At 42.2% G+C, this 105,883-nt stretch overlaps 8 protein-coding genes and 1 long non-coding RNA gene across 19 annotated transcripts; 5 read left to right on the top strand and 4 right to left on the bottom strand.

The window, feature by feature from the left end:
* Nucleotides 1-303: 303 nt before the first annotated feature.
* On the bottom strand, nucleotides 304-3,817 carry LOC115250338 (uncharacterized protein C1orf232). The gene is made up of 4 exons (XM_029838498.1): nucleotides 3,465-3,817; nucleotides 2,311-2,391; nucleotides 2,003-2,109; nucleotides 304-1,564 (listed from the first exon to the last, which is right to left on the bottom strand). The coding sequence occupies exons 1-4, from the start codon at nucleotides 3,543-3,545 to the stop codon at nucleotides 1,183-1,185; spliced, it is 651 nt and encodes a 216-aa protein (XP_029694358.1). The 5' UTR covers nucleotides 3,546-3,817; the 3' UTR covers nucleotides 304-1,182.
* Nucleotides 3,818-11,487: 7,670 nt separating this feature from the next.
* Nucleotides 11,488-20,175, bottom strand: LOC105416605 (uncharacterized). The gene is made up of 8 exons (XR_964637.2): nucleotides 19,968-20,175; nucleotides 18,846-18,863; nucleotides 18,455-18,484; nucleotides 18,325-18,369; nucleotides 18,169-18,222; nucleotides 16,203-18,094; nucleotides 13,199-13,294; nucleotides 11,488-12,299 (listed from the first exon to the last, which is right to left on the bottom strand). It is a non-coding gene; the product is annotated as an uncharacterized lncRNA (long non-coding RNA).
* Nucleotides 20,176-21,005: 830 nt separating this feature from the next.
* dhdds (dehydrodolichyl diphosphate synthase) lies at nucleotides 21,006-26,208 on the bottom strand. Of its 2 annotated transcripts, none has more exons than XM_029838845.1 (8): nucleotides 26,148-26,208; nucleotides 25,241-25,357; nucleotides 25,004-25,146; nucleotides 24,558-24,674; nucleotides 24,317-24,418; nucleotides 24,073-24,187; nucleotides 23,580-23,687; nucleotides 21,006-21,750 (listed from the first exon to the last, which is right to left on the bottom strand). In XM_029838845.1, exons 2-8 carry the CDS (start codon nucleotides 25,346-25,348, stop codon nucleotides 21,508-21,510), a joined length of 936 nt encoding a protein of 311 aa, XP_029694705.1. In that variant the 5' UTR covers nucleotides 25,349-25,357; nucleotides 26,148-26,208; the 3' UTR covers nucleotides 21,006-21,507. The 2 variants fall into 2 exon arrangements, with proteins under 2 accessions (XP_029694705.1, XP_003965700.2); XM_003965651.3 differs by having other exon boundaries at nucleotides 25,684-26,194.
* Nucleotides 26,209-26,833: 625 nt separating this feature from the next.
* ago1 (argonaute RISC component 1) lies at nucleotides 26,834-42,137 on the top strand. Of its 2 annotated transcripts, none has more exons than XM_003965633.3 (19): nucleotides 26,834-27,286; nucleotides 29,503-29,689; nucleotides 31,194-31,314; nucleotides 32,105-32,286; nucleotides 33,630-33,766; nucleotides 34,044-34,178; nucleotides 34,344-34,431; nucleotides 34,706-34,853; nucleotides 34,935-35,054; nucleotides 35,136-35,258; nucleotides 35,339-35,472; nucleotides 35,685-35,869; nucleotides 36,019-36,178; nucleotides 36,366-36,456; nucleotides 38,305-38,499; nucleotides 38,675-38,809; nucleotides 38,889-38,990; nucleotides 39,120-39,319; nucleotides 39,492-42,137. In XM_003965633.3, the coding sequence occupies exons 1-19, from the start codon at nucleotides 27,262-27,264 to the stop codon at nucleotides 39,598-39,600; spliced, it is 2,577 nt and encodes an 858-aa protein (XP_003965682.1). In that variant the 5' UTR covers nucleotides 26,834-27,261; the 3' UTR covers nucleotides 39,601-42,137. The 2 variants fall into 2 exon arrangements, with proteins under 2 accessions (XP_003965682.1, XP_011603345.1); XM_011605043.2 differs by having other exon boundaries at nucleotides 34,044-34,202.
* Nucleotides 42,138-42,289: 152 nt separating this feature from the next.
* On the top strand, nucleotides 42,290-74,210 carry ago3a (argonaute RISC catalytic component 3a). 3 transcript variants are annotated; one of them, XR_003889059.1, is made up of 20 exons: nucleotides 42,290-43,067; nucleotides 52,232-52,403; nucleotides 52,556-52,676; nucleotides 52,880-53,088; nucleotides 53,718-53,854; nucleotides 55,311-55,445; nucleotides 55,546-55,633; nucleotides 56,025-56,172; nucleotides 56,328-56,447; nucleotides 58,225-58,368; nucleotides 58,958-59,091; nucleotides 59,244-59,428; nucleotides 60,264-60,423; nucleotides 60,798-60,888; nucleotides 61,015-61,209; nucleotides 61,365-61,499; nucleotides 61,885-61,986; nucleotides 63,148-63,347; nucleotides 63,495-63,661; nucleotides 72,828-74,210. XR_003889059.1 is itself a non-coding variant. In XM_011605042.2 (19 exons), exons 1-19 carry the CDS (start codon nucleotides 43,049-43,051, stop codon nucleotides 63,601-63,603), a joined length of 2,583 nt encoding a protein of 860 aa, XP_011603344.2. In that variant the 5' UTR covers nucleotides 42,290-43,048; the 3' UTR covers nucleotides 63,604-70,331. The 3 variants fall into 3 exon arrangements, 2 of the variants coding, with proteins under 2 accessions (XP_011603344.2, XP_029695088.1); XM_011605042.2 differs by lacking the exon at nucleotides 72,828-74,210 and having other exon boundaries at nucleotides 58,225-58,347; nucleotides 63,495-70,331; XM_029839228.1 differs by lacking the exon at nucleotides 72,828-74,210 and having other exon boundaries at nucleotides 63,495-70,331.
* Nucleotides 74,211-74,223: 13 nt separating this feature from the next.
* LOC105416603 (uncharacterized) lies at nucleotides 74,224-86,355 on the bottom strand. Of its 3 annotated transcripts, none has more exons than XM_029839230.1 (7): nucleotides 86,222-86,355; nucleotides 78,691-78,875; nucleotides 78,322-78,381; nucleotides 77,519-77,884; nucleotides 76,260-76,499; nucleotides 74,855-74,951; nucleotides 74,224-74,684 (listed from the first exon to the last, which is right to left on the bottom strand). In XM_029839230.1, exons 1-7 carry the CDS (start codon nucleotides 86,257-86,259, stop codon nucleotides 74,624-74,626), a joined length of 1,047 nt encoding a protein of 348 aa, XP_029695090.1. In that variant the 5' UTR covers nucleotides 86,260-86,355; the 3' UTR covers nucleotides 74,224-74,623. The 3 variants fall into 3 exon arrangements, with proteins under 3 accessions (XP_029695090.1, XP_029695089.1, XP_029695091.1); XM_029839229.1 differs by lacking the exon at nucleotides 86,222-86,355 and adding an exon at nucleotides 80,574-80,642; XM_029839231.1 differs by lacking the exon at nucleotides 86,222-86,355 and adding an exon at nucleotides 80,428-80,456.
* LOC105416604 (trithorax group protein osa) lies at nucleotides 80,124-90,996 on the top strand. Of its 2 annotated transcripts, none has more exons than XM_029839227.1 (9): nucleotides 80,124-80,285; nucleotides 80,422-80,479; nucleotides 83,967-84,314; nucleotides 85,308-85,574; nucleotides 86,131-86,418; nucleotides 86,732-86,854; nucleotides 86,942-86,982; nucleotides 87,504-89,345; nucleotides 89,649-90,996. In XM_029839227.1, the coding sequence occupies exons 2-9, from the start codon at nucleotides 80,440-80,442 to the stop codon at nucleotides 89,670-89,672; spliced, it is 2,973 nt and encodes a 990-aa protein (XP_029695087.1). In that variant the 5' UTR covers nucleotides 80,124-80,285; nucleotides 80,422-80,439; the 3' UTR covers nucleotides 89,673-90,996. The 2 variants fall into 2 exon arrangements, with proteins under 2 accessions (XP_029695087.1, XP_029695085.1); XM_029839225.1 differs by having other exon boundaries at nucleotides 80,125-80,285; nucleotides 89,643-90,996.
* Nucleotides 90,997-99,453: 8,457 nt separating this feature from the next.
* LOC115250497 (free fatty acid receptor 2-like) lies at nucleotides 99,454-102,057 on the top strand. Its single transcript, XM_029839233.1, has 2 exons — nucleotides 99,454-99,533; nucleotides 99,886-102,057. The coding sequence occupies exon 2, from the start codon at nucleotides 100,090-100,092 to the stop codon at nucleotides 101,116-101,118; it is 1,029 nt and encodes a 342-aa protein (XP_029695093.1). The 5' UTR covers nucleotides 99,454-99,533; nucleotides 99,886-100,089; the 3' UTR covers nucleotides 101,119-102,057.
* Nucleotides 102,058-102,205: 148 nt separating this feature from the next.
* LOC105416602 (free fatty acid receptor 2-like) lies at nucleotides 102,206-105,552 on the top strand. 4 transcript variants are annotated; one of them, XM_029839234.1, is made up of 2 exons: nucleotides 102,206-102,558; nucleotides 103,933-105,552. In XM_029839234.1, exon 2 carries the CDS (start codon nucleotides 103,994-103,996, stop codon nucleotides 105,020-105,022), a length of 1,029 nt encoding a protein of 342 aa, XP_029695094.1. In that variant the 5' UTR covers nucleotides 102,206-102,558; nucleotides 103,933-103,993; the 3' UTR covers nucleotides 105,023-105,552. The 4 variants fall into 4 exon arrangements, with proteins under 4 accessions (XP_029695094.1, XP_011603339.1, XP_011603341.1 ...); XM_011605037.2 differs by lacking the exon at nucleotides 102,206-102,558 and adding an exon at nucleotides 103,434-103,488; XM_011605039.2 differs by lacking the exon at nucleotides 102,206-102,558 and adding an exon at nucleotides 103,451-103,462.
* Nucleotides 105,553-105,883: the final 331 nt, after the last annotated feature.

Here is a 105,883-nt window from a genome sequence, read left to right as displayed (position 1 = left end):
GAAAAAGAGGACAGTGCCAAAATTAAGGATTAGTAAGATTGAAAATAGCGATACTTTTAGGCCAAAACTCAGCCTGAATAAACTGTAAAGACAGGAGTCAATACAGAGTCCACATATATAGACTGCCCCCTGGTGGGTGGGAAAATAATAACACGCCCTTTTTATTTAATCACAAATAAAATTATTTTGTTTTAAAAATGAAAAAACAAAAATGACGAAATTGAAATGATATATGTGAAGTAAGTAAAGAAGGTGTATAATCCTGATTTTGGGATAGAAGTGACGATAGCATCCTTCACTTTGTTTCATTGGGTCACTCTTTATTATAGCAAACCAGAAAGAACAAAACAGCAGAATTAAAACAAAGTCAAAACCAAATCAGCAACTGAAACCAAACTAAAAAGGATCTTTTCTGTCACAAAATGTTTAATAACTGATCATTTTGAGGTGCAGCCACAGTCAGGAAAAAACCATCCACACACCACAAACCACACACACATTCATTTCATGTTCCCATCTACTAATGCGGGTTTATGTCACAGTTTGGAAAGCCAGAACTCCTCACTGAATTCCTTTGAACAGGTGAGGTGAGATAATCCACCTATAATCCAGATATCGCTACCTCTAATCTCGTAATCCAGTTTGCTAAAGCACAGATTCTATCAAACTTGCTGACAGGTGTGTTGCCCCTTTTGAAGATCCCACTTTGGGAAAGCTTATGGTCACCTGGACGACTCTCCCCTCAGAAAAATAATAACTCTCTACAGTAAATGTACAGTAAACCTCACAATCCATAGACAGATGTGATGCAGTCATATATTCCATAACAGATCATATAAAACTGTGTCACTACTACACACATTCACATGGTTTTGATTCTTTTTTTTTTTTGCACCATTGTTTCGGTGTGCTTTGATGCTTCAAAGTCCTGAGAGTTGTAGTGTTTGGGTCTAAAATAACGTCCTAACTGGTAAAGAAAGTGGGTTTATAATAAGTGTTCATTGTAATGTGCTGATGTTTAAATGAGAGGATCCATAAATCCTCTGACTCACAATAACATAAAACAGGATGTCTAAAGTAGCTGCATAGTCACAGGACATCCTAAATGAGATAAAAGCCTAAACTTCCTCCTCTTTCCCACTCCTTTCATCATTGTCTGTGTTCTCCATAGCCTCTTCATGGTTAGTTGGCCTTGGTCTTCAGCTCCGCCAGCTTGCTGGTGACAAAGTTCCACTTGAATGACACCTCCTCGCTACCTCCTCCTAGTGACATGTACTTCGAGAAGCTGTTGTTGCCGCTTTGCCCTTCACCTGCTCCTCCTCCTCCGCTCACCTCCTCCATGGTAATCTGCCCATCCTGGCTCTCCTGCCCTCTGGCCACCGTTGCCCCGTCGTCATCCTGGTCATTGGCCCCTGATGTCTCATTGGAAGCAGCAGCGGCAGCGGCGGAGGCGGCTGTCGCAGCGTCTGCCTGCTTCTTAGCGGCCCAATTAGCAGCAAAGCTATCCCAGAATCCTGTGCGCTTACTAGGCGGAGGAGCTTCTTCTGGTTTTACTGCAAGTGGGCTGAGAAATAAGAAGTCTATTGGTCAGAAGTTGTCAGTGTGACATGTCTAGCATAGCCTGAAACAGTAATCTGGCTATTTTACTCATTAGCGGCTCAGTGGGGGAGCAATATTTATGCAATATTTTTACAAAGTAAAAACTGACTATACTGCGGAATTAATATTTTGGTTATTTCAATGATTTCTGCTTTCAACATCTGTATTTTTAGGTGCAGAATCTCTGATCACAGAATTAAAACAGTTATGATATCAGACACTGATGTGACGTCTGAAGATTGCTAGCACGCTACTTTGATTAGCAGGGACTGTTGCGACCCTGACTTTTGCTCCTTGCTTAGAGTCTGGTCAGCCCCAGGAGTCAGGTCGCATTTTGATTGTTTGCTGATCTGAACTGATAATAAATTTCATCAGAAGACGAGGGAGAAACAGCTCCACTCACTGGTCAGCGACTGGTGGACCCTCAGACTCCTCTAAGAGCTGATGCTCATCATCCCTGTTGAACAACGCCGATAGTCTGTTCCAGCCTTTAGTCCCAGCCCCCTGCATCTGACACACACACACACACACACACACACACACACACACACACACACACACACACACACATGTTCCAGATGCACCATGGTTTGGTTTACATAAAATATCAGACTTACTAGTTGTAAATGCACATCTTATATCACTGCATGCCTCTTCCTGTTAAATTAAACAGCTTTTCCAAGATCCAATTTCCCAAAAGTGATTACATACTTTTCTGGCCAACTGGGACACAACATTTGGAGCCTCCTCCACCTCGTCCGGGCTTATCATATCATTCTCTACCTCCGTGACCTAAAAAACAGAAAAAGAAGGGAGCAAGAAAGCTGGACTGGGAGTCCGGTGCACTGTCGCCCCCTGTTGTATATTATTTTTACTGCAACAAGCCTAAAGCACGAAAGTAGATTTATTATTGAACCATAATTTTATTTTTCTTTATGTGAAAGTGTAATCTGTATCAGAGTTTTTTTGTTTTTTTTTGCACGATGAATAATTGCATTGTCTCAAATGTCCCCCACGCATTAAAATAGCCATGACACCTCCGTGCATCCTTCAGAGTGGAAACTATCTGCCCAGCCGATGCTCCCTGCCCTGTCTGCAATGAAGACAGCAGGGTTCTATAGAGATTCCTGGCTGGACGCCCTGCCCAACACGTCCATCACTCAGTGGAATGCCAGCTAATCCATTTGTTCAGCTCCTGTGCAGGATCACATTTCCAGGCCCTATAGAGATCCGGGTCAGTGCAACACTGGGCTTCCAAAGCCTGGTATTGATGTTGGGGGGTAGACGATAGCTACGTTTTAGAGAAATATGGGCCGTTGTTTTATAATCACTGCAAAAACAATGCAAAAGAACTGAAATGATTACTACAGTGAACAAACCGGAGGGAGTTTACTGGTATCGGCATTAATAATGACCTACTGTTGGACATATGTGGGTATTTTAATAAAATATTGCACCTAATTAAGTTTTGACATCTGGATCTATTGCCCAGGAGATTTTAAAAAAAGCCAAAGCTTAGGATGAATCAGAAAACCGTTTGCAGCCTGACAGACAGCGACCAGGCCTGTAACCTGACACAAGTCGATTCACTCAGGTGAACATTTCCACAACCGACGATGCAAACCATCATCAACGCAACAGCAGCGAAGTTCGTCGGTGATTCCGGACGTAATTTGTTAGAGTGTTGATAAAGGAAGTCCAGATTCAGCCTGCCTTCAGTTCCCTTTGCTCAGAACACTGATCTGACCTGCGATCAGTCAAAAGGATCAGCATGGAAAACCTGCCGACCTTTGACTCCAGAGCCATGAACCACTCCACAGTGGTGCAGCTGTGCACAAATTTAAGACAAAGCTCCAGTTATGTACCTCTTCAGCTGTGTCCTCCTCATACTCAGAGTTCAGGCTCTTCAGCACTTTGCTCTTATACAACTTCCACAACGGATTCATACTTGCAGGAAAGGATTCTGGGCGCTCAAGTCGAGATCTGCAAAGATCTCTTTATTCCTCTGTGGTCCACCGAGTCTCCTCTCCTCGCTGCAGGCTCGTCTGAGTTGGAGCCAGATGAAGCGGTTCCCATGCGTGAAGGTTTCAGCAGGCGAGTGGTGCGGGAACCCTCTTCAGAACCGTTTCATTATGCTTCCCCCGCTCAGATCGACGTGTCTCTCGTCAGGGTCGATCCCAGCCCAGCTTCTGGACAGGTGAAGTCAGCAAGCTGCGCCGTCTGTGAATGCGCCCACGCAGGTGCACACAGACGCACACTCGCACACACACAGAATCCAGTGTCACGGTTCAGAATCCCTGCCTTGGTTACCTGGAAACAGGTGTAGAGTTCCTCATGCATATTTCAGAAGGTCTCATTATAGAGCCAGAGGTCCTTTGTGGGCCAGTATTGGCAGGTTGTCTGATAACCTCACACACACACACACAAACACACACGCACACACACACACACACGCATACGCACACACACACGCATACGCACGTACCCTCAAAAGATGATCAGATGCCACGATTTGCCACGAATTCAAACTTTTTACCAAAACACTCGAACATTACACCAGCAAGAATATGGAAAATTAGCAAAAATAACAAAGACAAAAACCAAAAATACTGCTGACCATCAGTTAAAATAAAAGTTGCATCATAGAAATGTGGACTATTCAGTGGAATGTATAAAGAAAGATAGCGATTTTTATATATTTTTTAAACTGAATCCATAAAATGTGCTTAAAATGCTCACGTGATCCATAAAATCTGACCTCAAAATGCAGGAGAATTCCAATATTTGCCTGTAAAATAAGGTGAAGTAGTGTTTTGAAGTAACAGGGAAAATGGAAACACTTAGTGAAATGCACCCATTGAGTACATCTATGTTATACGTCAGCGATCTTAGGGGTTTTTTTTCAAATAAATTCCAGCTAAAACATCTGAGAGGATAAAAATGAACCTTATGGAATACCATCTCACTAACCAGTCCAATTATCTGACCACTTCCTCTGCTCTAATTGGCCCCTCCATTCAAACCTGCCTGGTCGTGTGCTGTCTCAGACTGGTTGCTCTGGCAACCTGAGAGCACATGGAGTGTCATGTACATAAAGAGCTCCAAAACAGATTAATGACAGTTTAGACTTGCTTTTCTAAAGACATTTGTAATGTTACCTGTGCAACACTTTTATTATAAAAGTGTAAATCAGAAACAGTGGTTTTAGAAACACTGACACAACAGACTCTTCTGCAATGATGTAAATCTATCCGGTGGAGCTTTGATGATAATCTTGATTATACAGCAAAGAAATGTGATCTAAACTGTCCCCTGGCTCTCCTGTTGCTGGTTTTGTTTACCATGCAGAGTTGGACATTAATGAAGCCGCAAAGACAAGCAGCTCCATAAGATCAACATGAATTATGAATACAGCTGTATGGATGACATGTGCATGGACTGGGGTTATTTGGAGAGGTTGCGGTTGCACCAGATCATGTTTCCAAAAAGACGCACCCAAGAATCTAACAGTGCACAGAGGTGGTGGATCATTACATGGAAGCAGCAGGTTGAACAATACTTAAGATGGAAACAGTTTCTAGTTTGTAACCATCGGATATATTTTAATATCTCACTTCAAAAAAAGCAGCCATAAAATGGAAACAAATCGTCACTTTATAAAATATAATCAGTTATATATTTTTTTTAAAATACCCTAGATCAGTTTTTTTATATAGATAAAGAGATTGATGTTGAAATGAAACCCTGCACCACTGAGTTGACTTTGTTTTTTAAATAATTGCAGTTTCCCAGTTTCTATTTGTAACTATTGTAGTTTCCGATAACTGACCATCAGGTGGCGCCAGAGCTCTTCACGGAAGACGCTCAGTAACGATTTTTGCCTTCACAAAATTTCAATAAAGGGCATATTTCTTTCAAACAAAGGTTTAGTCAAACCATTTGACTTCATTAATTCATATTTACTTCATTTATTTTAATTCTGGACCAGAATCAAACTTGTTTTGTCTTTTAAAAAATGTTATATCGTTTTGTTCTTTTCCAGCAAAGGAACCACGACATTATCAGAGTAAGAAAGCAGTTCTACGGCTGATTTAATGCACAAATACACGCATCAATCATAGACTGTGAACAACTTAACAGTTAACTGATCTAATTGACGCATTCTTGCGATAGATTTGATGTGTGACCACTAGGGGGAGGCAGCGAGACTGTCCGGTGCTCGGGGGTCCTGCTTCTGAACTAGAACACGATGTACCAGGACACGAAAACGCATCTTTCCAGCGATGAACTGCATCCTCGTGTGAGCCTTTCCCCGAAGCCTCTACAAAATGATTCCACAAAGACACTGAGGAATCAATATCTCCAACCTAACCTAAGTAATAACGAAATAAAACGAATAGATTAATTGTATCATGAAAACAAAGCAGCAGAGACAGAGAGATGAAGAAAAATGGCTAAACCATGAAAAGATCAAGTGAATGAAATTTTATTGAAACAAAATTTATACTTTTTAATTTGATTTCTCGTTGCAGGCGCTCTCAGATGAACTGGACATGCACGATCACACTCAAGTTACGGACCTTTGTCATCATTATAATCACCATGTTGCCCATCTAGTAGTCGGTCATAAACGATCCAATTCGATTAAAAACAGCCAATAATTATCATGATAATCAAACTACAGTAAAATACATTGCAAAGCATTTTAAAGCAAGCAGCTGCCCATCCCCCCCCCCCCCCCCCCCCCCCCCCTACATACACACACACACACACACACACACACGAATATGCACATACGCATCTATTTTACGAGGCCCTGCAGATGCATGAGTTTAAAACTGGCACTTCCTGGCGTGCTAACTGTTGTGCAACACAGTAAGTTGCGTGCTCGTTTGCGTGACCCTCTGGACAGTTGTGTTTTTCTTGTTTCAGTCAGCCACTCGGCACCTCTGGCTTGACACCTTTTCTGATTACTGGTTCTGCAATAAAGTCAGTGGGTGCAGAATTAACAATAAACTGTATTTACAGGCAATAACTTTAATAACCTGAAGGCTCCAAACCCGCATTCCCCTAAGAACACATCACAGCCACTTACATCACTTTCACTCCCTCTTTACCTTTGACTTATTTTGTTTGCATGAATTGGATTAATAAAATGTGTTTGTCTTTTTTTCAGCCTGTTTACTTTTGTGTGCACATAATATACTTCATGTAAAGGTCCTGATGTTCCATCACACACATGATCTGCAGTGATTCCCACTGTTTTAAGTGACTGTAAGACATGTTTGCTCCAGAAAGTATGCTAATTCCACCTTAATGCCCGAACTTCAGCCCTGATTTGACTGGAAGCACACATACAACCCAAACAAAGCCTAAATCTCTCCTTGCTCACATCTACCTGCCAAACAGTGCACAACAATGCACGGATGTTTCAGTCAATAGTGAAGCATTCCACGGGGCAGCCTGGAGACAGAGAGGCCCAAAAAGGGTTTCTTTAACTGAGTTTTAACCAAACTGTTGGCGTCTCCGTCTTGATGGTAGATGACAGAGTGAGGCACAAATTCAAACTGGCTTCCAGTCAGCAGAAAAAAAGGATGCTCTTATCTTATATTTCCTTTGCACAACCAGAAAGATGATCCAAGGAGAAAATGGAGTTCCCCAAACAGAACATTCTTTATTACTGGTGAGGGCAACAATATCCTCTCACTGATCCAAGTTGGATCCCTGTATCCTGGGATCAGTGGCTTCAATTTTGGGTTGCGAAGAGTCTGCAACACATCAACTGAGAAGACGGCTGAATAATTTATCCACAGTTGAAAGCCTTTTCTGTCTAACATCACGGTTAATCGTTTTTCTCGATTATCATATAGGGACGACGTATCATCTTAAATCTTATAGTAAACCATTAAGTCTTCATTACATTAAGTCTTAAGGAGACTGAACACTTGTTTGTGTACATGTGTGGTTGCATGTGCAGCAGATGATGTAACATGTTCAAAGGGCTCATTTGAAGGAGGCGCCCCTCCCAAGAGATAAAAGCCCTCCTCAAACGGTGCAGGGCTGCATGTCTCCATGTGTCTTTCCTTGCCATCCTGTTCAGACCGGTTGAAGTGGTCATCGCCAGCATTTAATTGCTTAGCGGGAAGAATCTGCAGCCCTGCAGTCAAAGTGAAACTTTGAAATGGATGAGAAGATTGATTTATTGGCATTTTGAAGACGTGATGCTCATAAACATGTGTGCACTCTGATGCACCAACATCAGTGTGTGTGTGTGTGTGTGTGTGTGTGTAATGTAAGCTTTTTACCATGTGAGGTTTACATGTCACAGCCATAAATCATGTTATGCAACTGGGTCAAGTGGCATCCAGTGACAACTTCCTGCTCCTCCGACAAAGCGTCACCTGCTGCCACGCTGGGATCAGCGCAACAGTACTCGTTGATGCCACTATATCGACAGGCAACCGGTCACCGTGGAGACCAAAGTTTACAAGCATGCAGCGTGGTTGTAAATTTCCCTGAGAGCCCCCGTGGTCTCGGATGAATGAAGCCGACCGTTCCTTGCAGGTCTTTTGTTTTTAACTTCAGACAGCTCCGTCCCAAAAATTGGTCTGACCTCATCAGCTTTAGGAGGAACGCTGCTGCTGCTGTTAGGGGGATTCCCAGGTACAGAATAACGACAGGAGAGGATCAGCATTCTGTGAGTGGAGCAGAATTTGGTGAATGGGGACCTTTATAAGGTGTTGGAGGAATTGTGGACACACCAGTGAAAGAAAGGGCAAAAGGAGGGAAGAGGTGAAGAGAAGGATGGTAAACGAGCAGTTCGCATGCACAAACATCAGCCAGCAATAAGCTAAAATCCACAAAATGGATGCAGGTGTAGCAGCCAGTGTATGAAAAGGAGACAAAATCTACATTAAGGATTTTCTCAATTTTTTGACTCCTTTATCCCTTTTGGAGTGTGTGTGTGTGTGTGCGTGTGTGTGTGTGTGTGTGGGGGGGGGAGGGGGGCACATATGAGCAAAGGCACGTCCACCCCTGGATGGGTCGCCAGTTCATTTCAGAGCCCTATGCGAGCATCTGTGGGTTCGACACCTTGCTCAAGGGCACCGTGGCAGTGCTCTCAAGGTGTTCCGGCACCTTCCTCTACTACCAAAACACCTTCCATGTTTTGTCCGCACCGGGGCTGGACCCAAGAATCCCCCCACTTCCCAGAACTTGTGAAATGATGTCTTTTATTCCATGTTATGAGGAACCATGTTGAACGTGGCGTGGGCATATTAGTGCATGTTTACGGTGTCATGTCAAAACTTACACAAGGTACTCATGGCCCAAAGGCAGGTTCTCAATGTCAGGGCCTGACAATGACGTGTGAAAGGTGATCTCCTCCTACTCTGCCCGTCTTTCCCCCCAGGATGTTACATATATACATACATGCACACTTTCTGTGTACATTGAAGATATTCAAGTTCACTCTGGCTCTCAGACAGTACTGTGATCCACAGGAAACCAGCAACTCCTCTCCTACCAAGGCTCAGCACAAAAATGCCGCTGTGAAAACTATGTAGGGTGTTGAAAAAACATTCCCAGGCTTCCCAGCAGCAAACGGATTCAGAGTAGCACATTGAGTTTGTGTTTTTACTGCACTTGTTTCAAAATGGACAAAAACCTATTGGTTAGGCAGACAAACTGACCTTTCTTTAGTCTGCCCAGCGGGATCAAGGACTCTGGCCAAGGCATAAAGATTCTTATATGATGTGTTTCCCAACACTGACCTGTAAGTAGAAACTGAATGAGAAACTGTTGTATCGGTCAAATCAGTTTTAAATCCAGGTCTGTGTATCTTATTTATCCTCAGCAGCTATGTGGTGCTGCATTCTGTTATTAAGTTCACGTGGATGGAAATCTTCTTTTCAGAAATCACTTGACAGTTATTATTTTGGGGGGGGGTAAATATAGCAGCGCACTTTGTCTTTAAATTGATGTCATCATCTAGAGACATGATAATCACTGACCCTGTGGGAACAAACAGCCGTTGAATCCAGAGATAAGCTGCTTTTCTCTAAATCCTAATGAAAAGGCAGATGTGAGGATGGAAAACTGGGTATGAGGAGGACGAACGTGATGTCCTGAAAAGACAGGTTTAGAGGTGGCGAAAGTTAAGTGTTCATTTTTAACAATGTTAGCAATTTATTGGCTTTCATAAATCTCTTCCTCGCCCTCCTGGGCGGTGCCTCCTTCCTTCAGACTCGGGTCCTCTTCCAGAGGCCTGGGAGTCTGAGGGTTCTGCGCAGGATCTTAGCTGTTCCTAGGACTGTGCTCTTCTGGACAGAAATCTCTGATGTGGTTCCTGGTATCTGTTGGAACCATCTACTCAGGTTGGGTGTTACTGCCCCTAGTGTCCCAATCACCACTGGGACCACTGTTGCCTTCATGCCCCACATTCTCTCTATCTCCTCCTTCAGCCCTTGGTACTTCTCCAGCTTCTCGTGTTTCTGAAGAAGGAACACGACAAGAATATATATACTGTATATATATATATTTTTTTTTTGCAGTTTAATTTGGAAACCAAGTGATCAAAAACAGAATTTACAAAATCACTACAGGCAAACTATATAAAAAAGGTGGGAGCAGATAAAAATGGAGTGTGTGTGTGAGTGTGTGTGTGCACGCGCACGCTGGGGGGACGGTGACATCTCAGAGACATTGTGTTCCCTGCACGTTAGACTGCAGTCCCAACAGTCTCCTCAGGCGGAGTGACCCACCACCTAGCACATTCCTCATGCACATGCACCCCCTGCTGTCTTCTCAACCTGACTCTGGTCTAAAATATCCCGTCCCCTGATGTTGCTCTCTGCACAGTAACGACCACGTCCATTTTCGGTGCACAAGAATTTCTAAATGTGAATGTGCCTTATGTTGCGGGACAAAGCTCTCGTTCTGCTTGACTGTGGAAGACACAAGTTCTGCTAAGATATAAGGAACCTTTGAAGAAGTGAAATACAATATTATTGATATGCTGCGTGTTTAGTTATGTTGCACTGTGTCAGTTATATAACATGTTGACTTTCACCTCCACTGTCAAATCAGCTTATGTACATTGTTGTGTACTTGCTGAAAGCTGTTTAACTTGTTCATTTCTGGTTTTGCCTGATGATAATGAACCTCTTCTCATCAGCCAGCTCTGCGTGCACGAGCATCTTGCTCCTTCAGTTCCTCTCTTTGAAGCGTCTGCACCACCCACACTCACTTCACCTGTCCAACATCACAGATTTAAAAGAAGACAAAGAAAAATAAATGGAATCCAGCCCCAACCCCCAGAAACCCCTCACCCTTTGTTTCAAGGCAACACGGGTGACGCGTCATCGGTCAGCCAATGGCTGCCCCTCGTTAGGGGATGCGTCCGGCATCATTGGTACGCCGATGTGAGAGTTTGATCCTCCTATGTTGTGTTAGGGTAGAAAGAGGATGGGGAGGAGTTAAAGGGACGGGCAGAGAGGAGCACGTGGCACCCAACGAGGCCTTAGCTTGTCAAGAGGAATCACATCAGGCAGCGAGCATCAGGCATGCGCAGTTTCAAAACTCCACGCCCTGCAAGAGGAAACTGGGTGAAGAATATGTCTGCATTGTTCTGCTTAGCAATAAACGTGTGTACAAAAGCAGAGGAACTTGTCAGCCTTTTTTGCCTCAATATTCATCCCTCGGTCTCGTGACGTGCTTGCTCAGAGCCTTTGTTACATAAGTTTCCTCGGGATATTTGCAAAACCATCCACATACCAGTGTGTGTGTGTGAAGATGGCACGCAAGCGAGTGGTCATAAAACTCGCACTTCCTTCAAAGCCAACAAGGAAGTTTCCAAATTAAACTCAGGCGGCGTCTGGACTAAAAAAAAAAGTGTTCGAAGTGTTCACAGCTTTATTAAATCATTACAAAATACCAACATACATTCCTCAATAAAATCAAGACAGACATCAGGTTGTCAACATGTAGCAGATCCTGCATGAAGGGTTCATAGACTTTGTATTTACAGGTTAAAACAATGAAATCTACATAAATGTGAAGTGAGCCGTCATCCTTCTCAGTTCAGTTGTGACATAGTTTAAAAAAAACAAACAAAAAAACTAGAGTTTTGTGCAAATATTCATTGAATCTGACACTTGACGTACACATTTCACAAGTATATATGGCGAGCATGGCTCCTACATGTTCACAAAGCCCTGAAAGGTAACAGAGACAACCTCGTTCACATCCCTCTTGGTTCGTCAGTACAAAGTAGGTCTCACGTGCAGTCAACTTTCCCTTAAAAAAACGTGACTGTTCATAATTTTCATCCTGTTTTTCCAGATTTTTAGAGCTCAGAACAGTGTTGGAGCATGTAACAAGTGCATACCGTTGGAACAACTATTTATCACACCAGAAGGCAGAAAGTAGGTTATCACCCCCCAAAAACAGTCCGTAAAAGCCGCCCCGTCCACTAGGTTAAGGGTTGAAAAGTCCTGACAGAAGAACGTGACCACACTCTGCCTCCTTGATCCCATCACCTGGTCAGGCTTGCGTCAGGGTGCAGGCTGTACTTGGACCTTCTCCGTCATCTGCTTGGCGCTGTAGTACGACAGGCCCAGACCTAAGATGGCCAGCATCATAGCGATCTGGTTGACAGCGCGGTCTTGTGGTTGCGTCTGCACTTCACCGGCAACTTGTCTCTGCGGGCCAAAAAGAAGCAGGTCAGAGGTCAAGCGCCTGTGGCAACAATGAGCCCTTCAAGACTTGCTTCATGTCAACACAGATAAAACCTGGCTGAGTGTGATAAATAAGGGAAGCTTCATAAAAGCCTTCTTTACACACAGCATCTGCACCGAACAATTAGCTTACGGGGCCTTTAACAGGAATGGAACAAAACGTTCCAATATACGGGAATAAATATTCTGTATTATGCAAAACATCCACATGGCCCACATCACTGAGGAGGAGGGAACTAGGGTCAGGGGCCAGAACACGAGATGCCCCCAAAGCTGTTGATTCCCTTAAATGAATACATCTATATGAAACACTGAGGTGATTATGGCCTGGATTGAAGTAGTCTTCGTTCTAAATCCTCAATACTGGCAGTCTTCAGCGGTTTCACATTCGTCTTGTAGTGTGAAATCTTTTTATGCAGCATTTCTTGGAGTTTAAAAGGCATCATTTTGATTCCTAAAGATGTCCCCAAAGACTCAGCTAACTGGGCTTCAACAAATTATTTAAATTCATTTATAACTGGGCCCAACGCTCAATTCAAGCCAAGCAGCCATTTGTTTTTAAAAAAGGAAAATGCAATCTTAAATAAACTTGTCTTAAATAAAAATGTTTTTGCTTAAAACCAGTAAAATAAATTAAAACCAATCTGGCCACTTTACTCACTTTAAAAGGAGAAAAAAGCGACATGAGGCAGGTGCCCTATTTCCACAAGAGTTCCCCAAAAAAAGATTTTAAACAAGGGCCAGCATGTACGCATATAACAACCCAAAAAGCCGATCGGTGGAACACAAAGAAACATTGAACAGGTTATATTTGGGTCCACTTGAGTTGTGTTAGTTTCCAGTTGTGGTGAAGTGAAAAATACCTGCAGGAGACGGAAATATCCAGGTGTCAGCCTTCCCAGTTTGATGATCATGTCTGATGGGATTGGTAGTGACTTGTGGAAAACACCTGGATCGCTCTGTTTTAAAAAAACAAAAAGGCATAACGGCAGATTAGAGACTGAAGCATCAGGCGGGAACGCAGTCGGATTTCTGTGAACGCTCCGAGTTCAGAGCTGCAGCTGCCAAAAATCAAATGACTCGGTGAACGAGGAGGGAACAACTCCTGCCTGCAGCCATGGAACAGGATTAGACTCGCTGGACAGAAGACATTTCACATATGGAAATATTTTGGGACCATGTTGACAAAAAATCAAAACAAAAACATTGCCACAGAACTCCGATGCACCGGGTTTAGAACAGAGGGGACAAAGCATCCATTTATACTGCGTCATAACCCGACCAAATAACGTCACCAGTTTATGGAAACCTTGATAAAAAATAATAAATAAAACCTTGATAAAAAATGCGTGATACGATGGCAAATGTGCAATTTGGGACTAGATGAACGCAGATCTTTCATACTGGGGAGAAAAAAATACTGGGGAGAAGCATCGAACCATTTTAATCGGGCAAATTCTGCAAGGACTGAGCGTCTGAAAGGGTGACATGAGAACACGATGTACCAAAGAGTGAGGAGCCTCCAACTGCAAAGTGGACCATCTGAACGGGTGCAAAGCTGGGGAACATGATGCTCTCACAAGGCATTTCACGAAGAGCAGGCAGAACTTTTAAATTGCATAAACTGAACTCTTAACACTACCTGTGCAACATCAGGAGACAACACTTTTAGCCATTATATGTTCCATTTGGAGATTTATGCAGACAACCCCTTCAAACATCAACCTGGAGGGTTTCGCCACTTTCCAGATCATTATTGGTAGTTAAAGCTTTTATAAATAACCGTTATTATGGTTGCATGCCGCGATTCCTCACCTTCCAGTAGCCTTGGGAAGGCTAAAACAGAAAAGCCAAAAGTGACCAGGAGCCCACCGAGCACCCGATCAGGCAGGGAATCCTAACAGATGTCAAGCTCGGTGGCAAACTCCAACTTCAGGGTGCGTTTCTGTGCTGCGCTCTGCCTTTTTATACAGCCGAGCTCTCGCCCAACCAGATCTGCGAGCTTGCCTACAGCCCCCACCCATCGCTGTCACAAAACATTACTTTCAGCAGGTTACTTTTCCCCAAACACGCCCCCCTTTCCAAGCACCTTCAAATGACCAAAACAAGACCCTTTTGTCTGCAATTAGATGTGAGCTGGTCATTTAGTGAAGACGAATGATAGGAGAATAATCCAGCGCAGCGGTGCGCCTGGCGACACAGCTACATGTTAAAGGGCAGGGTTACGTAAACAGCTCGTCGCGTCAACGCCATCAGATGCTGCGCGAGAAAATAAAAGCGACGCCAGGAAGAACAAGGCAGACAAAAAAATAAAATAAAAATGCAGACTTCTCTCTAACATTTGTTAACGCACCTCTATTTGTTACATCAGACCCCCGGGTTACATAATCCATTTCCATTTCATTGAACCAACACTTGCGTTTGCTACACATGGACTATAAATTACACAAGTCTTTGCTTTATTCCAGTGGTTATTGGTCCAATCCCAAATTAGAAGACAGGGTGTAGCTAGATCCACTCCCCCAAAACAAAAAACAAACCTCGTATTCAGAAGACAGACTACTGTGCACCCTCCCTGTGACCCCGAAATGGATAAAGACGACCGGACGAGAATATAATGCTCACCTTCTGGTAGTCGAGCAGCTGTGCTTTACACACTGTAAAAACACTTCAGGTGAATCACCTGAGAACTATTTTGTCTGATGATGATTCAGCTGGAATGCACAGGGGTGTCTCCACATTTCTGCGTCTGATTATCTACAGTGAGAAACAGCTGCTGCCAACAGGCTCATCAGCAAGTTTGTGGCAAGCATGAAACCACCGACTACACCCTGAAGGGAACCAAAGCAAAAGGCATTTGATCTCTCATCGACAAAACTCCAACTCTCTTTTCAAACCTGGTCATAAACTGATGATTATGTGAGGAAAGGCTTTATGAAAAATGATTGAGTTAGGTGGTTTCAGTCATTATTAAAGCCTGAAGAGCATTTACTGGGTACATGGTGTACTCAACCTCAACAGCCAATGAAACTGGAGCACAGCCTACTTGGTCCTACCGCCTGGTGTCACTTTGCTGAATGCATGCTCCTGACCTACAGATGGGCGATCTCTGGAAAGCAAGCAAGGATATATAAATAAACAGCCATTTTCCTATAAACAAACAGTTCCCCATTGGTGGAATTTGGTCTAGTGATGCTACCGATTTGTTTGGTACCCTACCTGGACTGTGATGTAGCCTATATGCTGACGTTCTATTGTTAAAAATCCAGTCACTGCACTGTTGCATAAACCCCACGAGGGACTAAAATGCTACACTATAATATTCAGATGAAACACTGGCCAATGAGTGACAAAAAAGGATCTAACTTTGATCCTAGTGAAAAGCTAAAAGTGTTGTCATGTTTAATCCAACGGCGCTGTAAAGAGCCCCCCCCCCATGATGCCATCCTATAGATTGCTAGGGTACAAAATGTACAGGTTAGGCTACAAGGCGACTAGAACATAGATGAAACTCTTCAACAGTCTCATTGCTCAGAAGGACAAAGGAACTTGCTTTGATTCTTGCCTTGGTCTTTACGCTCCTGTTTGCAAAGAAAAAAACTGCAATGTATTAACTGCAAGCACTGAAAGAATTGATTATTTTTCCTCGGTCAACCCTACAATAAATAAACAAAAACAAGCCACAAAACCAAAACACGTGCGCAAAAGTTTAAAAGCGCCTGGAAAAACACTTTTTAAGAAAAGTCAACTAGCAACCCCGTGAGTCTTCCCCGGACAGGGACTGATTGGAGGCTCGTCGCAGGGGTTGCTCAGGCTGTTTTACCCCCTTTTACCCCCTCTGGAGGAACAGTTCACGTGAAAACTTACCGGCGGCTGCAGGTGAGCGTGGCTGCGCGGGTTCAGGTAGAGGGTCAGCTGTTCCGGACGGATGGGACACGTTGTTCAAAATGCAAGGTTTTATAGGAGCCGGCACGAAGGCGCGTGTGTGTGCGTGTGCATGGGGTGGGGCCTTCAACCGGGGATCAGACACATGCTTGTGGACACGCGAAGCGCGTCACACATGTCAATGATCCATTTCCGGGCGAAATCCAGGGGGATAAAGCTATGGGGGACGTTGCTCACTTTTCAAATAAAGTTCAAAGTTAAATTCGCCCTGCATCTCTGTTGTTTTCAATGTTTCGTTACTCAGCAGTTTAAGGCTTGAGTAATTTGATGGTTTAAAGCTCTACAATTAAGCAGTGACTGAACACGCCATGTAAAAGTGCAGGGTATAACCGCAATCCGGGTTTTCTTTAAAGTTTGCTTCATATAGCATATTGTTCTTATTTTTGAGTCATGTTCTAACGTGTTTCCGGTGTTTTCATCCGCGCTCCATCTGCCAAATTAATGAATGTCATTTTGGCCTTTTAGCCTTAGATCCGAAGACTAAAGGCACCCCAGTGAGTTTTATAGAGATTTAAAGGTCCAGGTTCGTTTAGGAACGCTGACGTCCGGTGGAGGTGCTTCAGTTACATTGACAGGGTTTCTTAATGTTTATCTGCACGTAAGTATTTAAATAGTTTTTTCCCCCCAATGCAAATACATGTACATTTACTGCCAAGTGTAAATATTCCTCTTTCTTGGCAGGATTGTGCATGTACTTCATAAACATGAACAATATCATTTAGTTTGGAGGATTTTACGATTGTTTTTTTATTTACACTAAAATGACCATCCAATATAGTTTTAGGCAGGTTAAATGTGTTTTCAGTGCATGGAATCTATGACCTCCGAGATTGCTGCAAATTTTTTTTTTTAAATTGCCAAAACAAACAAAACCATCAGGAACCATGGAAACGTTTTAACTGATCTTAAATTACATGCGTTTATGCAAGTAACCTCTGACGTCCCAGAATGCTGGAAACAAAAAGTTTTGTTACGCATAAATGTAGAACTAAGTGAAATTAAAGAAAAAAGCAAGACAGAGCATTAGGTTTAAAAACAACGCATATTTGACCTACATGATCTTGCTCTGGAAAGGTGCGCCCCCCAGCGGAAGCTAAAACGAGAGCAGGCAACTCTCAACGCCGCGACACTGCCCCCTAGTGGCGGCGTTGAGCTACGACACATCAGCTGCAACCAGGACCTTTTCAGGCTCTTTATTCATGAACATTTAGATCAACCATTGAAGTCAGAAAAGTTTTCTTTCCCCAATCAGAAACATATATAGCATCAAATGACAACATTCACAACAAACATGTTTTGGGGACTTATCAAAAGTTTACGCTAAAGCCAGCTCTCATATTCTCAACGTATAGATCTTAAGTCAACATACAATGTTCCAAAACATTTGGTAAGCATTTGTATTAGTTTAATTGGAAAATAGGAGAAAAAAATGAAACAAGAACATTTTCTTCCTAAAATTTGACAATAAGGTTTAGCTGCCTCATGTTTAGAATTTAAAGTTCATTTTGTTGGAAAGCATTGATGAGCAAGCTGCTTAAAAATAAATGAATTAACTAAAAAAGAAAGAAACAGAACACCACCTCTGTAAGATATGGACGGTCATTGCTTACAAATGGATATGACTGTGACAAAAAAATCTTTTGTTACATCAAGTGCAAGCCCAAAACAAACCTATAAATGACATTTGTAATAATAAAAAAAAAACTTGGTAAAAAATACTTTTTTTTTTTTTTAAAACTGTACAATCACCAAGTACACAGAGTAAGCACATCAACTGCTGCTTATTGGGTATCTGTGGCTTCCGCTTTTGGCTCCTGTAGACATAATTTATATTAGTATCAATTTTATTATGACCAAAACAATATTGGGGCCTTTTAAAGAAACCAACCTCAGTACTGTTGTTCCCATTCTGGGCTGCTTTCTTCTTTGATTTGGGTGCACTCTACAAATGACAGGACATATGAATTATTCCATTACCTCCCACAACCAAAGAATTGCTGAACCACAAATAAATCATTTTTATTAGAGCCAGCTGTTTTCATACACTTTTTTTCACCACTTTCTTCTGCTCCCCGGCTGCTGCTTGTTTCTGCCAAAGAAAATATACATTTCTCAATAGGAGCCACACTGGGAAATGAAAAATATATATTATATACACGCATTTATATATTTACCGCCGCAATCCGATCTGATTTCCGCTTTCCCTATTGAGAAGAAAAAGAAATAGTTTCAACAAATGAAAAAATACAAGAAATCAAGTGTCTAAGGACAGGATGTAACCGCTGTTGACATTGTAAGGCCCTACAAGGCAATATTTATGATTTTGGGCTCTAAAAAACGTGGATTTGAACTTGGAAATAGTACAAATATGGTAGTCCCTAGAAGACATATCTCTACCTTAAAGCAGATAGCAGGACAACAGCATGTATTTATCAACATTGATTATCATAAATATATACATATGCCTACTTAAAAATGAAATCAAAATGAAATTAAAAAGACGTACAGGTGGTCAGACCATCAAATTGTGACATAAACAAGAATATTTCATTTGCTTTCACACACCTCCACAGGGGCGGGTTTCTGGAAGGAAAAATAGAAAAAAGCGAAAGTTACAACAGTAGAAAAAACTTTTATCAGTCAAGCAAATCAGCAAGATAATTATTAAAAACCATCTTGTATTAGTACACAAGGCAAAATGTTTAAAAAGAAAATAATAATAATAATTAAAAAAAAAAAAAAAAAACGAGCGTCTTCCCGCCAATATTTGAATTCAAATCTCGGGTGCCCATCACCATGACAGCGCTTTGGCGCCTTGACAACTTCCTTTGTTTCGTATCAGCGCGCGCCGTCAGACAGCTGTTTTTAGAAATTGATAAGACAACGCGTTAACGATTTTGAAACTATTATGTTCGCAACTAAAGCAGACTTTCAGAAACTTCGAGCAAGAGTAATTTTACAAAAGCGTGTTGATTTTCCTCCAACCGTGCAGATTCATTAAATTCCCAGTCCTGACATCACTTTCCGGTATAATCGCGGCAGTAAGACTTGGTAAAATATTACTATTAATGTGAAAAATTGAACTAAACACAAGCCAGAGGAATAAAACAAAATACACAGATAAATCCGTTTGGCACCATAAACAAGCGTCACTCGGAACAAGAAACTAGTGACACCTCCCCTCGCCCAGATCGTTCTTCATATTTGCAAATTGCGTTTGAATACGCATCCACCCTACTGTAAATCACAAGTTAAGAAACTCTGGAACGAATCCGCAAATGGAGCGTGTGTATCTCAAAGTTTATTGCTGCGTTCAGCTCGTCAGTGTCTCGCTGCCACTGTGAATAGGAGGGAAAAGATGCCAGACATTTTGCACCGCGCATTTACTCAGCGGCTGCATCGGTGTCGACACAGGACACGAAAATGTACCCAATCACATTATTATCAGACTGTAACAGTTCTATATATGTTTATGATTGTTATACTACATATGTCGCAAACTTTTATTTCCGTCGAATGGGAGGATGCTGGAGCAGATACGGAGAACCGCTGTGGCTGTAATGTCTGAAGGGGGTGATGAGGCACCCCGTGATGCATAAATATGAAACGCAACCTCAAGAATAACCTCGACATAATACTGTAAAGCTAATATATTAGTAAAAAATAATATTTGAAAAAAAAACTTACCTTAGTTTTGACCATGTTGTTCACAGAAAATGAACAAAAATCTCTCCAAAATATGAACGCTAAAGGTTCTATTAATCACACAACCGACCAGTTGCTGTGTAAAATGGCGAATGTGTAATGCAAACCAATGTTTTTGTAGTTTATACACTGACGGAATCATAAGAACCAGACCGGTTTGAACCAGATTTCTACTTCGACGCCTGCCATTGGACACAAATGGGTCACGTGATGCTTGCCGCCATCCACTTGTTAAAAAAGAAGGAAGGAGTCTGCTGATATGCCGACTACCACCAGTGGGGGCGCTGTGTGAAAGACGCCACAAAACTGTAACGTCCCTTTTATTTTGTAAACTAAATTTATCATTGTCCACATCATTCTGAATTTGGTGGAGTATTTAAGCATATATTATTCTATGTACATAGACAAATCTTTAAATTCTTTTAAGACTTTTACTTCTACCTTCCTTACATGCCAATTATTTCAGTTTCAATTTTAGTGCTTTGGATGCAAGTGAGAAAACCGAACCTCTTGCAATTGGAAAACTAGTGTCAAGACATTCTGCTTCAACGAAGAAAGTGTTGCATGCACTATCCTCCCTCCTTCAGGATTTCCTAGGAAAGTAATGCACTGCTGCAGGATGATAAAGTTTTCTCCATTTTCAGTTGTTCTATTGTTTTAATGTGTCTTCATTAAGCAGGCCAAGTCTTCTCCATAAAGCCTACTCGCTTTATGGGGTTTTGAGGGGTTGAGGGATTTTCCACCCCAAGGAAATAAATATCTTTAATGGGGTTCTGTGGTCTGCATTTTGTTGCATTGTTTTATTCAATGCAACAAACTCATTAGTTTCTAACATGAATGTTTCAAATGTCATTTTCAAATTGAATTTGACACAAATTTGCAGTTATTCAAAAAACCTGAGTTAATATTTTGATCAGTGTTGAGGTATTCTGTGAACAGTTGTAGTGATTAAAGAATAATGTTTGGTAATGCTAATAGATGGAAGCAACGTATCAAAAACAAAATAGATAACAACTGATATGAGGTTTCCATGACTTTATCATACTGGACACACATCCATCCGTCTTCTGCCAACTGTCATTTATTCCTAATCAGACACCAATCACACACCAACAATTTTGTTCTATTTAAGAGAGCTGGTCATGGTTATGTCATGAACATCAATGAAAAGCACTTTCTCAATGACTCGGCAAAAATACGGAACAGGACGGATTTAAATTCACCTGGATGACTTGAAAGATGCTCTCAGTCATTAATTGACCTTTGGGTGGCATGCATTTGGCAAATTAAACACTTAACTACATCTTGACCAGACTTTTCCACAGTTTTTTTTAATCATAGATCATAAATATAGTTTTTCCACAGCCCCATGGGGGTGAAATTATCCTCTCCTCAATTCAGTAACACAATTAAGCCAGTTAGTTACTGGTCACCCTTCTCTTTTCTGTTAGAGCCCTTTCAGAGAAGAGGACAGGAGATGATTTTTCCCACAGCATCATGGGGGTTGTTGTTCTGGGCACACTTAGGAGGAAGCGTCCTCCCTCCACAAGTCACTAAAGTAAGAGTCTCTTTTGTGTTTCAGTGCTTGCAGGAAGTCTTGAATGCGTTCTTCACGGCAGCTGATGTAGTGTTGCAGCGCTTCTTGCCTCCGCTGGGCGTCGACAGGCTTTCCATTCCCATGATTCTGCAGGAGGTCTGCTACGCAGGCACAATCTGACTCTAACTGCATTAAAGTCTGTTGCTCTCGATTAAGATCTCTGGCTTTCTAAAATGCAACACAAAGATTAGGGTTTAATTTATGCAAATGCATACAATTGTGCAACATTACATGGTTCTGTGTATTAATAAGATGTCTAGAGAATCCAACTCCCTTTTCCAGCAGGGCTCCTTCTCAAGACAACTAATATGCTGTTTGCTAATCATTGTATCATTGTACCCGATTGCTAAAATCAGAGACTCAAAGATGAGAGGGAACCTAAACCAGGAACACAGGCCAGATGGGTATCATAATAGCAACCCTGGATTCTATAAAAGTTCAGCAATGCCACATTCTGATCTGATTCAAAGTAACTTATACAAACAGATAATAAGCAGCTGATGACATTCTGAAATTTGTTCATTATTAGATTGCGAGGATGCGGTTTTGATTGGTTTCAAAGCATAATAATTGTATCAAAGGCTTGAAATATTAATTATAATGGAGAAAAGGTTTCATATTTCATCATAAATTGGATTCATTTTTCTCATGGACCTGCAGATGCATCATTGAAAGGAGTACGAGTATTGAAACCAGAGTAGACAGAGCAGTAAGTGAAGCTCCAAAAGTCTTGAATGACTCCAAATGCCCTTCTCCTTAATTCAGACAGAAACCGAGGTTATTTTGTTTGGTCCTAAACCTCTCATGGGTTTATTAGATCACAGTATTACTCTGGTGTCTCTTTAACTTCTAGCCTCTCTGTGAGGAGTGCCTTTCTTCACTTCAAAGATTACAAAGACTGGGAAATTATTGACCCAGGATGATGCTGAAAAGTTAGTCCATGCATTTGTTACTTCCAGGCTGGACTATTGTAATTCTCTATTATCAGGGTGTCCAAACAACTCAGAGGCCCCCAAAATGCAGCAGCTAGAGTTCTGACAGGTACTGACAAAAGAGATCACATTACTCCTGTACTGGCGTCTCTTCATTGGCTGCCCATTAAATTTAGAATAATTTTTAAAATTCTTCTTCTCTGAGGCCTAGCTCCATCCTACCTGGAGGAGCTAGTGACACCTTACCAGCCCAATAGACCGCTCCGCTCTCAGAATGCTGGTCTACTTGTGGTTCCCAGAGTTTCTAGGAGTAGAATGGGGGGTCGAGCATTTAGCTCCCTGTCCAGGTACGGGAGGCTGACTCCATCTCTACTTTTAAGATTAGACTTAAAACCTACCTCTTTGAAAAAGCTTATTGTTACTAATTCTGTATTTCCAGTTATTATCATAGACAGACAAACTATCATACTTAGGGGGTCGTCTAATCATTAGGTTAACATCTGAGTGATGCTGCTATAGGCCGAGGCTGCTGGGGTCCAGAAACATGATCACCTGACAGGCCACCGTCACCCCACTGGGTCATGGCTCTCTCCCCCCTTCAAAACTGTGCTGACCTGCTAACCTCTAACCCGCTCAGCTATAATACTGACTGCTTGTAATTAATGTACTTGCATGACCTCTGCCTATTCTCTCCGCTATCTGTCCTTCTCTGTCCATTAGCAGGAGGGCCCCCCCCCATGAGGCTGATCCTGCTCAATGTTTCTTCCTGTTAAAGGGGGGTTTTTCCTTGTCACCGTTACTTGTTGTGGGTCAGGCCCTGGGATACTGTAGAACACCTAACAACAATTTTGACTGTAACAGACACTATAAAATAAAGATGAATGGAAATGAATTGAATTCACTTCTGTCATGTGTTTTAAGTGGTGCTGTGTTGAGTGAAAACTCATCACTATAAACAATACAATACAATCACCCAGCAATTAATATACATTTCTACTCATTGAATTCCCCTGGATACAGTTCTCTCATGAACTCATTGTAAAGCAAGCGTGGATTGTGCCTTACCTGGATGGATTTGTAATTCAACTGATATCGAAGAATGGCTTCACACAGGTTCCAGAAGGAGTACTCGGGCCACAGAACTGATTGAAACACTATACATGAATGGGAACTCTGGAATGGGAAACAAAACACATTGTCAAATCTCTAGAAAATGAGCAGGTGCTCATTGTGTATTTGCAGTTACATCAAATACAGTCCACCTAGTCGGCTGCGTAAACCATCTTGAATGAACACGTACTAAACTTTATGGAACCACACAAGCTTTGTTTTTTAGGAACTGAGATTTTCCTGACATGTGATAAAAATGACTTGAGTCAGTCAGGGCTGACAGAGATAATGTCTTTTTTTAAAATATATATACAGTAGTCACTCCATTTACTGAACTGCACTACAGGTTTGTGCAGTAAAAAAAAATCTATTATTTGTACTGTAATTATTACTACTGCCATTTCATCATTCAAGTCTTTGATTATTTTCCAAGTCTTCTCATTCTCACCTGCCAAAGGAGAAAGTCACTGAGTCGCACCTCTCCAGAGGTGCGGATGAGCAGGTCAGGATTAGGAGAATTGTTGCTGTACAAACACTCATTCAGCAATGACTCTGAAACATCACTGAGGCACATGAGGGGAGAAATCAGGTCAAAGGAAGTTCTCCAGTGGCTAGCATTATGCTTCCATTTTGAATTTACATTGGCATTTTTATTTGTGGATGGAGCAGTTTATTAGCATCGGCCTGTTTACCTTGCTTTTAACAGACCTTCTTCCACTCCCCACGCCATTTCTCTGACTGCATTGGTGATTTCATATCTCGATGTATAGGAAAAACACACATTGAGGAAACATCTGCAAGACAAGCATTTCCCACATATGATCATTTAAAAAGGTGGTATACAATTTTCATATGTACAGTCTAATGAGTCAGTAATCATGAGAGTTCATAGGGTATGAGTTTAAGGGTAAAGAAATTATAATAAGAACATACTGATTGTGTGATTTGGTTGTGAGCACAGATTTGGCAATTAGTTGCTGAAGATCCAGTGGCAGCATATTCAAGTCACCCAGCACACGAATGCACACACCATGTTTCTTTAGGTTCTCCCTAAATGCAGAGAAAGGAACAGCTGAAAGGGCGTGGGCATAGACCATAACCATGAAGAAAAACAGGAAAAACTTGTCTTCTGAACTCGACCGAGCACCTGAAAATTGTCTTGCTACGGTGTATTTTTGGACATACTAAATGATAACTACACAATCAAAATCCATGTCAAAGGTTCAGCAAGTATAGATCTCCTGAAACAATCTGGGATTTAATGATGTATGTAAATGGTTAAATTGTCGGCATATAATGACTGAGCCATAGATGTACTGAGCCTGGGGTACAAATCTTGAATATCAATCACATAATTAGAAATGTAACTTGGTACGTACCGCTCCTCCAACAGTTTGACAAACTTCTGCCTGGCCAGTTCCATCAGTCCATCAACCTCTTCTTTTGTGCGCTTAAAATTCTCAATGCTGAAGGCATAGACTGTAACCTCTTGGATGTTCAGATGTTTACACCAACGTAATGTCTAGGGTGGAAAAAACAAGACACATATTGTGAGTAAAAACCTATTTTTGGCCAGAAGGTACATTTTAGAAGACAAACTTCCAAAACAGTCCCACCTCTGCTAACTTGTTGAATCCCTGCATGTGCCCTTTCAAACATTCCATGTTTTTCTTCCGGGCAAAGCGTCGGTTCCCGTCCATTATGAAGGCCACGTGTTTTGGCATAGGTCCAGCCTAGGAGACACAATATAGACGAGGGGAGTCACTTACACAGTATATACACAGTACTCATTGTGTGTACATATTTTTAATATATACGTGTGTACATATATACATGTAATCATATATGCTAATATACATTCAATTTATATCAAGGCTTTAATAAATAAGGTCAATTCTTCCTAACTATCAAATACAACTTTACAGATTTGTGAAGTTGAGAACTGTTGCTGGTACCATTGAGTCCATTTTTACATCTTCGGTAATAAAGCAATAATACACAAGCACTAAAAGATGTTACTGCAATAAAGAGACCCATGGCCATATAAAATCCCACGTACCTTCAGGACATTAGCTGAAAACCTTTCAAGCAGGTTTAATTCACCTTCTCTTATCCACGACATTTCCAATGTTCAAACGTTTTAAAAAGTATCCGCGGAAAATGCTTTTTAAAAAAAAATTTGTTTCACTGTCCACCTCTGCTCTATGACCAATAGGCAGCTATAAATATCATGTGTTTATACGGTGGAAAAAATTATTAGAATCGTTGATTAACGTGCCATTGACTCGTCGAACATTTCACATTCCATGCAGTAGTTGACAGGTTTCTTTAGAAGCCCGGTTTGCGAGTTATGCAATTAATATACTCCCAGAGAGGCTAGAAAAGCAAAAAAAACATCCACACAGTATGCTACAAAAATATCTACAATAGAAATAACGTCGTTCATTCAAACTATTTAAATACGTATCGTATGGCTCGATACATTACAAGAAATTTATCACGCTCTCAGATCTTCCAACTCACAGCCGATAAGCTGACGCTCTCTTCCGCATTGGAGTAAAGTGACGTAATCCAAAGGTGACAGCTTCCTGTCATGTGACAGTCAAATGTTAAAGCATGTGGGTGGAACACTGATTACGGATTGGTCCTAATTTTTGAATGAATTTCATAAAAGTAGAAAAAGAAGAGATTTACTTAGCGTATTATTTTATTTACAGTATGATTTTGTCCCACCAGAAAAATGCCATGGTAAAAACTCACAGTTCTTTTAAAAAAAGGCCAAAATATTCAAATTCTAAATATATATATAGGCGGCGTCATAATTATGACTTTCCTTAAATGTCATTTACTCAATTATGGGTTGATTACCCTCTTATACTTTAATACTAATCGATAAATATACAATATTGATCATGAATCAATTTCACACATTAGAATAATATTCAAATATGTTTCGTGCACAGTTTTTTTTTCTACAGTTTTAATGTGTGGTTATTTGACTCTTCATTAAGCAGTGAGTGTGTGCCCCTAAAACCATCTTTTGTTGTGGGAAAGTGTGTCTTGACCAGAGATCCAGACGCTTTCCCTCGCTCTCTCCCTTCTTGACACATTTGCAGTGTAATTCCACCTCAACCCTCTGGGTGGTGACAGTGAGTCAGTCAACAGCTTCCTTGTACTTTTTATTGGGAAAGAAGAAGTTTCAGCTTTTTCAGGGGTGAGGGGCTGGCCTTTTTTGTTCCGCTGGAGAATCCTGCTTGAACGGAGAGCAGGAGCACAACACAACGAGCAGAAATCACAGCGTTGCGGACGATCGGCGAAATCACAGCGCCTGGACGAACAGAACACCCCCGTGACAGGAAAAGTGGCTTCAAATCAGTCGGTATCTCTCTTAGTTTTGCCGACATTAGCGCCAGTGTGGCAGACTGGCAACTGGCAGCTGTCGCCGTTAGCCTCAACTCCTTTGCGAGTCTAGGGGTTCTGTAAGGGGCAGGGGGCGGGGGTGCACCGAGAAAGAAGAAGACTACATGCCGAGAGGAGGGGGCTGGAAGTCTGAGACGCTTCCAGCCTGCAGGGGCCGGCGGTTTGGCCACAGCACCCTGGACTAGTTAGCTAGTACCCGCGCGGCTAAGTGAATGGGATGGAGCCGGGACCGTCTGGCGCTGGTATGTTTATTTTTACCTTATGGTTTTGGCATGCAAGCAGTCATAACATGGCAGTTGTGCATTATTATGTAGAGTACCGTTGGAAATAAATGTGTCCCCCTACTCCGGTGTTGGCGTCAGAGGGATGTGCAGGGAGGCTGGCTGACAAGCCGTCTGTTGCATCGCAACGCTCGCAGGTCGGAGGGGGCTCTCAAGCGCAATCTGCATGCCAAACGTTTAGCCGAAAACGCTATTTTTAATCGCGATTTACAGCGACAGTTTCTTTTAGAAGGCTGACAATATCCCCAGCCATGCGCGGGAGCAGGGGGGTCGTGGGAATCTCGGTGAGGAGAGACGAGGTGAAGCCCGCCTTCAAGTTGCAGCAGCTGCAGCTGGTCCTGAGCACAGCAAGCTCAGGACACCATCCTCCTTTTCTGCTGACAGCTTCTAGCTGCTGAACACCGGTCAGGATGGCTTAACGGCGTTCAGCGCCAACGTGCACAAGCTCGGGCCCAACATCTGCAAATTAATTATTTATGCGCCGCTAAAAATATTCGTTTGTTGCCCACTGATCTGCCGTTAGTATCTATCTATCTATCTATCTATCTATCTATCTATCTATCTATCTATCTATCTATGCAGCTCATGGTCAAGAGCCAATTATTCAGGGAGTCGGCTAATTTGGCAATAAATATATTATTGTACTTGCCCCTTTTATTCTATCTGTGCGTCCTCTCCCAATGAGAGAGGAACTCCTAAAAACACTCATTTCTATTTATTTAATATTTTGAAGTCCTGTCCCCAAGTTAATATGATATGTGCATTTTCTGCACGACATAACTTTAAAGTATTCTCTCCCATATTGTTCCGTCTTTTACTTCTTATGTCATTGTCAAGACTGGCTTTGGTGTCTGACAAACTTGTGATGCTGCACCAAAGCTTTAAGTCTTGCCGCGCAGGGAAGCCCGCTATTGTCTGGGGATATGTGAGAGCACTGGCACCTCTTCTCGCCATCTGCCATCACTGGCTAGAGGGCGAAGTATGTGTCATTGTTAACGTGCCACAGTCTTAATGCACACTTGATATTTGTGTACACTATATGCTTTCTTGTACATTAACATATAAAGCAAATGTTTCTTAATGGAGGTTATACTATTTGTCAGATATGGTGCCTGAATTAAACATGCAAATATTCTAAACAGCATTATAGTGTTTGTTTTATTTACTATTTCCTGTCAGTTGGGTTCTAACTGGGTGATGTGGGATTATGAATGGGTGGTATTCCTGGATCTCTGCAGATGCTATTAAAAGCATGGCTTTAACAGTTTGGGCTACACAGTCACCTTGGCTCTGTAGTGGGAACGTGCTCACAGCGAGGCCAAAAAGGCCAAGGTGTCTTCAGCATGTTCACAGCAGCACCCCACCTCCTTCCATCTCCCTCAACAGCCTTCACACACACACTGGTCCCTGATATCCATGACAATACTGTGTTGCTCTGGTGTTTCCATGGTGAGACTGGGAATGTAGAGGGGGCCCCCAGTGTGTTTGTGCATTTGCTGTGGCAAGGGCGCTCCCTCCGTCATACACCCCTGTATTTCTGAATGTGTGTGTGTGATGGAGGAGTAAGGCAGCTGGGGCCTTTGTTGTGGTGCAGCAGGGCTGGTCTCAAGGGACCACAAGGTTAAGACATGGGGGCCCCTTTAGACAGGAGTCACACTCTAGCACCCAGCCCAAGATCTTCTCCGTATTAGACCTGATAATCTCCACTCAGTGAAGTCTAACTTGGCTTCTGTGAACTTACATCTGTGTTGCAGATAAAGTGCAGACAGAGTGGAAGTGACTTCTGTAGAGGGAAATATTCTCCTGTAGATCACTCTTCTTTACGTTCTCATTCTAATTTGAGGGTAGAGGGACAATTTATGTAAATTAATCACTTAATTTATTGATGCTACAAATTTGTTTTTCTTCCTGTTCACCATCATTTTTCTCATCTGCCCTCCTACCCAATGTGGGTGCCCTTCCTATCCTTGTTTCCTGTATCTGACTCTAGTTTGCTCCTGTCACAGCCTTCTGGCCATCTGGCTATTCCTTTCTTGGTGCTGCCCAATATCTCCATCCCGAAGCTCCTCTGCTCACAACCACTGACTTGTTCTTTATCAATTGTTGTATCATGTTGTTGAATCCTCTGTTCCATATTCTCAAGTGCCATTTACTGAATTTCTTTCTTGTCTGTCCAGTGCCCATGGGGGTCTACCCCCCACCCCTACAGCAGGTGTTCCATGCCCCCCGACGGCCAGGCATGGGTACTGTGGGCAAACCAATCCGGCTCTTGGCCAACTACTTTGAGGTCGAAATCCCAAAGATGGATGTGTATCACTATGAAGTGGACATTAAGCCCGACAAGTGTCCACGCAGAGTCAACAGGTAGAATGTGGTTCTGTCTGTCACTACGCTTCAAAATTGACACATATACACAAATGTAAAGGCAATTGGAAAATTGTGTGGTAAGTATTATTTGTCCTCTGTGCAATTTTTACCATTGTAATGCTCCCCACATACCTGCTGAGTCACACAACAGGGAACAGGTGTTTCAGAGCACATCATAAAGCTCCAAAGTGAATTTAACCCAAGGCTGAACTGTTTTCATTTGAGGTAAAATGGTTGTTTGTCCTTTGGGAGTCACTGTTGTGGAGTCTACTGGACGTCATGCGGGATTTACCGCCGGTGTTGCAGGACAATCTAATTCAGCTATTTAGGATTTCCTAATTGCTTCTACAGAGATTGCTCTTGGTTTCCTGTACATTCTTCAATGTCCTCTTCCACAAGCTAAGTTTTAAAATTCACTCTAAATGATAGTTTATACCAGAATATATTGAGGCTTAGTGCTTAGGTTTGTGGTTTATTATTAAGGCCAAGCATCAGACACTAGCAACATACATTAAGTGCTTAGTCTTTTTACCCTTTTGTTATACATTTACAGAATCAAATTTATTGTTAGAAAAAAATCTCTTGTTTGCCACTAATCAGACTTGGCAACCCTGTGTAGAAAAGTGTTAATCTCTAGGGCTTACCTTTGTGCAAATGCACAAAAGTTAGTGTCCCTTTTTGGTTAGCTGTCTCCCCTGCTAGTTTCTATTCAATGATGGTTAAATAATACTTTTGGTACCTCTTAAAGCTAGTATTATACCAAAGTGTGTGTGTGACCATCTGGCCTTGTGGTGATTGAGCTACAAGTCGGCTTGGATTGTCCCATTTGAGTCGCCCTCCTGCTTACAGTTCCTGATGTGGCTGTGTTGATAGAAATCTCACAATAGCCTGTTGGAATGAACAGACAATATCCCATCCCCACCTCTGGGGTATTGACACTATGAATTTGTCACTATAAGCGGCAGGTGTGTGGTCTTGTAGTCGCCTCCAGTTGATGGCCAGTGTTATAATTTTCTAAGGTGTTCTAGTGCATATTTTTCAGACAGATTATCAGGTGGCAAGAATTCTATAAAGAAAAAAAACATTTTTGAACATTTCAGGAGAAGGTTCCACCTTAAAGGGTGAGAGTATCGGTTGCTTTTGCTTTAAGGGTGGGAGACAAAGGTTCAGCGAAGGCCCACAAAGGTCGGGCCCTTTGACCTTTCCTTTTCAGTGGAAAGTTGCACCCCCATGGTTAAATGAAGGCCAAGGCAGCCACGTATTGAAAGGCATCCCCCCATCTCACGGCCTCCCTTTTTTTTTGTCCACTTGTATACCTTGTGACCATGAAATATTGTGCCAACCAGCTGCATCCTGCGTGATCAATATTCTTCCCAAGGGCTTCCCACTCCTGATCACAAAAGAAATCCTGATAGGCGACATGTTTAATTGGCACAGCACAGTCTCCTTGTTCAGTTTCTGTTGTTCTTATCCCATTCTGTTTTTGTGTTGCTACCTGCAGGGAGGTTGTGGAATACATGGTGCAGCACTTCAAGCCCCAGCTCTTCGGTGACAGGAAGCCGGTGTATGATGGCAAGAAGAACATTTACACAGTGCTAGCACTCCCTATCGGGAGTGAGAAGGTAGGTGTTTGACATGGTTTTGAATTAACCAGATACATCACGATATTCCATTTTATAGCACATTGTTACAAATCTTGTGCTTATTATGTTACTTTGCAGCAACATGTTTTTTTTTAGTGATTATGTTGCTAGCTAAAGATTTTTCAAAGAAGAATAACCAAGTTTCAAAGAACTTTATTGTCTGTCAAATAGTGACAGAGCTCCAAACATAAACACCAGAAATACTAAGAAAATCCCCGACACAATTAAGCCTCACAATTAAGACACAATGGAACCTGATTGTTTTGGCTGAAAACAAAGCAAAATAGACCCATACATTGGTTTAACTGTTTTTTTTTTTGTTTTTTTTTTTACATCTTCGTGATGTTTATGTTTTGAGCTGCGTCATTATTTGGCGGACAATAAAGTTTTTCGGATCCTGAATACGTCAGATACCAATCATCATGTTAGTGCGTGTGCAGTATACTTGTGACAGAAAAGTGATTGATTAATTAGAGTAAGTTAAGTTGTGCCCCTTATTTCTGTCTCAAGTTGTTTTGATTGGTCCTGATTGAACTTATATCTGACCAGTCTTCAATGCAGTCTAGAGGTCATTGATGATAAACCTCCCAAACATTCGCATTAAAAAGGCTTAAGAATACTTCTTTGGATACCCTGTAAACAGTAAACAACTTTCATTTACAAGTTATTTAAATAGACATGCTGTTCCCTCATGTGATCAATTTGTAATTGCTTTATGTTTTCATGTTCTTCCTCACGATTTCTATTTTTATGTGCTCCATTTTTCTAGGTGGATTTTGAAGTAACCATCCCAGGTGAGGGAAAGGACCGAATATTCAAGGTGTCCATCCGTTGGCTGGCCAAGGTGTCATGGCGCCTGCTGCAGGAGACCCTGGTCAGCGGCCGATTGCAGGTCCCCCTTGACTCAGTTCAAGCCCTGGATGTGGCTATGCGCCACCTGGCCTCTATGAGGTAAAGGACAGAACCTAACACTACCATAAAGAAAAATGTATCATTTTTCATGTTTTTTATTGAGATTTTCAAAGATAGTTGATCAGAGATATCACGGTCCTTTCATCTTATTAGAAAGTTTTGTTTCTCAGAGGTTCATAATAGTGTGTCCCACAAATTTGTAGCTGTTTGGCTGTAACGTTGGTCCAAAAGCAGCTTCAAACAAAACGGGACTGCTTATGGTGAACATTCCACCAATGGGCTGCTCTGGTCTGCTGAGGCGTAGGGGGTCTGTGTGGGGTATGTGCACGTCTGACTGGATCAGATGCAGTAGCTTACAGCTTTTAGAGGCTCTGGCTCAACTGAGCCATTTAATTAGACTATTGTCTTTGTCCCAGTGTAAATGTACGAGAGTGTAATTGATTTATTGTCTAGTTGGTATGGGGATGTTTCCAGTTGACCTACGATACCACAGACCGTGACAGTAGTCGATAGGAACAAGCCACCATTTCTTATTTTTCCCCCGTCAGCATATTTTAAAATATTCAGCTCCTTTAATTGAGACAGCATTAAGTGTGTTTCCTTAATTATCCAAAAGTATATTGCAGTTTTCACCATTTCACCCACTTCTTCTTTTAAAGCATCGCTCTTTACTTTTTTTGCCGTCATGCTGGACCATTTCTGGGTCAGGATTTGGCATAGAGCTCAAATGCACGGGCAGAACGTCTCGCCCCACTCTCGTCCAATCACTTTATGTGGCTGTCTTAGTTGCATTTTTAATATTCTGATTTTAGTTGAGTTTGCATGCAATTTTGTCCTGTTTTAACAAGAATCACTCCAGCATGTGTATAGTGAGTTTGATGTGTTTTGCTGGATGTTTTTTTTTAACTTTTTTGTACGACATACGTATTGTATAATGTGACAGCAACAGAATGATTGGCAGTTACTTTTACTTTTTAAAATCCATCATCTGTTGACCTCACTTACGATAGCCTATCGGTGTTAAACGGGTCGTTCCATTTGCGTTCCATTTCCATTGGTGCGTTCATGCCTCCAGAGTTCAAAATCTCAAACAAAAGATGTCTGTAAGCTGAAACCTGTGTGAAAATGTTCACTGAACCTCATTGTGGCAGGTGAATTATCATTATTTTTTCATTTATTTTATCTGTGATAACAACGGGAAGCTGAAAAACATCAATTTCTAAAAACGTAATGCCTTATTTTTTCTTTCTTTTAAAGTCATGGTTCTTTTTAAACCGTTGCAAAATACAGCATTACTGGATATGAAGTCACAGTGAGGTCAGCGTTCATTTCAGTGAGCTCATTGTGCCGTTTGTCATGTTCATGCTCTCATCTCCGATTAGGTACACTCCAGTGGGCCGTTCGTTCTTCTCCCCACCTGAAGGATACTACCACCCGCTGGGAGGTGGGAGGGAAGTCTGGTTTGGGTTCCACCAGTCTGTACGTCCCGCCATGTGGAAGATGATGCTCAATATTGATGGTAAGTCAGTGATGACAGTGTGTGTACTCGGTGAGTGCTACCATTTATTTAATTGACTGCATGACTTTTTACGGAAAAGTCAAATTTAATTAAATCCAAGCAGCAGTTTGTGTATAACGTCACAAAGACGGCTGCTTTATATTTTTATTCTCTGCTTATTTCAACTTTTCATGGCACTAAACTTGTTCTGATGCTGTTTAGTTAGTTGTTTTGGAGCAATAGAGGTTTGGGTGAGTAGCTAGGGTTCCTCTTATTTCTGCCCTCTGTCTCCCCCTAGTGTCTGCCACGGCCTTCTACAAAGCTCAACCAGTAATTGAGTTCATGTGTGAAGTTTTGGACATTCGCAATATTGACGAGCAGCCCAAGACTCTCACTGACTCTCAAAGGGTCCGTTTTACCAAGGAGATTAAAGGTGGGCTACTGACCAGTGGCAGAGGTCCGTTCAAAACAGTTAGTTTTCAACAAGAAAGCAAAAATAGGTGTATGTATTTTTTCACTTGAAGCTGTTTGCTTTGCTTTTAATGCATGCGTGTGTGTGTGCACGCGCGTGTGTGTGTGTACGCGCACATGGTAACAGGCCTGAAGGTGGAAGTGACCCACTGTGGCCAAATGAAGAGGAAATATCGTGTATGCAATGTCACCCGACGACCAGCCAGCCACCAAACGTGAGTGCAGACAGAAATATACATCATCACCTTTCACATTTTTGCTGCTGTTTTGATTTAGAATTGAGTTAGAATTTACTCATGATTATGAAATGATTCAGGCAGGCATCTACATGTGACCAGTACATTATGCGCTCTCTTGTATTTAAAGAAAAACTCAATCCATTACATTGAATACTAATAGACATTCAGGGTTTTAAATGGCAAAAGAAAATCCTCATCCTATAATTTCACAGATTAAATGTTTTGAATGTTTTTTTTAATTTCTTACCAGGTTCCCCCTCCAGCTTGAAAGTGGGCAAACTGTTGAATGCACAGTGGCCCAGTACTTCAAGCAGAAGTACAACTTGCAGCTAAAATACCCCCACCTGCCTTGTCTACAGGTGGGGCAGGAGCAGAAGCACACCTATCTGCCTCTAGAGGTGAGGAGGGGTTCAAGAACAATTAGCTGTGCTGCAGTGCAAATGTGTGAGGGATTAACTAGTCCACTTTACGCCTTCCAGGTGTGTAACATTGTAGCAGGACAGCGTTGCATTAAGAAGCTGACTGATAATCAGACCTCTACCATGATAAAAGCCACAGCTCGCTCTGCACCAGACAGGCAGGAGGAGATCAGCAGGCTGGTAAGTTGCTCAGACACTTTAAGGGTGGAGGGCACGGCAGGTCAACTGTAGAATGTGTGACGTGATTTTTGCTCTCCACAGATGAAGAATGCAAACTTCAACCTTGACCCTTACATCCAAGAGTTTGGGATCAAAGTGAAAGATGACATGGCTGAGGTGACGGGGAGGGTCCTTCCAGCGCCTATCCTGCAGTATGGAGGACGGGTAATGCAGGGTGATGTGGGGCTGCATCGGTTTACCGTAGATCTCCTCTGAGAGCCCTCCTGTTTTCTTTTCTTTGGCAGAACCGTGCCATAGCGACGCCCAACCAGGGAGTGTGGGACATGAGAGGGAAGCAGTTTTATAACGGCATTGAGATCAAAGTGTGGGCAATCGCCTGCTTCGCCCCGCAGAAACAGTGCAGAGAAGAAGTGCTGAAGTAAGCACAAATGACCCATCATGGGAATTATTCAGCAATTAGTTGAAAAATTAACATCTTTTGTGCATATGAGGAAGTAAATCAGAACGTACACATTAATTTTGCTTGCAGACCCCCCCCCCCCCTCAAATTACACAGATTTAAAATGCATCACTTTCTTAATAACCGTTCAAGACTATAAAACATGACAAACTGCTCTGGGTGTCTTCCAGGAACTTTACCGACCAGCTGCGTAAAATCTCCAAGGATGCTGGGATGCCGATTCAGGGTCAGCCCTGTTTCTGTAAATATGCCCAGGGTGCGGACAGCGTGGAGCCCATGTTTAGACATTTGAAGAACACTTACTCCGGGCTGCAGCTCATCATTGTCATCTTGCCGGGGAAGACTCCTGTCTACGGTATTCTATTTATTTATTTATTAAAATGAGCTTTTCTGCACTGCGTCTGTCCTTTTTTCTGCACAGACATGTGTTGACTACAAACTAGCTAAGCGCACTGAAAGTAGTCCCTTCTTCTAAAACATCTTCACTAAACCGTCACCTTTTAGCTGAGGTCAAACGTGTGGGAGACACCCTGCTGGGCATGGCCACACAGTGTGTTCAGGTGAAGAACGTAGTGAAAACGTCCCCTCAGACTCTCTCCAACCTTTGCCTCAAGATCAATGTGAAGCTGGGAGGAATCAACAACATCCTGGTACCTCATCAACGGTGAGTCTTTGTTCTTTTTCCAGTCGCAGAACATCATAAAAATGAAGTTTTCAGTATTACTGGCCGGTGACAGGATTCCACATTTGTAAATTAAACTACAAGCAGGCGTGTTTGTTCATAATTGACCTTTTTCAGTCTAGATAGAACACAGATTGATTTTTGAGTATAATAACATGCACTTTTTCAGGTCAGCAGTGTTTCAGCAGCCAGTTATTTTCCTGGGAGCAGATGTCACACACCCTCCTGCTGGAGATGGCAAGAAGCCCTCCATTACTGCTGTAAGTCTCAGAAATAACACCTTCATCAAACAAGACTGGAAAATTCTTCTGAGTCAAGCACCAGTTGGGCATACAGATGGCACCAGTATTTTGCTAAAGCAAAGCGTAAGGTGTAACAATCCTTTTTTTTTAACAGTACAGTGATTCCTCGTTTATCGCGGGAGTTGCGTTCCAAAAATAACGCGCGAAAAGTGAAATCCGTGAAGTAGTCAGCTTTATTTTTTTTTTTATTATTTTACAATGCAATACTGAACTATAGAATGAAACCAAAAATCAAAACCTGTTTTAAAGCCCAAAATTTGTTTAAAACAATAATTTTAATATAGTAATACAAGGTTGGAAACATTGTCACTCGCGTATTTCCCAGTCCCAGCTGTGCCTCTTCGTCCTGACTCCGCTCCGCTGTAGCGTCTGTTTCTACTGAAGGCGCAGGAGTCTTTCTCCGAGAGAAGAACATTGTTATGGGTAGTTGTTGGCGCTCTTTCTTTTTCTGAGCAAGAAGATTTTTATAAACGGATATGCCACCTTCGATTATATTTGAGAACTGCAATGAACAACTCGCAAAAAAAATCTGTGAAGCCGTGAAAGATGGAATAATATATAGCGAGGGATCACTGTATTGCCTGACGATCACATGGTGTAGAAAAGCTACAGTTTGGACTTTATCAAATAGAAAATATTTATCAAATAGAAAAACACACTGAAGCAACAAGGCCAATAACCACATTGTTGATCGTCACTGTGTTAGGGTTGGAGGACCAAAGCTTTTTGTAGCACAACTAGAAACAAAGCATTCAGAGAGTCAAGACCTCAACCAAGCAGCTTTCCCCACAAATTGTGACCTTCAATGGAATACTGTCAATGAGTTTGTCTGTACTACTGTATTTTGCTCATCTGACAGTAGTAATACAAGGTTACATAAGATGTTAGGTTGCTTTGTGATCATGTATAACCTTTGGAGGGTCAGAATTTAATTAGATCTTTCTTGGCCTATGATACTGGCATGTGAAAAAAAGATAAATGACAGCTGGTTGTTGCTGCTTGATAATAGTAGCACCAGGTCATATAAACGGTATTTTAATGCTGCTCAACATTAATAAAAGCAATGTATATTAGGCATTATGACCTGAAGCTTATAATATAGTATAGTATTTCTCAGATTTAATCAAAAACAAAAAAAATCAACAAATGAATGATAGCGTATCTGCAGTCCAGATACAGAAAATATCATGGGGAAAGCTGTGGCACACCCTCAATTTCATGAAACTGGTGTAACATCCACACAGCAAATGATTCAGAACAAATAAAAAGAGGTATGAAGGTTTAGTGAGGGTTAAAGAGAACAAGTGGATCATCAATGAGTCACATTCAAAAAAAAAAAGAAAAAGGAAATGACGTCAACACTTATCCACCCTTGACTCTGCGCCTCTGCTACAGTTGGTTGCGTTGTTGCCACGCAGTCTCCTCCAAAGTCATACACACAAAAAGAGGCATAGGGCATTAGGTCTGCCTTCATTATCCAACTGAAAAGATATCTGGTATTGTTATAAATAAATCTTGGAAATGCTGGAAGAACTAATAAATTAGAGGAAAGATTAATATTGAACCCCTGTATTTCCCATTCACGTCCACTAGGGGCTGCTAATGAGGGATCGGAGACGGTACACTATAGAACAAAAGGCAGTGAAGGGATCAATTTTATGATGAGGAATGGAACATATTTTATTATTATTTTGAATACAAAGCAAATTCACTGTCGGTCATAAACAATTGATTTATTTTGCAACTGCATGGATATAGACTAATGCTAGGAAAAAAAAGCCCACTCTTTCCTTTCCCGTCTCGCAGGTGGTAGGCAGTATGGATGCTCATCCAAGCCGATACTGTGCCACAGTGCGAGTGCAGAGGCCCCGGCAGGAGATCATCGAAGACTTGTCTTACATGGTGCGAGAACTGCTGATTCAGTTTTACAAATCGACCCGGTTCAAGCCCACCAGGATAATTTTCTACAGAGATGGCGTTCCGGAAGGACAGCTACCACAAGTAAGCCAATGATAAATGGGGCTGGATTACACTGAATTACACAGCTATGTCATTGATTTAACATACCTAATTAGCTTCAGAGTGATATGTTGATAGTATGGTATTTAGATAATATAAACTAGCATTTAGAAATTCTAAATTGAAAGTAAAGGTTGATATGTGCGCTCCTGTGTAGATTCTGCATTATGAGCTCCTGGCCATCAGAGACGCTTGCATCAAACTGGAGAAAGACTACCAGCCAGGCATTACTTATATTGTTGTTCAAAAACGCCACCACACGCGCCTCTTCTGTGCAGACAAGTCAGAGAGGGTGAGCCTTCTATTGCCCATGATATTCAGCCACCTATTTAAATGCTTCTTTAGTGACTTTCCCCCCCTTTTTATAATAGATTGGAAAGAGTGGGAACATCCCTGCAGGAACAACAGTCGATACCAGCATCACTCATCCCTTTGAATTTGACTTCTATCTGTGCAGCCATGCAGGCATCCAGGTACAACAAATAGCAATGCCATCCTTTGACACATTTCACCTAACAACCCGACAAATTTGATAGTTTCTACTGCGCAGTTGGCATGCTTTCTTTTCCCCTCATTTATTTCCCCCCAATCCTCTCTCTCAGGGAACCAGCCGACCGTCTCATTACTATGTTTTATGGGACGACAATCGTTTCACAGCGGACGAGCTGCAGATTCTAACCTACCAGTTGTGCCACACGTACGTGCGTTGCACTCGCTCAGTCTCCATCCCTGCGCCAGCCTACTACGCTCGTCTTGTGGCCTTCCGTGCTCGCTACCATCTTGTGGACAAAGAACACGACAGGTTTGTTGATATATAGTTTGTGTATTTATCACAAGGGAAACCCCGGCCTATACCTCTGCTTGAGTCGGAGACGGCGATGCCATGCTGTCCAGGTTTGAGATAGTGATGAAATGGCAGTAATGTGATGTGATGTGTCGCTGTTCAACAACACCGGTCTCTGTTGTCTCTGCAGTGGCGAGGGCAGCCACGTGTCTGGTCAGAGTAATGGTCGGGACCCCCAGGCTCTGGCTAAAGCTGTTCAGATTCATCACGATACCCTGAGGACCATGTACTTTGCCTGAACACCATCCGTCGCCATCACCAATCCCTCTCCCGTAATTTCTACCTGAGTGGGCACAACGCCTGTTACCACCACCACCTCATCCCCATCCCTTATTCCCAATGACTGCCCGTCACACACACATCACAGACCTTACAGTGATTCACTCAATTTCAAGAAACAAAAGGCCCCTCGTCTGTAAAACACAGCCCAACTCAACAGTCTCATGCACTCAAAAGGTTATTATTATTATTATTATTGTTGACATTTTATCAATTTTACCAGGACTCGTGTTGTTTTTATGTTCAATTTTTAAAATGTGGATATTATGTAATTGTATTTTATGCTACCTTTACACTCCTGTGTATGTAAGTATGCAATACGGATGGGAGAAACTTGGGCAATTTATGGTAAATTATCACAAAATCCATTTTTTCTTTTAAAACAAAAAAAAAAAAACTGCCACCACGATGCTGCCTCATGGCCCATCCGAATGCGGGATGCCAGTGTTCCAAGTCCCAAGCATATAGATCCTCCTGAGGGGTGAACCTGGGCATGCACACACACACACACACACATATATCATTCTGTTGTTGTGAACCACATTCATTTTTTAAAAACTGTTTTTTAATAATGTTATTTTTTTAAAAAGCCTTGAGGAGCTTGAGGTTTGGTACATTAGCACTTAGTGTTAGGATGTAGGTGCCGCGGGTCCTGCATGGAAGAGTTTTAGTCAAACGGGGAGGGAAGCGGGTGTAGCATATCGTAGACAGTCCTACCGCGCTGTCTGTGCTGGACAGCCCGTTCCTTTAGAGATTTTCATGTAGAGACATGCCTAGGAGTAAAATAGCGGGACCATTTGCGTAGAGTGTATCAAATATACTTGCAACCCATGCACCTAAACCAGCATTACTAACAGCCAAAATGATGCCAACCAATGGATATGGGGCACTTAACAGGAAGCTGTTTTATTTCTGTGTTGCTCTTTAATTACTTTTGAGGCACTTTTTTTTTTACATTTTACATAATTGATTTAGTTTACTTCAAAGTGGGGAGGCTTGACACGGTATACTTTTGATGTCTTCACACCTGCACTTGCTTTCAGAACAAAGTGGTAACTATGGCAATAGGCAAGGTCAACACTCTTTAGAATTTGAATGCAGGCAAATGCAAAGTCTGTGATCACGTAAGTGCTGCAAAGCTGAACTCTCACTCAGCGCGTGACCTTGCTCCAATCATTCTGCACATTCCAACGTGTACTTTATAACCACATGGTGCATTGGATACATCCACTACTGCACAGTTTTGTGTACTTTCTTTTATCCATGCCTTTTTTTTTTTGTTAAAAGCTGGAGACATTTACAACTTAGACCTGGGTAGAAGCACACACATCTCCACCTTTACAGTATCTTTCTGTGGCATACAGCGACCAACTTCCAGACTCACTCGTCCAAGCCAAACTATCATTGAACCCCCTTTACGTCATCACTTCCTCTCCTCGCCACCTGATCTGACCTTTCCCACCTGCAGCATCCCCTGCCCTAACCCCCTAGTTTGTGTTAGCCAATCCCCATTGGTGCTCTGTGTGCATGGGCAGCACATGTAGGGGGTTGCTACACTAAGACAGGGTAGGAAATGATTACGACTTCTACGACATAATATGCCCTGCCAATACATGTAGTCACTTTCTGGATTTACGAAAACTAATGCATGGAATTATTTTTATGACTGAATATTCTGAGCCACCTTATGTTTTTTTTCCTTAGCAGTACTAGCACCTTTGTGTGCTCTGCTGCCTCTTTTCTTTCTTCTTTTGCCTTGATTGTGTAACGGTTAAGAGTGCGATTTCCTTCTGTCAATGATTATGAATATTGGGACTCGTGTCCGAGTGTATCCTTAAGAGGGCACTATGGAAACGGTCTCAAAAGTTCATCTCAGTCAGCCCTTAAAGCGCCTCAAATCTCTCCTGACGGTCAGAGCCTCTTTAGAATCGAAAGGGAACAAAAAGACAGAGACCACACAAGTTTGATTTTTGTAATCATTGTTTATTAACTTACATAATCTATATGCCTTTGTACACCATTTTACTGATCTCTCATTGTGTCTGAGGTGATTTGTATATATAAATATATAATATTAACCTGTTATGTATTTTGGCTCACCACTCACTGGGCCTTTCACACTTGGGGGTCCATCTTTTACTTCTCACTCTGTGCTAAAAAAACAAACAAAAACAAGGACCGTTTTCCAGCACCACTGAAACCAGATGCAGTTCTTCATTCACTGAAGCCACAAAGCACCTTGTGAAGGGTGGGCGATGAAACGGCAGCCCCCCCACCCCACACCCCACCCTGGGAGGACACCAGAGAGCCCACTGCCCTCCACACAGCCTCACTGACGAAGCAATATTGATACCACTGGTTAAGATCAGCCCTTGTCATAGCACTTCCCCATAGATTTGAATGCAATGACATGGATTTTGGCTCTGTATGTGATAGTAGGGAATCCTGTCGGGGTGCGTTATTTTTTAAAGAAAATAAAAAAAATGTTTTTTATTAATTCCCGTTTTGTTGGTTCATCTTTATTGCGTTTCCTATTGTGTAACATCGTCTTATAAAGCCGTGTCCGGTACTAATCTTTAGAATAAAGCCAAAGGGGCTTTGGGGGCGCCTGCTCAGCGTGGCCCGGCCCGTGCAGGGTTACCTTGGAGGCGGATTGTGTTGACGTATGGCGGCCGGTCCCACCTCTTCCTGTTGGTGTCAGAAAGCCAACTTCACCATATTTAGCAGGTTTGCTCCAGCCTCGCAGAGTTATCTGTCAACCACACCGAGCCTTTTGACACTTATTCTCGGGTAATGCCCGGGTTGTCAGCCGGGTTTTGTCATCGGGATCAAGGCTGCGGGAGACGACGTCGTTCGACGGCCGCTACTTTAGCGACGGGCCCCGCGTCGTCGGCGGATTTTAACGCGATAAATGAGACGTCGTTTGTCATAATTCCAAGTATCCAACTGTCGAGCTAACCAGCAAGCTAATTACTGTCGGAACTCCGACGCGTTCCGCGGAGGGCGAGGGGATTTACGTCGCCCCGGCTTCTCGTCATTTTCACGTCGTGATTCATTTGGACCCGCTGACCCCGCACCGATGATGTCCTGACACCCGCTCGCTTCCCTTCCAGCCACTTTCTCCAGCCTGGCTAGCCGGCTAACTCGGCTAACTAGCAGTGTTCGCGTTAGCTTTCACCGTGGCAGTCGCATCCCATAGGATAGGTTGACCGAGTGCAAACGGGGACGCTTGCGACCCCGGCCGGCAAAAAGACTTTACTGACCCCCGCCCCCAGCGAGACGAGCCTCGGGTAGTTTGCCACTGAGCACTGCAGAGGAGGTGCACTGCCAAAGGAGACGCCGGACTGAAAGGAATCCCCACCTTTGCTAACTGTGATCCGGGAAGTGAACCGGGCACGGACCTCATGAATGGAAATCGGAACTACAGGTACCCTTTACCGTGTCTTAACTGGACCCTGTACTGATCGGTTTGTCGGTATGTGTGGCATTTTAAAAGCGTGAATGGTTGAAACTGGTTAGATGTGGGGAAAAATTGAATTCAATTTTGGAAGGTTTTTTTTCCCCATCTTTAATCTGCAGGTCCTTAAGTTTCGATTTGACAAGGTTAAACCCAGTGTCATTAATGGGATAATGCCCAAAATGTTTTTTTAAAGTGAAATCTCATTTTTCTCCATTTACCAAAAGGTTCTTAAGATATAAATGTGTTTAAATTCCCTGCTCTGGGCAGCAGACAGCATGTGGCACAATAGAATGCTGATTAATAAACAATAAATAGCCATCTTTACCTCTTCTAAGGGCCATAAACATCACAATGGAACAAGTAGTTCAACTTTCATGTCCAAAGGGCTTAGCAAGAAGATGTGTAGAAGAGAAGAGTCCACACAAACCTCCCAGAAAATCATTTCTGTAGTAGGGAGAAGCAATTATTGGCCATAGTGACAGCTAGCACAGCCCAGGGCAATTAGAGGAGCACGGAAGGATACTAGAGTTCTACAGAACACAAGGGATCTAGTCTCCTGCTCTGACGCAGGCTCGTGTCACGTGATCAGAATGTAATACTCCCTTTTAAAAAATTGCATGTGCCTTCAGTGATATTGGGTGTTAGATGTGCCAACGTGTGCCTCTCTGTCAGCAAGCACTGCCAAACGTCCCCCCGCTGTCCCGTCCATGTGAAAACTGCTTTATTGCATTTTCCCAAGGGCGAGCGTCTACATTTGTGAAAAGATGCATTACACGTCAGTGTAACCCAGGCGTCCCTTTCTGTGAGTGATTCATTTTACACTAGAAGCTGCATTCGGAGATGTAAGCGTCTCGAAATTGAGTCATAGAAACATGAGTCATTTAAGTGTTTTTGACATTTAAACTGCCTGAGACGTGTGAGCCGGTAAAAAGGCCCAAGTCAACAGTCCAGCATGCGTCGCCGTTTTTAGCCGACGTGGGGTTTAAATTTAAATGAATGGGTGCTGTGATTAATATGGTTACTTGAGAACTTTTCAATGGTCGTCACGCACTCATTACAAAGCCCCTGGAAATCTGGGTTACCCGCTGTCCTCAGCCTGACCCTATAACCCATTTGGCACTTAAAGATCAGGTCGACGATGTGCTTTGTCAGCAGGTTTTTGAGCTCCGTACCGTGCGGCTTCCATTTCTGCAACAATGTCTGAGTCTCTGCAATCGTTTTAAGCTCATGTAGTCACCAAAACAGGTAAAAGTTGGACCTTTTGGCATTTTCTCGGCTGGAACGGAAGCGAGATTCTTACACTGTTTTCCAGCTACTCCTCTCCTGTGTGACATGTGATCCAGTAGTTAGTTTTTCACTGTGTCACTGCACCATCAGGAGGGGGTCTCTGCCCCTAGTGCGCTCATTTGCCTTTGTGCTTCTCTGGTGAAAATTCCCACTGTTGGTAAGGGGATATGGGGTATTTTCCCAGTAATAGAGCACCAGTAGTCTTGAAAAAAGACTAAAAAACAGGTGGCAAGACTGAGGCGTTTACAACAGACGACAGCTGCCTTTGAATCGTGAATTTCAATATTACAATTTGACAATTTCACTTTTTACTTTACATGTCTTTTGACTGAAAATCTGAAGATCCTTTTTTAATTCCATTAGATTTAAACTTTAAATGTTGAATGTTCTAAGGAGTATGTAGAGCATATTGAAATCTTGAATTGACTGCATTTATTCGGCACTTTTTTCTACCAAAGCTCTGTCCGTTCCAAGTCTGCATTCACCCATTCACAATAGTGCTCACATGCACCACCAGGCCATGAAACCTGCTCATCTGGAGGAGTCTCCAGTCATGGATGTTCTGTGTCAGGAGCTCAGGACCCATCCCTCATGTCACATTAGCCTTAGTTGCCTTAGCATGTTGGGTTTTATTAAACAGTGTATTTTTTTTAATAGAAGATAAGTAAATAGACCTTGTTAATGTTCCTCTTCATCGACCAATATGGCTTGATCAGCCTCCAAAATCATGTCTAGAGTTTCACCTAAATCTAAGCTTCAACTACTAGTTTTGACAAGCTATAAACACTGTAAACGGAGCCTTGCCTGGGTAGCAAGTTAATGGATTATTGCTGTAGGCATCATTTATATTTACTGTATTTCCTTCCTTCTGTCAATATCTGAGTCATGTCGCCCTTCCACACACATTCCTGATTTTCCCGCTCTTTTTAACTTCCCCCAACACACGCACACACACACACACACTCCTCTACCATCACCCCTTCTTTGGTTATTGGGTTTTTTTTATCTGCTCTGGAAAACTCTGTCATTCTTCTTGTAGATTTGCCATCTGTTGATTTCCTAGACTGTGGGGTCAGTTTGTTGGAATGTCCCTGTACTTGGTTTGCAGTCTCAGCCCATAATACTCAGTCCTGTCAATCGGACAGTTAACAAGTGACCACTGCCACCAGCAATACCATCCAGCAAAGAGGCTAACCCTTAGCCCATTATACCTGGCTTCCATGGAGATGCTGGTTTTTTAGTAACAAACAAAATTCCCACGGATGTTTGTTTCCTAATCACTTTTGCACCTTTGCTATTGGCCTGTCTGTTTCTTTTCTGATTGATTTATTTCCTGAATAAAATGTATCGTTTCTTTCACTCAGATCAGATATATAATACTGTGCACTATTTCCCTTTATGATGAATGATAGTTTATTTTTAATCGTCTTTAACCACACAAATTTCTTTACATTCATTTCTGTAGGTCTGCTCACAGGGTGCTCATTAGGAATAACCAATTATACACATTATGTGAAGAGATTCCAGCACGTTGGCTTTAGGGTTTGGGTCGGTTTGGGTCGGTTGGGGTCGGTTGGGGTCCGTGACCATCCTGTCATTGGAGCGTCCACTCTGCCCAATTTCTTTTTTGTATAGAAGAACAAATATTTAATTTTCTGTTCTTTTAACCCTTGTCAGCATTGCTGTTAGACAAAGAAGCTGATCAAATCAAGTAAAAAGAGCCTTTAATACATTATTCACAGCTATTTACATGCTATTATTGGCTACAGTGGCTTATAATGTTACTGCTGATATAGAAAGCTGTATTTAAACACTAATAGGACCTCTATAGTTCACCACTCATCATAGTAGTTTATTACAATTAATTCAACTGGATTATTTCAATTTTTTTTAATATTAAACTCTACATTTTAGTGACTGACTAAATAAATGACAGATGTCTTCTACTCCTATTATAATATGTGATATATATATATATATATATATATATATATATATATATATATATATATATATATATATATATATATATATATCGTGTGTGTATATATAAATATGGTTTTGAAGGATATGCAGTATTCTGTTTTCAAAATATCAAAGTTGTTGCCTTTTCCCCACCACTGTTCACACCAAATTTAACTCAAATCTCACCATATCCCCATTGTGAAATGTTCATCTGCACATTTGCTGATTCACAGTGAATGTAAAATCATTCAAAGATGTTTTTTCCTTCCATCCAGTCACAATTTTCAAGCAGTGCTGGAGTCCAATTGCTTTCTCTTTGTCAGCTGTTTCACACATGCACTGAAATTATCCAGAGGAGGTCTGTTTTAGAACACAAAAGTCTTCATTTGTTTGACCTGGACTCGATTCTCTTGGCCGTAGAGTCCTCACTCCAAGTGAGCTCATGCTTGAAGACACGTTGAAGACCTAGCCATCTTATAGTATCCTCCATTAAGTGTTGATATAGCTCCCTGGCTCAGATCCAGGAATTATGGATCGTTTTCGTCGTGTAGAGTGATGAGAGAACATATTTGGTCCGTCCAGCCCCTGCCTAAAACCATCCAGGATACAAAGACCCTCATGCTATTATTGGAGAGTTTGATGTTTCAGCAGATTGTCTCATAGGGTTTGGATCAAACTGAAAACAAAAAAAAGTAGCAGCTGCAATTATTTGAGCGTTGGCTTGTTTTGATTGAGATGTATTTGTTAAGGGGCATGTAAACCCTCCGTGACAGCAGCCAGCCAGCCCAAGTCAACAGAGAAAGTCAACAAACACTAGCCTGTCTGCGGTTCTGCTCAGCTTCATCCACAAACAGAGGCCGTATGACCTGATTTAACATTTTCTAGTCAGCAGTTTGACGCTACATTATTGATTAGTACACTATTATTTGTGCGTGGGTAGCACTCTGGAGTAGTGGAGGCAGGGCCTGGGGTGCGTCATTCCTTCCCCGGCAGATATCGCTCCGTCTTTGCATGTGCGTGTGCTCCTCGGTTCTGCGTGCCGTGACTAACGCCATTGTGCCTTCACGCTGAACTTTGGCCCTGTTCCCAAAGATCTGGCCTCTCTGGATTAGAAACATAACAGCTGTATTGTGTGTGTTCTTGCATATACGTGGACATGTGCACTCATTAGCAGTGTGTGTGTGTTTGTGCTTTGAGGGATGTGGCTGAGGTTAGCAGGGACTCATCCGAGCTTCTCACTATGCCTCCTATTTGCTTCACTGGCCGCTCTACACACTGCGACTATGTTGTGCTGGATGGCAGCTGAGAGAAGTTATTCATATTTACTGTTGCACGATGTTCATGCTCTATGAAACGCGAAATTATTTTGAGATTTAATTTACTCTGTGTCTTTGGCCTAGTAAAACTCAAGAGTTGTGAAATACGCCACTTAATGTATATGATTGATGTCGCACACCCTTAATTTTAGGGGGGGGTTGTTGGAATTTGGTTGAATCCATTCTTCCCTCTGCCTGAGAACCGTCCTCTGTGCCATCGGCTGCAGCACAAGCCCAAACCATGATCCATCCATCCCCATGCACAACAGTTGGACAGGGGTTGTCTTCACCAAATGCGATGCCCTTTGTTCTCCCAACTCACCTTTGGTCATTTTAGCTTGCAACCAGCGTTCTAACCCCGTCGGGTGACAGGACTGGTTTCCAAAATGTACAAGGCTTTTGGAGATTGTGCTTTTGCCAAATTCTCATGCTGAAATTTGTGGCGAGGACACGGGAGAGGCCATATTTGTACAGGTGTCACTGAACAGTTGAACAGTGTACCACAACTCCAGAGTCTGCCAAATCTTCCTGGAGGTTTTTTGCACTCAAATTTTGGTCCCGACTTCTTGCTTTTCTAGCGATCCCATGAGCACCTTCACTGTTCCTGTCCCTCTTACTTTTCTTTTCTTTATTATATGATGAATGAAGGAAATGGCTACCTGAAAACACTTTGCTATCTTGCCATTATTGTTGTGCAACTGCTTACAGGAGCCCTTAGATGTTGATGTTGTTGGGACAAGATAAGTGGTGTCGGGGTATTTATAAAGGATGCAAATCCGCATCGCCTGGTGTTTTCTGATGATGATAGTAAACCAGCCACAGCCCTAACAGGCTAAAAATGACCTGATAGTTGAAGTTGTTTTAGAGCACGGAAGCCCCAAGGATCTATTTCTTGTGAAAGGTGCTGCTTTCCCTTTTTAATCTGAAATTATACACAACCAAAAATACACTGATGTTGCTTAAAATGTTGTTTCAGAGACAGAGGAAATGTGACGGAGAGAGAGGGAGAGACATATCCAGAAAAAGATGTGTGGATATAAATCCAGGAATCTAGAAAGAGAACCAGAAAAGGTGATCTAGAAAGAGTTCTCAATATAGGGATCCAGACAGAGATATAGAAAGAAGGCTCTAGAAAGGGAGATCTAGAACGAGGCATCTAAAAAGAGTTCGAGGGCCTTAGAAAATGTAGATCTAGGGAGCTATATCTTGGGATGTGAATCGAGGGATCTAGAGATGTAGATATAGGGACTGAGATTTAAAGATTGAAATATGATGATCTAGATTTAGAGATCGAGATATAGGAATCTAGAGTTAGAGATTTAAATCTACATTTCTATAGCGATCTAGAGATGTAGATTTAGACATGTAGGATGTAGATGTAGAGGATGTAGACTGGAGGTATAGAGATCTAGATTTCAGATCTCTAGAAATAGAGATCTAGATTTCAGATCTCTAGATAAGAATAAGGATAAAAGACTTTATTGATCCCACATCGGGGAAATTGCACTTTACAGTGGTAGCCCGTGTTGTACAATACAGAAAAGTACTAAAAGAAAAAAATAATAAAAAGACTCTTATATTATGTACATTGCTATGTACATTGTACAGTATATACAGAAATTAAAATTATTTACAGGAGGAGTGTCGGACAGTGTGAAGAAAAAAAGGTGCAAATAAGATGTGCAAATAAGACATTCCAGAGGTAGGATGATTAGTTAGTGCAAATATGCCAACCCTGGGTTATTGGTGCTACAATTAAGTGTTGTGCATGTTGAACAGTCTGACGGCAGTTGGGATAAATGACCTGCGGTAACGTTCCCTTTTCAACAGTCTGCTGCTGAAGGAGCTGCTTAAGGCCCCCACAGTCTCGTGTCGGGGGTGAGAGGGGGTGTCCATAATTGATGTCAGCTTGGCTAACATCCTCCTCTCACCCACCTCCTCAATGGAGTCCAGAGAGCAGTCCAGGACTGAGCCAGCCCGTCTGACCAGTTTGTTGAGTCTCTTCCTGTCCCTCTCTGAGCTTCCACAGCTCCAGCAGACCACAGCATAGAAGATCACCGATGCCACCACAGAATCATAAAAAGTCCTAAGCAGTGACCTGCACACTCCAAAGGACCTCAGTCTCCTCAACAGATGAAGACGACTTTGGCCCTTCTTGTACAGGGCGTCTGTGTTGAGACCAGTCTAGTTTATTGTTGAGGTGAACACATTGAGGTGAACACACACAGAACAGATATAGAGATATAGAGATCTAGACTGAGATGTAGATGTACAGATCTAGATATGGAGCTGTAGATCTGCACGCAGAGCGACAAACTCATCTCGTTGCAACAGATGAACACAGACGTGTTTGCTTCACACTCTTCCAGTCAGCAAGTTGCTACACTGCTGAAACCTCTCAAACTCCTACAAGCTGTTGAAACGCATGTGCTACCAATTAAGCAAATCATAGTCGCACCAGTTCAGATTAGCCTGATGGCTTTCATGGTATTCCATGTAAAAGAGCTTTGATTTCTGTCAACTCCCTTAAGTGCGACCTCAAGAACTGAGACTCATCCTGATATGTAGGTGAATAGTTATTGCGTGTCCGCTGTAATTATCTGAACAAGCTTTCCTTTACACACACTTGCTGTTTCCTACTCAAAAACCCGGGTTTTCCTTTCATCTTTTGTCTTGAATGGCTTAAATGAGTGTAGATTTGAGGTGGAGTTTGCATTATTCGCTCTGTTTTCTCAATGGTCAGAGTGGGGGAACATTAAGTGTGATTGATTAGGATCACATTAAATATCAAGTCAATTCTGTTTAAGTAAATTCAACATGCCAAGTTGAGCATCCTCATATATTGTCTGCCTGCCATGTGCATGACTGTTCCCATTGGTTTTCAGTCGGCAGTAATCATCATATACAAATGCTGCCCTCAAAGGAATGAATGATGTTGATGTCCTCCAGCCTTAAGGCTTATTATATGGTTATATATGTTGCTCAAGAAGAACAGCTACTCATAATTCATTTGCTCGGATCTGCTTTAAACTTTTCTGTCGACGTTGGATGTTGCACAATCTCAGAATTAGTTGGTGTAAATGTGAAGACTTCAAACACACGTCAGGAACTGAGCTGTTGACTGTATATGGGAACTACACACACTCAGTATACAGTTTATCTGTTATGCTCCTACTCTGATGTTATTACTGGGTTTATCATTATTACTTGGATTATCACTGGACATTATATAGTAAAAACCTTAATACTGTTCAAGATTTTGTCATCTTCCTCCCCTCTGAAGCAGTTGACCCTGTGTTTTTTCCAAGGGGCCCCATGAGAATTACCAAAACAAAGATGTGTGTGGACATTTTTGTGTAGGAGGGACGGTTCTGGTGAACATTTGAGACTTTACTCTCTATTTTTAGTTGACTCTCCTAAACTTAAGCCAGCTCTGTAAATTTAACCCAACCGGGGTAGGATTTGAAAAAGGGAGCCTGACAGAAGGTGCAGGGTTTTAAAGGGAACATGGAAGCAGGAGTCATCATGTGTGCTCTAACCTTGGCTTCTGTTGTGTTGGGAGAGTTTTCTGAAGTGCTCTTTAGCCTGATCCAGGACTCCAGCGTCGCCAAAAGAGTTAAGACTGTGAGTCAGATCTACTGGTGAATCACCCTCAACTATAATTCTCATTTCAGTGACACATTTGTGGTACAGACGAGGAAGTGTACTAGGACACAAAATGTTGAGTGAGTGGAAGAAACCTCAACTAGGCCTTTGTGGGGTTTTTTGCAGTATTACTAATGTGAAAATCTTAAACGCTATATGTTTAATAAAGGTATGGCATCATGGACAAGACATTACAGCCTTAAACTTAAAAGCTAAATGTATGGCTCATTCATTTGCTTGGACTTTTTTCATTTGAAGTGACTCATGTCTGAGACATCTCATGAGTCTAGTGTGAGTTTTTTGGGTTATTTTTACTGGCAACTTAGTGGCAAAACATAGAATGAGTTTCTTTTATTTGGAAGCTCATTTGTCTTGAGCTTTTTCCTGAACAGCGTATATTTTCTGTGGACCAGATGAGCAGCCTTGAGTTGGGGGAGGGGGGGTGGAATCAGCCTCCTCCTCCTCATTTTTTTACAAACAATATAAAGTAGCATATTTATTTCACTTTTAAGTGATTAGAAGTGACAACTGCTGGCTGTCCAAGTTAAATATGCCCCTTGGTTCTGATGTGTGTTGACATCCGTCACTGCAACTCTCTGTAATTGTTAGCATCATGATCCTCATGTATCCTTTTAAACTTTGGTATACGTTTGCTTTCAAAGTAACTGTTCAGTGCACAATTTAGACTGGATAAAGTGTGGAATTGCCTTAGTAAGTGTATGGTCATATATACAATGAATAATATGGACATTTTCAAATAAGCACTGAGACCTACTAGGAATTACTTGTAGTCTATGGTGTTTGTATAGTGACATGAGAACGGTCTAATAGGAGGGTTTCTTTATGTGTGAGACTGACGGATTATGATGTGTTGTTTGATAGAAATGACAGAATTGTCGTTGGGTTTTCTCTTCTCAGGAGCCGTTGGGGCCCAGTCCCTGTTCTCCATGCCTCGACGGCCTGGATATGGCACCATGGGGAAGCCTATCAAGCTGCTGGCCAACTGCTTCCAGGTGGAGATCCCCAAAATAGATGTATACCTTTACGAGGTGGACATCAAGCCTGACAAGTGCCCACGTAGAGTCAACAGGTCAGATCATCCCGCTAAATAGCGATTTCAATGCTTATAAAATAAAACGTTCATTGGAAAACACTAAGGTTGATTCCCAGAGTCCAGTAGGAAGATTATGATGAAGAAGAATTCTAAATGACAAGGACTAACATTGACTCTGTGTTGTACAGGGAGGTGGTTGACTCTATGGTACAGCACTTTAAGGTGACCATTTTTGGAGATCGCAGGCCAGTCTATGATGGAAAGAAGAGTCTGTACACAGCCAACCCACTGCCTGTGGCACCTGCAGGGGTGAGATAAAGATCAAGAAACATCAGAACCTGGACACATTTCTGTCTATTACAGTTTGAATGGAAATGCAGCGATAACCTCAGAAGTTCAGCACTATTTGACCAAAATAATATACATATAGCACATTAAACATACACACAGAGAAAAAATAAGCATTTATGTGTTGCTTTTAAGTGCTTTTATTTGTGATGCCCTCTCCCCAGGTGGACCTGGACGTCACACTCCCAGGTGAAGGAGGAAAAGATCGCCCATTCAGAGTTTCCATTAAGTTTGTTTCTTTGGTCAGCTGGCATATGCTTCATGAGGTGCTGACTGGCCGCAGCATGGCTGAGCCCCTGGAGCTAGACAAACCTATCAGCACCAATCCAGTGCATGCAGTGGACGTGGTGCTGCGACATCTACCCTCAATGAAGTGAGCTGCGAATCATTTTGGTTTTACCTTAGCGTCTGTCAGTGCATTGGGAAAGCAGCGCTAAATAATTTCCTTATCAAAAGTGTACTCAAACCATTATACTTTTTCGCATGCAGATAAATTTAAAACAGAAAATCCAATTCTCAGATGCTCATAAGAATTGATGGTGACAGCAACACAAGACAATCTGGTCCTGGTCCAATCAAATATAGCCAGCATTGTCTCAAAGCAGAGTGTTGTGTTGTGCTGTCTCATACCGGCTTTCAGAGCATTAAAAAGTGTCTATAACTCCTTGCATTTATCCCTGGGCACACCCTCACTGGTGCCTGTAAGAGCAACATATTCACGTTGTCACTGCAGAGATCTCTGAGAGGATATGTGTGCGGCCAGTAGTTATTAATATCTCTCCAAGGGAAGAGTAATACAGGTTTAATGGTGGCCAGGTGCTCTCACCACTCTTCAATTTACCTTTATGTAGCTTTAAGGCTGCTAGGAAGTAGGTAAACGTGACACCATATAAGCAAAGTCGAAGTCCCTTCTACAGTATTCATCGTGTCTTTCATCTTGATCACATGACCTTTGCTGTCTTTATGTAGCTGAACTGTAAATTTTGGCTTTTCTCCAAAAAGGTACACCCCTGTGGGCCGATCGTTCTTCTCGGCTCCAGAGGGCTATGACCATCCTCTGGGAGGTGGAAGGGAGGTCTGGTTCGGTTTCCATCAGTCCGTGCGGCCTGCCATGTGGAAAATGATGCTTAACATTGATGGTAGGGAAAATATTCAATCTTGTTAAATTTTGCTCGAAATTAACGCTGATGCGGTAAAATTGATTTACAAACATGCTTGTATTTCACTGTTGAATAGAGAAGAGTGATGTAAATCTCACATCATGCTAGGTATACTGTATATATTATTTGCACGTGATGAAATGAATGATGTGATGTTTATGGAAAGCTTAGCCACATTCTCTTAGCTCTTGCCAGCAAGTGCAGGCTCGGTCCTATTTCTTATGCTTTTTCTGCGTCGTTGGTCCTGAGGTTGTTCAAATGAGCCAGACCATAACAAAAATATTTTTTTCCCCATTTCTAGTTGAGTGAATGTTGGAGCGAACTTTAAGTGGCTCTTCAAAGGTTACATGATAATTGCATTTTATTCCTGTAAAAATAGAAAAGTTGCAGCACTTATAAAATAAATTTATTCCTAAAAGCATTTCTCATGAAAAATTTAATAAATGTAAACCTACACTATGCACCCTTACAGTCTTAGGAATCATGCTACTTACTTGTGAACCTCATTTAACTAAAGAAGTTACTCTGTCAAAATGAATGGAATGTTTAAGGTGTCTGGACTGATGATTAGTCGATGGGCAGCTCAGGCTGAAAAGCAATCATCTTTGATTAGTACACAACATTGGAGCCCAATTAATCATGATGTCATGGTGGCTGCTCCTGTTGCGCCGGTCATGTTCCATAAATGTCATTGTTTATAATTGTTGATCTGTTGTCTTTAACACAATGGATCCTTGTTGGCACAGACAACCAGCAATTCAACAATGATTGTACACAAAAGTATTTGTTAACAGCTGTCGACATGAAGTCGGTGTGTTTACCGTGCACATTTAGCACTATATAACTTAGGAGACCTTTCAAGACAAGTCATGCTAACTTTGGCACCAAATGCTTGCTGTCTGCCAGAAAATGTAGGTGTTCAGTTCATGCTGCGAGCAAAGATGTGGCACTCTGTTTCGGCCTGTTACAAAAACAAGTTCAAGTTACATTTATATTATGTTATTTAAATAAGAGATATTTATATATGACTCTAGGGATGTTCTTTAAATTCAAATGTAAGATTTGTATGGATGCTGTTGTTCACATGTTACGCAGCATTTTATTTGTCTGAATTTAAGTGAATAAATTCTTAATCTGAGTTGTTTTTTTGAGAAACATTTTCCAGGCAGACCTTTATTTTGTTGGCAGAGTGAGTTGCAATTTAGATTTGATGCAATGCACTGATGTTGTTTGTTATATATTGTTCTCATGTTGTCATATAATTCAAGTATAATTTAGTCTTCTGGGGCAACTTACCTGAGAGATTTGTCTTAAAGTTTGTCTTTTTCCCCTCTGAACAATAATGGTGGTGGCAATGCTACTGCCATCAGTTATCACGATAATGATAGTTAGTATTGTAACACTGACTTGATCTTTGGTTTTTCTGTCCTTGTAGTGTCTGCCACTGCCTTTTACAAGGCCCAGCCTGTCATTCAGTTCATGTGTGAAGTACTCGACATCCACAACATCGATGAGCAGCCTCGTCCACTCACCGACTCTCACAGGGTCAAATTCACCAAAGAAATCAAAGGTAAATCCCAGTACATTGCAAATGTTCAGGTATGAGGATGAGCAGCTGTTCACATTCGAACGTCCTTAAAAACTCCTACTCTGCATATTATATTCACCAGGCTTGAAGGTGGAAGTGACACATTGTGGAACCATGCGGAGGAAGTACCGTGTGTGCAACGTGACCCGTCGGCCAGCCAGCCATCAGACGTGAGTCAGTCTCCGAATGGCAAGGGACGAGAAAACACTGGGTGGAGTCCTTGGATGGGATGTGTGTGGGGAAACATGGACCAAATATGGCACTTTCACCAATTTGCCAGATACTGGCTGATTCATCTGACAGTGATGCAGTCACCATTAGTCATCAGTACAAGAAGTAGCCATTGCAGGTTTTCAGGGATTCATCCAGCTATTCATGGGACAGAATAATGACGATAGTAATCCATTAGTTAAGTTAAATAAACACATTTGATGATAATCATGAATGGTAAATCATGAATCATGTTGTCATGCTATGGCTTTAATTTTACACTTGTGTGATATTTAGTTCATCTGTTCTAGCAGTAAAAATTCTTTCTTTTTATTTGTGTTATTATCACAGGTTTCCTTTACAGCTGGAAAATGGTCAGACTGTGGAGCGTACAGTAGCCCACTACTTCAGGGAGAAGTACAACCTGCAACTTAAATATCCACATTTGCCTTGTCTACAGGTGGGCCAGGAGCAGAAGCACACCTACCTGCCTTTGGAGGTGAGGAGGGGCAAGCATAATATATATATTTTTTACATTAAAATGTAAATGTAAAAATGTAATTCTCACAAAGCTAAAAAAAATCATAGCTCGCAGTACCTTATGTAAAAATTTGTCTTTTCCACCCTTAAATGCATTCCTTTGCTTTGCGGCAGGTGTGTAACATTGTAGCTGGCCAACGGTGCATTAAGAAGTTGACTGATAATCAGACCTCTACCATGATAAAAGCCACAGCTCGCTCTGCACCGGACAGGCAGGAGGAGATCAGCAGGCTGGTAAGTTGTCGATGTTCGTAGGATGGTTACTACTAATTAACATTTTAATATACTTGCAGTTTAGACCTTTTTGTCTACTGTATTTAAGAAAATGCCTGTCATAATATTTAAAGGTTGACATGGGAGAGAAACGTGCTTCTGCTGCCTCTGCAGCGTAGCGTGCATGGGAGATTGACAGACACTATTGTGCTTCTGACCATGATCAGATTAGTGTATATGTTGTGCCTGTTGTTTTGCTATCTGCTCTGAAGAGAAATGACTGGCAGCTTCATTCCAGTGTGAGTGAAACTCACAGTACAGAACAGATTTGCTGAGGTAGATTGACAGCAAAACAAGCATGGACTGTCTATCAGAACTATATTTAAAATTATTTTTTGATGAGAAAGATGTGGCTGTTATGCCAGTTACCCTGATCGGGTACTGTTTAAATTAATTTCATGATGTCACACAGTGCACGACATTACAACATTTCACCTTTTCACAAACCTCTAATGTAGACGATTCAGTCAAAAAAAGAGTTGCAAGGAGATCTTTAGTGTAGGGATCCAACTTAAAGTTTGGAGGAAATCTGAGACACTCAGAGGGACTATTCTTTAAAAAAAATAAATAAATAAACCAACTTTATTTCATGAGGGCTACAGAATCATGATAACGTAAAAGGATTTCACCTTAAAAGAGAATATACATAAATAGAGCTGGTGAGGCAGCAACAGTGTATTACTAGAACAATAAGCATTGGAATACATCTATATGTAGAATAGAGCAGGGCAAATGATGAGGTAATGCTGCTCAGTACTTTACACCTAAGATGCTCATTCTGTCATATTCATCTATTTATCCTGCTGTACACTATCTGAGAAATGATTTCCTCCATGGATGGTCCATAGCACCTGAATAGAGTCAAGTTGTCAAATAAATGTAGATTCTTCTATTAAAGGAACAGTTTACGAAAGTGAAAATGACTATTTATTAAATGGCACCATATTACATAGCTTCAAAATACACTTTTGAACCCATTATATCATATTTTGTTTTAATCTCATGAAAGGAACACTCACACCAAACAGGAATGATGCATCCAGTTTGTTTACAAAGTCAATGCAAACGCATATACGGATGCAGATGCAAGTCGGCCGGTGCAAAAACTGAAACAAGCAGCACGAATCCTGTAATTATGTGGTAGAAGTGAAATTTGCCACATCACCTGATTTGCCTGAAGTTGAATACATTCAACTTTTCAGGCAAATGTGCCTGCTGGTGTGCCAACAGAGTTGAGCTGGTCCACATCACAGCAGACAAGCTGGTGTCGCTGTCTATGGCCACCTGGGGCTATATATTACTTTTTTTCTGTGCAATAAAATAGAGTGGCCATTGCAACAAGACTACTGTAGTCTGCCTACTAAGTTGTGGTGTATTTGCAGCTCTTGGTTGTGATGGACTCCCAATTGGTCGAAGTTTCTTATTTATAATTTTATAAAAAGTAATCTGCATTATCTTGAGTCTTTCCGACAGAACATATTGTGGGTTCAGATATTTATTGCACTCCCAGGGTACTTTGCAGGTGCCTAAAACTTAAGCTTAAACTGTGTAAAGTCATGATGAACCCAAAAATAGTGGAGAGATCCAAAGAAGAAAGGGCGCTGCGCGTTGCTAGTGATACTCGCAAGAAATTCATGTCATTCTTCTTCTATACATAAATGGGTTTCATACAAGGTTCTCCTGAATTAACACGGCCTGTCTGACATTCCTTTGTTCCCATTTTTCCTTTTCCCCACAGGTGCGCAGTGCCAACTACGAGGCAGACCCTTTTGTGCAAGAATTCCAATTTAAAGTGCGCGATGAAATGGCCCATGTGACGGGGCGAGTGCTACCTGCCCCCATGCTGCAATACGGTGGCAGGGTGAGCACAGAGCCCTTTATGGTACCCTTCCTTTAAATCACGCCCATTCTCTTCGTTTGTCTGCTTCGTTTTCTACTTTCGTAGCTCTAACTGTAGTGCCATATTGGTAACTAACTCTCTGTCTCCTGCTTGCTTGCTTGTTTGTTTGTTTGTTGTTGTTTTTTTACAGTTTATGACATATGTGTTGTGGTTTATCCTCAGTGCTGGTATTTTCTATTTTAGATTTAAAAAAAAAAAAAAAAAAAACACAATCTGAAATTTTAGGCTTGGACTTGTTTTTGCTTCTTATTGAGCATCTTACTGAGACTGAACCACAGTGCATATATATATTTATTTATCATTTGTGTAATTGTGCAATGAGGATAACGCCATACTACTTTATGTATAATACACTCATCATTTGATCGAATGAATTATAAATTCTATCGTGTAGAAGCCAAAGTTGCATTTAGTACATATAAAATCCAAAAATAAATGTTCTTTGTGTGGGTTTTGTGTAGATGGGTGCATGCACAGTAATGTTAAGGATGTTTGAACGCGAGCTCTATTAATGTATGAATGTGCTGGCATAATTAAGAGTGCTCGTGGTGTGACTGCAATGTTGTTTTAGAACCGCACCGTGGCCACGCCTAGCCACGGGGTGTGGGACATGAGGGGCAAACAGTTCCACACTGGGGTGGAGATCAAGATGTGGGCCATTGCCTGCTTTGCCACACAGAGGCAGTGTCGGGAAGAAATCCTCAAGTATGACTCATAATGTTTTAGATTATATATGAGTATTTTGCATTGTGGAGATCATTTTTAATTATGCTTGCTCACATTAAGACATGTACGGACTTGTAAAGTTTATTATTTTTGATTACTGTTTTATTCTCCTTGCCTGAATCTTTGTGTAGGGGTTTCACAGACCAGTTGCGCAAGATCTCCAAAGATGCTGGGATGCCCATCCAGGGTCAGCCATGTTTTTGTAAATATGCCCAGGGAGCGGACAGTGTGGAACCCATGTTCAGACACCTGAAGAATACCTACGCTGGGCTGCAGCTTATCATCGTCATCCTGCCTGGAAAGACCCCTGTCTATGGTTAGAAAACATGTTATATTGTATTAGAAACTGCCCAAGTATATTGCAAGATTAAAAAAGCAAAAGGGTATGCTGCTAATCCTGTGTTTTGACAGTTTATACTTTTAAATGTATGTCAGCGTGCGAACTGTACTAAGGCTACTATTGTTTGTGTGGTGCTATCGAGGTGTGTGCATTTTGAATTCAACTCATAACCCAACATCGACATCAGATAAAGGGTTTTAAGCCCACATACTTATTTTGCTGCAATTTTGTCGTGATAAAGACTTATTTGGTTATCACTTCATGCCGTAGTCTGTTTTCTCACAATAATGACTTGCTTTTGTTATCTCAATATAACAAAGAGAGTTTTCTCATTATAAATGAGAATTTATTTCAGATCAACTTATTTCATTATCTAGAAATAACAGAAACCTTTGTTTTCGAGAGAGAATTATCATGTCTGGTCCACCCGATTTTCCTACTTTCAGATGCCGCTAGCTTTAGCTGTAGCCTAGCTGTAAATGACACCAAACTTAAATGAAGTGCACGTTTAGGACCATTTACACCAAACTGGGCTCTGATCTGGCATTTTACCATGTGGGGCACAGCTGGACCAGACAGCGGCATACAAAAGAGAAATAAATGAATGAGAAAACAGACTTTATTATCTTGAGATAACAGACTAGTACTGTGTTGTCACAAGAATGTGGCTGGAAAATAAAAAGTAGGTACAGTAGGTGGCCATTCTCGACTTCCATAAAGGACACCTTAATTTGAATATTTTAACTGCTTGTTGTTTTTTCTAAAGCTCGATCACTGCTTGGTAATTTGGTGCTTTTCTCATCATTCATAGCTGAGGTCAAACGTGTGGGAGACACCCTGCTGGGCATGGCCACACAGTGTGTTCAGGTGAAGAACGTAGTGAAAACGTCCCCTCAGACTCTCTCCAACCTTTGCCTCAAGATCAATGTGAAGCTGGGAGGAATCAACAACATCCTGGTACCTCATCAACGGTTGGTCTTGTTATCCCTATCCTTTATTTAGTGAGAATCTTCAGCGGTACATCGCATTTGAAATAATTTTACATTCACCAATAGACCCTTTCAGTAATTTATTGTAATATATGCATACACGTGCGCTGTTTATAGCTTCACTGTAAATGGACACTGCTGCCAAAATCAGTTAATCTTTCATCTTGCGTTTTTTTTGTGACTTGTTGCACAAAATCGTCCTTTTCTCAAACAATGTGTTAAAACATACAACTCGCACAGAAAACGAGTATAAATGACCTGCCAGAGGTCTTTTTTGCCAGTAAACGAATGCAGCAAGTATTTATGCATATATTAAAAGAATTATTAATAAAGTAATTATCTTTCTTTCTAAATAGTCCATCAGTGTTTCAGCAGCCAGTTATCTTTTTGGGAGCTGATGTTACACATCCACCTGCGGGAGATGGAAAGAAGCCTTCAATTGCTGCCGTATGTTTAACATTGATTAAAACTTTCATTCTTGGTTCTGACACTATTTTTTGAGTCTTTCCTGAGCAAACGCCATCAGCTCTCTTATGTTTATGCTTCCTCGTCTCTTTCACCTCTTTCATCCAGGTGGTAGGCAGCATGGATGCCCACCCCAGCAGATACTGTGCCACTGTGCGGGTCCAAAGACCCAGGCAGGAGGTCATTCAGGATCTCGCCTCAATGGTGCGGGAATTACTCATTCAGTTCTACAAGTCAACCCGCTACAAGCCCACCAGGATCATTTTCTACAGAGATGGAGTATCAGAGGGCCAGTTCAGACAGGTCTACTCTCCTTTTCCTTTCTGAAATGTGCATGTGTACAGGAAAGTGTACAAAGATCTGTAAAATAAAAAAAGATCTGCAAAAAAATTGAATTTTTATTAGTATTTTTGTAAATGATTACAGTAAAAAAAACCATTCTTCTTGACTTTCTTCAGGTGCTGTATTATGAGCTGCTGGCCATTCGTGAGGCCTGTATAAGCCTGGAGAAAGAATACCAGCCGGGCATTACGTACATCGTTGTGCAAAAACGCCACCATACACGCCTATTCTGTGCCGATCGCAATGAAAGAGTAAGTCTCCACCATTTTGCAAATGCAATAAAGGCAATAAAGCGTGTTTATGTTTTACTGCTATTTTTGTTCTGTCCTCATTTTAAATACTTCAAATCAGTTCAGTAATCAGTTTCGGTTCTAACTAAAATTTTCAGCCTCTTAACCCTCGTAAATGCCTTCAATTAAAGCCTTTCAATGAATGCATGAGGGTTCAGTTCAAAACAAGAACAAAAATGCTCCAATGTCATTTTCAGTAAGGCCACTCCTGTACAAAGAATTTGGCTTCCGCTGGTTGATAATTATTGAAAGGTTGTGTAATTACCGGTATGTGCATTGAAACAGTTCTATCTGTTGAGAGCTCTTTTTTTGTCAAGATAACTGACCTTTACTTTGTGATTGTCAGGTTGGACGCAGTGGAAACATTCCTGCTGGTACTACTGTCGATACAGACATCACTCATCCCTATGAATTTGACTTTTACCTCTGCAGTCATGCTGGAATACAGGTTAGACCCCCCCCCCCCAAAAAAAATAATTTGAAGTTTATTGTAGTAATGTTTATGAACCAATATCTTAAAGGTTTGTTTAATGTTTACAAAATTCTCATTTTAGAAATGTGTTTTTTATGTGACATTTTAGTTACATCTAAAGGATACAAGGATTTTTAGGATTTTAATTTTATAGTAATAATGTCTCACGTAAAACAATATCTTGTATTATGGGTGGAACATTTGTGTGATGGTTAGGAGTCAGTTTTAATGACACTAGAAAAAATAAATGATTCTGAGTGCACGTAAACAAGTTCTTCTGCATCAGAGATCCATCTCTGACAAGACACACAAATAATGGCATAAGAAGTTTGTGTAGATTCTTAATCATCCGGGTCCATCCAATTAAGATCTCTGCGTGGACTGGACTTGTTAAGGGTTTGTTAGGATTGCACATGCTCCATAACGCCGTGCTGGCATATGACCCTGGAACAAAAGCAGCCAGGAAAGCTGGCCACAGAAGGCAACGAAGAACTGCACATCTTATCTGCACCATAAGTGATGAGGACTATGATTATGAGACGAAAAAAGCTCTGCCATTATCCATCTTCCTGTTGTTTGAAATGCCAGGCGTCGGACTCTAGCTGTTTATGTGACGATGTAGGTCAACCAGAAAGGGGCCCTATTTTACCAACTAGTGTTGAGGAAGAGCACACGTTCACGTCAGTTATTTGATTTTCTCCAGTGCGTGTAAATTGGCACAAGCAACGAATTCTGTAAAGACAAAGTCAAATTTTAAGCATCGTTAGGTTAAACTGCGCATGTAAACACAGGGCCTCTTTGATGTGAGGCAACGGTCACTGCCTTTGCTGGAGTTTGCATGTTCTTCCCATGTCTGTGACTTCCCTCCACAGTCCACACATGTGTTCGGGGATAAGCAAATTGGTGACTGACTTAGTTGTCAACGTGAGTGTGAAAGATTGTTAGTTTTTATGTTTCCTGGTTGTTATTACATGTTGCCATGGGCTGCTGACTGGCCCAGATTGTAGCCTTGCCTGAAGACAGTTGGCATCGACTCCATCTCCCTCCCGACTCCACTATGGGATAAAGCGATAGCAGTTGGATGGGATGCTATCTTGTATTACGGATATATGTAAGAATATGCCGTTTTTCGTGCAGGGTACCAGCCGTCCATCTCACTACCATGTGCTCTGGGATGACAATTGTTTTACTGCTGATGAATTCCAGCTGCTCACCTACCAGTTGTGCCACACATATGTGCGCTGTACCCGCTCAGTCTCCATCCCTGCCCCAGCCTACTATGCCCACTTAGTAGCCTTCCGTGCTCGCTACCATCTGGTGGACAAAGAACACGACAGGTGAGTGCCGAAAAGTAAAGTCCCTCTCTCTCTTGCTCTATCGCTCTCTCTTTTTCCTAGACTGGATAAAAAGGTTTCCTTGCACAACTGCTACTGCAATTCCATCCGTTATAATCCATTTTATGATTGTTCCTCTCCTCTCTACAGTGCCGAGGGCAGCCATGTGTCTGGTCAGAGTAATGGCCGGGACCCCCAGGCGCTGGCCAAAGCAGTTCAGATTCACCATGACACTCTGAGGACCATGTATTTTGCCTGAGCTCCACGTTGTTGGCACATCCTTAACACACAGATCCCCATCGTGCACACCTGGTTAAGTAAGGAGTCTCCGCCCCCCCGTACATTTATTGAATCCGGACCTGACACTGTGCAGAGCGAAGCAGGGAGGAGTGAGGCAACCCACACTGGACTGAGAATGCAAATGCTGCTTTAAAAACAAATGAGACAGAAACACAGCACTATTATGCAATACTAAACCAGCCAATTGATTTGTTTCTCCCTTTTCACACCCCTTTTTCTCTTCCCGGTTGATCTTCACCGTCGTCCCCTTTCCTTCCGGTCTAGTGTCTTGTTTTTTCTTTTCTTTTTTTTTTTTTAACTTTTTTGTGTCTACTAATCTGTCGTCATCTACAGTACCTCAAGTCAGTTTGAGCAGCAGCACTTTTACATTCAGTGAATCTTACTGACTCTTCAGTGTCAGATGTGCAGGAGCCGGAGGAAGGAACGGTCAGATTTGGATGTTGTTTGGCTTGTTCTGGTCACATCATTGTTCTAAGGTCCTTCTAGCTACCACTTAAGTTTTCACATTGTCCTTCTGTTTCTGATGTGTTCCCTTCTCTGCCTCTGGCCATCACTGGGCTGGCAGCATGTGGTTTGAGCACACTGCCACCTGTTGGCCATGATATATAAATACCCTTCAGTAATAACTAGAAAATGTTTTCACCTGTTTTGGTTCCCCCCCTCCAAAACCTCTTTTTACTGGGATATATATAATTTCCCCACCCGAAACATGTGTGGATTTTGTTTTTTTTTTAAAAAAGGTTTTTCTCACAAAGTATGTGAAATGTTTTATGATTTTACCATTTTTACAATTTAAGTCATGTTTTTTTTAATATTGGTAGCCATCAAGCAACCATTGCTAGACATCAGTTTTCTTTCATTTCTACATGTAATTTTCTACATGTTGCATTTCCCCCCAGTTTTGGGTTAATCGGACTTCATACCAATAGTTCCTCTTGTGCAATAATTATTTAAAGGTAACAGAAGATTCAGTTTCAGGATACACAGTCAAACAGTTATGCATTTTCTTTGAAAGAATGATAGATGCTTCTTTGTATTGCTACTCGAGATTATCAATCAGTATGGTTTTCTGGATTTGCCCTCACATTTGGTGCATCTGCAGCTTCAATGATTTTTTTATATTTTTACTTGAATTTAAGGATCTTTTTGCACCTAATGTTTGATAATACTTTAACAGGCATAATTTCAGAATTCTTGACAATGGGTTTACTTATGAATCAAATTTTCTTTATTCTTATGCGTGACAAATCCCATTGTTTTAACTACAGCATATAGCTCAATCCTTTAAGAGGTTGTATTGAAGTGCCTGTTGCTAATGGTCAGAGTCAAAAGCCACATAGGACATTTTATATTGTCGGGCTGAAATTATATTTGAAATAATGGACAGCGTAAGATGGTTTAAACCAAGACAGTTTCACTTGATGCCTCTTGTTCTCAACAGCAGTCTCCTGACTTTTATAGACATCTCATTCAAGATTTTACCGCATCTACATTTGTTGCGTTGGCATCTAAATCGGCGTTCTTTGTTTGGCTGCTTTGGAGTAGTGCTCAAAGCTTCAATCATCACGGATCAGGCTTGTACAGCTCGTCCAAGTTTCACAAACACGGAGTTGTCGGCATTCTAATTTACGGTAATGCTTCCAATGAATTGTAAGCAGATTTTAAATTCAACAACAAGCTATGGTTTAATGTCCATGTAACAGGCCCAAAGAGGCAACTGGCTTTAGAACACAGCTGAGTTTATAGTCTCCACTTAGCTCTGCTGTGTTACTGATGACCTGATCAGGGTGGTTGCCTGCGCTACAGGAGCTACATTCGGGGACTAAACACAGGTGGTGCTAATGTCTGAATTAGGAACTGAAAGTGAACCTTTGTGCGATCGACTCTTGATGAATAGACAAGTAGGGTCGAAAACTATAGAATCGACCTCACGCGGAGGAACGGTGAAGGTCCCCGTGCTGTGGTTGCCGCATTTGCACTGTTGATTCAGAACAGTCGCCGTCAGACTTTCCTTGAGACGTACACGTGCACCCGCTGTTGCATTTCACAGTCAACCCTTCCAGCTGGAAGCCAGTGAGTTTTAGCTTTTGCGTTTTCACCTTTGTCTGAAAGACTTTCTAAAAGCCAGATCGAAAGTATATTTGTAAATTTTGAATTATGTAATGCATACCACTTATTTTTGCTAAAAGATAAAAAAAAAGGTAGTGTAATTATTAATCTCAGTAATAGATGTATTATAACAAGTAATGTTTTGAAAAGATATAACAAAGTTTAAATGTTGCAATAGACTGTTGACTTGTTCCTGTGTCAGTAATATATAATGTATGTGTGACCAGTGGTGGGCTTGTGGAAACTTGTGATGTGTGTTGGGACCGTCATACTCGTATAGGGATGTGGACTTTAACCACCTCTTGCCTAGATGTACTTGGGGAAAAGCTGCAAGCTGCTTGTTTTTGTTCAGTAGTTGCAGATATTTGCCATATTTGGGGCTTTGTCAGAGGGGACAGATTCACAAGTGACAGTACAACTGCAAACTACTCTGAAACGCATGGTGCAGATATTCCTGTTGTAGCAACAGTCGGAGGAGAAGAAGGTGGAATGAGTGAGCAGAGCAGATGTTTCCTAAGGTGAAGTCCACTAGAACTGGTGCTGGTTCCTGCTGCTTATCACAAGGGAGAGTGGAAAGAGAGGAATGTGGTTTAAAAAGTGTTGTCAGTCCATTTCAAAGGCACGTGTGATCCAACAGTATCACAAGGAGGAGTAGCACTTCTCTTTTTTGCTAAACTCTTTGGGATTAATTGAGGATTGCAACCTTCTTTCCTCCTCATCAAATTCCCTATTACTGCTTAAGCTGTTCACAAATACAAAGTGTTTGCCTCCTGGTGAATCTGCAGTGTGACAAAGCCTGTAATCTCATTGTTGCCCATTTCCTTTGCTTCTCAACTGTGACGCCCCCTCTGCCAGAGGACAACATTGTGTGTCTGGACAATCCTGTTTGATCCTCCTGGGAGACATGCCAGAGAAAAGAGCTGCAGGTCAAGAGTAGGGTGTGGCCCGTCAGACACTGGATTCAGTCTTGCACCCCAGTCGTTTTAGAAGGAATCAAAGATCAATGATAAATCCGTGTGATGGGTTGTGTTGGAACATTATTGGAGGCTAATTACAGGATTCATTTTAAAATCCAGCATTTTTGTTTGTTTTGTTTAAAATGTGGCCTGGAGAGCAGTTAAACATGTTTACATAATGGGTGTATTTGTCTTGCTTGAAACTAAAATTCCATCAGCTCAGCTTTTTGCCCAAACATGAGCAAGGCTATTTAGGGACAGATGAATTTAGACCTGATGTTTAATTTGGCCTTTTTACCCCATCAGAAGACATGTTTGGTGCGTGCCAGGGGAAATATATGTGCTAAATGTTGTTAAAGTGGATTGACTTGACCGAAGCAATGTTGCCAGTTCTGGGGAATCTTGAAATGGAAGCAGCGGAAACAGTTGATGAAAATTGGCTAATCCACACAAAAGCATCTCCGTCTCTGGTCAGTAAAGGGCGCGGCCAAGTTATCGATCAATTTTCCAGAGTTTGCTTGCGCTGTTTGTGGCAACAGGTAGCAACGGAGTGAGAGAGTCCACGGAAAGTGCCTTTCCTCTTGATGGTGCTGTCATTTGAGAGATATTAATGTTAAAAAAAGAGAGACTAACAGCTTTTCCTTTTCAAGAACACACTGCAGTGCAGGATTAGCTGCATTCACACACACTCACTGTACATTTTGTAAGAGAAATGAAATGCAAAGTTGTGTTTTTCACGTGTTTTCAGTTTAAAGCTTATAATAGAAACGGCACACGAGCCAAGTACGTGGTTGTGATTGAGCTTTTGCTTCATAGCTTTTAGTGTCTTGGACCAATGGTCTCGGTGGTACAGTGGAATGTGTACGGGGGGGAGGCAGAGAGAGGGTCATAAGTGACACTTGTGTGTTGTTGTGACACAGCCCAGCCCATGAATGACAAACATAGCACAGCACTTTAGAGACTGCCACGCTGTCCCAGCAGCCCCCTCCTGACCATGAGGAGCGGGAGGATCCCAGCCTTGGAAGGGACGGGTGTTAAACGGAGCAGTCAGTCCTTGATACCGTGCCTCATCCTCTAGTGACTTTGACGCCAGCTCGGCTCGCTCGAGTCGACCTGCTCTCAGATGGCCATGTACGCTTTGTCACAGCTCAATCGGGGCTGGGTGTCAACCTGTTATGATTGGTTCCTCTTACGTAGACATTGGAACGTTGAAGCCGCTCCAAAGCAAACCATATTAAAATCTCCGATTTTTGCACTGATGAAGCACGGTTATCTCGAAGGGCTTTTTTTTCTTTTTCTTTTTTTTTGGAGAGGTCACTCAGTCTTCGTGAAGTGAATTTGAAGTATGCCATCCTGTGACTATCATCGACGAAATCGGCAGAACCGGCATCAGTATTGAAGGTTTACTCCCGATTCCCAGCCCTGGCGGCAGCAGCAGCCCACGGCACTCCATCGTCCTAGTGCAACGCCCTGCCGTGTGCCGTGTCCCCGGCAGAGGAAACATGTGCCCAGCAGCATCCCCCGTCTTAAGATGGTTGACTTAAAAAATCCAAGGGTGGTCTTCACTTCAGTGGGCACCTTTTTTAGGCCAGGGGGTGAAAAGTTGGAATTACAAGAGATCTCTGAAAACACTGCACCTCACTTACCTTGGTATGCTGCATATGTTATACTACATGAAAGTAAAACTGCAAATTGCTATTATAATTACATATAATGCTTGAGTAATGCCTGATAACTATTAACTATTTTAGAGTTAAAATAAGTAACTGTAAAATATATATATATATATATATATTCTGTTTTGTCTTAACATTTATCCAACATTGACAAATTGTTCTTGAGCCGACTTTTTTTGTTGTTGTTGTTCTTGTCCTATTTAAATGTGGTGTTCTTTAAATTTATATCAGAAATATATATATGCGGAATATTTTATGACGTATTTATTAAGTGCATTCAAGCGGCTGGAGTGTCCGCATCGTTTTTTACAGCATGGTGGGGGCGGAGCCAACAGGATGAGGCCGTTGGCTCCTCCCCCTCCACGTTGAGGCCTTATCCTCCTAGACACGCAAGCACAACAATATGGAGGGGGTGGAGGATGGGGACGAAGCAGAATTGACCTGTCGGAGCAGACTTTTTCAGTCCGGTTCTGATGGGTGTTATCGGGTCAGCTGCCCCTCCCCTCCTTTATTGATCTTTAGCCTCTGCTCTGCTTTCACTATTTGCAGAGGCCAACTACCAGCCCCCACCTGTTGCAGCTCATCTCTGACTAAGGGAATCATTTCTCAGCCACACTGACCGTTTGGTAGCTGACTTTTTCTCCATCCCAAGCTGCTAACTGGTACGTTAGTCATGTGTTCTCTCAAGCAGAAAACGGTTTTAAAAGGAAAAGGAAGTAAGGAAAGGTGCAGGAACAGCAAGAATGTTTGGATTGCAGTGAATATATTAGCATAAATATTGCCCCCCATCCCCAAATTTTGAATGATCTCTTGTCTCCTGGTTACTTTTCCTTTGTGAAACAATATTTTCCAAAATCAACCAGCCTCATTCCACAAGAGCAGCCTCAGCCTTAAGTGTGTTTTTTCCTCCTAATTACACAATTTTCCTATTTCTGTGATACTTTACAAGTCTATGTTGTGAAGGAAACGTGTTTCCATGCATGATCTGCTGTGGAACCCCCCCACCGGCAGCTTCAACTCTTCTCACTTCTCATGAAACCACTACAGAACTTGGTCAACTGACAGAAGAACAATTGTAAGCTTTCACCAGTTTTTAGCGCCGTCTGACGCAGGTGAAGCTCTGTTTGGAGACATAGCTTTGCATCCTTGACTCGATGCCTCATAAATTCACCGTGTGCATTAAGAATGCTGCTTAGTTTTGACCCGTCTCCATGTCAGCCTAAAATAACTGCTCATAGTATTGTCACTGTCAGCGATAGCAACTAAATTCAGCCATATTTTGGGATACAGTAGGATTCACGCCCGTCGGGACCTTAAACTTCCTCAGAAATGTTGGAGCTCAGAGACCTGTGACTGTAAAAACAACCAGGGATGATTCGCGTCGCTCTCCCCTTCAGAGAATCGGAGTAACCGAGCCTTCAAATGTCAGTCCACTTTGGCTGTTTCCTCCCACAGTTATCAGCTGATCGCCTATTTAAATTCCATCACCATTCCAGGAATGTCCTTGAACCAAATATTGCACAACAGATGAGGCTTCTAATGTGCTTTCCTTTTCTTTTGTATACATATTTTGGTTTTGAAAATGATGGCCAAGGATTTCAGATGATTTCTGGTTGTAAAGATTGTCATTTTTTACTTTTTTTTTTTTTTAAATCTATGTAGCATCACAGTTTTATTTACTACTCAAGATCTTGGGCTCTGATACCTCTGAGGGAGTTCACCAGCAAATGGATGTACATGTTAACTCATGACCTGTCACCGCCTGATGATTGATGTCGAAGGTGCTCTGTATGTTGCAAAGGCTCTGTTGTACCAACAGGTTTTTATTGTTTTGTTTTGTTCTAATATTTAACTCTATCCTAGGTTGTTGGTCCTTTTAAGTGTTGCTTTGCTTCAGTTTGAAGTGTATCTTTGACTAATACTTGCAATAAAATGCTTTGCTTTAACTCGGGGTGCTTGGTGAATTTCTGAATATTTTTGTATGGGCACAAAAGGTCAATTTCTCTCATATTTTGTCTGCAAATCCATCTCAATCTGGTGGTGAGCACTTCTACTTTGCTGGGATCATCCACTGCAGGGATGTGGCATATCAAGATTACGATCAGACAGCGTGAGTATTGCCTTGGGCTGCCCAAAATAAAAGGCCACTGTACTGAGGGGGCCAGAAATCCAGCCAGTATCTGGTGTGACCACTAGTTGCTTCACGCAGTGCAGCACATCGCCTTCACATAGAGTTGAACAGGTTGTGGATTGTTGCCTGTGGAAAGTTGGTCGACTGCAGCTGCTCTTGAATATGGTTCATCAGTCAGCCCCAGGCTGCAAAGCAGTGAAGCTTTTCTCCCATGAAGCTGCTTGTTTAATTAGACACAGAGCTTAGCTGTAAATCTTTTTTTTTTTTTTTTTTTTAAATAGCCACAATTGAATGTGCTAATTATCTAAAACATCAGAATTCTGAAATATGCCATTTGCTATATTAATGCTATTTGCAGCCAACTACTGGATGGAAACAGGGAACCCACAAGCGTGTATTAAGGTTGACCAAGCACTTGACTGTAATTACAATCCATCAGCACTTCCTCCCACAGTCCAAACATGCATGTAGGTCAGAGGTGAATTGGCTCCTTCTAAACTGACCTCAGCATAATACTCATACTTTAGTACTTAACACACCAAAATAACACGGTTATAGTTATTTTTTTCGACCTGAATGACAAAGAACGTTCACTGAAACAACAAAATGAAATAATTTCAGTGTTACATAGATCTGAATTTTCTCTTTTCACCTGCAACAATGTGACCGACCCTGGTAAAGTTGGAGGGGGAAAGAAAAGGATCATTCTAATTACCGGTAAGAAGGAAATTCAATCATGCAAAAAAATGCTGTTTGAGCTTTCGCCACTAGAGGGGGCCGTTCACAATAATAACGTAGTGGCGAGTCGTTGTGTGCTTTTGCGTGCGTGACAGGATGGGTGTGTGTTTTAGAAGGTGAATGCAGAGGTCAAGCACTAGAGAAAAACTATGATGGAGTCAGAATTGGAAACATAAAGAGCCCAAAGGAAGAGAATTACACGTGGAATGGAAAAGATAAGGCCTGATGGCACAGTTCCATCTTCTGTCACAGGATGTTACTTGTGGTCCCCACTTAACCTTTAACATCTGCTCTTCCTCCATCCAGGATGTCGAATAAGCCTATACGTGCAGCAAAAAAAAACCCAAAAGAGCATAACACAGTCTTGCACGTGCACACTAATGCCTTTTCTGTCAGAGAGACATGCTCGGTCACGTAGAAACACTTTAGAAATGCCGACAGCGTCAGACTGCAGATGATGAGCCGCCGTCTCCAAATGGACATCCCAGCATCAGCAGGAAGAGCAGAACAGCAGCAGTCAGCAACACCTGCTGATCGATAATAATTCTGTCTTTATGAAGGTTCTGGAAGCAGACTTGAGGATTCATGAGGGCCTTCTGGCTCTTTTTTAAAAAAAAAAACGTGTCACATATTTGCCCTTTTTAAAACCTCCATGTCGACACCTACTTTTGCCCTCCACATTTATACAGCTAATAAACAGAGATTATTCTTTTCTTCTATATTTAATTAGGCTGTGTGACACTGCATTATATACTATATAATGATGCAGTAAGGTTACCTGATGTAATAAGATTTGATATCATCATAAAAAATAAATACGTTAGATTTAGTTATTGCGTTTAATGATTTGAATTGATCGATTAAGCTATTATGTTGTCGCAGGTCCCTGTTCTATTTTCTATTGTTACAACAAGCTACAGCGAAAATTAGCGTCAGTCTTTGCATATTGTGTGTAACAGCAAATAAACAAGTCTAAAAATCCCCTTAGATGCATTCCTTGGGCTGATGACAATAGCGTTCAGGCTTTTCTCTAATCATACCATGGCAGCTATTCTTCTTTGCTAGCCTTTTTTTTTTTTTTGCACTTGTCCTCATCTGTGCATAAATACGTATAGTTCTGGAAAGGAAATCAAGCTGCGATAAGATTAACAGGGCTGGAATGCACACAGAGACATTGAATAATTGAGGGTCAGCCAAGGGAAGAGTGGCAACTGATGGTTCTCATGGGCATCTTACAGCTCAGTGCTCATGACAATTCAGCTAGATAACAAGAATCCAGCCAATGTGTGTTTATGTGTGTGTGCGTCACTGAAATGTTGATGAGATAATATTGAGCTGTCAAGGATCAGCAGGCAATCTCTTCTGCTCTGTGGACGGACTGGATGAATACATGATGGACCATTGTAACAGTTAATTTCCACACATTCTTCTCTTGTTGTGGTCACTTCACTGCTCACCAGTGTGCGATGAATACGGCAATTGATTGATCATTTTGATAGGGACATACAAAATATGTGCAATTCAACTTGAAGATAACACGGGGTCACCATTGTGTTTTTATCTTTGTTTGCAGCGTGCTAATAGATTGGTCGTCACTTGAGATCGTCAGGCTTGACAAGAAACGACAAAGACAGAGAAACAGTTCCTGTGATTGTGGAGAAGTGCTGGAACTCCGGGGTATCCGCAGTCTTGCTGGGGACCCGGCTCGGATCCCTAAACCACAGCTTTCAGTGCACGTCCTCAGAAACATCACTGGATCCTAAAGCACTATCAACCTCTCATCAAATACATTTAAAAGGAATTAAAGAGACCTTGAGTGAACAGATGGACAGCAGGTTTCCGCTGATTTGATGTACGAATTTTTCTTCACTGAAGATTTGTTTTATGAAGATGAATATTCACGAATATTGGTTGAGTTAGTTAGTGCGGACTAACAAACAGAACAAAAAGCACAGTCAAGTTTATTCTCCAACAATCTGTGAATCCCTGCGCTCCCTATAGCATCACCACTTGGTCTGGTTCTGGTATATATCTGCACAGTTATGGGTAACAAATCTTTAGGGATGGACGGCAAACCTTAGCAGATGGCCATTTCACCCATAGACGGTGACATTTTCCCTGCAAACAGCTGGCCTGAGCCATTATTCCCTATTCTGGTCGGAATTAGCCTTGAGACTATGTGAACAAGCCATTATATTTTACCAATGTAGTCAAAATAGTCCAGCTCATTAGGATGTTTTAGAAGCAATAGAGGTGCTTCGTATATTTGGACGAGCGCTTTAAAGTCAACTTCCCGATTATTTACTTGTGGAGGTTCTGCACACAACTGTAAAAAAAATTGCGAGGACCGTTAAATCCTTGGCCCAGGTTGTGGTGGGTTCAGCTCAGGGGAGATTCAATCCCCTGAGCAGCGATCGGCTCCCCATCCTGATGAGAGGCACGTGGAAAGCGGAATGCTCTGCAGCACATGGCAAACTGAATGAATGCAGTGGGAGCAGAATTAATGCTTTGGCACAAGTCTGGGTGAATGTGCCTTTTAAAACGCTCACGTCTCCCTTTGCTTTGAAAAAAATAACAGAAGGAGAAGTTCAAACGGATGCGGGTTTTGCATTTTGCAGGCTAGCATAGCTGGTCTGTACATGACAGTGAAATCTGTATTCCCGACACTCCGCGCTTCTCATTCCATTTTCATTAAATTTCATCATTGTCTCTCTTTCCTCAGGATGGAGCCTCAGGGAGGAGGTAAGATAAATATTAGAGATATTGAGAACTCTTCATTTTAGCTACAGCAATCGCCGGGGATGCGCCTAAACATTCCTGACAGGTGTTCAATGGTTTTTCAGTCCCCCACCAGTTATAATCTGGTCTGTGTTTGTCCTGCGACCCTCTGGTCTCATTTCCTCCAAAACTCCCATTTAGCTCTGAGCACAGCAGCACAACAGCAGAGGAGAAATAAAAAACTAGACTCAAGCATTATTCTATAATTGAAACTATATACGGTATATATATTTGCAAAAAAAGGTACATTTTCCTTGTTTTGCTCTTGACAAACAGCATTTTCAACATCAGTGTCCTTCTGACTATCAATCAGCCATTAAGATTAAGTAAGTGTTGTTGCCCACAAGCTTAATCATAGTAAGAATAGTCAGAATAAAATCATGTAGTCAAAGGACTGATGCTTTCAATATTCTGTTATACACATTACACAAGTACACATTACAATATGTTCATGGTGATTAAAAAAAGGGGGGGACATATCAGCTTTAGACTCCTAATTCACCGCAGGCGGCTTGCTCTCCAGTTCAAGGTCTTAATGTTGACAGGAAGTTCCGCTGCACTTCCAGTCGTCCCGTCAGAGAAATCCTTTCTTCAGATGGTGTCATCCAAATCTTCCCGCAGCCGCTCTCCTCTGCGACTGTGCCGGTGTTGTCTGAAAAGAAACCAGGTCTGATCAAACGCCACCTGACAAACCGTGCGAACCCTTGAGCAAACCCTCTAATTGTCTTGTCAGCACACAATCCCGAGTCTGCCAGGCCTTATGTGTGTCACTGTCCATGCTGGAGGACTTATTTCGAAGCTTTAATGCACATGAGTGTGTACCTCCAGAGCAGAAACACCAGCACGCCTGCTAAGAGGAGCAGGAGGATGAGACAAACCACAGCAGCTGTTGTCCCTCTGTCCTCTGTCTCACATGGCGCTGCCGTCCAGGAATAACACACCCGCACACGAGGGACAAGAACACAGAAGTTACGGCGAATTCAAATAGATCAATCCAACCAGGGCATGACTGAAAAGGAATAATTAAAGTAAACATATTCCCAGTGCCTTTGGATGGCTGCTCCTGGCAAATCTGCGTCCATCTCACCTGCTTAACGGCTACAGCGCCGATGATTTATCGATTGTGTTGCAGGAAATTTATCAGCAAAAAGCCACCAGCGATGAGCAGAAGACGCAATCAGTTCCAGATCGAAACAGCTTTCCCGTGTGAATATTGACGGGGCTACAAACAGGTTGTTTATCACCCGTCCAGCCGTGCTGGACAGTTAAAGACCATCTTTAATGTTAATGTCTGTGATACCAGCAAATCAAGGTCATTGTAATGGATGAGGCATGTGCAGGATTGCATTCTTATCCTTGTTTAACTTGTGTAGTGATATTAGTATTCCTTTGGAATTGTGCTTTTGCCAGCTGGTGAGCGTAAATCCAAAAGTCTGGCTTCTTAAAGCGATTTGGGTCTCCACCAGCTCCCCGGGGAAATATCTGACGCTCTCTGTTGCTAAATGCTTCACCTGGCCTCAATCTAACACACATTTGTTTGGTTTTTATGGGCTTTATTGCCAAAGACAGTTGTCTGCTGAGGGGAAACCAAGCTCAGCGTCAGACGAGAACCAAACACTCATAGGCTGCAAAGCCAAAACAGGGAGATTAACAAGGCTCTTTATGGGAGAGGGGGCGGCAAGAACATTTATGCATGCGGAGAAATGTAATAAGAACAAAGATTAAAATAAAAACAGAATGGCGGGAAAGTGTCTCAATATTTAATTTTGTCAGGATTTTCAGGGTTTGTGTCTGCACACAAACACACACACACACACACACACACACAGCAGCTGCTGGGCTGGGCTTGGTATTAATTTTGAGTTAAAAAGTAATAAATGCATGAGGAACAGAGCTGAACATTTAAAAGAAATGTAGCAAAAAACAAACAACCCCAAAACAGCTAATATTTGCAGATGTGTTTTTGTAATTGTCTCAGCATACTAATGTCTGTTGTATTTAAATTAGGAGGTGGAGACATGTACAAATATTGATCCAGATTTGATATTGGCTGCCAGAAACCAATATTCCCAATTCAGATGACTAGTTGCCACCAAATCTTACTCTTTGGACCCTTTAATAATGCCATCAAGATATTGACAAACTTTAATGACTCATTATTTCTGGAGCATCTGCTTGTAACAACAGTTTTAAGACAATCTCACTGTTTGGATCATTCGGTTTGTACCTGCTGTGTAGGCGGCAGAACTGTAGCCCAGCTTGTTGCTGACTGTGCAGGTAAAGTGGCCGCAGAAAGGCATCTTGGTCACGTATAGCGTCGCTCCATCTTTGGAGACTCTTCCCACTGTGTTGTCGACAGCAACTCTCTCATAGAACCAGCTGAAGTGGGGGTCTGTTCCCCAGGCCTCGCCACAAAGCAGCGAGGAATGAGATATGTTGATGCTCACTGAGACGTGGTGCACCGCCTCTGCAAAGACACAAAACCGCCGGCAGGAGAAGACTGAAAAGAGGGAAAATGATGTGGAATGCTCAGTCGTAAGCGTCTATCTGTTAAGAGTTCAGCCCATGGCTCTTCAAGGGGGTCTGTCAAAAAGAATCATGGGAGACGTTTAAAGCTGTCAGGAGAAATTGGCTCGGATTCAGAGACGGTAATGAGGCAGGGGAGCAGGCTGTAATGTGGGTGAATGTGATGGTGGAGAGCCTGGAACCTGAGAAAGCAGGTGTGGAGAAGATGGAGCTGATGAATCGCTGCTGGGAGAGCAGACAGAAGAGGAATAAAAGCGGCGGTGCTCTGACACAAAACTAGAGTGCTACAGCGAAACAGGTTCATCTGGAGGTCCAGACACGTTCAGAAAGCACCATATATTAAAGCCTGCACGCATATTTTAAACTGAGGCTTTTCATTAAAAAAAAAAATTAGATTAAACATCCGCAGTAATAAAACGAGGCATGCTGGCATGAAATTAAGCTGCAGTTTGGAAGCAAGTTGATGAGAGGAAAGAGCTGAGAATATAGCTGCTTTCATCTTGTTATGCTGTAATTATTGGGTTTATTGGCTGGGCGTTTCGTCTACTACACGTAAATATTACATGTAAACGAAACCAGTCAAGCAATAAGGTTAAATATTCACCAAAAATGTCACCCCTGTAAGCAACATTGCAACATTATGTTAGGAATTAATGTGGATTCAACAGCTGAAGTGGGTGAAACAGAACATTCTTTCAAAGTCCACAAGAAAGGCCAACAAAGCACATTTGATGATAGAATGATACAATAATTCTATAAATCACTGTAATCTTGGTAATGCATCACCTCAGTATTGACCCAAAATTGGCCTGACGTTAAAAATCTAATTAAATCAAACTAATTTCTATTGTAACAGCCAGAATTAAATTACATACTAACTTTCCTGAGCGTCGAATGAGCAACACTTAGCGGTCGATACTCATCGACGCTGCTAACTAATCAGAAGTTCCGTCACCGTACCATAAGTTCTGACGACGCACTGTGCGCTGATCTCGGCCCCTCGTTGGTCTGTGATGGTCACAGTGTACACGCCGCTGTCCTCAGCGCCGTATCCCATCAGCTGAAGGGTGGTCTCCTGCTCCTCCACGCTGACCTGCACGTTTGACCTCGAGCCGGAACATTTGGATCTTCTGCCAGGACAGGTGGCCAGAGTCACTCTCTGAGGAGAGGCTCCAGCTTCAGGCTCCCGCTCCCAGGTTACCATGGTGATATCTTCGAGGGGTCCGTGCTCCATGCCAGCTTTCAAAAGCAGAGCTGTCCCGGGGATCACGTGCACAGGCTCTTCATTAAGGACGCGCACTGACATTGCGAGGAGACCACATGGCACTGCACGGCGGCGAGAGATGTGACCGATGAGGTGATGAACGACGTTTTATATTCATCAGTGTGGACACGTAGAGCCGTTGGCTTTGAGACGCTTTGCATTGTGTAAGCTAATAAAACCAACAATGGCACAGCAATTCATCTCCATCCACAGCGTGTACTATGAATATGTATGGCCCCTTCCCGTCAAACTACATAAAGGGATGATTTATACCACATGACAGCCATGCCTAATGCGATATCCATCAATATCCAAAATCTGTGTCAAATCTGCAGCGGACCTAACGGCTCCTGCACGTTAACCACAGGGAATATTAATCAGCATCTTAACTCTACAGGCAGATGAGAGTTAGCAACAGCGAATTACTGCTGCGAGCTTTCCGGAACACAAAAGGCAGAGAAATCTTTGCTTTTCTTTCAGGGTTTTCAAAAGGCCTTACTTAAGGGGAGCAGCAGGACAACCCTCCAGGACAGAGAATGCTGCAGGTCCATTGCACCTCCTGACAGGAGACACAAGCAGGAATTTGTCCATGAGCTCATGTAGCAGCACACTTCCTCTGCAGATGACACCACCCTCATGATTCCATGCCATCCTCCCAAAAACACAAGGCACAGGCATTTAAAGACACAACAATGCATTTATGTGGTACCTGGATGGCAATTCTGGATCGGAATCAGAACAAAACAGGGTCAAATCTGACTCTCATTACCTCAGGCACTTATAATTCACAGCTCCATACACATATTTAGATTTAAAACCCCCACAAAAACTCCAATTTAACCTTCCTGGAGACCTGGGATTCACCTACCTCTCCAAAGCTGAGCAAAACAATTACAACAGACCTCTCCCACTGTCTGCGTCCCCTGGTGTTGAGGTGTGGCACAAGTTAGACACAGCTTAGATTCACGGTCCTGAAGGAACCGGCTGACATTGCAGCGTAAGAAGTAACCCAGAGATGACAGCTTCCCAGCTGTTACTGCGGACGCTGGAAACCTACAGAAGAAGCAAAGGTTTCAGGGCGTCATCTGTCAGGTCCGGCCTATAAAGCAGGCTGTCTGTGGGAGGCACTTTGGTTTGAAGCTGCTTCCTCTGCCCTGGCCCCCCCTCTTTCCTGTACAAACTCTTTCTATTTTGTTCTATAATAAGCAAGCTATCCATTCTAAAGTCAGATAGGTTTACTCCCCTCTCCTTTTTATACATGGGTCACATGACATGCTGGCAATACAACAAGAAATCTAAGACTTGTCTCTTCACACCGCTATTTATAAACCTAGATAAAATGTAGTCATATTCTTCTGAAACCAGTGACAATGTTGAAACAGACTTTGTACCTTATCCAGCACAAACATTGTGTCGCCCTGCAGACACAATCTGGTTTATTGATGCTGAATTGTAAAGTGGTTCGCGATACATAAGTCAGCCCGTTTTTATTTTTCCTCTAATAATTGTCTCTTGCACCCAACTGGGGAGCATCTTCAAGAATAGTCAGGTTCTCATTCTCCTGAGCAAGTTAAGTGAAAACAATAGAAACCTTCAGAATCCACAACTTATAAATGTAGTGATGATTTATTAGTTTAATTACATTGGTTGCAAGAACTTACATGATTTGGGGGAAAAAAATCCTCATTCTTGCATTATCTCGCAAAAACACACAGAGTCCAGTATTTTCAAAGTCCAGTCGCAAAAAGCAGATTATTGGTTATGAGGTGATTGATATTTTTACAACGGATTAATAAACAATGGAGACAATTTTTGGTGTGGCGCACACAGCTGTTGTTAGCTGGGGCCAACCAGTGGGTGGCGCTGACGCATAGCTGAACTACATCAACATTCACACGCCTCTGGCTCTGGATGTTAAATCATATCTTGCTATTTATGCTTTAAATGAATCCACTAAACTGGGCAAATGTGGCTCCAGGTCAAATGTGCAGAGATGATATAACCACACACCATCAGTCCATAGCTGTTGTGTTTCATAAAAGAAAATAAACTAGCTGCACTCTGTTGATTTTCATCTATTAATGATGTAAAAGAAGAAAATACTTAACGCGCTAAGCAGAATCAGAGGCAAATGGCGTGTATGTGATGTCATAATTAAATTAAAAATGTATACTTTGTACATGTTACATTAAAGTTTCTACTTTCATGAACACAAGTTAGTTTTTGAAGCACAAACGGAAATGGGATAACTTGCAGTTTATTACATGTTGTTATTATCCAAAATGGCCCTCGGATCACCACTTACCTGTCGGACAGGTCAGATAAAGGTGTGCGGCGCCTTTAAGAGGACAGGTGAGGGGGATGCTACGGAAGCTGAAGCCACTAGCCAGTTAGCAAACACAAGTTCCAGCCGCCTAAGAATTCAGTCCAAAATGAACACAAACGTGTTGGAAATAGTGTGGGGTAAGTTTATTCAACTTTACCTCATCGTTGTGCAAGAATTGAACCCAATGTCTTTACGAGTTAACATATTTTGGGGCTTAATTTGGGCATAAGGTTGAGTTTTATGTGGATACTAAAAAGATGAATGTTTTCGTAGACCGACCTGGCTGACGTCATGAGAGGACCTTTGCTCTTTCCCAGTCTGTCACTGACAGGTAATGACCATCTCTAAGTTTCCTCAGTATGGGCGAAAACAGTCGAAAGTTGAGTCTGTGGCTGAATGGAGTGGATGTGTATCGTTTCACACACTTTTTCAAACAGTTGTGGTCAACTGGAGAACTCGCCTGAACCCTCTGAAACCTGCGCGTCTTCATTCCTGTTTACGCCATAAACGCGTCACGTGTTGCCTTCACTCCTGCCTCACAGCTGAAATCTCACGCACTCAATTGCTGCATATTTTAATACAAACTCAGAGTTTATAAAATACGACACCCATTTACACAAAATACACGCCCATTAAACAAGATAAACCCGAATCTGACCGTATCAAAAGGTATATTTCCTGTCCTGAAAGTTACTTTCAGACATCTACAGTAAACATTTTACATCCTCCTGGTGGGACTCTGTGCTTTGCATGACGAGAAATGTTCTTTAATTTTTATTATGATTGATTAAATCATTGTTAAATCTGCTGCGCTCACAATTTAGAAACAATTGTAGCCATATTTTGGTGAGTGTCAGTCCGAAAAACTTCTATTACAAGTTGCCATTCTTTAAATCTGGACCACTTTTCCACTTGGCGATCATTGATGTCTTTGACCAAATCGATTCTTTAATAGGTCAATAAATTAGAAATAAATTAAAAACTGATGACTGCAGTGATATAGATCATATTAACAAGTGTGTGAATTATGTATAATAAATGAACGAAAAAAGGGTATGAACATTTTCAGAAAGATTTAACATCTATAGGGACTCTGGTGTGTAGTACCACAGCAATGGATGCAGCACAATCAAGCAAATCTGCTCTACTTTACATATTTATTCTGTTTGCTATGTTTTCTTTGGCTCATTTTATAGAGGACGTGTTAGTGTTGATGAGAAAAAGGTAGTAGCCTAATCCACAATATTCTCGTAACATAACTTTGCTATTTCCTTCCTATAAAGTAGGAATTAAAGCTGCACAGGTGACCAAATCTCATTTTATTTTAAGTACCTGCATGTTAATGTATGCGTCCCTGAATAAACGGTGCGAGTAAATTGCTGATTCCCCCCCTGAGACAGGAAATATAGAATTTTCAGGTATTCCATATTCGTGGTGGTTAATAATTTAATCAGGTTCCATAGGGTCATGCTGTCATTTCTTGACGGAAAATTCAACTAAATCGCTTAAAACATATTGGTTATGCAGCATAGCAAAATACAACTATTATGGTAGATTTGCAAACAAATATGTTCCTCTTGCATTTGCTATTATGCTTTGTCACTCAGGGAGTTTCTCAGTTCTTACTCAAGGCTCTTTATCTTCCTGTCATCTCTGTAACAGCAACAAGGCTATTGATATTTTAAATTTGGCACTGAAACACTTCTCTTGTCTAAAATCCATCTTGCTGTTGGCCTTTGTCATTTCATGCTATGCTTCCCTGTGAAAAATAGTGTAAAGTCAGTCCAGTGAGACCGATCAGGGCTGTATTGATTTCCTTCACCATAATTCACTGACCAGAGCGCTGTTGCGTGCTACCATTTTATATGCCAGCGAAAGGCCATTGAAAATGCAGCCTTTCGGTCTGTGCCTGAAACTGTAATAACAACACAAACAAGCACTGGCGCAGCCTGCCAATACTTCAACGCATTTTTCCCCCCACTATCTTCACACACAAATGGGCAAGCACCACGTAGCGGCTAAACCCTAAATGTGGACAATCTCCTTTGTTTCTGAAAAATTGCTCATGCACCACTGACTCTTGGAAGAAAGTTGGCACATATGACATGAGTGGAAAATCTGTGTACCTCACTCATGAGTCCCAAGAGCAGCACGGGGTCATAGTTGTGGATTTATTTGTCATAAGATGCTGAACTTGAATCTTGAACTCATCTGGAAACATTCGTTTGACCAGTGTGGGTCTGAAATGCATAAATAGTGTATTTTTGTATGTGTTTCTGTGCTCGTCCTCTCCTCTCCTCTCTTCTCCTCTCCATTATATCATCTACCTGTCCTCCCTCCTTCCTCTCCTCTCCTCTCCATTCTATCCTCTACCTGTTCCCTCTCCTCTCCTCTCCTCTCCTCTCCTCTCCTCTCCTCTCCTCTCCTCTCCTCTCCTCTCCTCTCCTCTCCTGCTCAAGGTTTCTTCCTGTTAAAGGGGAGTTTTTCCTTGCCACCTTGTCTGGGGTTAGGCCCTGGGATTCTGGAAAGTGCCTTGAAACAATTTTGATTGTAAAAGACGCTATATCAATAAAGATTAATTTGATTTGAAACATTTAATCAGCTATGCAAAACTTGATAAACCTACTAGGTTTCTGGGGTCACTGTTTCAAAAGACTTGATATTTAATGATATTGACCAGCCTCAGCTGATGTTAGGGGAGAGCTGCTTTGTAAGATGGCTCACTCCCAGTATTGAGGCAGTAGTGCAAATTTAGAGTCATGTGACCATATATTCCCCCATCACCGTTAATGTATGGGTCCATGTGAAGGGGAGAAGTCCATGGCTGCTTCATTAATTTAATCTACTTGTTTTTTACAGGCATAAATTCCCTCTAAACATCCTTTTTAATGTTGATGAAGCTGGTGTGACCACAGTACAGGGCCCAGAGCAGGGTGAGGGTTATGAAGAAATGAAAATAATGTCGCCATCCCATCCGATGACACGTGCAATCCGATAATGAGAGCTCTGAGGCTGAGCCAAGCGAACCAAGAAACAGGGATCTGTTAGGCGGCTACTGTTGTTCTTAAAACTTGAAACCAAATACAGAAGCTACAGAATCATGGAAGGTGATGACGTGAGTGCAAGATTCCGGTGAAGTGCTGCCAATGAGAAACCCTCCTGTGCCTTCAAGGAAAATGATGAGGCCCTTTTTTTTTCCACAAAGTGATGTGCTGAAGATGTTACCTCAAACTGAAAAGGCAGGAGGAGCTGCACGCACACAGCAGCACTTAATATTTCCTGTCAGCCTTCGAGGCTGGAATGTGGAGTAATTAGTTGAGTAATAAAAAGCCTTGTTCGAAGGAAGAACGTTATAGTCAAGTTACAAAAGGTTTTGGCCTTCACTTGTGTTATTTTTCTGTCCTGCAGTCTTTGTATCTGCCCTGTTCTTTAGTGGGTGGAAGCTCTAATTGTTGAAATACCAAGTAGGTGCTTGAAAATTGTTTTAGTTTTGTTTTTATGCTGTAATTTTTCCTAGCCAAGAAGATGGCATCATTAAAAAGTGCTTCAACTTACCCCACTCTCGCTAACATCAAATATTAGCATGATAACGGGGCATGTATGAAATTAGAGCCCAGTGGAAATGTTCCTCTTAAAATAATAATAAAAAAAGATTTCAACAAACAAACAAACCTTGATTTTGGTTTTGAATGTTGGGAGTTTCAGCATTTATAATTGCCACATCTTTTGCCATATGGGGTGGGGGGGAAAACCCAACTATGGACAATTTTCTTTGTTGCGCATCTTTGATTCACTGTTTTCTCTTATTTTCTCCTCAGTCCTCCTCACTTCCTGTGTACTGGCTCAAGACCTGGTACAGATTCAGTTCCAGACAGACCCACTGGTGGCTCAAACAGGTTCAGAGGTAGTGTTCACTGTGCTGACAGTATCTCAGGTCCTGTCTATGACATGGCAGTACCAAGGACAAACCCTGGGTGTGTGGGCTGGAGGAACCTCGGTCATTAACCCAGTGGACCAGTTCCTGGGCAGACTCAGCATTTCTGCCACCCAACTCCGAATAGTGGGTACGCGGCTCCAGGACAAGGGGAACTACTCCGTGCAGGTGATCCCGTCTGCTACAACTGGCCTGGATCCTAATTCCAAGTCAGTCCAGCTGAGAGTATTCGGTAAGAGATAAAGTCCTGTTCCTGTGAGGATGACGGATGAAAAGGTTGAAGTGTGCAGGAGAGGGAGGACATGAGCAGATCAGGGATGTTAAAAAGACAAAAGAGGGCTTAAAGAGGGAGGGTACAGGGAGTAAGTGCTTTCCGTCTGTGAGGTTTAATAAAATTAGTGACCCATAGTGGGTGAGGTAAAATTAATAAAGGGATTGAATCAAGTGAACTAGTAGCTCTGGCATGTCTGTTAATTAATACAAATTAGTTATGCATTGGTCATACATTTAGATGTTTGATACTGTAGCTAGGTGTAGAATCCCAGTTCCAGAAATACAGTTTTTGCATTTATTTGTATGCAGCACCATGATGGAGCCAGAACTACAGTGTCTCTTCTGCGTTTTCAGCCCACGCTGGAGGGATGATGTACAGGCTCTCTCATGCCTCGCGCCACCGGCGCTAATGGGGTGGCTGGGTGACCTAATTGTTTGAAGCTGTAGACTATTATTGCAGAAAGGTCACATCCTTTAAACTCGCAAACAGCTTTTTCACATCACGGAACATTCATGTCTGTGAACGCCACTCGCAGCTGCTTACTCAGGAAATGGGGGAGGGAGCAGAAATTGTGAGGGGAAAGGTCTTTGCAGAAAGTGTGAAAATACCACTGAATAAACCTGTTTGGTTGTTGCTGGAATGTTTTTGTTTCTTGTAGCTCCTGTGTTTTTCTTTCTCAGTCAGCCACCTCAGTCAATATGACCCCTCTTCTTTCCCTCCAATTCTTGAACTTGGGACGCCTGCCAAGGCGCTCCTAGGCTACCACTCATACCATCTGCCCTCCCTGCTGACCATCTGTGCCTCAATCTGAATAGCATCTCTAATCCACTTTCACTTTCTCTGATAACGGCAAATTATCCTAAACAAAATCGCACCACTACCATCTATTTTGTCTCTGCATCTTCATGTTTTTAAGCCTTTTGAGGAACCATTTTTCTCCCCTTCTTGTAGATGCAGTAGCGGGGATCGGTCTGCTTGTCCCCACAGTAGCGGCGGAGGGAAGAAATGTGTCTTTGAGGTGCACCTGGACGGCTGGGACAGAGATTACGGTCCAGTGGGGCAAAGGAGGCGCAACCATCAGCCCTGATGCAAGGATCACCATCACGGGCGATTCTCTGGTTATCACCCCGGCACAGCGGAGCGATGCTGGGGAGTACACCTGCACTGCCAGCAATGCCATCAGTGCTCAAACAGCCACACGGAGCATCACTGTGTACTGTGAGTTTACGGTGAATGGTGCAATCGGTAGCTGCTGTAGCCACAGCAAAAACAGCTTCTTACCACAACTAGTGCTCGGAATCATGCAACATTCATCCACTTCCTTTGTTTTTGCGCTGTTAAGTGTCCTTTTGACATTTATTTCGCAACTCATCAAACGTTTGGCACATTTAAACAACAATAACTAAAGCTTTCGGACCTTTTCACATGAATGGTCTAATATGTTATTGTGCATTATCATGTTGCTGTAGTGCAGATATGCACAGCATTCATGATTTTAATTCCTTTCGCATGATAATGTTGTAATTTACCATTGTAAACATTTAACGGTCATGACCAGGACCACGCACGTCAGCAGAAAGTTAAATCTAAATGATTAATTACTTTACATTTGTTCAGAATGTACAGAGCTGCATCACTATTTTGGTCATATGTTGAGAGCGTTAAAAACAAACTATTGATCTTTCTGAATCAATTGTTTTCACAAGCAGATATTTTGTACTTGAAAGCAAATGTCCAGGATACTGATGGCAGTTTCCTCTCATCACTGAACCAGATGGCCCTGACACCCCCGTGCTGACCAAAGATACCCCAAAAGACTGTGTTGGGGGAGGAGATGTGTTACTTGGACAGACGGTGCGTCTCACCTGCATATCGGACTCGCTGCCCCCTGCCCTCTTCTCATGGCAACGTGACGGACAGCCGGTCGTGTCCAACCAGCCAGACAGTGGGGTGCTCAGGATCCAAACCGTCTCAACTGATGAAAGCGGCCAGTACGTCTGCACAGCCAGAAACAGCATAACAGGAGGCACATCTGAGCAGGAGACCAACTTGGCCATCGTCGGTGAGTTATGGTGGATGCTGACCTCTTGTGACTGATAATGATGACAGTTGGTTTTGGACTCCAACCCTGTATCTGTCTTCCTGACAGGAGAAAGACAGAAAGAATTCTGAGAGATTGATCTCTTGAGAATGTGGTCAAAGTCATTCTGTGACTTTCACACACACCTCCTCCCCCCATTTTATTCCTTTCTGTTCCTGCTATTAGGTTATCATTCTTTACTTCTGGCTTGTGTTTTCTACACTCATCTGTCTGAACTCGAGACCCTTTATCTTTATTAATTCTCTCCCTTTGTTGCCATTCTTTTCAATTTCAGGAACATGTCTCGATGGAGGGGAAGTGGCAGGGATTGTAATCGGCTGTTTTTTGCTGCTTATCTTGATTTTAATCTTGTTCATATTACTTTGGAGAAGGAGGAATAGAGGGAGAAGGAGAAGAGGTATGCCACTGTTCCCAATTTTGGGTGTTTTGTTCCATTCTTTTTATAAATGAGGCATATTGTGGTTTTTGTTTTGTGTTGTTGCAGCGCAAGAAGTGCAGAAAAACAACCCACCGCTCAGACCTACAGTAAGTCTAAAGGGGAAATGTCAATAAATTAATGGTTGGAGTTCCAGTTCCGTGTGTTTTAAAGTTCCCTTAAAACTGTGTAAATAGGTCACACACAGCCCTTACATTATAGATCTTTATTGGATGTAATTATGCAGTTTATTTTTTTGCTGGCAGACAGATAACAGACATTTTGTAGCCTGACAAGTGGCCAGGATGAGAAGATCAAAAGAGAGTGAAGAAATGTGCCATTCTTTATCTCATTTATCAGTAAAACATTTAGAATCCAACATAATTTGCTTTTAGATATCATTCCTAGATAAGCATGATTTATATGCTTAATTATTTTTACGTTATGTCTTTTTTTTTTTTTTTACCCAACTATGAATTTGGGCAACATTTTCCAACAGGTGGTGTTTAACCAACATTTATAGACATGCTGTTAATTTCTTGTTTGTTGTCCATGTCATGTGGCTAAAGGGCTTTTCATCTATTTATCTGTCTTTTCTGTGTGTTCTTCTTTTACATCTGCATTTATTAAGCCTCCACAGCCACAAACCACTGGTGCAAGGATTGTGGACCAAGGTCCTCAGATCACCCATGCTCGCAACTATGAAAACTTATACACATCCCCACAGCGAGACCGCAGCAACCCCCAGGCACTCCGGAACGGCCAGCACAACTCCAACACACACAGACAAACCGATCATACGCACACCAATGGAGTCTCACATGCATCGATTAGGAACAACAACAACCCATATCCTCACAATGGCATTGACAATCCAGCTTTCACACGAGCTGACGACCAGAACGTAAACACAAACGTGCAGCAGCAAAATCCCAACATTCTCATCCAGTCTGGTCCTGCTCAGGGCGGTGGTCAGCTGCCAGCAGTCCACGTCAGCCTTAACACACCATCTCAAACAGCCCAGCAGAACAACGGGGCACAGGTGCCCACCATTCATGTCAATCTTAACTCATTCTCAGCTAATGGCCATCAGACCCAGCAAGAGAGCTCATTTCCATTTAACAGCGCATCCAATAATAATGCTTCACAAGCCCCAGAAAATTTAACGCACGTGGGACGTTCGAATCCTGCAGTGCAGAATTGGCTGTCCTACCAAAACGATGACCGATTTAATGGCCATCGAGAAGCCGCTCAGGCTGGACTTATCCCTACTGGATACACGCACAGGGTTACCACATTACAACGCAATGCAAACACACAGACGTACCTGCAGGACTCAGAACCTCGCAGGACATCTGGAAGAATCTCCAGTAGAGAAAATACACCTGCCAGCTTGTCTCCCCAGCAGATGCCCTGGGATCTCCTACATGGGACTCCAGCGTATCCCGGTGGAACAGCTCGACAAGGGCAAACATCACCAGAGAGCTCCTCTAATACTACAGACTACACACCCCGCCCTCCCATTAGAGAAGTCCAAAACAGACCACTGTCTCAAAGCGAAAGCGCCCCCCGAAGAAGGGCTCCGGCTAGAAATGGGCCAGCACCCACAGAAAGACTGACGAGGAGCCGTTCAGCTGATCTCATCCCAAACAGTCGCAGCGCTACAGAAATTCAGAATGCAGACTACACACGCAGAAGCCCCCCCGCTCAGCAAGGCATCAGAGGCCTGATCACAACCCTGATCGCCTCCAGGCATGAAAGCACAAACGATAACAGCCCCCAGACAAGACCTCGCTCAAGCCAGGAGGTCTCTGTAGGGCATTCTGTTGTCTCACAGGGACACACGTCCCAACAGGGACGCGATGCACCGCGGGGGAGTGATACGAGGGCTTTGGCTGATCCTAATCACCTTCCACAGGCGCACGTGGCCCCACAACGCAGAGCGCTACCAAGCCAAAACCCAGCACAAGACAAGGGCGCAGAGGCACAGCCTGTCGCCAATGGTGCCAAGCAACCTCGCCAAGGAGGCGCGGCTCCAGGGCCCACGTCCGCTTCACAGGCTAACCCCAGTAACCTCACGCAGGCTGCACTTAGAGAGCACTCTCACAGGACTGAAACCTTTCCGAACCGCAGACAACAGACCCAGGCTGCGCTGCTTCACCCTGGCCCACAGACGCAAGCTCCTCCCCCCGCTGCCGGCGTGCCACACCCTCCAACTCCGCCTCCCGCCATCGCTCTCGCACAGTTTCAGTCATTGCCCAAGAAACACGTCCAGCACAGATCCCCAGGTAGAGGACCTCAGCCCCCGAGACCTCCAGTTAACGTACCAGTGGCCCAGCGACCCCACCAGACACAACAGCGTCACAACGGGCGTCAGCATCATGCCACTGTACCTGGTCAAATGCCACACAGGCACGGCCACGCTCACGCCCACGGGCACAGACCCACCACCCACACCACTCACCCACGGCAGGTGAGTTCACCATCGCAAATAATAACATCGTAAATAATGTTTCCGAGCTAAAGCCAGATCAACTCCCACTGCCGTTGCATCGTGTTTCCAGCCGTTTGCACTTCTGCGTGAATTTCTTTTCCCGTGCTTGATGGCATTTTTCTGAGTCTTCTGACAGTCTTCTGAGTGGCAGAAACATGCATTTAGACTTCAGTTGTTCTGACACCGCGGCAGTTTAGAAAAGTGACTTTACGTCAGAGGTTCTGCCTTTCTCTACATGACATGTTGGAAAATGAAGAGCTTATTGTGTCTCTCCAGCAACAGGCTCACAGAGGGAGGATGAGATGATGACAGATGTCAGCAGACAACCTTGTACCATGCCCTGCATCCACTGACAAACAAACAGCTGACAGACATGATCCAATGTACCACCAGGAAAAGACTGTCTCCCCCCCAAAACTGCCATTTTTGTTGTCTCCATACCAAGTGCTCCACGCTACTGTTTTTAAGCTTTTTTTTTAATTTCCAAATGAAATATGCTAAATAATGCCAATATAATAGCAAATAAGACTTATTTAACTAGACACATATAGTGACGCCTGCACTCATGTTTTGAATTGTTGTGCCTTTAAATGCACTGGCCATGCATCAGCCTTTGCCAGGAGCCTCCTCAGACCAGACAGGGTTAGTGAACCATGGCTCTTGACCACACTCGCATCCCATTAGCCATTCATCGTCAAAACTGTACAGCCCCACTTGACAGAGCCCATTTGAAATGCACGTTTGCAGAGCCACCCGCGTGTCTGACACTTTGTAAGGTCTGATGGTGATGGACTGAATGACAAGCAACCTCACGCAAGATGCACTTGGGAACAGTGACAGCTATGAAAGGAGAATTTGTCTATAATGTACATGCAGCCATGTATTTTTTTTACTCTGTTTACATATGCCTCTCATGACACTTCTCAATTAAGGGGATACACATCAGTGGTGCCCAGAAGTAATGCTCAGCTAAATATGAAGGGGATCCTAGGAATGGATGGGTGCTTATTAATTAAATGCTTTTATGAGACTTAAATTACTTGGAAAATAATCACGCTCTGCTGTGAGCACAAAAAGCTGAGTGGCTTTCTGCTGAAAAAGCATGCTGGAATAATTTACTGTCTGTGCCCATTGACAGCACATTAGATCCAGTGTGAGGGTGGCATTACTTTAATGTATTTATAAATTTGCAATGCTATAGGAACAAGGGAAGCAATTTTTATGAATGTTCAGAAACGGCTGCGACTAAGCGTGCACATGTGCACTGTGCAGCCGATTATTTCATTACAGCTTCCATCTGTTTTCATTTACCTCTCACACCACTTGCGGGGGAAATTATTCATTTGCGAACCTGATTGTTTACATCCTTTAAAAGATTTATGTCTATAATTATGCGTGAAGCAAATATGAGCGCATACATAATAAGATGGTTGCACTGTTTTAGCTTCCTGGCTAAAGTGTTTTGCTATATTAGAAAAATGACCTGTAAATATTTTATTTATTGATTGTCCACTTGAAGTGGTTTTAAAGCACACTTTTTTTCTTTACTCCTCAGGAAGTATTTATACATTTTTCGGGCCTTGTGAAATGAAATTGATCCACAATAAAGTGAGTTTTCTATTGTGTTTTCTATCGGTGTAAACAAAACCTGTTATTCCCATCGAGGTGGCGTCACGTTTCAGCTGTGATTAGCCTGGTTTTGTTTTGGGGGTTTCTGTGAATCTGAGCTGGTCGCAGCGGGAGCGCATATTCGCCAACTGTGTCGACAGTCCTAATTATGCATGTTGTATGTGAACGCTGTGTTGATTCTCCTCGCATGTCTCGGCTTTGTTACGGAGGCGCCGAGTGCGTGTTGGAATCGCATCTTCATCAGTCTCCCAATCCCCTGCTCCCACTTGTGCGTCACCTCTGATGAACAGCCGCGCTGCTCACTATCGGAGACACTTCACGCTAGTCTGGCACTGTAATGAGTGAAGATGGAGTGCATTTGAGTACCTGGTACATGGAAAGGTTACAATTTTGCCTACCGGTTCCAAGTGAGAGCATTGATTTATGGAAAGTTTGAGGCCATTTTATGCATTGCTGCGTATAACCGTTGGCTGTATGTTGTGAAGTGAACGGTGGTGTGTCCTGTTAAAAGACCTGAAAGTGCAAGTGAGTGCGTGGAGTCCTGTCACAACACAGAAAATGCTGAAGTGGACTTCTTTTCTGGGTCGATTTGTAAATCTGCCTGTGTTGTTTTAGTACACTGATTTATTGTGATTTACTTTGACTGCCGCAAGTAATCGTCTACGCACCCATCTGGAGGTGCAAATTTAAGGTAAGCATAATTCAAGTGCGGTGCGTGCAAATTAGATGCTTTTTCCATTGATGAATGCGACTTTAAGCATGGTATACCCGAGAAGAGAGCTTTCGTGAGTCCTAACGGTGAAGCGCCACTATTCATTTGACTCAGTACTTTTACACAAGAAATCCCAAAATCACAATATTCCCAACATAATCCTACTCCATAAAATGAAATTCTCATTTAACACGGTCAATTATTTCTCAGGTTCTGGTTCATTCAGTTTTTGACAATTCCTGGTTTTGCTTGCTGCAGTAATAATGATTTTAAAAGTCCATGAGGGAGAAAGGAGGCCAGGCACAGCCAGACAAGTCCATATCATCAATGAAATGATGTAGCAAGTCCTTTGAGATCTAGCTCTGTCAAAGCGTCCTCGACTTGGTCAAGGACGCGCCTCCTTTACGCACTGACCCCGTCTAGTATCACACGAACTGTCGACTCGTAGAGAGTATGAGGTAACCCAAATTTATGGGAAAACTTTGCACATCAGGGCAGCTCTGAAAACATTTTAGACCATGGAAGCTTAGAATTTATTGCTGCGGTCAGTGCCGCACTCATCTATCCAGTCGAAACGTCCTTGAGAAAGACAGTGAAATCCCAACAGTTCACTGACTGTAAATTACTCTTCATGAGAGCGTCCAAAAATGTAAATCATGGGCTGAACCTGTTGGATGGCACCTCCCCGTCCCACCAGAGGGAGCTCTGTCAGAGCATTTTGGAGCAGACCTCTAGTTATACTGTACTTCCTCAGCTCTCTGAGCTTCAGTCAAAGTAAAAAGGAAACAACAAAACAAGGAAGAGATCACGTCTAAAAAAACCCGACTACATAAAAATAAAATACACTCATGCAGCACAAAGGGATTCTTCATCAAACACGTTCTGTTTGTATGCCTGGAGGTGCAGAATTTCCTCTCACGGATGAATATCAAATTGAACTTTTAATCTTTACTTGATTCGCTGCAGGTTATTGTGTTGCTATTTTCCTGTCTTCAAATAACAACCAGTGAAAAAAAAACTGAAAAAAACAAAATAAAACTAAAGAGATGATTTCAAGAACCTTTTTTAAATACTTATTGGCCAACACCCCTAGAAATGTGTCCCACTTTAGGGTCAGAGTTTCCAGTACAAGCTTGGAACAGATGCTCCTGTACAATATAGCAAGAATAATGTTCCCCAGTGTAGCATTATAAAAAGCCTCAAGAGAGAAGAGGAAGTTCTCACGATTGACCTGTGTGTTTCTGTAATCCAGACAAAAAATTGCAGCCAGTGCAGAGAAAGAGAAAGCATCCCTTCCACCTCAGCATTACCCATACATCCTCTGTGTGGACTCTATATGAAACAACCTGATCAAGGTGCAACATTAAGATGGATTTGGGCAAAGCTCCTGGATCCTGGCCAATGCAGCAGCCCTGGAATTTGCTCCTCAAAGAGTCTCAACAGATATAGAGTGTGTGTCGTAAAGGTGAGGCGACCTGCAGCTGACCTGCTGTGTAACTATACCAACATCTGCATAGCTGCAGCTGCTGATATGCCGCTCTGCTCTCACTGCTGACTATAAACCCCAAAGTCTGTTAAAGCGGTAACGATGTCCCTGTTTCTAAATAACCTCGCGTGCACTTCCTGCACGCCGTACTGGGCTGCATGGGTTTTCAGCTCTCATCCAAGCATTTATCAGCAACCTGTTATCAGCTTGTAGAGCTGGCCAGCATGTCTACGTGACTGCATCCTCGTTAAAGGCAGTCTGTGGCTGCTGCCTGAGAATGTCCCTTATTTGATATGAATGTGTTGCCCTAATTATTGCAGCTCAGCCCAAGCACTCTTGAATTCTAGCTGTATCATTTCCACCCACCAGACCAGAAATTAACTGCAATGAATAAAGCTTAGCTTAACATTTTTGATTGAAATATGATTAATATGATTGATTAAGAAGTGCCACATTATTCTGTTGTGTAATAGAGCCTGAACAGATCGGATTGAGGTTTTAAAACGTCACCGTATTAAAACTATAAGAACAAATTTCCATTATAACCTTTTAAGGCATTCTACTAATCAATCAACACTTCAGCCTGAGTCTTTAAAATTTATTTGCACAATTCAAGCCATAGCATGTTCTAGGTCACAGTGCAGGGCTTCAGCCGGGCCTCTTTTCCCGTAATACAACATGTCCTTTATCTCGATATCTTATATGATATCATTGAAACGCATGTTAAATCATAAGATGAAGCTTGGAGTCTGGCTGTCAGTATTAAAGGAAGGAAGTCATTTCTGAACCCAAATATAACCGTGGCCACCACCAACCCACCAGTCTGCAGTCAGAGGTTGTTTAGAATAACTACTGCCATTTCTGGAAACTGACACCAGCTCACATTTGCAGCGAGAACGAAAGTTTCAGCTAACTTGCTTGTTCTGTTTTTTTTTTTCTCATTTCTCATTTGACACACTTATTTCTGTTATTTTTATGAGTGAACAGCCAGCATCATGAATCCCTTACCCGTACCTGAAACTGCACGCAAATGTAAGGAATGCCAGTCGTAACCCACACCACAACCCACTGTTAAAGCATTTGTTGTGTGTTTGTTTAACTACCCTAGATATGAGGACAATGTATCACACACAGTGCGATGCGCGCGCCAACCTTGACAGTGACAGTTGTGAAACACAGCATAAACAAGATAAACGCAGATCTGGGGTCTTTGCCGTTGCTGTCACACAACACATGATCTTCCCGAGATGTGATGTAGACAATGTACAACAGGAGGGCTGTAAAATCAAAACACACACACAAAAATAGCCTTTTCTCTGTCATTTGTCACATTATTAATTAGCTTGTTTCATTTGGAAACGTCGCTTCGGGCTCTGCTAACCTGTGATTGGCCTATTCTTTCCCCCCATTTTACCTGGGGGTAAATACCAAATGATTAATAAAGGAAAAATCTGAACTAATGGCATGAAAGTAAACATTGACCATGGACGTTCTAGGAAGTACTTTATGGTTTTTAACTGTATAGTGTAAAATGTGCTCAGAGGCCTTAAATATCTCTTGAAACGCCACTGCTCTACTGGATGACCTCATATTAAAGTTGCCTTTAGGGGAGGTAATGGTGACATTTACATTTATTTATTTATTTTTCCATTTAAAATTGCTCACTATCACATATCTTTGAACAGCTCCTGATAAGGACAATATTTTCCAAGGGCCACAAAAGGTCTTTGTGAAATGACTTTTTTTGCTGATCCAAAAGAGCTGCTGTTTGTCCGATCGGCCATAGAAAAAGTGCTGAGCAAGCACAGGCGAAACACAGTTATACAGGCTGCATTACCTTTATTCTCTATGCTCTGCAGTGGCAAAGATTACAAGGGATATAAAATCCCAGATATTTTCACTAGAAAATCTATTGTATGCTTTTAAACAAAACATTATTATGATTATTGTGATTATTATTATTATTGTTGTTGTTGTTGATGTTAGTATGTACATCACAATGATAATGATTCAACGTTTCCTCAACTTGTCTTGGATTTATTGGACCTCATGAGCATGAGTTCATCTACAAATGGAACCACAACTGTGGCAACAGAAACACCACCACACTCCCGTTTGAAGCCGCACGTGTGGCCAAGCAAGGCTCTGACAAGCATATGGGTAGAGCCGCGGACGTGCACAGATGGGCGGGAATTGAAGAAACCGTGATAGAATGGCCTTCTCCCAACGCCGTGCACACTTGCAGGGCCCTTTGTGAGGTGCGCCCTGCTAGTAACTAGTAACTAATGTTTTTGGACTCTGTTTTGCCTTCAGAACTGCCTTAATTCTTTGTGGCATACGTTCAACAAGGTGTTGGAATCAATGGGCTACAGCAAACCCATTGTCATGTTCCAAAAACCAGTTTGTCAATGAGTTTTGTGACACAGAGCATTATCCTGCTGGCAGGGAGGGACATGGTCAGCAGCCAAACTCAGGTAGGCTGAGGCTTTTAAATTATGCTCAGTAGCAAATAAAGGAGTCCAAATGTGCCAAGATAATAGCCCCCACGCTGTTACACCACCAGCAGCAGCAGCCTGACCCATTGATACCAGGCAGGATGGTTTCAAGTTATTCTTGCCAAATTCTGACCATCTGAATGTTGCAGCTGAAATCAAGAGTTTTCCAAGTTTTTCCAGTCCTCTAGAGATCACTTTTACTGTCTGTGCTAATTGCAACCTCATTTTCCTGTTGTTAGCTGACAGGACAGGCGCTGGTGTGGTCTTCTGCTGCTGTAGATCAGCTTCTACAAGGTTGGACGTGTTGTGCACTCCCGCGTTGTAACGAGTGGTTATTTGAGCTACTGTTGCCTTTTGATCCTCTCAAACCAGTCTGTCCATTCTGCTCTCACCTCTCACATCCACAAGGTCTTTTTATCCACTATCCACTGCTGGTCACTGGATAGTTTCTCACAGGTGTCCCAATGGCACTATCACACGTCACCTTCACCGTCATTTACCATCATTTGTGATGCTCCTTTTGAAAGACACCAAGTGTGTGTGTGTGTGTGTGTGTGTGTGTGTGTGTGTGTGTGTATGTGTGTGTGTGTGTGTGTGTGTGTAGGGTAGGGTTCTAGGAAACAATAAACCACTTCCAGCTATGCATATTACCGCAGTCGATCAGCACAGAAATGCCAGAAAAGTGCACGTGAGTTCTGACACATTCTAAACACAGCCACACTTCTTGCAGCCTAATATCAGTTCTGGTTTTACAAGCGCTCTCTAAGTACCGAGCAGTCAGCAGATAATCTCATAAACAGCCCTGACGAGCATTCGTTGCAAAGGTGCGTCACTTGGCCTTGTTCCCGGCACACAGCGAGGCTGGAAAATGTGCACCTAGATCAAAAGTTCACACTGAAATCCAATTTTGGTCTGTTTTGTTTCACAATACGCTCACAAAGAGGCGTGTTGGCACATTTTGCTGGCTGAAATATTAATCACGCTTGTTGGCAATGGGAATAGGAGTCCAGTGCTCTGAAACCAGACTACAGGACATTTTCCTTGTGTTGTTAACTTCTCTAAAAAGGAAGTGATATTGGTATTATAAAACTGATTAGGTCTTGGGTGGAGAGCCAGGGCTATGAGTTTGGGCGCGTTACTCTTTCATGTCCTCAACAGTCGCAGGTTGGGCTCAGGTCACACTTGATAAGGCTGCCAGCCAAATATAAACCACTGTCTCTTCAGACAGCAAACTTTATTCTCCTTCAGCGTTCCACAGGGACTGAACTAAAATCAGCTATGTTGGAGACAAAGACTTTCTTTAAATAGTAATATGGTGGCTTAGCAGCCACTGAACTCTTCTATCGGGACAGGAGAATTATGTTGTTGTTTCTTTCCACAGCCGCAAACATGTGGGAGCTTATAAGTTCATGGTCTTGAGTATTAATAGAAGGATTAACATGGAGGCTTCTGGGATGCACAAAAGTGCAATTTCTGTATTGTTGCAGCATCTGCTTTACTTAAGGAGCCATTTAAAAATATCATAGAGAGAGAACGGGAGTACGCTGCCGTGGCGTCTTCTTTACGTAGATGTTCCCACCTGCCTCAGCTGTGAGACACAGCGAGACAACAGTTCATTTGGTTTGGACCAAAACAAACTTGCTGATAAGAGGCGGTTGATTGCAGGATGTTGTAGAGCTCCATTAGAGTAGATTGGCTGAATTGGAGGGCAAACCCTTGTATTTCCATTCCACATTATTGCCGACAATATACTAGATTTGAAACAGCTTTGCCAGGTAATAAAATACCTGTAACAAGCTAAGTATGTTTAATGACAATTACAATAGATGCGTTGGACACAGCTTTACGGGAAGACAAGCATTTGCAGTTTCAAGCTCCCTGACACTGCTAGAAAAAGCCTTTCTCGTGCACGTACCATGCAACATGTGCATGAAACATTCATGACTTCAGCTTTAGGGAAGAAGGAAGCCCGGTTTATAACTATCAGTACCGTCATTACTGACGGTGACTGTGTGGGTGTTATTTGGGACACAATCATGTGAAAGTTCATGTATCTACAGGGTATTCACCGCATTCATGGGAGAATAGATCAGACCAGCACTTTATTAATGTCGTTCCGCTTCAGTTTTCAGCACACGCAGCTGCAACAGCAAAATTTCCGCCTCTCCTGAAAAAACCAAAATATCTGAATCTCACATACGTGGACTTCTCGGTATTGACAAAACACGGCAATTTCTCAACCCTCTCTTGATCAACACCCTTTGGCTGACACGTGCACAAAGCGGAATGACACGTGCGTTTCAAGTGAGAACGTTGTTGGGGGTTTTGCCCAAACTCTAACTCTAACATATTTCTAAGTAAATCACGTTGACTGTAGCTCTTATGTAAAGCACTGTATTGTCTCACTAAACGCATGTATTCTGGGGCAATGCTTGTATAAAACATGTTCAGTTTCTATTCAGTTTTAATGGGAGCTGGGTTCAGTCATTTTTTGAACTCAGAAGAACATTTTGCCTCTGGTATCATTTTAGAAGCTAAACAAAATATAAAAACTTTCTTCTTTCTCTTTTAAAGTGCTCCTCTGTCTGAGGAGTGTGAATAGCGTGTGGCTAATTGCTAAAGCACGCCGCCCTGCAGTCCTGAAGTGTCACAGAACATTACCGCAAACGCTGTGGTTGGACAGCATTTGAAAAACCCCCTGATCTAATTTTGTAAAACAAGCTGTCACCCTGGAAGGCACTGGCTTGCATGATGTGTTCGGATTATCCAAATTCGCATCTGGAAAAGAATTTCCAGACAGCGGCAGAAAGTAGCACATTTTCACATGTTGTGAATCAAAATCGGTGTCGGCTAGCAGCGGAATAAGGAAGACGTGTTTGTCACCTTCGACACCTCAGCAGAACAACCTCAAAGCTTCACACACTGAATTCTAATCTTCTTTAATAACTCTATGAAATTGTGCCCCCCCAACACACACACACACACACACACACACACTTTTCAACTGTTTTCACCAGAACTCTTTATTGCCTGTTTTGTTGTGACGACAGATGGTCAACCTACATCAGACAAGGATGTTTGGGGCCTCCGCACAAATGTAGAAAGCTCTAACACTCTTTTATGAATAAACCACGAGTCATGTTTTTTCTTTAATTATTGTGTACAATATGACTGTGCAAACACCTGGCCTTTGTTTGGATAGCGATATTGCTAACCGTGCTGCTAAAGTCACATGTTGGGAAGGGAGGTGCTGCTGTCTATTGTGGAAAATTCTTTGTCCTCCACATAATAAAGAGGCATCTATCTTGAAGCGGTAAGCACGGATAACTAAATATCATTTAATAAACTCGGATCACACATGCTCTCGTAGCCTGCATATTTCATGTTGCAGAAAGGTCGGTTGTTACCACGGAAACCATGTTTGGTGAGTGGGGAAGATAAATTGTGGCAGTATCTCCATAATAATAATTTCTATTATCTGCTCTGAATGTGTATATTATCATGTAAATGGGGGGTGGTTCCAGGCAACAGCAGGTGCGAGCTGGACGACTGCTGAACGAAGGAGATCAAATAAAAGAGTTGAGCCATCAACACGTGGATGCCGGGAAGCATGCTGAAGTGTAAGGTAGGCCTCTTCTAATTGTCCAACAAAGGGCTGCTGAAAATAAGGAAGAAAGTTTTGTGTTGCCTAAATTGGTGTTGTTTTGTGCTTTCGTAATATTCCTCAGGGTTGTAAAAAAAAAAAACCCCCAACAACTTCCTCCTGCTGTTTCTTTACAGCACTATAAGAGTCTGAGCGTGTCTAACGCGTTCATTATTGTGCACAGTGGCTCACAGGAAAACAGGTAAGGGACATTTATTTAAATTATGAGGCAGAATGTTCTCTTCATTTCTAATAGGAAGCAGAGATTATACATGTAGGCACTCTTTTAATGGCACGCTGGTTGTTAAAGTACTAAAGTAATCAACGTGATTTGGGATTTCATATGATGTTTTTCATGGTGATGCTGAAAACAAGTGACTGGGAGTTAAAGAGCATCATTTCACTGCACTTGCAACATAAGAAGCAACAGAGACCTCCTCTTGCCTCCTTAGTGATCTGAATTGGAATTGAGATAGAGTCTAACTCTCCCTTTTGTCTCAAACAAGTTGAAACAGTTCTGTGCACTATTTGACTGTTTTCTTTTATCAACAAAGGTCAAAAGTGTCGAGGAAACTGACAACTGCTGATCTATGGTTGGGGGAGGACAGGAAAACCACACAGTTTCACCGATCGCTTCCAGGCGCTTCTGTGTTTTAATCTGAGTGATCAAACCTCCCCCGGCTCATCATCCCCACGTTCAAAGATAATGCAAAGCCTCTCCAACTGAGACTGACTGGCTGAATACCGCTGAGACCACCATGCCGCAGCAGTGCCACAGAGCACTGTGCCTGTCCGTCTACATCATCACCTTCATCCTGGGCCTCCCGATGAACATCCTGGCTTTCTACACCTTCTGCAAGAAAGTGAGGCAGAAACCCACGCCGATTGACATCCTGCTCCTCAATCTGACCATCTCGGACCTGCTCTTCCTCATCTTCCTGCCCTTTAAGATGCAAGAAGTGATGAACAACATGATTTGGAACTTGCCGTATGCCCTCTGCCCATTGTCTGGCTTTATCTTCTATATGACCATCTACAACAGCACCTTCTGCCTGACTGCGGTCAGCGTGGAACGCTACCTCGGCGTGGCGTTTCCCATCCAGCACACGCTCAAAAGACGGCCTGTGTACGCGGTGGCCGCCTGCATTTTCTTCTGGATCTTTTCCTTCATCAACCTGAGCATCGTGGTCATCATCCCTTTTATTGGCTCTGAAGAATCTTTAAGTAACACTTCAAATCACAATGATTCGACAAGAATTTGCTACGAGAACTTCACCGACACCCAGCTCAATATTCTCCTGCCGGTTCGTCTGGAGCTGTTTGTGGTGCTGTTTTGCATCCCTTTCATCATCTGCTGCTTTTGCTACATCAACTTCATCCGGGTCCTGTCCCGGCTACATAACATCGACCGGCGCCGCCGCCTGCGGGCCATAGGGATGGCTTTGGGAACACTGATAGTGTTTGCTGTTTGTTTTGGGCCCTACAACATCTCCCATGTGGTGGGTTTTGTTATGTGGAAAAGTCCTGAGTGGAGGGATAAAGCCTTGCTCTGCAGCACCTTTAATGCCTGCCTTGACCCGTTCATATTTTACATGTCCTCCTCCGCTGTGAGAGGGACTGTGGGTTCCATGATGAAGGGGTTTAGGTGTCGTTTTGGTGGGTGTGTTCCCAGTCACGTGTTCTGCACCTCTTCCAGGTCAATTACCATGACCGCCACAGATAAAGAACACAATCAAGAGCAGATCAATGGCAGTGGAAAGGAAGCAGCCACCAGCTGTCTTCAGTAATTTGTTCCCACATTGTGAGATCAGGAAATGAATGGCCCTTTACAATATTGTCATCAGTCCAGCGCGCCTCTGTTTGTCTGTGTGGACTTTCGGAGTTGTGAATGATCCAAGAACACCAAAGTCAAAGGAGGTTAATTTCCATAAAATCATAAAAAAGCAGAGACGACTAGCAAATATCGCAGACAAAATGTATTTTATACATGACTGAATAATATTGCTGTGTCCAAAGACGCCAAAGAATGTGTGAGCACCAGTTTTGTATATGCAATCTCTGAACAATGCGACTTCAAGTGGGAGATATTAATTATAAGACTTGTGTCATAATAACTAAGAAAAGAGTTTTTCAGCCAAAGGAACCGTGTTAAATAGCCTTGTTATATATCATGTAAATATAAAAACTAATGTCAAAAAGCTCTGTTTATATATTTTTTTATTCACTAAGGCCATTGGTTTTGTAAGACTGTGACATCATTCAAACAAACAAACAAAAAAGCTCTGTAAAATAAGTTTTGTACATGCTTTAGAGCCTTTTAGGTTATGCTGTAAATCAAACAGATATTGTGGACACGTGGATGGATGCAGGAGTGCAAACAGCCTTTGTAAACACACGTTTTTATGATTCTTCCCTTCACGTCTCAGGGATGTTTGTTAAATGCAAGCGTCGGGTCATTGTGCCAGCATGTTGTTTTCATCCCCTTGCTGTCATAATCAAATTATATACCATCACATTTACATGATTTATGTGTTGTTCTATAAAAGTAACAGGTATTACAAGGGACCTTTTTTGCATGCATGTAAATAAGAACTTTATTTTGGGTTTACAGTATTCATAAGAATGTAAAGTGAATTTCCCGGATGTACATATTGGACGTAAAATATATTTAATATAAAATGCAATTGTATTAAAATAATGCAGAATAAAAATGAGGGCTGTGCAAATTCAGCACCTGTGGTGGGTTTTCCTCCTTCCTTCTTTTCAGAAGATAAAACGAGAGCTCAAATGGGATGCTGACGTATAAACGGGGATTATAGAAAGTGTCAGTTCAGACTTAACAACAAACTGAGGCAGGATAGATTTGTGCAAGGGGCTTTGTTTGACCTTCAGAGATGCCACATCACACTTAAATTTGTTTTCTTGCTTTCATTTTCTACTTCCTAAAAGATAGTAACTGACGGTTGGCTCAGTGTTGACTTTTTGCCTCCACTGTGTGAAGGTTATATGTACATTCACTCAGCTTGTGCGATGTGTTTGCTGACCGCTGACGAGTAAACCTGCAGGGTTTGCCTCATTTTTTCCTGCAGCCACAAATGTTTGACAGCTTGTACATGATAAACTGCGTGGAGATTATAAAAGAAAACATGCTTTTTAAACAGTCCACTGTAATTCTGCTCCAACGTTTCCTCGCGCCGTGCCCGCAGAAGAGCAAGGGGACAAAAACAGTGAGTCACTATTGCTCATTGCTGATTTCTCACATACGAGTAAATATGAAAGAATTAGAGATGGACTTTTGCCTGCTCACTAAGAGAGACACATACACCAAAATTGGGGAAATGATTAATTTTGGAGGGGGTGCAGCACTGCTATCCAGCTTTTATTCTGACTGATCTCTACTTGTGTCCCAATTCAGAAGGAAATGCCCAGTTATTTATTTTTCCCTGCCAAAATTCTACAAAGTTAAATGGAGATGATGACACTTGTTTATGACGTGGACCGGCAGGAAATGTCACAATTAGGCAGAAGTTAGATATGAAATACTTTGTATAATTATCTCACTTTGAGTAGCGAGTGAGTTTTTCCACATTAAGCAAGAATGTGACAAAAGTTCTGGTTTAAATAATAAAAATTCATGGTTTTGGGGTGTGCCTTGAAAATTCTGCAAACACAAATAAAGCTACAAAAAATACTTAACCATGAAAAAAACACCCATTTTGTAGCCCAAGTGTTCATGCACTGCTTATCACAGTGCTTTATATTTTTGTGTGTATGTTTTCCAGTGGAACCAGAAAGGCTTTCTTTAGATGGGGGTTTGCAAATTTCCCACTAGAAAGCCCGGAATATATGCAAAACATGAATCACCTGTTACTGTTGTAGCAGGATATGCCCTGAGAAATGCATGAATATAAAAATACAACACAATCTACAGCCAACCGTATGCACGTACTTTGGATCGGTAACTGCGTTTCAGATAAAACACTAATCAAATTGAATATTTTATTTTTGGATTTGCATCACATTCTACTGTGAGGTCCTAAAAGGAGGAGCTCCCTCCTTATCAGAGCATTATAAAAGCAGAGCATCTGTCGCACACTCAGTCTTTTGAGAAGAAGCTCTTTGGAAAAATGAGTAAGAAAGGACTCTTTCCTTACATGGTAATAATGTATGCTATGTATGTTGGAGAGATGGATGGGTTGTGATGGCTCAGTTTAATTGTGATTAAGTAATAATGTATGAGGTATATATTCTTCAAAACGTTTTCTACCAACGGTATGCTGGTTGTATTTATACCAAGGAAGTATTACAAGATCTTAAATTGGTGTCAACAATTAAAGGGAATGGCAGGGATCTTCTAAATTCTGATGTATTTGTTACATAATAACTACCAAGGCCTAATTTAAACCATTTTTAAATGCAGTGATTTTGTAGTTATCCATTATCATTCTGTTTTTAAAGATTTAAGAAAAATGATGATGAGCGTGGGCTGATCAATGAGGACAGGAAGACTGTCCTGTCTCTGTAGGTTTGACCCAGTATGAACCTTCTTCTGTGTTTCAGTCAGACTGATTAAAACTTCCTGCGGTTTATTTTCACCACAGTCAAAATTCACGTGAAGCCTCTCCAACTGGGACTTACTGGCTGAATAACGCTGAGACCACCATGCCGCAGGAGTGTCAGAAGGGGCTGTGCTTGTCTGTCTACATCGTCACCTTCATCCTGGGCTTCCCGACCAATGTCCTGGCTTTCTACTCCTTCTGCAAGAAAGTGAGGCAGAAACCCACACCGAGCGACATCCTGCTCCTCAATCTGACCATCTCGGACCTGCTCTTCCTCATCTTCCTGCCCTTTAAGATGCAAGAAGTGATGGACAACATGATTTGGAACTTGCCGTATGCCCTCTGCCCGTTGTCTGGCTTTATCTTCTATATGACCATCTACAACAGCACCTTCTGCCTGACTGCGGTCAGCGTGGAACGCTACCTCGGCGTGGTGTTTCCCATCCAGCACACGCTCAAAAGACGGCCTGTGTACGCGGTGGCCGCCTGCATTTTCTTCTGGATTTCATCATTTTGCCATACAAGTATTGTTTTTTTCATTTCTATTATAGACCCTCTAAATGCCACCTTAGATCAGAACACCACTGGGAAAATCAGCCAAGTCTGTTATGACGATTTCACTGACACCCAGCTCAATGTTCTCCTGCCGCTTCGTCTGGAGCTGTTTGTGGTGCTGTTTTGCATCCCCTTAATCATCTGCTGCTTTTGCTACATCAACTTCATCCGGGTCCTGTCCCGGCTACATAACATCGACCGGCGCCGCCGCCTGCGGGCCATAGGGATGGCTTTGGGAACACTGATAGTGTTTGCTGTTTGTTTTGGGCCCTACAACATCTCCCATGTGGTGGGTTTTGTTATGTGGAAAAGTCCTGAGTGGAGGGATAAAGCCTTGCTCTGCAGCACCTTTAATGCCTGCCTTGACCCGTTCATATTTTACATGTCCTCCTCCGCTGTGAGAGGGACTGTGGGTTCCATGATGAAGGGGTTTAGGTGTCGTTTCAGTGGGTGTGTTCCCAGTCACGTGTTCTGCACCTCTTCCAGGTCAATTACCATGACCGCTACAGATAAAGAACACAATCAAGAGCAGATCAATGGCAGTGGAAAGGAAGCAGCCACCAGCAGTCCCTGTTAGCGGACAAAATAAAAAAAAATCATGCTTCAGACTCCTTCTTTATAGTGTTTATTTGAGGAGTTATGTATCTATTTATGTTGCTAATCATGTTTCAATACTCAATAATTAATATTTAAAGCAGATACAGTATATTACTACAATAAGACAGATCTACGTGCCCGTTCTTGAATATAATGTTTCATTTTCTATGTGCGAACAATTTGCTCTAGCCAGGCCATTCTGTAACTTTGCATCAACAAATTATTTATTGTCATATTTAAATCATTAATGTTTCAAATTTTATAAGGAAAGCAGACAGGAGAGATAATGCCGTTTTAAAAAAAAGTAAATGGGAGTTAATTCTATATTGAAATGTAAAGTGACCACTCTATCTACTAATTTGAAGGTTAATATTTCATGTACAATTCATATAGAAATAAATAAAAAGAAAAAATGTGATCTGATGTACAAAGAGTTTGGTGGTGCGAATTATCAGAGCTGTTTATTACCAGTGTGGAAAACCCACAATATAAAGTGATTGCTGCCAGTGACTTTGTGGATTTACTACATTTACTACTACACATTTCTGAAAGTGGAGGCAGACTCAGAGCACTCTCACCACACTCTTGTCTACAGTCCAACCCTTTAAATTGCTCCTTGGCCAACTAAGGAGCTCAGTAACTAAATGCTGCCGTGCTGCCACACCTCTCAGTTTCAAACAACAAATCAAAGTTCAACTCAAGTTTCTATTAACAAATAAATAAAAACAATTTAAAAGGATCTAGCTCTTCATTTTAAATTTCTTTTCAAACATTTTGGACACAACACGCTGCAAACACTTCTACTTCTGACTCATGAAAGTGATCAGAGCTGATTTTAAGT

This window comes from Takifugu rubripes, chromosome 7 (genome assembly GCF_901000725.2).
Source record: "Takifugu rubripes chromosome 7, fTakRub1.2, whole genome shotgun sequence".
Taxonomy (NCBI): domain Eukaryota; kingdom Metazoa; phylum Chordata; class Actinopteri; order Tetraodontiformes; family Tetraodontidae; genus Takifugu; species Takifugu rubripes.
The sequence above is the reverse complement of the archived record's forward strand: the minus strand, read 5'-3'. Positions and strand labels throughout refer to the sequence as shown.

Bases quoted from the DNA above. Each gene is read 5' to 3' on its own strand.
- LOC115250338 (XM_029838498.1), bottom strand. From the start codon at position 3,545: ATGAATCCGTTGTGGAAGTTGTATAAGAGCAAAGTGCTGAAGAGCCTG. The intron at 2,392-3,464 runs GTACATAACTGG...TCTGTTTTTTAG, and splicing joins AGGAGGACACAGCTGAAGAG to GTCACGGAGGTAGAGAATGA. The intron at 1,565-2,002 runs GTGAGTGGAGCT...CTTATTTCTCAG, and splicing joins GGTCCACCAGTCGCTGACCA to CCCACTTGCAGTAAAACCAG.
- dhdds (XM_003965651.3), bottom strand. From the start codon at position 25,746: ATGTCGTGGATAAGAGAAGGTGAATTAAACCTGCTTGAAAGGTTTTCA. The intron at 24,188-24,316 runs GTAAACAGGCCG...CATGTGCCTCAG, and splicing joins GAAGGTCTGTTAAAAGCAAG to TGATGTTTCAGAGTCATTGC. The intron at 21,751-23,579 runs GTAAGGCACAAT...GTTGCATTTTAG, and splicing joins TGAATTACAAATCCATCCAG to AAAGCCAGAGATCTTAATCG.
- ago1 (XM_011605043.2), top strand. From the start codon at position 27,262: ATGGAGCCGGGACCGTCTGGCGCTG. The intron at 33,767-34,043 runs GTAAGTCAGTGA...GTCTCCCCCTAG, and splicing joins GATGATGCTCAATATTGATG to TGTCTGCCACGGCCTTCTAC. The intron at 34,432-34,705 runs GTGAGTGCAGAC...ATTTCTTACCAG, and splicing joins CGACCAGCCAGCCACCAAAC to GTTCCCCCTCCAGCTTGAAA.
- ago3a (XM_029839228.1), top strand. The intron at 58,369-58,957 runs GTACCCTTCCTT...ATGTTGTTTTAG, and splicing joins TGAGCACAGAGCCCTTTATG to AACCGCACCGTGGCCACGCC. The intron at 60,889-61,014 runs GTATGTTTAACA...TCTTTCATCCAG, and splicing joins AGAAGCCTTCAATTGCTGCC to GTGGTAGGCAGCATGGATGC.
- LOC105416604 (XM_029839225.1), top strand. From the start codon at position 80,440: ATGAGAGGACCTTTGCTCTTTCCCAGTCTGTCACTGACAG. The intron at 80,480-83,966 runs GTAATGACCATC...TTTTCTCCTCAG, and splicing joins TCCCAGTCTGTCACTGACAG to TCCTCCTCACTTCCTGTGTA. The intron at 89,346-89,642 runs GTGAGTTCACCA...GTGTCTCTCCAG, and splicing joins ACACCACTCACCCACGGCAG to CAACAGGCTCACAGAGGGAG.
- LOC105416603 (XM_029839229.1), bottom strand. From the start codon at position 80,638: ATGAAGACGCGCAGGTTTCAGAGGGTTCAGGCGAGTTCTCCAGTTGAC. The intron at 78,382-78,690 runs GTAGGTGAATCC...GTCTCCTGTCAG, and splicing joins TTTTGCTCAGCTTTGGAGAG to GAGGTGCAATGGACCTGCAG. The intron at 74,685-74,854 runs GTACACACTCAT...GTTTCTTTTCAG, and splicing joins CTGGTGTTTCTGCTCTGGAG to ACAACACCGGCACAGTCGCA.
- LOC115250497 (XM_029839233.1), top strand. From the start codon at position 100,090: ATGCCGCAGCAGTGCCACAGAGCACTGTGCCTGTCCGTCTACATCATC.
- LOC105416602 (XM_029839234.1), top strand. From the start codon at position 103,994: ATGCCGCAGGAGTGTCAGAAGGGGCTGTGCTTGTCTGTCTACATCGTC.